The sequence below is a fragment of the Mauremys reevesii genome, linkage group 4 (genome assembly GCF_016161935.1).
Source record: "Mauremys reevesii isolate NIE-2019 linkage group 4, ASM1616193v1, whole genome shotgun sequence".
In the NCBI taxonomy this organism is placed as follows: Eukaryota; Metazoa; Chordata; order Testudines; family Geoemydidae; genus Mauremys; species Mauremys reevesii.
In genome coordinates, this window is record NC_052626.1 from 65,746,427 (window position 1) to 65,868,401 (window position 121,975).

At 46.0% G+C, this 121,975-nt stretch overlaps 1 protein-coding gene across 4 annotated transcripts; it reads left to right on the forward strand.

The window, feature by feature from the left end:
- Positions 1–387: 387 nt before the first annotated feature.
- MAP3K9 (mitogen-activated protein kinase kinase kinase 9) lies at positions 388–89,970 on the forward strand. 4 transcript variants are annotated; one of them, XM_039534600.1, is made up of 12 exons: positions 645–1,238; positions 7,725–8,138; positions 27,221–27,401; positions 39,324–39,472; positions 44,354–44,529; positions 56,325–56,565; positions 57,870–57,992; positions 59,015–59,168; positions 65,848–65,960; positions 66,751–67,563; positions 69,289–69,626; positions 89,650–89,970. In XM_039534600.1, exons 1-12 carry the CDS (start codon positions 887–889, stop codon positions 89,749–89,751), a joined length of 3,156 nt encoding a protein of 1,051 aa, XP_039390534.1. In that variant the 5' UTR covers positions 645–886; the 3' UTR covers positions 89,752–89,970. The 4 variants fall into 4 exon arrangements, with proteins under 4 accessions (XP_039390535.1, XP_039390534.1, XP_039390532.1 ...); XM_039534601.1 differs by lacking the exons at positions 645–1,238; positions 89,650–89,970 and adding an exon at positions 388–482 and having other exon boundaries at positions 69,289–71,390; XM_039534598.1 differs by lacking the exon at positions 89,650–89,970 and having other exon boundaries at positions 69,289–71,390.
- The last annotated feature ends 32,005 nt before the right edge of the window (positions 89,971–121,975 follow it).

Consider the following 121,975-nt stretch of genomic DNA (forward strand, 5'->3'; position numbering starts at 1 on the left):
AAGGTCTGTGACCGCGCTGAGGAGAGGCGCCATGGGTTCGCTAGTGACTCACACCGCCCCGGAGAGCGGTGAGGTGGCGCAGTGCCGCCCACCGGCTCAGTCTCGCGCTAAACCCGCCAGGCGCCACTTGCCGCGGTTACTGCTGACTCTGCCTCTCCGACGCCGCAGCAGGTGCCCCCGCCGACGTGACATCGGCTACAGCCGCAGTTGGACGGCAGTGTCTTACTTGAAGCCGCCTCCCAACCAATGGCAAACAAACAAACGTTCTCCGCGGGGACAATTGCCCAATCCAAATGAGGCGTTTCATCTCATGGTACCCGCCCCCACATCCTCCGAGCCAATGACACGAGCAATACAGAGAATAGACTCCGCCGCCGCAAAGTGGAAGCAGGGGCGGTGCTCTGGCGGTTTAACTGACGTGGGCCGTCAGGCCAATGAAAAACTACCACTGATGGGGCGTAGGACCAACTGGGAGAACGCCGGTGAGCGCGAGACATCAGAACCGGGTGGGTGGGGATTTCCCTGGGAGGGGCGTGGCTGAGTATCTTCAATCAGGTAGGGGAGGTACTGATGGACAACCTCATCAGCCAATAGAGATGAATATCTGGCAAGGGGGCGGGGCCCGCGGTCCCGAGCGAAGCTGCGGGAGCGGAGAGTCAGGTGGCTGAGGATGCGCGGCAGCAGGAGGTGGGGGATGCGGCGGCGGCTCAAGGGTGCCTGGCACTTGCCCGTGCCCGTCCCCAGACGGGGCTAAGGAAGTCCCCGCTGCCCCCTGCCCGTACCTGCTGCGCTGCCTGGAGGCGCCCCGGGTCCGGCTGCATGAGCAGTGGCCGCGGCGGCGGCGCCCGGCTTCTGCGGGCGCCTCCCCGTATGGAGCAGCCGCTCCATGGAGCCCTTCACAGCGCGCAGCACCAGCCCGCAGCCGGAGGCGGGGGCCGACGGCGGCGGCAGCAGCAGCAGCCCGGGAGAGGAGGCACCTCCGGGCGGGCCGCTCTGGACCGCAGTGTTCGAGTACGAGGCGTGCGGCGACGACGAGTTGAGCCTGCGGCCGGGGGACGTGGTGCAGGTGCTGTCCCGGGACTCGCTCGTGTCCGGGGACGAGGGCTGGTGGACGGGGCGGATCGACCAGCGCGTCGGCATCTTCCCCAGCAACTACGTGAGCAGCAGCGCGCACAGCCGCCGCCAGGGGGGCGCCCAGGAGCTGCGGCCCCACTACGCGCCGCCCCCGGCCATACACCGTAAGGGAGCAGCGGGCCATTGGCGGGGGTGGCGGGGGTGGGGTGGGCCCGGTCGTATGGGGGCGGCCTAGCCTGTCCCTATTTCTTGTGTTTTAATTGTAGCCTGTAAGTGACAGCAGGGAGTTGTCTTCTCTGTGCTGAGGAGCCTGCGAGGGGGTGGGTTGGGAGGCAGCTCCTCAGCCGTGGGTAGGGCTTCTTGGTCAGGCAGTGCCAGCCTCCTGCAGCTCAAGTGTATGATTTATAATGACCATGTCCTTAAAGCGTCTGCACTGACTCCTCACCCACCCCATGGGTTTTGGCATTGGTGTGGAATTATCTAGGCCAAGTGGGGCACGCTGTCAATCTGCTACAGGGTTGGAGGTCACAGACACAGCTTTTTCGTCCTATTTATCCTGTCACTTGCAGCCGGGAGCTTGAAAGCTAGAAGTTAAGGTTCTAGGATCCTAACTTAGTAGTAACTTGTGAAAGGATTAGATGCGGACGAAGTACTGTATACAATCCATCATGTCCCATCTGAGATGTGCAGAGATCACTGAAAAAAAAATACAGTTTCTTTACTAGTACATTACATATCCTATTCCGCCAAATGTCACTCTTCTCCTTATCCTAACACACGTTTCTTCCTTTTCCACATCCTTCTCTAATTTCCAGAGGACTACACCACCTATATTTTAGATGTAGGTCATCAAGTTGTTATTTCATTAACCTGAATATCTATCACCTTTTGCTAAACTAACCTGGTTTCAAGAGTTTGGTATGTTCATGCATGATGATAAAAATTTCAGGGTTAAAGCTCCCAGGATTGTTTATGTAGCTTGGTGTTTCTCCCAGTACACTTAGGGAAAGGTTGTTTGGAAAGAGACCAGTTAATTCTTAATTAGACATGTCTGTGTTCTGCTGCTACTTATTCCATATATTCCTTTGTTAAAACTGACTCTTTTAAAAAGTAAGTGTACTTTCCTAACCTAAGATGTTGTATGTTAAAAGGCTGCTTTCCAGCCCTTTGTCCTTAAGATCAAACTCTGCCCTCAGATAAGTGCACATGAGTCTTATTGACATAAGATACTTAGGACCAATCCTGTAATGATCCCTTATGCCCACTCAGAGCCTCATTGACTTCTGTGGGGCTCTGAAGGAGTGCACAGATCTCTCTTTATGGAGTTCATTGCAGGATTGGGGCTATTAGTTGCTCCGTAGCCTGAAGCCATTCCACAGTCCCTCAGTTTATTAATTGTGAACTACAGTTGTGGAAAGCAAAACATTCTAGAATGTCTGCATCTAGAACATGTTTCTGTCTTCTCTATTAATATCTTTTTCAATTAATGCTGGGAATTCAAAGACAAAATTAAGATTTTCTTTTTTGAATTAGCTTATTTTGTTTAAAGCAGTGGTAGAGTATACAAAAATGCTCACATAGGACAGTGAAGTCCTTCAAGGAAGATCTGTGAAATGATAATGTTTTTCTATCTGGCTCCCTGTCTGCTCAAAAGTATGTTGCTGGGATTAAATCATGCCATCTATGGGAGAATCCTGGTTTAGGAGCACCAAGAAACAGACACTATTCCGATCATTAAAGCTGAGTGTTGGATCAATGATTCTGCCCTCCTCTGCTCAGCAGCTGTATGGTCCAATCTTTCCATGCAGGGAACAGACCAAATATTACCAGTAAGTGTGGAAAGGAATCCCTCCATCACAGAGCCATTTCTGCTTTCCTGAGACTGTTCAAGGTCCTGTGGCTCTAACTTTTTATTGGGAGTGCAGAGGAAATGTACATAGCAATGGATTCTCCAACCCTGTTCCATCTCCTGTGTGTTGGTGCTCAGAGGGCTGCTGTAGAGTACACCCCTTCCAGCAGCCCCAAATCCTGCTGCTCCACTTGTACAGCAGAATTGTGGTGCCTCTGCTGTATAGGGCCTTTTTGCACTTCCAGCTGATAGGATTGCCTCTGTGCGTTAGGAGTTTTGTGTGCCCTAGTGGCTTGTTAAGAAGTGTTGGAATTTGATCAAGCTGTATACCCATCTGTTGTGTGCATGGCTGCTGTTGAATTGGGTTTTTACCTTAATGTTTGTGAAAGGTGCTGGACTGAAAGTCCTGGCAACTTCATTCTTGCAGATAGCTGGAATAGCGTGGACAATAGCAGGACATTCTCTTCCACCACTCAGCCAATGTGCCTCAGTCCTAACTTAAAAGCAGCGAAGAGTCCTGTGGCACCTTATAGACTAACAGACGTTTTGGAGCATGAGCTTTCGTGAGTGAATACCTCTTCGTCGGATACCTCAAGAGGTGGAAGGATAGTTCAGGTTCCATGCTCTGTTAATCCATGGCCTCTTTGTTGAGGCTGCCAGCAGGGGTGCTGAAAGACTGTGAATGCCAATATGTATTGTGGACTCCTGTCCACTAGCAATTGAACTAATTATTGATGAAATGGTAATTATGCTCACATTCAACTTAGTTTGGGTGTGAACCAGTGATCTACGGGCTCTGAACCAGTCCTTTGATTGAGGAATCCGTATACCTTTCATCTACTTCAGTTTATTTGATTTCTTTGTTAATTCTTAGTAATGTTACTGTCTTGGGATTTAAGTATTGTTAAAATATTATAATCTTTCCCTTAATTTTTACAGTTCAGGAGAACACTACTTTTTACACATTGCATTTGAATTTAGAAAGTGGATTAGTACTTGCAGCAAGATGAAGAAAAATGAGGATTTGTAACACAAGTAGTTTTTTGCACCTCATTAGACCAACTCATACATCTTACCCAGTGGATTTTTGTAGCTATCTTTATGAAGAATGAGACTCTAATCAGTCATAATACTTAGTCCTGCCTTGAGTGCAGGGGACTGGACTAGGTGACCTCTTGAGGTCCCTTCCAGTTCTATGATTCTATTATTGTCTTAGATTGTTTTGATTTCTCCAAAGGTAAACTCCTAGTTATTCTCTTAGATTTTCTTGATTAGACCGTCCATGGATGAAGTAAGATTGTGAGGTTGCTATCCCAGTTTACCTGAAAGCAACATACAAACTGCAAGTGAAACCGAAACCAAACTTTTAAGTTCACAGGTACTTTCTTTTTCTAACTACAAATGAAGTTTTGCTGTGAGATGCAAGCTTATGTGTGGAGGCACAAAACCTCAAATAATCAGTGGGCATAAAATCACATTGTGTTTCCAGCATGAGAGTATAACTTGCAAATCAGGATTGAATTACAAGATACAAACATGGCAGTTCCTTGTGGAGAATCTGTCATACTTCGGCTTTCTTCTTTTAATAACCCCTTTCTTCCTTCCATCCCCAGCGCTGCCTTCTACATTTTCTGTGTTTCTTTTGTATGTCAGTTACAAGAGTAAGCTTTTGTAATGGAGCAGAGCATCTAGAAGAATATTATTACTACATCCAGAGCCATTCTATTCCTTCCCTAGCTTTCGAGCCATTAACTAAACAAGATGCATTGCTAGAGGAACTGTCCATTCAGCACCCCTGGGGTTAGAATCATACCTTTTCACTGGAGTGTGTATGTTGATATCAAATCTGGATGTATAGATTTTGCTATATGTCTCAAGGTTCTTTAACCAATTAACATCAGACCAGCACTAATTGATCACTCTTCTGCACGCCTTTCCTCTACCTTTTTAGCTTATTAGCTAAAGTACTTATGGGAAAATCTTACGATCAACAGCCTCTCTAAAGCATTTTCAGACGGTAGATTGTTGGGTCCATAAAACTTGTTTTGTAGTTGTGTATCTGCACATAAAGTACATTTTAACCACCTGTTCTCTCTCTAAAGGCAGGGTATAGGGAAATAGTGCAACTTCTGGAATTCAGTTGAAAGATTCAAAAAGTAGAAAAGGGGCACTGTTTCCTGTTTTGAATCTTCTAACAAGAGGTACCAGGGCTGGTACTTGCACTGGAGGGCCTCAACACAACTGTAATAATGCCTCTTAGACGCTTTCAGTGCCAAAATAATTGGCTCATGTCAGTTATTGCTCTTGTCTTAGAAAGGCTTGATTTAAAATATCACTAATATGTTTGGTCAGAAACTGGTACTGTGACTTCTGCAGTCATGTAGATGACCAGTATTAGAACACCAAAGTGCCATTACTGTGGGAGTGACACTGTGTCCATGAGTAGGAGAAAGAGGCTGCTTTCCAGCTCTGTTCAACAGGGTGATTACATGAAGACAAAATAGATCTTAGACAAGTGTAACCTGGGCTCCCCTGTTTTAGGCGTGGTTTTTTTGTTTTTGGGGGTTTTTTTGGTCTCTTGTATTGGAAGAGTCACAGGAGTCAAGAAAGCTGTATCGGGTGAAAACTCCTGGTGCTGAAGGAAGGGAGTGTAATGCTAGGTGAAATAGTTGAGGTGTTGAAGGTGAGGATTCTGATGTGCTGGTACTATTGTGTGAGGAAGCTTTATAGCTAAGCTTGGCAGAAGTTGATTTTTATTAACAATTTTAAAGCATATTGATGTTTTAAAGCATTTTTTTTTCAGTTTAAATTTTCAGTTGTGGGAAATTTGGGAGTGGGTCAGACAATTATTTAATAAAATGTTGATTCAAAAATTTAAAGTTTTATGATTGTTAAAACACAAATTATCAACAGCACATGAAAATATACAAAGCAAATACCCTTAAATCAGTCTCTAAATTCTCAAGCAGCATTTTTCTTAATTTGCCCATCTGTAAAGTTGAGTATTATTTATGGAATTATTTTCTTGTGGGTCTTTGGTGGAATTGATGTTTACTGACATTTGCTGATTAAAAATCTAATCCTTCCAAGCCTAATTATAGCATCTCTCTGTCTCGCTTGTGTCTAATCCATGTTTCCTTGATCTTGGTCAGAAACAAGTCAACCGAAATTGCAAACAAATTTAATTTTGTGCAATGACCAGTCTGAGCCAGTATATACAATTTAAGATTCAGTTGTGGGGAGTGTTTAAATAAATCTTTAAAATGATGAACCCCTGGTTTTCCATATTAAATATTTCCGTATCAAAGTCACATTATGTGTTGGTCCAAAGATGACTCTTCTTCTTATCAGTTCTGCAAACTCAGTGTGCAGTCTGAAAATCCCGCTTTGCTGTCTGTCAAATGATGTCCGTGACATCAGAACTCTGCTAACAATTCTGTTGACCTGTTGGTGAGACAGCCCGGCAGCCTATACAGCCAAACAGGCGCAAACTAGATTTTAACAGGAGTGAAAACATGTTTGTAGCAGTTGAATAAGCATAGACACAGAAGGAGCAAATGCAAAAAAATGCAATTTTTGTTTGTTTTTGACTAGGTCTATAGCAGTGGCTACTATGTGAATAGAGTGTAATCCTGACATATCATGTGATGGGGTCAGGAGATAAAAAAAATAGTTTAACAGCATTTATTTGTGTCAAACTGTGGATGTTTTTAATAAAGGTGTATCACAAACTAAACACACTGCCTGAAGATCAAGTTCAATGAACTCGTGCAGATGGAGAACATTTTCTACTCCTGAGGGCATTCTGTGCCAAAAAAATAAAAATTCTGCACACAATGTCTTAAAATTCTGCAAATTTTATTTGTCAAATAAATGTGAAGGCTCCAGCATGGCATTGGGGAGCACAGGCCCCTGGCTGCACAGAGGTGGGAGATCACTCTGCAAATCCCGCCCCAGGACATGGACTCAGCGGTGAGGCTGCACCCAACCCTGACACAGCGCAAGTACTGGATCTGCCCCAGAAACACCCCAGGGCCCTGCCCCTCCATGCCATGTGCACCAGGTGTTCTATATGGCCCCAGTTCAAATCAATAATGTGACAGGGGGTCTGGATGCATGGGGGTTAGATGGATGGGGGAACAGCTCCCCATACAGTGATCCTTCCCCCTGCATCTGAGGAAATGGTGGGTGCAGTTTGCAGAGCTTCTTGCAGCCTGGGGAGAAATCTGGGGGTGGGTCTGACCCAGACCAGATGCCGTGCAGGGGAAGAGGAAGTCCTGTCTTCTTCAGCCTATCCGGGACTAGCAGCTGAGTCTGGCACAGGGTAGGAACCACCAGTTGGGTCTTCCGCAGTCCTACACCTCTGCTGGCTGCCCTGGGCACACAAAACATACTGCTGGGGAGGGTCGCATGACTGCTCTTGTGGCTTCCCTTTGCTTTCCCATCAGAAGGTCATTTTTTTGCGGGGAAGCAAAGAAATCTGCAGGGGGACATGAATTCTGTGTACACACAGCAGCGCAGAATTCCCCCAGGAGTAATTTTCATGATAGGTTTTACAATGTATTTATAAAAATGTGCCAACCCCTGAAAGATCCCTCAGATCACAGTAGGGAGGCACAGAGCTATCTTTTTCATGCCTGTTGTTTAAGGGTGAGTCTAGTAAGTAGTTCACTTATGGCTTCCATTAGAGGTTGATTTATTTTGTAAGGATGGCATTGGGCATCACAGACTTTTCCATGTATGAACTAGTGGTTGGATGATTCTTAAGAACAGTTTAACATTTATTTTTCTCTCTCCCTAGTACTGGAGATTGATTTCTCAGAGCTGGCTCTGGAGGAAATCATTGGCATAGGAGGCTTTGGAAAAGTCTATCGAGCTGTTTGGGAAGGAGACGAAGTTGCTGTCAAGGCAGCTCGTTATGACCCTGATGAGGACATCAGCCAGACCATTGAGAACGTCCGCCAAGAGGCCAAGCTTTTTGCTATGTTAAAGCATCCCAACATCATTGCCCTCAGGGGAGTGTGTCTGAAGGAACCTACTCTCTGCCTGATCATGGAGTTTGCCCGTGGTGGGTCGCTAAATAGGGTGCTGTCAGGTAAAAGGATCCCCCCAGACATACTTGTGAACTGGGCTGTCCAGATTGCCAGGGGAATGAATTACCTGCATGACGAAGCGATTGTTCCTATTATCCACCGTGACCTCAAGTCCAGCAACAGTAAGTACTACGCCTTGTGTAGCCAGGGTTGGGATTGGGTTTTGAAAGGAAGTGGTAAGGAAGGAGGCATATTGCTAATTTAAATCCTCTGTTGTGAACCACTGTATCTTCTAGTGCAATCCATTGGGGATAAGAAAACTGAGTGTTGCAAGGAAGCTAAGTTCTCAGCAACATGGTGGTAAGCATCTTATAAACAAAGACTCTGAGCAAGTGTTAATTTCAGAGTGTCAGTCATGTGTACTTTGCAGAGGTAACCAAGTTGGTTGCATGCAGTAAAGGACAATATTTCCCCAACAGGAAGCATATTTGTACAGTGAGCTAATATACATACTTGCTTACAAACAACTAATGCTTCTGAGATCTCAAAAGAAGTTGAATTGACTCACTTCAACATACATCAGTATGTAGGAAAGTGCCACTGAACTTAAAATGCAAATTTGCATTATCCTTTGGTAGAATAATGAGACTAGTTAAACCTGAGGTAAATGTAAGTAATACTTAATATTAGGAACTGGATCAGGCCAGTGGTCCAGATGTGATGGAGTATGTTGTTTCTAACAGTGTCCAGCACCAGGTGCTGAAGACGAAAAAAGTACAAGAAATCTCACATTTGGCAGATGTGGAATGATCTACTCTCATCATTAGGTCTCCCCCTAATCCCTTATAATTAGAGATTTAGATTAATATCTGAAGCATAATGTTGCTTTCAAACTTGTTGGCATTAACTGTTAACATTGGATAGCCTCATCCCTGTAAATGTCCAGTCCCTTTTTGAATCTTAAGTTTTTGGCCTCAGGGAAATTCTATGGCTGTGAGTTTCGTAGTTGAATTATGAGTTGTATGGAAAAAGTGTTTAGTCTTTGTTACATTTTTAATTAATTGAATGTCTCTCTGGTCTTGTGTTTGAAGACAAGGAGCACAGAAGCTCTCAACCAACTTTCTCTATAACATTAATTCTTACGTACTGCTGTCATTGTTCTTTTATTCATCTCTTTTCTAAAGTAAATAATCCCAATTTTTAAATGTCTTCATAGGAGACTTTTCCCCAGAATTCTAAAAATTTTCATTTCCTTTCTGTGTTGTGGGTGTGTTAAAGGCATGTTAGTAAATTCTTTGAAGTGAAGAGTTGACCAGAGAAGGTCCTAGCTCTGACACTGACCTATTCTTCATTTTTTATGTCTATTTTCTCCATCTGTAAGAAAACACTTATTTGTCTATTTCATAAGGAGGGTGTGAGACTTCATTCACTAACACTTATAGAACATTTTGAATTATTCAGTGAAACGTACCATAAAGCATAAAACTTATTTTTAAAACTCCTTTTGTCTGCATATTTCGTTTTGAAGTCCTTGAGTCTAAACATTTAGAGCATTGCAAGCTGCATGATATGTTAAGTTCTTCAGCCAAGCACAGAGTTCTGGTTGGGATAGAGAAGCAAAATGTTATAGCTTATCAGTACCATCCGTGCTGTGAAGAACAACAGTAAATGTTGGCGAAGTAAATTAGTGGCGCTTGAAGTCAGACTGAGACGCTATAATTTTTTTCAAAAATCCCACCCAACCCGATTTGGGAGGAAACAATACATTAAGTATTGGGGGAAGGGGGGGAAATGAGTGAGTGCTTGGATGAGGTTAAGGCAAAGTGAATATGAAAATTCTTTTTCAAGTCCAGAGGACTCTCTTGTTGAGAGGGGAAAGGCTGAGAATTTATTGCACCACATGCTGTGCCACTTAGGCCTGCCCAGCAGCACTCCATCGAGGACTGTGAGTTAAAGATGCTATCAGAAAAAAAATACAGGAACATTGGAAGGGGGAAAGTTTCTGCTCTAACCCAGCAAGATCTGCAGAAAGCAGCAGGACAGTAAACAAACTAAATGCCAAGGTTGGTAGTTGAGGAAGGGGTGTTAAAATAATGGAATTTTATTATAGATAATCTATCTCCCACATTTTGCAAATATGGAAACAATCTAAATGGTACTACAACTATGGACTCAGCATAGTACAGATGATGTTCATAGATGCTTGATTGTTTAGTTTTTTAAAGTTTATCTGTCAAACTGTATAACTGCAATGAGTGACCTTGTTTTTATTGTCTTATGTACACTCTCTTCTGGCTGTATCTATGAAATACTTAAATTCCCAGATTATTTTGGCATTGAGGACACAAATCAAGTTGGAAACTTTATTTTCCTGTGATGCATGGTGTATGACCTTCTGAGCCTCAGAGCTTACAAAGAGTTCATGTTTGAATGTATACTCTGTAGATATTAACAAACAAGAGTTTGAAAAAAAATTATGGAATATTTTTGAGGGACTGAATGGTTTAATTGGCAGGCACTGCCGAAGCAGTGTTTTTCAGAGTAGAATCCTATTTCTATACCTTCCAAAGGTTTTGAAAATAATGGGCTTAGACTTCTTCTTTGGGAAGATGTCACAGGTTGGTTGACCCTCTAAGGCCCACCCTTGCCTGTGACAGATCAGCTACCCTCCCAGCTGATTCTGATAGGGCCATCTGATAATTAGCCTATTTAATTATGGGACCTAACTAAGAAGGGGTCATGGGCTCTCTACAAAAGAGCTGAGAGAGCTCAGTTGGGAGAGGAAACTGCAGGAGGGCAGTTGACTCCCAGGGGCAGCTCTAGGCATTTTGCTGCCCCAAGCACGGCAGGCAGGCTGCCTTCGGCGGCTTGCCTGCGGGAGGTCCCCAGTCCTGTGAATTCGGCGGCAGCCTGCAGGAGGTCCGCCGAAACCGCGGGACCAGCGGACCCTCCGCAGGCATGCCGCCAAAGGCAACCTGCCTGCCGCCCTCGCAGTGACTGGCAGAGTGCCACCAGCGGCTTGCTGCCCCAAGCACGCACTTGGTGTACTGGTGCCTGGAGCCACCCCTGTTGACTCCTATGGTAGCTCCTGTAAAAGGCTAACTCCCAGATAGCTCGCCTGGAGGAGAATTGAGCAGGGTTGCAGGAGGGAGGCTGGCTCCTGTGACTGGTCCTGGAAGAAGGGAAACTGCTAGAGGGAGAAAGCCTCGAGTCAGCACTCTGTAAGAAGAGGAAAGAATTGAGAGCTGGAGCTCAGGAGGGATAGAAAATTTTTGTTTATGTTGTATTTGGATTGTTATCACATTTGTTTCTGGTGCCTTGCTGGATGATACTTAGAGACTTCCACCTGGGAGAGTTTCCTGCGGGGGAGACTGAGGCAGCGTGAATAGTGCCACAGTGGGTCACAAGGAGTAACTGTAGAGGGGAAATTCTGCCACAGTTTGGTGGAGGCTGAGCAGTGATCTAGCCCCTGTGGAAGGGAGCAAAGTAGGACAGCAACACTGTCACAGGAGATCATTCCATCTTGTGTGGGGGAAGACAGCTGAATTGTCCCTTTTAAAGGTTCCATGATTTCTGTTCTTGAAGATATTGGCAGCTGAGATGCAGCCTCCAAAATAGATTCTATGCTTTCTTTCCTTAAATGAAAAGGGAAGTGAGTAAGGGTGCCTGTAGCTCCTTGTACAGCTTAGCTCAGGCATCTGTCCCAATTTTTTTCTCCTCTTTCCATCCTCTTACATTTCCTGAAATGTGATGTCCATGGAGATGTGTGTGGTGAGGAATAAGAACAACAGTCTCTTAAAGCTTGTAGGTTTGGGGTAATTATCTAAACCTTGAGCAGAAAATCCCCATCCTTGGGAGCTCTGAGAATCTGAGATGAGTGGTTTGGTTGCTTTGTGGACCGTGTCAGAAAACAAATGTAATCCTTAAAGATAGCTGACCCTGTACCCATGACTTTTGAGAGGTCTGTGCTGTACTTTAGGGTGCATAATGATATTTTGCTGCCAAGTGACTTCCAGTTGTACTGCAATGGACAGATTTAGAATCTGTTAGGCAAGCTTTCTAATGGTTCCTTCAGTGGGATGTATAATCCCAATTATGCGACTGGATAAATACAGCAGCTGTTTTGGGATTTATCCCCCACACAATGCCTTTCTTTCTCTCTTTTCCCCCCCACTTCCCCCCCAGGTATGTGATTAATATGGTTTCCCTTTGTATTGCATAGTGTTTGAGAGGCTCAGAATTTATCCAGCCTAAGGAAGTAAAGAAATTGGCCAAGACTTTCAGATACTGAGCAGTCACCATCTCTTATTTCTAGTGGAATAAAGAAATTAACATAGCTGCTCTTGTTTACTTCTCTACTCGTGCATCAGCCTTAGAGATGGCAGCACAGGAATAATGCCAGTTAACTGATGCTGCAGGGAGACAGCCAGCAAGCGATACTTGCACTGTTTTGGTTGGTTCAGTAAAACATGATTATTTTTTGCAATATATCGTGGGATTACTTTTCAGATATCACTCATCCAAGATCTTAAAAGCACTTTACAAAAGTCACTCTCTATTTTACAAAAAGTGAAACTGAAGCGCAGGGTGATTAAGTGACATGGTCAAGGTGATGTAGTGTGGTAAGGGCAGAGCTGAGAATAACACCCAAGAGTTCTGACTCCAATCTTGTGTCTTCCTAACACATTACATCTAAAAGATACTGCTCTCTAAGTGAGCAGTTTTTGGTGTATTGTGTAGAGTCTGAAATATCCATATTGATACTTCAAAGCTGCCGCTTTCTGATGACTTCCCATCACTGCCATGCTTTTGGCTCCCCATTCTATAAAACTGTGAAACACACCTCCTTTCCAAAACCTCCCAAATACAACTAACTTCAGCATGAATCTGAACAGCTGACCCAGCAATTAATAATAATAATTGATTTTAAAAATAGGTGCAGAGCATTTAACCTTTACTTCCAGATAAGTATCTTAAATCCAGCTCAAGGATAATAGTGACTGAAAATTGTTACTATTTTATAGGTCTGTATGAAAAGGTGGCCTCAATTAATTTTCTAGGTATAGCATAGCCCAGTTACAACTGTCCCTCTTCCTGACAATCACATCAGAGGGAAAAACTGGATGGAGATGAAACCACTGCCTTTCTCTCCTCTCTTCCCGCCCCCCAACCGCCACAGTCCCAGAGTTGGATCCATTCAGGGCAAGATTAAGGTGCACTGGCAGGGCAGCATGGAAGTCGTGTGTGTGTGTGCGCGCGCCGCTGATTAAACTCTCTAGGGCTTTCAATCTGGCATCTCCCATCAGAATTGAACTGGGTCACCAACACTACTTTCTTTAAAAAGGTAATATTTCTAAATAAGGAGAGGGAGGCTGTTTTATGAGGTAATCAGTTATTTGCTCTTGGGCATACAGATTGGTGCCCCCCACCAACAGGAAGGTGAGAGATGGGAGCATTGTCACTTTCTAGCCAATAAATTGGCATGCTAATTTTACACACATACATGCAGGTTCAGTGGGGAGTGCAGGGAGCACTCATTAGTTCTGTATTTTTTAAGATAATAAAGGTGAGTAAGAATATATACTTCTGGAGAGCTGTGACCAACTTGAGGAATATTGTAGACTGACCTTTCGAGGTTCTATCCTTTGTCAGTTTGCCAGGCTTTGTGGATACATTGCACAAAGCTGCTAGAAGTATACAGGATGTGGTGGGCTCTCTACTCCTGCATTATTTTCTGCCAAAAAGAAGTCTTTCACTTACTGCCCATTCATCAGTCACAACATGGGTTATTGGTCCTGAGGAGTTATTTCCCTGTCTGCATGCAATGATATGCTGGTGCTAACTTTTTATTTTTCCTACTGATGTATTGGAAAATCCATTCATTAAGACATTCAAGAGAGTGGGAAAGTTTTCAGTTCAGGCCTTTTCCTTGGTTCTTTGTTTTTTTAACTTGTCTAAATTAGTGGCACTTTTTTCTTAATGAGATTTTACAGATACTTTCTTGTTTTTCGATTATACAACTTTGAAGGCAGTTGTTACTCTAATTCTGCGATCTAAGCGGGGCTGTTACTTTAATTTTGAAAAGTTTTTTGGTTCGATATTTTAATAAAATATTATCTTATTATCTCTAAGTCACATGCTCAAAATGCTGTGACCATATGGGGTATTTGATACCCATGTGAACAGTCTGAGTAAAACCACCAAATATTAATAAGACAATACTGAGCAAACAGAAGTTCTTATTTCTTTGAGCAGAGATAGAATTACCTATTGGAAGAGTCAAAGTTCCGTTCATATTAAACAAGGTTGTATTTTTAGACCTAGTTAATAACTGATTGCTGCAGGGTCTGAAATTCTGCTGTATAATAACTGTTGATAGATTAAAAGCAGCAAAGAATCCTGTGGCACCTTATAGACTAACAGATGTTTTGCAGCATGAGCTTTCGTGGGTGAATACACACTTCTTCAGATGCAAGTTGATAGATTATGACTTAATGAGACCAGGCGAGATATAGATATAATATTGATTGGGGTGGGGGATCTAAGTGATTCACTCTACTACCTCTTCTGTATTACAGGGCTTCCTATTGGTTCTCTTTATTGGGTGTGCTTGTGGTATGAAAGGGAGGAGACAGAGTAACCTTTAAGGGGTAACTGACTGTGCATTGTGGCAGGAAGCCTTTTACCTTCCAGAACCCTCATTTGTTTCCTGGTAATATGTAGGATCAACTCTGTGCACTCCCACCAGGTTGCTGCCTCTCCTGCCTTGGGATTTGAGTGGTTTTTTTTTTTTTTAATTGTAGCACCTAAAGTCAGGTGGTGATGCTAATAGTACTGTCAACTGTAGTTTGGGGTCTGTACACGAGTGGAGCCGGGGCTCGACCCTCTCCAGGGGGATGAGGGGAGCCACGCCGGCTCACTACACTCTGGTTGGTCCGGGAACCTAGCCCGGCAGTCCTTGCAGTAATTGCCCGCCCGGTGGGGGCAAGAGGCTCAGGTCCTCCGGCAGGGCTGAGCCATCACAATCGCTATGCACCTGGCCCTACATCAGGGCGGGGCAGCAAACACTGAGTCAGAAAGCTCAGGCCTTTGGTCAGGGCTGAGCAACAGGGCAGCAAACCCAGAGTCAGAAAGCTCAGGCCCTGGGGCAGGGCTGAGCAACAGTACCAGTTATCGGCCTCCTCAGGCCAGGGAGAGGGGGAGTCTGCCACCCTGGAGTGGGGTGGCAGGGGGGACGCAGGCCCTCCCACTCCACTGCGTCCCAGCCTGGGGCCCTAGCAGCAGCTATCGATCCGCTGTTCCGTCAGTGGGGATCCTGGCCGCAACACACTGACATAGGCTCCGGTAACGCCGCAGCCTGACTGGGGTCGGCTGCCCCCGGGCTGCTTCCGTACTCCCCCTCGGGACCTACCTGGGTCCTAACGTTGGCCTCTGGAGGGTCCACAAGCATAGGCTCGTCGCAGCCGGGGCTGGGTGGTAGGTCCGGGAATTCCTCTGGATAGTCGGCCCAGGGTAGCTCTGGCGGCTCCTCCGGATAGCAGCAGGCGCGGGGGAGCTCCAGCGGCTCCTCCGGATAGCAGCAGGCGTGGGGGAGCTCCGGCCAGTCTGGGCGGTTGCCCTGGGTCGCAGGAGTTTCCCAGTCTCGAGCTCCCTGAGGGACGTCTGCTCTCACCGGCTGCTGGGAACTGATGGAGCTCTGAGGGTCGGCTTTTATAGTTCCGGGTCGCCGCCTGACCCTTTGAGGGGCGGGCTCAGAGCTCCGTAGCTCCGCCCACTCTGGCCTCCGGCGGGGCTCTCCCTCCTCTGGGCTGGAGGGGAGTCACGCCGGCCCACTACAAGGTCCATCATGGATCTGTGAGCCTCTCTGTAGCCACTGTTTAGAAGCATACAGTTAGTTCCATTTTCTGTTTAATATCTAAATCTAACTTTGACTTTAACATCAACTTCTGGGGTAGTGCATTTGTTCTCATAGCTAGGGCCCTACAAAACTCATGGTCCATTTTGGTCAATTTCATGGTCATGGGATTTTAAAAATCATAAATGTCATGATTTCAGCTATTTAAATATGAAATTTCATAGTGGTGTAACTGTAGGGGTCAGGACCCAAAAGGAGTTGTGGGGAGGTCGCAAAGTTATTGTAGGGGGCGTTGTGGTACTACTACCTATACTTCTGCGCAGCTGCTGGCGGCGGCTCTGCCTTCAGAGCCAGGCAGATGGAGAATGGTGGCAGCTGGCCAGGAGCCCAGTGTAGAAGGCAGAGCCATCACGAGCAGCTGCACAGAAGTAAGGATGGCATGGCAGGGTATTGCCACCCTTATTTCTGTGTTGCTGACTGCAGAGCTGGGTCCTCAGTCAGCAGCTGCCACTTTCAGCAGCACAGAAGTAAAAGTGGCATTGTATTCTATTGCCACCCTTAATTCTGCGCTGCTGCTGGCGGGGTGCTGGCTTCAGAGCTGAGCGCCTGGCCAACAGCCACTGCTCTCCAGCTGCCCAGCTCTGAAGGCAGCACAGAAGTAAGGGCGGCAATACTGTGACCCTCCTAAAATAACCTTGTGACTCCCCTCTGCAACTCCCTTTTGGTTCAGGATCCCCAATTTGAGAAACGCTGGTCTCCCCCAGTGAAATCTCTGTAGTATAGAGTAAAAGCACACACAAGACCAGATTTCACGGTCCATGACGTGTTTTTCATGGCCGTGAATTTGGTAGGGCCCTACTCATAGCTATGGGGGATATACTGCCCCCCACTTACTGTGGTGCTGTGCTGTGGTGAGGGAAGGAGGATGAGGAGAGAACTCTCATGCTGCATACAACTAAAAGAAAACTGCACAAAATGGAAACGTGATTGCAAATGTAACAACAAAATTATTCCATTTTACCATTATATTTCCAGCTGGAGATCGCTCCCACTGAAGCTTTGTCATAATATTATAAATATATATAGACACTATTATAATAGGCCTAAACTTTCAAAAAGTCTTAGTGGACCTAATTAACAAAATGCTATTCATGTGATTTCTGCCTGATGGACAGTTTTTACTCCCATGACGTTGCTGATGCTTCTTGGTTTTGCTGTCTTGATTCCACGAAGTCCCTTTATCCCCAAACTTTCAAGTTGATGTGATTTGAGGAAGAATTGAGCTGGCTTCTAGACTTAATTATTTCCCATGGAGCACTTAAATGATAATGAAGTGCCGGCTAATTCAAGACTAAAAAAGAAAGGTGCTTTAAACCAAGCAGTTGGCAGGAATTGAATCTCAATCCACAAAGGAGAAACTCCACTTTTTTCCAGGGTTCTCTTTTTCATAAACATTCAAGATGTTTTTCCACTAAAACAAAAAGACTTACTTCACCCTAGCTGAGTGAAATGTATCCATTCTAAATATATCATGGCTCTGGAGGCCTACACGTTCCCTTCCCCCATTAAGCATTCGCTCTTTAGTGTTACCGTACAGTTCAGCTTAAACTCCAGGAAGCTGTGCTGTCACATCCATCACATGCTCCAGATTGATAGAATGGGACAGCTGGTGAGCTTTGCTGGACACTCACACGTGTGATAATTAAACTGCATTTGCTATTTTAGGGAGGAAGAGGAATTATTTAAGCTTAGTACCAATGTGGACACAAGAACAAATGGATATAAACTGGACACTAGGAAGTTTAGACTTGAAATTAGATGAAGGTTTCTAACCATTAGAGGAGTGAAATTCTGGAACAGCCTTCCAAGGGGAGTATTGGGGGCAAAAGACATATCTAGCTTTAAGACTAAGCTTGATAAGTTTAAGGAGGGGATGGATATGATGGGTGCCTAATTTTGGCAATTAATTTGGCAATTGATCTTTGATTATCAGCAGGTAAGTATGCCCAGTGGTCTGTGATGGGATGTTAGATGGGGTGGGATCTGAGTTACTACAGAGAATTCTTTCCTGGGTGCTGGCTGGTGAGTCTTGCCCACATGCTCAGGGTTTAACTGATCGCCATATTTGGGGTCGGGAAGGAATTTTCCTCCAGGGCAGATTGGCAGAGGCCGTGGAGGTTTTTCGCCTTCCTCTGCAGCATGGGGCACGGGTCACTTGCTGGAGGATTCTCTGCAGCTTGAGGTCTTCAAACCACAATTTGAGGACTTCAATAACTCAGACATAGATTAGGGGTTTGTTACAGGAGTGGGTGGGTGAGATTCTGTGGCCTGCATTGTGCAGGAGGTCAGACTAGATCAGGGGTCTCAAACATGCGGCCCGCGGAGCTCTTCCCTGCGGCCCGCGGAGCTCCCCAGGGCCGCCCGGGGGGGGGCAAAAGGGGCAATTTGCCCCAGGCCCCGGGCTCCGCAGCGGCCCCCAAGAGAAAAGCGGAGGCTCCCGCCTCCGCCCCTCTCCTGGAGCCTCAGCGCATCAAGCGCCGCGTCTCCGCCGGGGCCTCTGAGCCCCGCTCCGCTCAGAGCCGCGTGGGGAGGGGGCGGGGCTGGGAGCTCCAACGGGGCCTGAGCCCTGCCCCGCTCAGAGTCGCGTGGGGAGGGGGCGGGGCTGGGAGCTCCAACGGGGCCTGAGCCCCGCCCCGCTCAGAGTCGCGTGGGGAGGGGGCGGGGCTGGGAGCTCCAACGGGGCCTGAGCCCCGCCCCGCTCAGAGTCGCGTGGGGAGGGGGCGGGGCAGCTGCCTCCGCTCGGCGTGGAGCTCACAGCCCCGCCCCCACACCACGCGGCTCTGAGCGGGGACAGCTCAGGCCTCGCCGAGACGCGCTTCGGGGAAGCGGGAGCCGCCGGGGCGGGCCGGGGCCTGGGTGGGAAGCGGGAGGGGCCGGGCCGGGCCTGGGTGGGAAGCGGGAGGGCGGGGCCGGGCGGGGGCCTGGGTGGGAAGCGGGAGCCGCCGGGGCCGGGCCGGGGCCTGGGTGGAAAGCGGGAGCCGCCGGGACCTGGGTGGGAAGCGGGAGCCGCCGGGGGCGGGCCGGGCCTGGGTGGGAAGGGGCGGGACCCGCCGGGCCGGGCGGGCCTGGGAAGGAAGCGGGACCCGCCCGGGCGGGCCGGGGAAGGAAGCGGGACCCGCGGGGCGGGCGGGCCTGGGGAAGGAAGCGGGACCCGCGGGGCGGGCGGGCGGGTGGGAAGGGAAGCGGGACCGGCCGGGCGGGCCTGGGGGAAGGAAGCGGGACCCGCGGGGCGGGCGGGCGGGCCAGGGAAGGCGGGACCCGCGGGGCTGGGCGGGCCGGGCCGGGGAAGGAAGCGGGACCCCGCGGGGCGGGGTGGGAAGCGGGACCGGCCGGGGTGGGGAAAAGAGGACCTGCCGCGCGAGCGCAGCCGGTCTTGGCGGGGGCTTCCGTTCCGGGACCCGCCGCCTAAGTGCCCCAAAGACCCGCGGCGGGGACCCCCCCCCGCCGCCGCCGCCGCCGCAGGTCTTCGGGGCACTTTGGCGGCGGGTCCCGGAACGGAAGGGGCCCCCCGCCGCCGCCGGTCCCGGGCCCCCGGAATCCTCTGGGCGGCCCTGGAGCTCCCAGTTACTTCCTGTCACCGCCAAACTCCCCTCCCCTCCCGAGTTATTTTCTGTTACTAAGCTCCCCGCGCGCTGCTCCCCAATGTTTGGGGCCGGGGCTCGCCCCTGGCCCGACCTGCCCCCCCCACGCACCTCCCCCCAGCGGCTCCCGGCCCCCACGTGCTGCCCCCTCACCACTCGGGAGCCTGCCCGGAGCTCACGCTGACTCCACTCCTCTGCTATGCCAGCTTCCGGCATCACCTGCTGCCGCAGGGTCCTAGAGCCCCCCTTCACTAGGGCCAGGGCAGGCTGCCCTTCCCCTGCCCTTCTGCCCTAGTCCTGAGACTCTCCAATGCCTCAAGCCTCTCCAATGCCTCAAACCCCTCACCCTCACCCCCATAGCCCTCACCCCTGCACCCCCTCCTATCCCCAAACTCCGTCCCAAAGCCTGCACCCCCATCCCCTGCCACAGCCTGGAGCCTGCACCGAGCACAGAGCCTGCACTCCAGACCCCCGCCCCCACCCAAACACCCGCCCAGGGCCTGTACTCCAAACCCCCTCCCCCACCCAAACTCCCTCCCAGAGCCTTAGGCAGTAAATCTAAGTGCGTGTTTTGTCCTTTTGAGTGAGGTGCATTACTGAGTGTATATATTTATTAAAACAGCTTGGAAATGACTTCGTCAAAAAAAAGAACACTCATGGAAGAAAAGAGAGTTTTCCAAGACAAATGGGAAAATTTATATTTTTTCACAGAGGTAAAAGATAAAATTCAATGCCTTATTTGTCAGCAAATGATTGCTGCTCCCAAGGAGTATAACGTGCGTCGGCACTATGACACGATGCACTGTGAAAAATATGATGCATTCACCGGAAAAATCCGAGAGGAAAAAGTTCAGCAACTTAAAGCAGCATTTGCCAAGCAAAGAAATTTATTTTCAGGGATTAACAAGTCTAGCGAAGATTCAGTAAGAGCAAGTTTTGTGATAAGCGAAATGATAGCTAAATCATCGCGACCTTTTACAGAAGGCTTATTCATAAAAGAATGTCTTATGAAGGCCAGTGAAATTTTATGTCCTGATAGGAAGAAAGTTTTTGAAGGCATAAGCTTGACTGCAAATACAGTTGCCTGCAGGATAACGGATTTAGCTGATAATGTGCAAAAACAATTGATTCAAATGGCAAAAGACTTTGAAGTATTTTCAATTGCTGTTGATGAGAGTTCAGATGTATCAGATACCGCACAGTGTGCAGTGTTCATTAGAGGTGTGGACTGCAATTTGAATATAACTGAAGAATTGCTAGACTTAATGCCACTGAAGGGTACCACAACGGGACGTGACATATTTCAAGGATTGGAAGAGTGCATTGAAAAAGCTGTGCTGCCATGGAACAAACTCGTATCTTTGGCTACGGACGGTGCACCATCAATGTGCTCTGAAAACATTGGTGTGGTTGGATTATTGAAGACCAAACTGAACAGCCTCAATATACCAGGAATTAGCTTCACCAGTATACATTGTATTTTGCACCAAGAAGCCCTGTGTAGTAAAAGTTTACAAATGAAAGAAGTTATGGATGTAGTTGTTAAAACTGTTAATTTTATACGTGCACGAGGGCTGAATCACAGATAGTTCACTTCTTTTCTAGCAAGTATGGACAGTGAATATGGGGAACTTCTGTATCACACTCAAGTTAGATGGCTGAGTCGTGGAAATGTTTTGAAGCGTTTTTTTGCACTTAAAGAGGAGATTGATTCCTTCATGAAAATGAAAAACAAGGAGGTTCCACAGCTTGCTGATTCCACTTTTATCTGCAACCTTGCTTTTCTAACAGATGTAACTGATCACCTGAATGCACTGAACTTGAAACTTCAGGGTAGAAAACAGGTGATAACACAGATGTATGACAGTATTAAGTCATTCAAAGTCAAGCTTACTTTATGGGGGAAACAGCTGACTGCTGGCAATTTGGTCCATTTCTCAACTCCGAATTCCTTAGGAAAAGTTGAACCCAAATCCTTGAAAGAATATGCAGAGATCATTTCTAACTTACACAAACAGTTTGATGTGCGGTTTAAAGATTTCAAGGCACTTGAACCACATTTTCAACTTTTTTCCACACCATTTGCTGTTGAAATTGACAATGTTGCAGAGGAAATGCAGATGGAGTTAGTGGAGCTTCAGTGTGACACGATTTTGAAGCAGAAGTATACAGATGTTGGAATTCCAGAATTCTACAGGTTTCTTTCACAAGAAAGATTTCCCATGTTATTCTCTGCTTCTGCAAGGATAATGGCAATGTTTGGAAGTACATATATATGTGAACAGTTTTCTCTTCCATGAAGATTAACAAATCTGTGTTAAGGTCAAGGCTCACTGATGAACATTTGCAAGCAACACTGAGATTGGTTTCGTCTCAGGATATCAAACCTAATATTGATGCTCTGGTTGATGCAAAACGCTGCCAGCTAAGTGGCCAAAAATGAAATGACTGTCAAAATTAGCACTGACGTTTCACATTACAGTTAAAGAAGTTAATAAAAAAGTTAATAAATTGACTTTTAATAGCATACTATATTTTAATACTATACTACTATATTACACTTCATTTTTTTTTCTGCCTACCTCCAGGCGCTTCCCGCCGCCAAGCCACCAAACAGCTGTTGGTGGCGCTTAGCACTTTCCAGGAGGGAGGGGGGAGGAGCGGGGAGCCGCGCGCTTAGGGGAGGAGGTGGAGAAGAGACAGGGCAGGGGCGGGGCCTCATGGAAGGGGTGGATTGGGGGTGGGGCCAGGGGCAGCAAGGGGGCGTGTCAGTGATGCGGCCCTCGGGCCAATGCACTAGTCTTCATGCGGCCCTCGGGGTCATTTGAGTTTGAGACCCCTGGACTAGATGATCATAATGGTCTCTTCTGACCTTAGTCTGAGTCTATGTAGGCAAATATGTTCTCCCTTTTAATATAACTGATGTTGGATAGGGTTGGGTGTGGGATAATATCTGCTTGTTAGCAGAATCAGAATTCACAGTTTGGTTTTTCTTTCCAAATTGTGGAATTTCGAGGGTGGCCAGTGAAGTCCTTGCTACAGAATCTTTTAAAGTGCTTAACTTGTGGGGCTCAATTCACACCTGGTGTAAGAAGACACAGTCCCACTGAAACTAGTGTCAAAGTATCCAGCACAGCAGGTGGTGACAGGGCCTATAATGATGTAATGAGGGGGAGCATGCATATAGTATGTAGGAAAACCCAAATCTAGTCCACATGCAAGTCTGTTACTCACTTCATGTACAGTAGTTGGAAGAATTTTTTTCCGAAATGCAGGGCGTGACAGGTTGGATCACAGAAACCCCCTGCAGCAGTGGTCCCCAACATGGTGCCCATGGGCGCTGTGGCGCCCACAGGGGCATTTATGTGCGCCCGCCTAGTGCCCAGCAGGGGAGAGAAGCTGTGGCCCCACGCCTGCCGGGGACACAGTACTCCGGGACTGCAGGCTGTGGGTGCCAGTGTTCTCTGTCCTCGCGGCTTCTCTCCGGCTTCTCTCTGCATTGCCCAGAACTGCCACCAACAACAACAACAAAAAAAAGCTATGACTCTGCAGAATAGACTGAATGCCGCCCCGTAGCATGTTCTGCCCCAGGCACATGCTTGCTCCACTGGTGCCTGGAGTTGGCCCTGTATGTGAGTATTCTTCTGCTTCACTGATACTGCTGTTTTCTTGTGCTTTGCAATTTATTTTTTTAACATTTTGCCCCAAAATGAGTGGTTCAAATAAAAGACAATGTACGTATTCAACGCAGAGTGGGAAGAATCCTATTGTTTTATTGAAAATAAAGGGAAATGTATTTGCTTATTGTGCGGGGATGCTGATGCAGTGCTGAAAAAAACATAATGTTGAATGCCATTTCCAAACTAATCATGGCTCTTTTGACATCCACTTAAATCTGAGTTGAGAAAGGTTTGATTTGAGTTGATTAATTTTCTTCTATCTGCCCAGCAATCTGAACCCTGAACTAATGCCCCTCTGCCCAATCCCCCTCTTCCCCCCAAGAGGCCATTCTTTATGGCTCTTAGTCTGCCAGTCTGAGATTGTGCGCAAAGACTTTTTGTATGGACACCTATCCACTGGAATTAGATTGAGAGCTCCAATTTGTTTATCCTACATAAATGAAAAGCTGTCAGATTGTGATTACTTTCAATCAGAACCAACCTCATTCTGTATAAACCTGTAGTCTACAGGAGCCATATAAGGCACAATATCCCATTACTAACTTCTTGAGCCAACCAATCCCACACAGGTGAAGGGATTATAAAGCCTGCAGAAAAAATTGCAGGACAAAAATGTGCCCTTATTTGGGCTGATACAGTTGTATAAATGAATATTTGTTCTGGGTCAAGAACAAAAAATCTCATATGCAGTGAATCCTAAATAATACAAACCCAGCACTCCTCCTATGCACCATTCCATTGAATGTAGTTACCGTTAATGATACTGCTGCTCGTGCTATAGTTACAGGTGGGTCATTTGGTGGTTGTGCTCCTTGTTTTATAGGGTTTGCATTTGGATGTCAAGTTACTGTATAAGCCTGCTTATTTCCTTGCATCTTATTCTAGCCTCTCTCCTATCTTTATCTACAACACAGACTTAAGTTTTACATATTTAGCTCCTAAGAAAACTTGGACATTTCACATTAAAGTGTTACTAAAGCTGAATGGTAGTGTTTTAAATCCACTTTGCATTCACTTTGTAGTGGTGTAAGTGACAGCACAAGGTGCAAGGCAATGGAGAAACAGGCATCATGCTGCTTATAGATAAGGATTCTTGTACTCGATGGTAAACTCACATTAATTTTGTAGCAAAGGCCCCTTTTATTGCTGTATCATATTGCAACAGACTAGGAACTGTGGCAGCTTTATTTAAAATAAAAAAGGAGGTGGTGTAAAGTTTAAATAAGAAAATGAATAATAAAATCAGTACAGTAGCCCTTGTGGTGCTCATTTTGATATTAAATCCAATGTAGTTTTTGCTGTCTGCACCATTTGTTTTAAATATGCTACAGATTTTTGTGCAGACAATGCATAATTACATCTTAAAAGTTGCTAGAATAGAGGATGATGGTTTTGGCACATGAGAAAATGTCCACTTGGCACCTAGGAAGCTGTTGAAGGGGGTCTTGAATTGTAGAATAATCACACTAGCTGGATTTTTGTGCTAGAATGATCGGCAAAGTCAACTGTTTCACTTAAATTGTCATCTTTAAATTTCAATGTTAACTCATTAAGATGAATGAAGTGGTTCAGACTTCTGTTTAAGCTATTTCAGGCTGTCTGCAAACTCAGGAAGACAACATTATGTTGGTTTACTTTAAGGTAGGCTTTAAGTTTTTCGTTGCTACCATAAGAACTAGAATTGTAAATTTTTAAAAAGTTAAGAATCTAGAGTGTCCTTCCATGCCTGGATTCGGCTTTAGATTCTGCATACTCTGAACCCTGTCCATAGATAATGGCCAAGGCGGATTTAAATTTGAGTTCATACTGGAGTAGAACTGTAATACTGTTAAACACATTTAATCTGTTTGCTCAGTTTAACTGGTAGCAGTCTTGTTACTACTTATGTTTCTCTCCTTGCTCCTGCCTCAACCCTGTTCCCTCCCTGTACTCCATTGTGACACATCACATGCAACTTATTCACTTGGCCAAGATTTACAAAAGTGCTTAGTGATTTTTGGGTGCCTCAGTTTTGGTATTCCCAACGTGAGACAGTTTAAAAGGGCCTGATTTTCAGAAAGTGTTGAGCATCTATTCTTTGAAAATCAAGCCCTTTTAAGGTGTGTCAAACAGGGCACCCAAAATCACTGTGACTTTTGAAAATCCTGACCTGAAGATGAGTTTATCATATGGCCATTTCCATTTTAATGTATTTTTAAATGTAAGTGTACATCTACCCTTATGGGGTTGTTCACCTTGATAAGAATCTCTTCTAAGCAGTTCGTGAGAAAGATGCGATAGTTGCTTTGCTCAGAAAGGATTAATTAGGAAATTTTATACGAGGCACCTCCCCTTTTTTGGATTTCTAGAAGTTACAGTGGTTCACTTCCCTTTAGGGTGACCAGACGTCCCGATTTTATCGGGACTGTCCCGATATTTGCTTGTTTGTCCCGCGTCCCGACCAATGTTAGGTCGGGACACTGGACAAACAAGCAAAGGCTCCGGAGCCCGAAGGGCTCGCGCCCTCCCCTGCTGTGACTCCGCCCCCTCCTTCCCCCATTGGATCCTTCCCCAAATCCTCGCCCCCATCCCCGCCCCCTCACTGCCCCATTGGCTCCCTCCCCAAATCCCCGCCTCTTTCCAAGCATGCCATGCCCAGGAGACTCAGGGGAGTGCGGGGCCGGGGTGAGTGTGAGTCTGGCCTGGCCCCGAGCAGGCAGGACTTGGGCGCGGTACCTGAAGGGAGAGTAGGGGGGTGGCCCGTGGGGCTAGGTGGCGGCTGTTCTCCCCACCTGGGCAGGGGACTCGGGAGCAGCCGCTGCTGCAGCTCCCACTGCTGCGGGTGGAGGAAGTGGCCAAGCACATGGCGCTCGGCGGCTGCGGCTTTGGTGCCCGGGCCCGAACCCCCCGAGCCCAGGCCTGCTGCGGGGCAGCGCGCACACTGCGCTCAGCCCCTGGCCAGTTGCGTCTGGGCTGGCTGCCCAGCTGGTGCAATCCTGTGGCGGAGGCATCGGCAGCCCAGTCCCGTTCGTTCCCCTGCAGGACCCGAGCGGGATGCGGGGGGCTGGGGCCTGCTGCCTCCACTCCGAGGCCGCCCGCAGGATTGCACCAGCTGGGCAGCCAGCCCAGACGCGAGTGGTCAGGGGCTGGGTATGCGCAGCGTGCGCGCTGGGTCCCCGCAGCAGGCCCGGGCTCGGGGGGTTCGTGGGCACCAGAGCCACAGCTGCCGAGCTTGGCCAGCGGCCGCTTCCTCCCCCCGCGGCAGTGGGAGCTGCAGCAGCGGCTGCTCCCGAGTCCCCTGCCCAGGTGGGGAGAACAGCCGCCACCTAGCCCCGCGGGCCGCCCCCCTACTCTCCCTCCAGATACCGCGCCTGAGTCCTGCCTGCTTGGGGCCAGGCTGGACTCTCACTCACCCCGGCCCCGCGCTCCCCTGAGTCTCCCGGGCCTCCCTCCAGCGCTTGCGGAGGGAGGAGGAATCGGGGGTGGGGGATTTTTTTTTTTTTTTGCTCTGCCGCCATTTTTCCCCCTCTGCCCCCGCCCCGCCCCCCCCGCGTCCCGATATTTGACCTGGGTGATCTGGTCACCCTACTTCCCTTTACCAGAAGATTGTTTATATAGAGTAACAGTACGCAGTACACCAAATGGTTCTTATGTCCTATTTACCTGTACCTTAGGTATCCTGATATATTCAAAACCAAAGGCCACATATCTCCAGCATCCTAGAAGTGCATTTATGATGCTATAACCCTATATCCTCAATTTTGTTCTAGTAAAGACTGAGTAACAACTGAGCAAGGATTTCAGGATTTGGCCAGTTCTGCTTCTGAAATCCTTGCTTTCAGGTCTTGGCTGCGATTAATGTTTTTATTAATTATGAGAATGGACACATTAATTACAGTTGGTTTTTCATCAGATTGAGGGCACAGTTTGAGACTTCTTTTACAAGTCAAGATAATGTGTAAAGCATTCAGAAACAGAGATTAGCTAAAAGTCAAGGCAAGACTTACATTTGGGAAATGGCTTTTCTTTCGGGGGGAAGAGATCTTTATGGATAAATCCTAGCCTCACTGTGCATGTATTTCATTTCCCCCTTCCCCCTTTTCCTCTAGTATTGATACTCGAGAAGGTGGAAAATGGAGACCTGAGCAACAAGATATTGAAGATCACGGATTTCGGCTTGGCCAGAGAATGGCATAAAACCACCAAAATGAGTGCAGCTGGAACATATGCCTGGATGGCTCCTGAGGTCATCCGCTCCTCCATGTTCTCCAAAGGCAGCGATGTGTGGAGGTATTGATTTGGCACTGAGTACTTGGATACTAAACATTTAAGTGCTGGGGACTGCCAGACAACCTACTGTATGCTTAATACAGTACCAATCCTGGTTAATCGAATCCCCAAACGCCTGTTTTACTAAAGCTCTGTGTCCCCTAGCTTTCCATCCTGCTGTATCATCACCCTCCTTTGGGGATTAGGAATCCAGAACACGGGCTTTTCAAAGTGGCCAGCCAACTTCTGCAGCCCTCCAAATCCCTGTTGCTTTATGGGTTCGGACGTGTGCTTTTCCAGTCTCCATTACCCTCACTCCTCTGCAGTACATAAAACGAAATCTGTGCTCTTACTTAACAATTGTCTTTTGAATAAGACACAAAATCAAGTTCCTATCCACTTGTGATTATTACAGAGTTAATTTTTGCAAGCATAAGGGATTCAGATGCAGTCACAGAATATCAGGATTGAAAGGGACCACAGGAGATCTTCTAGTCCAACCCCCTACTCAAAGCAGGACAAATCCCTAGACAGTTTTGTTTTGTTTTGTTTTTAAACCCCAGTTCCCTAAATGACCCTCTCAAGGATTATGAACTCACAACCCTGGGTTTAGTAGTTCAGTGCTCAAACCACTGAGCTATCCCTCCTCCAGCTGATGTTCTGGCAGTATTCCAGCTCTAGTATTACATTCTGTCTAGCTAAACTGCAGGGGGAATTTTACCTGGACATGGTATTTCTTACTTTCATTCCTAAATTGGTGTGATACAGTGTCTTTTCCAGTATTCCAATGGAGGAGGATACATTTCGATGGTAGGTGAAATATTGGCTGTGAAATATGAAAACTGTAGGTAATGCTGTACACTTACTTGACGCTTTTATAAATCACTGGGATTCTTCTGAATGGAAGCTGGTATGGAAAAGTAAATGATTACGATAATGCCAAGTGGCCAGTATTTTGTGTGTGTTTGTATGTGTGCTTTTCTTGTGATACAGTCAGCAAATCCAGAGTCTAAGAGGTAGTCCCAGGATGATGGGGTTTGTATTTGGGAAATTACATAGTCAGTGCTTTGGGATAGCAAATGAGATTTTCTCATAACTGTACACAGGTGAATGGCCCCCCACTTGGTTCATTAGATTAAGGCAGCTTGCTATTGTTATGCAGGTACAGCTGGCCTTATGCTGAATTGCAGCTGGAGTGATTTGAATGAGCAGAGTTGTTTCTCTTCATGCATTACTGTATTTCCTTACGTGTGTGCCAAAGACTTGCTGTGTGGCGATGGGTGATGGATTTGGGTTTCATGCATATAGTCACTATTGTAGATGGTGTTGAAAACCAGGACCTTTTGTCACCAAACCCCAAAACTACTGCCACCTGAGCTAAAGGAGTAGCTCTGTTTGCTGTAAATAAACAGCAGGCTCTTATCACTGATGCAGACCAAACAAGGAAGGAACATAATTACATGTACTTTGCCAGTTTTCAGTGTTGCATATTTAATGCAAATCACTTCAACTTTTTATTCCTCAGTTTCCTCATCTATATAATGATGATATGAAGCTTAGAGCTTATCAGTACAAGGATTTTTTTGATGTTGGTGCACGCCTTTAGAATACATGTGCTGCACCAATGTAAAAAGTGACTTGCAGCAGTGTGGCTGCACCAGTTCAGCTTATTCATTACCTTGGTATAACAAATCTGTACTAGGGGTTTTGTACCAAACCCCGCTAAACCTGTGCAAAAGATACTCCTGAGGGAATTCTGCACCTAAAAATTCTACATGTTTTATTTCTCTAAATAACACAATATAATCACACCATTTTCAATTATTTTGGTAATTTATTTCAAAATAGACATACTTGCTGACAGGTAACAATACAGAAAACAAAAAAGATTCAGGACATGTTTTTTGACCAGTAGATTCCTTATTAGACATATTAGCCCATCTATATGGCAATACTAATATTTCCTTGTATGTCAGGCACAGAAGACTTTTAATGATATGTCTACACAGCCAACTTGGGCGTGCAGGGCTCAGTCTGCAGGGCTGTTTTCATTGCTATGCAGACTTCTGGGCTCAGACTAGAGCCGGAGCTCTGGGACCCTCCCACTCTTCAAGGTCCTAGAGCAGGGGTGGCCAACCTGAGCTTGAGAAGAAGCCAGGATTTACCAATGTTTATTGCCAAAGAGCCATGGTAATATGTCAGCAGCCCCCTCCCCTCCCCGCCACTCCCAGTGCCTCCCACCCACGTGCAGCCCCGCCAATCAGCACCTCCCCCTCCCTCCCGATCAGCTGTTTCATCTTGTATAGGAGGCTCTGGGGGAGAGGGGGAGGAGTGAGGGAATGGGAAGGGGTGGAGTGAGGGCAGGGCCTGTGGCAGAGCCAGGGGTTGAGCAGTGAGCACCCCCTGGCACGTTGGAAAGTTGGCGCCTGTAGCTCCAACCCCTGAGTCGGTGCCTATACAAGGAGCTGCATATTAACTTCCGAAGAGCTGCATGTGGCTCTGGAGCCACAGGTTGGCCACCCCTGTCCCAGAGCCTCAGCTCCAACCCCAGTCTGGAAGTCTACACAGCAATGAAACAGCTCCGCACCCCAAGGCCTGCGAGCCCAAATTGGCTGGCACAGGCCAGCCACAGATTTTTCTTTGCTGTGTAAACATATCCTTAGGAGTGAAGTTAGGCCATGATTTGACACAACACTTAAATATGTGCATAAAGTATCCCCATTGAAACTAAGGCTTTGCCAGATTGGGACCTTACTGGATGGCATAGCTAAGTAGTACTCAGCATGTGACAGTACAGTCACTGGTCTAGAACTGAAATTGCTGCAGACAATAGAGTAGAAGGGCAATGGGAGTGGAGGTTCCAGCATAGCAGTGCAGAATGCAGGCCACTGGCTGCATGGAGGTGGGGGATAATTCTATAGCCCCTGCCCCCTCCCCGGGAGGTGGATGTGGCAGTAATGCTGCACCTCACCCTGACACAGCACAAGGGACGGGCCTGCCCCTGAAACACCCCAGGGCCATACCCATCCGCTCTGGGGGCACTGCGATAGTGAGCGAGAGGGACAGAGTCTCACATGCATGTCCAGCCCTGCCGCGTGATCCAGGGGTGGGGCAAGCAGGCTCTGTCCAGCAGGATCCAACTGGTGAGGGGCTTAGTGTGGAGGGATCCAGGTGTAGGGTGAGAGGGTTCTGTGTGGGGCAATCTGGGTGTGGGTGGATTGGCGGGTAGTCTGGGTGTGGGGGAATTTGGATGTACAGGGGCTTGTTGGGGGGTTTTAGGTGCAGGGAGAATGGGACTCGGGTGGGTCAGCAGGGGAGTCTGGGTGTGTGAAGATGGGGCTTGGCAGGGCGGTCTGGGTGCAGAGGGCTCATCATGGGCATCCGGGTGCTGGAGGAGTGGGTCTTGTTGGGATGGGGGTCCGGGTGTAACCGGTTGGCGCTCAGTGGGGTTTGAAGAGGGCTCAGCATGGGTGGTCCAGGTGCAGGGAGGGTGGGGTGCAGCAGGGTGGGGACTCAACAGGGGTAGGGTCTGGATCCAGGGAGGTGGTCTGAGTGCGGGGGTGGTGTCTGGATACAGGGGGTGGGGCGTGGCGAGGCGGCAGGTGTGTGTGTGGGTGTGTGTGTGTGAGGGTGGTGGATGCATGGGGGTTGGGCGGATGGCGTGGTAGCTCCTTATTTAATGATCCCTCCCCGGCAGTTAGGGAGCAATGGGTGCTGGGAGCAGCAGGGTTGTGTGCAGAGCTTCTTGCAGCCAAAGGAGGTTCCTAGGGGTGGGTCTGACCCAGCCCCAGGAGTGACCCATGCACTCCTGGGGCTGGAAGTGCATGGAAGAGGAAGAGGAAGTCCTGTCTCCTTACCCAGCCCAGCTGGGGCTAGCAGCTGTAGCCTGGTTCACCATTGGAGCCACTGGCTGGGACATCCCCAGTCTTGCCCCTCTGTGACTCTGGGCACACTGCGATAGCATGCATGAGGGACAGAGTCTCGCATGCCCAGTCACGGCCCCTGAGTGGTGATTTATGTCTCCCCTGGTTGCTCTTGATGTCTGAACTAGACCTTGCTCAGGAGCATTTCCTGGGAGGAGTGCATGAATCAATTATTCTGCAGGGAAAGAGTAAAATCTGCAGGGAGGCATTAATTCTGCACTTGCGCAGTGGCACAGAATTCCCCCAGGAGTAAAAAAGGCTCAGTGTAGACAAGACCTTAATGAATGTGTATATCATGTTGAGAACCTATAATATCTATGCACGGTATTATAATCCTCCTGTGAGCCTCTCCCCCCATTTTCCTTGTTTTACATCTCTCAACTACAAAGTCCTGTCTTCTGGCTACCAGCCTCACAGGGAACAGAATGAATCTCCCTTTGGAGCCATCTGTGGTGGTCTTTAGTTGGAGAGGTTCGCTGGTGAGAGTGCCACAATGTTCTGCCTCTCCACAGGCCTGAAATATTTGTTGCTTCTGTGGTATTCTTAGCCCTGGCAACAAGATACTGGCACTTGTAGGATCACAGATGAGGTGAGTTGGGCATTGGGCCCTGGCCACGTGGTGTCTGAGATACATGTATAGAGGAGCAAATGCCACCCAGGCAATATTGTCATTTGCAAGCATTAGGCTGTTCACAAACAGACACAATTTAAAAACTCCTACTCTCACCTAAGCATGCTATTCAAATCCCTGACAGGATAGACTTTTTTTTATCCTATTAGACATGTCTCTCCCCCACACCACTCTCCTGGATAATCGCTGCCAGATTGGAATTTGGTTGATAAGCATCCATACAATTAATCTCTATAAGAACAACAAAATTAGCTGTCTCCCTTCCTGAGGTATGCATACTCTTTTATCCCAACACCTTTCCTAAAAGGTCTCTTAATTTATTGGAAGAGCTCCTGTCTGAATGGGGGGTCCCTAGCCTTTTGCCAGAGGTCTTATCCAGCTCATCTCCTTGATGCACAAATGCACAGGTAGCTGTTGGAGAAGAGGCTTATTATAGGCCACAGCAATGCTCTGAGTAGTGGTTTCTGCCACTAGTGCTTTAGTTAGGCTTGCTAGTAAACAATACTTTGCACTTACCTAGCATGCATGCCTTACTATTATCACTTACTTTTTTTATGTTGCAGTAGCACCTAAGGGCCCAGTTATAGACGATGCTGTACAAACAGTCCCTCCATCTGAGGCTCTCAATGTACTTTATAGACACGTAATTCTTCCAAGACCCCTCTCAGGTAAAATAGGTGTTTATTTCCACTTTGCAAAGGGTGAAAAGGAAGCGCAGAGATTGCAACTTGTACATAGTCATACAGTAAAGTAGATATCAGCTGGGTACTGTAACTACTTAACCGTGATTCCTATCTGTTGTTTGCCACCCCCAAACATCACTGCTCATACCTTTTTATTTGTAGGTGTGGTTTCTGCTGGTATCTATAATATCTTGCTCTTTTATAGCACCTTTCATCCATGGATGTAGCTCACCTGGAAAGGGGCATGCCCAGCAAACTACTTCAGTATTCGAATGTTGTTTTATAGGACATTACCCCTATTTATTCCTTGGTGCATTTTCCTTTCTCCCAGATTCTGGAATGCTCAGATGTTTTTTAGAAACATCCAAAAATGGGTGTTTGGTGTGGGAAGGGAGGAATCTCAAAGTAAACACTTCCTCAGAGAGCCATTTTATTAGTGAGGAGAATGCAAGAACAGCAGGCCATATAGGGGTATAGCAAGGTTTTTTCCATTTTCTCATGGAAATTTCTAACCGCTGCGTGTACTTCACTTTGATACATTTACACTTTTTACAATAATTTTTTTCTTTATCCATGTCAGTGATATTACCATAATGCAGGAAGTGGTGCCACAATATCACCTAGCCTCTTTAATTAAATATGTACACGGTGCATGTCTAGCACCTTCAGATCAGTTATCTGCCCAGAATTTTAAATTTTCACCTGTGGGAATAAAGTACTGGAATCATTTAGACGTGTCTGACTAGCAGATGGAGAGGATTCAGAGGCTGGGTATTGGATGGCTGAGATTCTGTGGCCTGCATTGTGCAGGAGGTCAGACTAGATGATCATAATGGTCCCTTCTGACCTTAAAGTCTATGATATAGAGGCTTATACTTACCTTTTAGAATGCTAATGTGAATCCAGCCGAGTCTGTTGTGACTGAAACAGACTATGTGAAATGACTCAGTGGTGGCAGTTCCTATCCCAATGGATAGGTACTTATCTCATGAACACTGTTCAGCCACTATCTCAAAATCATTAATTATCCTCTTTTGCTTGCAGTCTTAGGGCATGGCTACACTTGCAGATGTAGAGCACTTTGAGTTAAACCAGCCTTCGGAGAGTGCAGTAGGGAAAATGCTGCAATCTGTCCACACTGACCGCTTCAAGCGCACTGACGTGGCCACATTTGTGGCACTTGCAGTAGCATTGGAAGCGGTGCATTATGGGCAGCTATCCCAGCATGCAAGTGACTGCAGTGTGCTTTTAAAATGGGAGGGGTGGGGTGGAGTGTGACAGGGAGAGTGGTGTGTGTGTGTGTGTGTGTATGTATGGGGGGAGAGAGTGGGTTTTTGGGGGGCTGAGAGCATGTCAACATGCTGTCTGGTAAGTTCAGACAGCAGCAGACCTCCCTCTCCCCCCCCCGCCTCTCTCTCTCTCTCTCTCTCTCTCTCTCACACACACAGCATTCCACAGTAAAGGCTTGCATGCCAACTGTCAGAAAACAGAACTTAAGGAGATTATGGGACGTTTCCAGAGGCCGATCAGAGCGCAGTAACGCAACACCTCATTTGGACTGATGCCCACGCATTGTAGCTGAGGCGCAGCAAACGTTATTCCTCTCACCGAGGTGGAGTACCAGCAGTGCTGTAGCCGCGGAGTCAGAGCGCTCTACGTGCCTTGCCAGTGTGGACGGGGAGTGAACTAGTGCGCATGGGGCTCCTTTATTGCACACTAACTGGCAAGTGTAGCCAAGCCCTTAGCAGAAAAGGCAAGAAGTCAGTAGTGAAGTTAAACTTCCCTTTCAGCTTCAGTGGTGGTCCCTCCAGGTCAGGGTTGAGTAGGGTGGGATTGGGGAAGCTAGCACTGCATCCTATACCTGTTCCGAGGATAAACAGTCACCCATGCTCTCAGTCCAGTACTATTTGTCAGCACTAAAGTATAATCAGGATTTTTTTTAAAATGAAGTGAGATTTCATTCTTGATAGAAAATGTCTGTTTTCCCAGTGGGTTTTACATTGGGAAGGTGAAGGAACTGGAGGGGGGGGAAGGGGTTCCATCCTTTGGATCCCCTGTCTGACTTTGCTGTTACTTGTTGTGGGGAGGGGGTGGAATTCCTTTTTCATGTTAAGTGCAGATTTATGGGGGAGGCAGAGAAGGAAAATAGGGCACTACTAACATTTAAAAATATTAACCAGAGAGGAAATTAAGACCTTTGATAAGTTCAGAGACATCAGGGAAGGTGGCAATATCACATAGCCCCTCCGACTCCCTGAAAATCCACTGAGTAGGATTGAACCTGATGGTTAAATGGCTTAAAGGATTACTGGATTACTAGGAGATGATTAATTATTCATATGAACGTTGGTTCACTTGGGTGTACAGTCAGTATTCTGTGGTTCCTGTTGTAATTAAAGTCCAAACAACACTTCAGAATGTTGTAAAAAGATCTGGGCCTCATCTCCTTCTCTATCTCCTTAATGGGGATAGAGAGTCTCTCCTGCTGTTTTTCCTTTCAACGTGTTAACCTCTTCCACCCTCTGGTTTCTGTTTTGTGACCACCAACCTTCTGCTTGAGAGGGGCTGAAAGACACTGTGTTCAATATCTATCAATATCGCTTCCTTAATGGTAAGGAAAAGTGCAGCCTTCCCTTACCATTTGGGGCTGAGAACATTGTCTCCAGACAATTCTGAGCACCCTACAAAAGAGATGGTGACAGGATTGGGAGCAGGAATCAAAATCATATCTCCTGCAAGCATTTAAATTCAGCATGGGATTGCTGGAATCCCATATTTGCCCGTCCCCTCTGCTTTTTGAAATTTCCCTCAGAGGGAGTATCATGTTCATAACACTTGCCCAGCAGCCAGGGGCGGCTCTAGTAATTTCGCCACCCCAAGCAGGGCGGCACGCCGCGGGGGGCGCTCTGGCGGTCGCCGGTCCCGCGGCGCCAGTGGACCTCCTGCAGACGTGCCTGCGGAGGGTCCGCTGGTCCCGCAGCTCCGGCAGACCTCCCGCAGGTACGCCTGCGGCTGCTCCACCAGACCCGCAGTACCAGCGGATCCTCCGCAGTCATGCCTGTGGGAGGTCCGGTGGTCCTGCGGCTCCGGTGGACCTCCCGCAGGCATGACTGCGGAAGGTCCGCTGGAGCCGCCTGCCGCCCTGCCGGCAAAATGCCGCCCCACACGCGCGCTTGGCATGCTGGGGTCTGGAGCCGGCCCTGCCAGCAGCACTGATAGGAGCAGCAGCAGCTGTAGAGAGAGACTGTTGAGGGACCTGGTAAATTTCACTCTACTGCTACTCCTGGGTGACGAAGAAAGACTGATGTGCAGAGTAGCATGTGTGATCTGTTGCTGGAGCTGCTCCTTCAGGGAAACGAGAGACAGACTACTTGTTAGTATTAAGAGGCTCAACGGGACATTGCCTGTCTCCTTAAACCTCTGCATCTCTCTCATAAAACTGAATGACATGACAGAGCAGTGTATGGTATGTTGGGGTGAATTGCCTTCTACTGTATTATGTCACGAGTTTTTAAATAAAAAACAGGACATGATTCATATTCCAACTTCACATCACTTAAAAATTTCCCTTATGGCTTAAATCGGATTTGGTGCTTCCTTCTTTTGTGTTGCTGTCAGCGCTAAATGGCTTCCCTCTTTCATTCCAGAGATATTTCAGTAGTAGATGAAGTAATAGCTATAATTTGAAAAGTGCTGTGGTATGCTTCTGAATGAATGCTAAATAAACAGTAAATTGTGAATGGTACATCAGTTCATGTACAGTAGGACCTAGTTGTATCACATGCTCTTTAGTGTCAATAGTGGAGCACAAACCAATTCTGAGAGTCAGTATGTCCAGTACAGACACATCCACCTGGTTCAAGACACTTCAGATTATTCTAAACGTGGATGCCTGCTTGCCTGGGGATATGGTCTGGAATGGTGTTTCACTGCCAAGCCTTTCCTTAACCACAACATGGGGGAAAAACCTCTAAAAGCTGAACTTCCATAAATAAAGTTGCTGCATCAAACACTGGTTAGCTGATATGTCACCACTGCTGGCAGAAGTGCCTCTTACGGGAGCACTCTTTCTTGTGATAACATCATAGTTGATGTTCAAAACCCAGTACAGCTGCTGGTAAGTCAGATTTTTCAGAGTGATGAGGTCCACTCACTACAGTGGTGCCTCCTGCTGACCATCATGGGGATTAGTTCTGCCAGCCAGTGCGCCCTCTCCAGGTGATGCCTCTCCCATCATCTTCTCTGCCTGCAGACCTGCTTCAGTCCAAGTCCTCTTCATAACTCGGCCCTCTGGCCTAGTCACCATCTATATTTCCCACTTCCAGGATGGGTACTACTGTTCAGTAGTCAAGCCATTTCCCCAGTGGTGAATGGGGGGACCTGGGCCCACCCAATACTCTGGGTCCTGACCCAGGGACCCTGCAGATAGCAGCCTCCTGCTGTGTCTCCTTAACTTCCTTCAATGGTGCTTCAATTCACTGGGCCACTTCCCGGTGGCCCCAACACCTTCTTTTCCCTCTTCTCAGGGCATTCAGTCAGCAAGTCCCAGCAGCCAGCCAGAAGAAGCTCCTTGTTCCCCTGGTCCCTTCCAGCAATGGTTCTGTCCCAGGTGCTACCTTTGCTGCAGCCTGCTGGGAGCACAGTTCTCACTCCCTAGGCTCCCCGCAGCAACTCACTCTCCTCCGCCCTGTATTCTTTCGGTACTAGCTCTCTGGGCCCTGATTGGCTGCTCCATGCAGCCTCCCTCCAATTGTCTGCTTCCTGTGCAGCTTCCCTAGGCTGCTATGAGGACTCACTTCCCCTGCTTCTTTCTGGGAGGGGGCGTGGCAGGCCTCCCCCAAGGCCTCCATTAACTCCTTCCACTTGGGTGTGTGATGAACACTCCATCGCACCCCTACAGACCTGCCAAGTCTATTTTTCCCCCTTTCCACTGCCATATTGCCCTTTCTACTACTAGCCCTGCCTTTCCCCCCCCGATACCTGTCTCAAGGTTCATTGCAGAGGGATTTCATAGGAAATCAGAAAATCATTTGTATTTAACAATAACAAAAAAGGCAAGGCACTATAGTGTTTTTAAAGTCCTCATCTTCTGTTTCCCTAACTTCTCTCATAATTTAAATGATCCAGATTTAGATTACCCAGACTCTCTCACAAGACTTAATTCGAACCAAATATTTTTCTCCCCTTTTCTGAAAAACACCTCACATTTCTGAGCTATCAACAATGCACTCTGAAATTTGTTAGGCTGACTGCTAGGGACCACGCTGGAATTTTTGTCAGAAAGCAAACACTCCTGAGAAGGAATAAATGGTAATGGCTTTTTAAAAATTCCTGACTCAAGTCTAAGTCCTTAAGATGTCATTACTGGTTTCTAAGAACACAGTATTGTTGAAAACCGCTTAACTTTCTTATTGACATTTTCAGGGTTAATGAAATCCTTAAACTAGGGTAGTACTAATAGGCATTCCGCCTTCCCATTTCTTGGGGCTTATTGTCATGAAAAAGAGAATAGGACTAATACTGAAAGTATGGCATGTCAATGTACATATTTATTTTTGGATTTATATACATGACATCTAGCTAGCTCTCTGCTCCCATAAACACAATCTGCTCTCCACATTGCGCTTTTGTAACAGCATAACTTTAAAATGGAGTGGCATCTGGTTCTGAAGTTTGTACCTGAGTGTATACAGTTACATGAAATTTATGCAAAAATATAATTAGGCAGGCTTATTACCCCTCCCCCCAGTTAGGCTGTTGGGTGGATTATGTCACTAAACATCCTCCTTTAAGGTTCAGTAGCATATTATAGGAAAGAGCTGGCATCCCTCCCACCCATCCCCCAGATAATCAGTACTCAGGTATTTTGCAGGAGTGGTATAACAAAATATTTATTTCTGGAGCACCACATTTAATCATCGATCTATGTTGTTAAATTGCCACAGAAGTTACTTCTACAGGCTTGTGAACCAGAATGCTCAGAAAGACCACAAATCTCTCTGCCTTCACAGCAAAAAGTAAAGCATAGCCACTTCTTTGATCTAGCCATCCCAAATCAGTACAAGCATATAAAAGCTATATTTTGAGGTGATGGAGAGGTACAGAAATCTATCAAAGTGTGATTTGGAATGTAAGGTACTTGAAAACTACAGTAATGAGCACAGTAAAAATATTTGGAAGACTAAATTCTGTCTAAAGAAAAAATTTCCAGTCTCTGTACAGATCCACATAGACTATTTTGCTACATGCTCTATTTTTAGAGAGTTTAGATGGTAAAATTAAGAAACCTTTGCACAATTTTTTAAGAGTATTTACTGCTCAAAATGGAAATGGCAAACTGTTCATTTAAAAAGAGTGAAACCCTAATTGTTGCTATATTGACTGTGCTTCTGTAACTTTGACAAATCAGGAGCCCTGTCACATCCTTGGGGAAAGCGAGTTTGCCAAAACAGGACAGCTAAATTCAGGAAGAGGGGGCTGCACAGATTAATACTGGCCGAACATCCCACAAAAGCAGGTGGTCTGTGTACAGACGTACTAGTCCATTTAATTTGTTTCTTTGTTTGTAAATGTCGGATTTATTTAGTATTCTCTAATATGTGAGGCAGTCTTGATAAATAAGAGAGCCTTATGCCCTCTTTTTGCTTGAGGTTTATTAAAGTGTTTGTTATAGCCAAACACGCACTTTCTGTCTCTCTCCCAATAGTTATGGTGTGCTGCTTTGGGAACTGCTAACTGGGGAGGTACCATTCCGAGGAATTGATGGTCTAGCAGTTGCATACGGAGTTGCCATGAATAAACTTGCCCTTCCGATCCCATCCACGTGCCCAGAACCTTTTGCCAAACTCATGGAAGGTAAGAGCCAATTGCAGTGGAAGATATAGTGTTTATATATTTTTCTTGAGTGCTTTCCATGAGTGCCTATTTTTGTAGGTTTCAGTAGCTCAGACCACAGAATTAGATGGTTTTTCTCAGTGGACCATGTTATTACAGAAGCCATGCTAAGTCTGCTATGACAGTTACTGTATCATAAGACCTCTAGGCTGCAGAAATAAAAGCTTTGAAGTGCTGTGTAGTCAAAGCGCCAGCGCTGGGAGAGAGCTCTCCCCAGCGCTGTCCGTACTCCACCTCCCTGTGGGGAATAACGGACAGCGCTGGGAGCCGCGCTCCCAGCGCTGGGGCTTTGACCACACTGGCACTTTGCAGCGCCGCAGTTTGCAGCGCTAGAGAGGGTGTGTTTTCACACCCTGCTGCAGCGCTGCAAATTTGTAAGTGTAGCCAAGCCCTTTGTGAAGAGGGGAAGGGGATGTTCTTGTCATCTTGCAGTCTTGATTGTGGGTGATGAGCTTACACCAAACCTCCAGATCTGTGCTCAAGGTTCTGGGGCTCTGTGCCCAGCCACAGCTGTGGGCCTCAGCCCCTGGCTGAGGGTCTGCTCCCGACTCCAGCTGTAGCCCCAGCTTCTGTCCCCTTGCCCCTGTCTGGGTTCCCGCCCCTCCTGAAGCCGCAGCCCACTCCCAGCTCTGGGGTGGGGGGCACAGACAGGGGTAAGGGAGGCACGAGGTAAAAAGTTTTGGGGACCACTAGTCTAGTGTATTGAACTCTTGGCTGGGGATCAGAAGGTTGGCGTTCTATTCCTGTTGTGCCATTGACTTGGTGAGCCACATTAATGTATTTTGTAATCAATGGAATAGTACTTGCTTGCAGTATTGACACAATAATTGAAATGAATGCTATCTGCAGTACACTGGTGGTGAAATGGGCCTGGTATGTGACTTTTGACGAGTCACTTATCTCACAAAGGGTGGTTGTTAAGCTTAACGTGTTTATAGTACTCTCAAAATGTAAAGTTCTATATAGTACTAGTGCTAAACATCATCTGTATCCCCATCAATCTGGTAATGTCATACTCAAATTTTGTGGGGGATTTAATCATGACTTTGACATGCTAAAAAGACCCAGGTGGTTGAGGGCTTGTTTTTGTTTTTTTTGTTTTGTTTTTTTTTAAAACCGTTTCCAGAGCTGAGTTTTATAGTACGAATATAGTACTAAAGGAAGGAATGCAATGTAGGGTGCAATTCAGGTGATGGCCCAGATGGGTTCTCTGGCTATTTTAACTCTGCAAATGTCCCCTGAGCCATCCACTCCAATCCAGTTCTTAATTTTTATCAAAATATGTATATAGAATTCTAAAAGAATGCTTAGAACTTCTATTTTGTGCCTTTATAGCTGAGGCTCTCATAGCGCTTTACAACCATTAAAGAATTAAACCTCACAACCCTCCCGTGAGTCTGGTAGTATTACCTCCACTTTACAGATGGGGGAAACAGAGGCATAGAGAGGTGAAGTGATGTGTTTGATTTTTGTGGCAGAGCTGGAAATAAACCCAGTTTACTGATTCCCCCTGTTAGTGGGATAGACTTGCCTTTGATTTAAGTAGGTGTCACTGAGAGGTTTGTCTGCTTCCGGAATACTATTGTCTTTCTCTGTCCTTTGATACAGATTACAAACACAGTTCAATTAAAAATCTAGAATTCTGCATAATGGTTTGCTAAAACAATAAGCCATAGGATTACAAACAATAGAATTGAAGATATAGTACATGCATCTGCATTACTACAACTATGACTGTAAGTGACCATCTGGTTACGAAATTGGGAGCAATTTGTCAGGTGGATGTGGTTACCAAGAAACTACTGTAAATGAACACTTGAAAGTATAGTAGCCACTAAGGGTGGAAACAATGTAACTTGTTAACTGAGATTCCCCTGGTTAGATACACAGGACATGCTATGGGAACAATGGGAATCAGATTGTATGCCAGTGAATTTAAGTACAGCACAAAATGCAGTGCAGCAAGCTCTGTCTAAAAGAGCTAATGACAACATCAAGCAGTCATAGTTCAGTGCATTTTATACTGACAGTGTTTCTTAGGAGAAGGGAGTCAGTTTCTTAAAATCAAACGTTGGTGTTGGTGGAGTGGAAAATATTGGAAGGTGTGAAATAAAGTCATATGCTCTATATTTCAGCCCAATACCATAGAGCAACCACCACTTCCACTTTTGAATGTTAGCTTCATGATATCCAGGGAGAACAACTGGAAGGGAATAAGAAAACAATCACTTTCCTCCCCCTTTGTCAGAATTGTTTGTCAAAAACACCATTTCCCTTCCTGGTGAACTCTGGTTCCCCTAATGCTGATTTTGCTTTTGAATTACTGCCCTGGTGGTCTTTACTGAGATGACAAACATGAACTTGCCCTCTTCAGAGAAAAGATTTGTAAGTTACAACTGTGCTCATTAGTGCAGATAATGGCAGCTCTAGGCCTGGGAAAATAAAAGCCATGGACCACCTGCATCGTTATCAAGCTTACTCACTCATGCACTTGGCTGGCTGCAGCACTTTGTTTTACACTGGGTCATGTTTGCTTTGCCATTCTTAAAAGCTGGGATAGAGGGGCAGGGATTATGCCCTTGACAATTTTTCTGTATCGCCCATCGTCACTAGTTGGTCAGCAGCAGGGAGGCTACGAAGCAGTTTTGGACGTCCCTGGTTCTGCACATAGATATAAGAAGCATCTTGTGAGCCATAAAAAATGTTTGTTCCTGTGTTGCTTTTGGGACCCAATCAGATGCCTAAAGAACAGCATCCTGATGCACAAAATCTCAGTATCAAAATTCCCAAATGGAGAATTGCAATAATTTCAAAATTAAAAAAATAATAATGCAAAATCAGAATCCCAGCAGAGTCGAAAAGGATAAGAAATAGGAGTTCAGATTAATCCCTGGTGTAATTGTGTTAAATTAATAGAATTATTGCAGGGATGAATTTGGCTCGTGATGTCCTCTAATCTAAATGGCAATTTTAAAATTATAAAGCATCAGTAGAATATTAATGTTCTTAGAATGTTCTAAACTTCCTTTTTTTTCCTTCAAAAAAGCAAGCAATATTCCACTTTTTTGCACAATTTGCACAACTTCCCTTGGCCATGTGGGAACCCCGTGCTTCAGCCCCTCCAGGTACTGGTTGGAAGGGATGGTTACATTTACACATTGGGAAGGCCCTCTGCATTACAGCATGTGTATCTGCAGCTGTGGGGGGTTGAGGTTGTTGTACTCTGCCACCTCTGGGACTATGGTCATGTGATAGGCCTTTCCTATCTGACTTCTTGTTGGGGATTGGCATGCAGGCGTTCTCTAGCATTAAAGGGAATAAGTGTATTGCTCAGGCAGGAATCTGCGAAGACTGCACTTAGAAGACAATATGAAGACTACAGTAGGAGAAAAAATGTAGAATGAAAAACTGACATTTGCTGAGGAAGGGGGCCTACATTTGAGGTGAGGGGGTTGAACGATTGGGATTTTCCTGGTCATGAGAGTTTCAGATCATCCACTTAACATGATGGTATTTTTAAAAGCAGGATCTTGGGAATTTAAGAGTTTGTGACTTTATTATACACCATTCTTTATTTAATATCTCTGGTCCACATTACCGTAGCACCTGAGCATCTTTTATATACTGTTGCCTGTTAGCAGCAGCTAAGAATTGTACATGTGGTAAGATGGTGCCTTAAATTCTGTATTTTGGGAGCTATATAATAGAATAATTCACTGCATTTTGAGTTCACTTTTTGAAACGTAGCAGCTCAAATCTGGTTCAGATTAAGTGGAAAAAGTTACTTGTTCTTTGCTCATCTAAAACAAACACACACCACACAACTGGGTGTCAAGGACTGACTGTGTCTGCCTGGGACGAGAATAGCAAGGTATATTGCAGATCAGAATTGAAGATATATAGGATCCATCTTCACTGCAAGGTTAGCTCAGGCTCTTACTCAGTTGTTGCCCCTCACCTCCCTTTCATCCACACAATCAGCCCTCTTACCTGAGTTAGGTGGTTCTTTCTACCTCAGCTAGCTGGCATAGCTGGTATGGGTTAGAGCCCAGCTTTGCTTTCACTCAGACTGGTAACCTGCCCACTTTGCAGTGAGGTTGCAGGCTAAATCACAAGAGTGCTGATAGTCCTTCAAGCCTTCTCACAATTCCTTCTGTGTGCAGGAGGACAGATGAGTTCTCCTACAACTCACTGGAAAATAATCCATAGAGTGGCTCTAACTGCAGCACAAAGAGCTATGAGACATGCTCATAGAAGTCCTAGCAGCACACATGGGGGAGCACAGCACCAGTGACGACACAATAACTTGGGTATGGCTTTGTATTGTGGTTGCTCACACCCAATCTAGGCTAACTTAAGTACCATTCATCCAAATTAACTCTCCAATGAAGTGCAGAAGAAGCTAATACTAACCCTTGCTTCTCTATGCCAAGCTATGCTCTCACAGCAAAACCAGTCTCTGCTCCATAACCAATTAGAGTTTAAAGCAAAGTATTTGGGGGAAATATTTATGCTGTGTGGTTTTTAACAAGCTTGGTAGTGTAGTTATCTATAAATTGAGTCAGTCTCTAACAATATTTTAGTTAGTTACCATCTATATTTCAGTAGCATTTAGAAGCCACCAAATCAGGACATATTTAAAATGACAGTCCCTGCCCCAAAGAGCTTAGTCTACAAGAGAAGACATGAGGATGACGTTGGGGGATGGGAGAGGCAGGGTAACAAAAATGCGATAGTGCACAATTCTTAGCCAGTCAGAAGGAGTAAACACAACTTGCCACCTGCTTAGTCTCTAACCTACTTATTCTGATTAACAACTTGCTTGCCTTTGTCCTTTTTTAGACTGTTGGAATTCTGACCCACACTCACGACCATCTTTCACCGATATACTAGACCAACTCACTACCATAGAGGAGTCTGGCTTCTTTGAGATGCCCAAAGATTCCTTCCACTCCTTGCAGGAAGACTGGAAGCATGAGATCCAGGAGATGTTTGATCAGCTCAGAGCCAAAGAAAAGGTAAAAAGGGAACAACATTCCACTCTCATGTTATCTTGTACTGTGATTTTTGTCTGGTTTCGCAGCCTAAACAGGTGGTATCTTTGTGTGTTAGTTTCTTTTACTGGCATTTTTAATATGTACATAAAGGGGTTGGAATGGGAACAAATTAGGTTGTAGTACTCTTCCGTGCTATGTCCACACTTAAACTCTGCCCGCTTGTGACATCAAAATGAGAGTCCAGTCACAAATATTGAAGATTTTCCATAATATGATAGTCCCTCTCCATTTTTCCATGTGTCACCTGGCAGTGAAATTGTTAACAATCATGACAAATACATTATCATTAGGCTTAGATGTCAACACCCAAATAATATGGAAGAGGCAGTTCACATTCTCAGAGCTGTTGTTTCTGGCTGCCTGCAAATTCAAGCAAACATCAGAATTGGTTACACGATGGTCACCTTTTCATGATTTTGGTCACAACCCACAAGGGCTAGAGACTTACATTTTTTAAATTATATTTCAGATACTGGAGCGCAAGGTACATCTGCCAAGCCAGTTTGACTCTTTGTAGGGAATTAGCTCAGCTCATCATGTACTTGGGAAGCTTTTAAAAATGTCAGTATGCCTGTTTTTTTAGGGGTCTCTTGATATAATCATGCTAGTAATAGTATTGACCTCTTTCTTTCACAAATCATACGAGTTTCCCACTTGAGTGATTTAGTTGATATGGCACAAAATTTTGCAGTGCTGTTCTAGGTGTCAAGTACACATGTACACTTAAAATGTACTGGATTTGGCCTGCACCATATGGCCTGCAGTGTCAGTAACCAGATTGTGACACATGGAGCCTCTAATCTGTGTCCTCCCCAGGCTCTAGACTGTAGGGATTGCCAACAGGCAAGAGCAACAATAAAGACAAAATGGAAATAACCTCAGAGGATGGATCAGTGAGAAGAGAAGTTCAAGTAGACAGAGCTGTTGTACCCTGATTTGCCCCCCTCCCCATAGCAGGAGTTCTCCATGTGTCTGGAACTGATGCAGGGCCAGAGGAAAAAGAAACACAGCTGGTGGCTGGCTCGCTAAAAAGCTATCTGCCTTTCATATACTTTTCTTTATGGTCTCTGCTGCAAATAGTCACTGGAGCCACTGAAGCATCTGTCTCCCAGCTACTCCCTACCCTGTTTTCTCTGTTTTCCTGGAAGACATCAGCAGGTCCCTTTGCCTTCCCTTTTCCTCCTTCCCCTTCCCCATAGTGGTATTGCGCTGTCTAGTAAGTGTAAGAGAAACACTGGGTGATTGAGTGTGGCAGCAGACTAAGTGGAGACAGCATTGGAGGGTAGTAAGGACAAGGGGATGGACAATGTCCACCACCAAAAATAAAGGCTGCTCAGTGAATGGGGGTGGAGTTCTCGTCAGAAAAGTGGAGTACTATCTGAAAAGTGAACATAAACTGCAGCAGCTCTGTTACTGCCCTCGTAGAACATCTGCTTACTATGGTCAGTATAAGAAGAGGGGAGGAAGTCCCCATCAGTGTATTACAATGGAGTGACTTAATACGTCCAGCAGTTGGGCTGGTGGATATATGCCTAACCAAGGTTAAGGGAACAATGAGCTTATCTATAATGAAAGTGTCACTTAAAGGTCAATTTGCTTTAGGCTCAAATGTTAATTTAGGGGTTGAGGGAGAAAGAGCTCTTTTAAAAAAAGACAAAACAACAAACAAGCAAAAAAACCAACAACCCTTAATGTGAATAGGAGTGTGTTCAGAACTTTTTTTTTAAATTACATGAACTTTTTTTTACATATAAGCACTTCCTTCTGATGGTGGTGTCTGTTGGTACACGTGGTACAACAGCATTATGTTAGTGCTGTAGAGGCAGAAAATGAAACAGCTCTGATTAGTCCAAGTTCAGTGTCCAGTCTTAGTGATGTGCAAACAGTAAACAAAACCACCAGTTATGAGAATTAAATTTAAAAAAATTTAAATGTGTAGTTTTTCTTAAATTGATAATTTTTTCAGAGCAAGAACTGTTTGTACAGTGCATAGCACAGTGGGGGCCCCAATCCTGATTGGAGCTTCTGGTGCTACTGTTAGGGTAGGTCTATACTTACCTGCCGGGTTGACGCGTAGCGTTCGACTTCTCGGAGTTCGAACTATCGCATCTAATCTAGACGCGATAGTTCGAACTCCGAACGCGCTCCCGTCGACTCTGGAACTCCACCACCACGAACGGCGGTGGCGGAGTCGACGGGGGAGCTGCGGACTTCGATCCCGCGGCGTCTGGACAGGTAAGAAGTTCGAACTAAGGTAGTTCGACTTCAGCTACGCTATTCGTGTAGCTGAAGTTGCGTACCTTATTTCGACCCCCCACCCTAGTGTAGACCAGGCCTTAGAGAAGTAAAAATATGAATCATCTATAGCATTCAGAAAAGGACATTTTGAAGAATACTTACTTTGACAACTAGTGTTTGTTTTTTAAATAAAGCTTATCATTAAGCTTGTAGGATGGTATTACAGATAACAGTGAGGTTACAGAAAAAAGAAGAAAAAGAAAGAGAGAGAGAGAAAATCAGTTTAAAAATCCATACAATTTAACAGGATGCTTCCAAACCAAAAGGAATTTAAACTTGAACTTTTCAACTTTTAGCTCTGCAGTGAAATTGACCAACTGGAGATAATTATTCTGTGATTTTTCTGAAACCTTTTGTCCTTGTGGTGAGAAGGAAGGAATGTGATGGGGAGAGCAAAGGATTTGGAGATCTCAGGAACAATTAATTCCAGTTGATCCGTTTCATCAACAAAGGGCAAGGTGAATAGTTAACTTTAAAATCCTCCATGTTCACAGGGATGCTGCACCCTAGCATGAGTTGATAGGAATGACCTCTATATAATGAACATTTAAAAGGAAACAAATAAACCTCACTTCATTTCTCTTGATAACATTATTGTGTAGATTTGTGTTAGAGCTCATAGACTCCATCTTTAACGCCAGAAGAGACCATCGTGATCATTTAGTCCAGGGGTCCCCAACGCGGTGCCCGCGGGTGCCATGGCACCCGTGGGGGCATCTAAATGTGCCCGCATCCTGGCCAGCGGTGGAGCATCCGCTGAAATGCCGCCGAATTTCTGCGGCATTTCGGCGGGGACGCCTCTCGATGACATCACTTGAGCGGCTCAGCCCACCACACTCTGGGGTTTTGGCTGCCAGCTCCTGCCAGCTGGGGTCACAGCCCGCTTCCAGTCTGGGGTTCCTTCCCCAAGGCCAGCAGCGGGTGCTGAGTGGGACCAGCGGCGGGACCCTGGCTGGCAAGGGGCCAGCAGCGGGAACCCCAGAGTGGCAGCAGGCTGAGCGGCTCAGCCCGCCCCGCATGCCATCAAAAATCGGCTCGTGTGCCACCTTTGGCACGCCTGCCGTAGGTTGCCAACCCCTGCTCTAATGTATCTATAGTGAGCAACCATATCTCCCCTCAGCCTTTGTTTTGTTAGGCTCATCAAACCAAGCTCCTTGAGTCTCCTCTCATAAGATAGGTTCTTCTTTGAGTGCTGTCCCTGTGGGTGCTCCACTCTAGGTAACGGTGCGTCCCGGCGCTGTCGATCGGAGATTTTCAGTACCAGTGCCTGGTTGGGGCGCATGCACCCCGATGGTATCTCCCGTCTAGTTGAAATCTTCCTGAGTGCGTGCGCCCCACACCCTCCTCAGTTCCTTCTCAACCATCCTCGGCTGAAGACGGGACTCGGAGCAGTGCTGCCTTCTCTTCCCTGATCTCTGTAGGAAACATAGAAATAATTATTAATTACTTCCCAGTTGTTTCCCTTCCTTTAGTATAGTTACTTAGTTTAAAAAAAAATCCTCAGGCTTGTCTCCCATTGAGACACTTTCCTCGCCCATCTCTAATTCACAATGCCAGGAGCTTCGGGTTTCAAAAGATGCATCTCCTGTCAGGACTCCATGCCATGGTCAGATGGTCACTCCCAGTGTGTGAAGTGCCTCGGGGACACCCACATCCCCGCAAAGTGCTAACACTGTGCGAGCCTCAAATCAAGAGCTCGTCGTGACAGGGATCTGCGCCTCAAGATCATCATGATGGAGAAATCCCTGCAGCCACTGTCGGAGACGGGAAAAGTGGAACCCGCTCCCACATGCTCCCCAGCCAGATCAGAACCAGTGGGGAGCGTCGCTTCACCCTCCCTGGAGCGGAGGCACGAAGCGGAAAAGTCTCACAAACGAGACTCTAACAAGGGTAAGGGGTCTCCGGCGAGATCCCTACCCCCTGTGCTGACAGCAGGAAAGACAGCTGCCTCAGCCTCTTTGAATGCCTCAGCTACTGCTCTGACAGAGCTGAAAGGCAGGGACCAGACTTCCCACGCTGGGAAGGCACTTACCCGTTCGGTCCCCTCAGCGCCGCAAACGGCTGTGGCACGGACACCTCGCTCCTCTGCGGCACTCAGGCACGCTGCAACACCGGCACCACGTACCTCGGCACCAGCAACAGCATCGGTGCTGACAGCGCATTCGGCACCGACACTAAGAACAGCCGCGCTGCTTTCAGCCTGGTCAATTTCAGCGCTGAAAGCAGCCGCGATCCTGCCAGCGCGCTCTGCCTCAGCAACAAAAATAGCTGCGGTGCCGACAGCGCGATCAGCCTCGGCACGGAGAACAGGGTCGGCACCCAGCCACTCTGCTACCCGTGCACTAGCCGCAGACCCCCTGCAGGGGGCGTCCAAGCACAATACAACAGGAAACTCTCTGTCACTCTCTCCTAGTAAACAGCTACAGCAGAGAGTAGACTTAGCTCAGCCTAGAGAGCAGGAACAACAGCTGCTCACTCAGTGACCTTTTAGTGCCACCTGAGCCTCACTCTCCACTCCTGGAAGCAGAGGACTCCTTCCTTGACCTGCCCACTTTCTCCACCTGAAATGGCTTTCACCGACGGTGACCTTGAACTGCAACAGCAGGCAGAGTTCTCCCCTCCTGCTTCTCCTCCACAGGCACCTTTACCACCTCAGGTCACAGCTCAAGTTCAGCAGCCTCCGTTTCCCTATGCTGCCCCTCCGTGGGTGATGCCTGGGTTCTCCTACCCCATGCCTTGGCCGCAGTGGTACCCGTGGCAGAATCCTCCTATCAATCACCTTCCTTCGGTACCTCAGTCTCCTGCTCCATCCACTTCCAGGGTGCCTGAACCCCCTCCTGAACCGGGGAGCTATGCACCATATCCTGATTCGCCTAATCCTAACTCTCCATCAGCCTCAGATGAAGCCATCCTCCCTCCACCTCCACAGACCGTGGACGACTGCAAACAGTTCCAAGAACTTTTTCGGAGGGTTGCGATCAGCCAGGGTATTCCCTTAGAAGAGGTTCAGGAGAAGCAACACAAACTCCTTAAAATCCTTCAACCGTCTGCGCCCTCGAAAATCGCGCTCCCTATAAATGAAGCACTCATGGAGCCAGCTGACACTCTCTGGCAAACCCCAGCTTCTCTGGTACCAACTTGCAAGAAGGCTGAGCGTAAATATTACGTTCCTGCAAAGGACGCAGACTTCCTATTCTCTCATCCACCACCAAACTCCCTTGTCATCGATGCACTGACACAGAGGACCAAACAGTCACAATATCGACCCACCCCTCAAGACAAAGACCTTAGACACCTTGATGTCCTGGGACGCAAGGTTTATACATCCTCTACACTACAGTTCAGGATTGCTAACTACTCTGCCCTCCTCGCCAGTTATGATTTCGATAATTACAATAAGCTTTTCGAATTTGCCTCCTACATACCAGAGGACAGAAAAGCAGACTTCAAATCAATCCTGTCTGAGGGACAGTTAATCTCCAGAACAGCCCTACAGGCATCTTTAGACACGGCGGACACAGCAGCCCGTACTACCGCAACTGCTGTGGTTATGCGCAGAACCTCATGGCTCTCTGCGTCCGGCATTCCTAAAGAACTCCAGACTAAAGTGGAGGATCTCCCATTTGACAAGGACAAACTCTTCTCCCAAAAAACTGACGAACTCCTCCATACCATGAAGGATTCCAAAGCAACACTGCGCACCCTGGGCATTCAACCATCTCTCCTCAGGAGACAGCGATACCAACCCTACCAAAGACCACGCACACGTCAGTACTATCGCCCTCAATCCAGACCGTACGACACAACTCGGAATCGTAATAGACCTCCCAAACGCAGACAAAATCAAAACCAAGCCACCACCTTCCGTCCACAGGGCAATAAACAACAGTTTTGAAGCTTTGGTCGAGGGTCTGCACGACCACCCCTTGATTCCACCACTTACTTTCCCATTTGGCCACCGCCTCCAGTATTTCCAACATGCCTGGCAGCGGATCACACAGGACCGCTGGGTCCTCGAAATAGTTCAGACCGGTTACTCCATCCCTTTTATTTCCTACCCTCCTACCCATCCCCCTTCCCTGTCCCTCTTCAGGGACCCCTCTCAGGAGCAATTACTTCGCACAGAAGTGGCTCACCTTCTGCAACTAGACGCAGTGGAGCCTGTGCCTCTGCAACACCAGGGGACAGGTTTCTACTCCCATTACTTTCTAATGCAGAAAAAGACCGGGGGATGGAGGCCTATATTAGACCTACGCTGACTGAACAAATTTGTGAGGACAGAAAGATTCAAGATGGTCACACTGGGCACAATAATACCCGCATTGGATCATGGGGACTGGTTCACAGCCCTCGACCTACAAGACGCTTACTTCCACATATCAATTCATCCAGCTCACAGACGCTTCCTACGATTCACAATCGGTCACGATCACTTCCAATACCGAGTTCTTCCTTTCGGACTCTCCACGGCTCCAAGAGTTTTTTCCAAGACCTTAGCCGTCGTTGTGGCTCACCTCCGCAAACACGGAATCACACTTTTCCCCTATCTAGACGATTGCCTCATCAAGGGCGACTCCTGTGGCGACACACTTCAAGCCACACGTCTCACCATCTCCCTCTTTCACAGCCTAGGTCTCCAAATAAACACCCAAAAATCCACCCTGATACCCACGCAACAGATAGAGTTCATTGGAGCTCATCTCGACTCAACCCAGAGCAGGGCCTCGCTCCCATATAACAGATTCCTCACTATCACACAGCTCATACGCACACTCTCTACTCGTCCCAGGACACAAGCAAGAATCTGCCTACAGCTCCTTGGTCACATGGCAGCTACCACCTTTGTGGTTCAACATGCCAGGCTACATATGAGATGCCTCCAGGGCTGGCTCAACTCCAATTTCAAACCCAGCAGACATCCCTTAGGGATGCTGCTAACTCCTCCTCCCAATGTTATAACTTCCCTACAATGGTGGACAAGTCCAGAAAACCTCTGTGCAGGGGTTCCCTTCCAGCAACGATCCCCAACGCTCATGCTCACCACGGATGCTTCCCTGATAAGTTGGGGAGCGCATCTAGGAGAACACAGAGCACAAGGTCGATGGTCTCCATCAGAGACGCATCTACATATAAATCTCCTAGAACTCAGAGCAGTGAGGAAAGCATGCCTTCACTTTCTTCCCCTTATAAAGAACAAATATCTGCGAGTTTTAACAGACAACATAGCATGTATGTATTACATAAACAGACGGGGGTGCCAGATCACATTCCCTCTGCATGGAAGCCATTCGACTCTGGAATTGGTGCATACAACATCGAATACAGATCATCGCCTCCTATCTACCAGGCTGCCACAACGCTACTGCCGATGCACTCAGCGGGCACTTCTCCACAGAACACGAGTGGGAACTGCACCCCACAGTACTCCAACACCTTTTCTCCCACTGGGGCACTCCATCAATAGATCTCTTCACCACTACCCGAAATCGAAAATGCCCCTGTTTTGCTCCAGGGCGGGATTCGGGACTGCATCCCTAGGGGATGTATTCCTCATTTCATGGAACAGTTACCTCCTGTACGCCTTCCCGCCTATCCCTCTACTACACAGTGTTATTCGGAAGATCGCGGACGACAAGGCCCAGGTCATCCTTATTGCCCTGGCTTGGCCTGGTTCCTTCATGGTTCCAAACCCATGAACTAGCTTGTTCCGAGCAAGTCCTACATGTCCTCCTGCACAGTAGGAGAGACTCCACCCGCAAAACCTACCTTCAGAAGTGGAAGCGCTTCGCTCTTTGGTGCTCACATAAACATTTAGCACCCAACAATGTGACCCTTCCTAACATTCTAGATTACCTCCTTGAACTAAAACAGGACGGACTTTCGCTTAGCTCCATCAAAGTGCACCTGGCGGCGCTTACCACCTTCCACGAACTATTGGATGGGTACTCGCTCTTTACACACCCCACCATTAAACGCTTTCTCTCTGGCCTGCAAAATCTCTACCCTGAAATTCACGCAACAGTGGCTACATGGAATCTTAACCTCGTTCTTCATGCTCTCATGAAACCTCCATTTGAGCCCTTGGCTACTTCCTCTGATCTCCATATGTCCATGAAGGTGGCTTTCCTAGTTGCCATAACATCAGCAAGGAGAGTTGGAGAAATAAGTGCCTTGATGGCCCACCCTCCATACACAATCTTCTCCAAAGATAAAGTCACTTTGAGACCGCATCCTGAATTTCTTCCTGAGGTGGTATCGACCTTCCACCTCAACCAACCTATATATTTACCAACTTTCTACCTCAAACCTCACAAAACGCCACAGGACGCAACCCTGCATACTCTCGACATCAGGCGAGCAATTGCCTTTTATTTAGACAGGACTAAACCATTTCGCAAGTCTCCACGACTTTCTTTCAATTGCCGAAAGATCAAAAGGCACGGCTATTTCTAAACAATGCCTATCCAAGTGGATCTCTGACTGCATCAGATCCTGTTACCGTGCAAAGAATCTTCAACCGCCTGAAGGCGTTAGAACTCATTCCACTAGAGCCATGTCGGCATCCATTGCCTTCCTACACAACGTTCCCATTCCCGATATCTGCAAAGCAGCTACATGGTCATCTGAACACACGTTTGCAAAACACTATGCTTTAACGCAAGACACCACGGCAGACACAATAGTAGGTCATACAGTACTATCTTCAGTACTCCCTGCCGTATCTCCAAAGTCCCACCAACCATAGTGGGTACTGCTACACATTCACCTAGAGTGGAGCACCCACAGGGACAGCACTCGAAGAAGAAGAGAAAGTTACTCACCTTGCAGTAACTGAGGTTCTTCGAGATGTGTGTCCCTGTGGGTGCTCCACTCCCCACCCTCCTCCCCTCTACTTTGGAGTACTGAGATGACTCTCCACGGTAGAGAAGGAACTGAGGAGGGTGTGGGGCGCACGCACTCAGGAAGATTCCAACTAGACGAGAGATACCATCTGGGTGCATGCGCCCCAACCAGGCACTGCTACCGAAAATCTCTGATCGACAGCGCCGGGATGCACCGTCACCTAGAGTGGAGCACCCACAGGGGGACACATCTCGAAGAACCTCAGTTACTGCAAGGTGAGTAACTTTCTCTTTTCCATTCCTCTGATCATCCTAGTAGCCCTTCTCTGCACCAGTTCCAGTTTGAATTCATCTATCTCAACCATGGGAGACTAGAACTGTGCACACAGTATTCCAGATGATGTCTCACTAGTGTTTTGTATAATGATACTAACGCTTCCCTGTCTCTATTGGAAATACCTCACCTGATGCATCCTAGGATTGCGTTAGGCTTTTTCACAGCCACATCACGTTGGTGACTCAGTCATCTTGCGATCGACCAATAGACCCAGGTCTTTCTATTCCTCTGTCACTTCCAACTGATACATCCCCTGCTTATAGCAACATTTCTTGCAGTTAGTCCCTAAACACATGCCCTTGCACTCTGCACTATTACATTTCATCCTATTTCTATTATTCCAGTTTTCAAGGTCATCTTGTAGGATATTCCAGTCCTCCTTCACAGTGGCGGATTAGCTACTGAGCTGACTGACCCCAGGTCCCCGGCCAATTGGGGGACTCAGGGGAAAAATGTGTCCTGACTCTGCTCCCCAGCATGTTTCTGCTCACGAGGAGTGGACAGAGCAGGACGGAGCGGCTTTTCCCCTGCGCTCTGAGTCCTGCCTCAGCAGCTGAACGCCACCTCCTGGGTCCTAATCTTCTCCACATTCAGATCCTTAAGTTCTTCAGTCCAGTCCACTTCCCTAACTACTTCCCTTAATTTTTTTTAAAGTTTACCCGAAATAAAAAAATCCTACTTGCAGACCTATTTTTGTTTATCCTTTCATTTAGTGTAAACTGAATTAGCTTATGATCACTTGATCCAAAGTTGCCCTCTACAGCCAGTTCTTTTGTGAGGTTCTTGTTGCTTACCAATACTAAATTTAAAATGGTGTCACCTCTTGTTGGTTCGGTGACTATTTGGTGGAGAAAACTTTCAGCCATCACATCGAGAAATATCTGGGCCCTGCTGTTATTAGTAGCACTTGTCCTTCAGTCTATATCTTGGACATTCAAGTCTCCCATAATCACACAATTCCTACTAATACTTATTTCATTAAAGGTCTCTATCCATATCCAAATAGGATCCTTTGGGTCTGTAGCATATCCCAAGCACTATCTCATTGGAGCTTCTGTTACCTTTCTTCCCCAAAGTGATTTTAGTCACCAACAGATTCTGTTTTCCCATTCCATCACTTCTAATTTCTTTACGGTGTACCTTGTCATTAATGTGCAATGCTACTCCACTGCCTTTAACTTTTATTTCTCTCTTTCCTCCACAGCACATACCGTTCAGTACCTGTACTCAAGTCATGACTACTATTCCACCATGTTTCTGTTATCCCTATAATATCTTGTTTCACTTCCTGCACCAGTAATTCTAGTTCCTCCGTTTGGTTACCTTACGTTGGAGCTAGGTTTTTTTTGTTTTCTGTCTTACGATATGCTAAATGGGAACATTTAATTTTTAGATTGTTTTGAAGTCAATTTAAACAAATTAATGTAGATGCTGATTTAGGCAGGAAAACAAGGGGGAGTTAACAGTTGGAAATTCTGAACAAATCCTGCAAAAATGAGCTGCCATATCCCATGTCTTCCTCCTTTCACCCTCCCAAATACTGGAAAGCAAGCATCCAGCTTCAACTGCTGTCATCATCTTGCTGGAAAGGTGGAAAGTCTGAAGTTGCTGTGTTCATTGATGTGGACATATGCTACTTACTCCCTGGCTCCCCTGTGATAATGGCAATACCCAGACCTGAACAAGCCAGCATATGTGAAAGTTCAGGCTGAGCCTCCAGTAGCATAGTCAAATCTGTGCTTATTAAGAGTTCTGATGCAGAGCCGAATCTTTTGATGCACACTGTAATGTTCAGTCTTTTATCTTGAAACATTTTTCTCCAAGTTAAATATCTAACTGTACGTATTAGGGAAAGCACCTATGTCTGAAATATTTTATACTAGTTAAAGGGAACAACTTCTAACATGCAAAAGTTGGAAATGTTTATTTTATTTTTACAGTCAGTATAGTGCTTGAAAGGTGCCTGGCTGACCTCTGTAGAGACTGAAGTCCTTCGTTTAATCACAGATCAGACACATCATGACCAGCAGCAGAATAAGCTTCTCCCACATTGCCCTGTCAAAGTGTCTCAACCCTGAGCTGGAGGGACAGCTTTGAAAGGGGAAAGTGGAGTTCAGTCTCTGTCACTTCACCCCTTGGCCTCCCTGCTGAGTGTGTGAACCAGGCCAGTAATGTACTCCAGCCATCTTTGGATTTGCTCCTCTAGTAGGTAGAATAGTTTCAGAACTCATATGTCATACTTGTGATCTATGGAATTCTTCTCTCTTTCCTCCCTGCAGGAGCTGCGCACGTGGGAGGAGGAACTGACCCGTGCTGCACTCCAGCAGAAGAACCATGAGGAGCTGCTGCGGCGGCGGGAGCAGGAGTTGGCGGAGCGTGAGATTGACATCCTAGAAAGGGAGCTCAACATCATCATCCACCAGCTGTGCCAGGAGAAGCCTCGGGTGAAGAAGCGCATAGGCAAGTTCAAGAAGAACCGTCTTAAGTTGAAAGATGGCAATCGCATCAGCCTCCCTTCAGGTCAGTGATGCTGTAGTGCCGGGTTATAGAGGGGTCCTCTTGTGCCAAATGAGTTTCTGTTAAATGTAGCTCCTTTGTGCCTGCAATCATAGAATGTCCCATTGATGGTCACAAGATGTGCCTTAAGAAATCCCAGCCTCTTTGGCATCAAGAAATTAAAGGTCAGTGGTTATAGGGAAAAACATAGGAAATGGTAACAATAGGATGCACTATGAATAACATTGTCCAAAGGGTAAGGATGTGGTTAAAGAGGAATGTTGAATGTTTGGGTGTTTGTAGCACACATCACTAGTCTGCAGCTGGTATCAGGAAATTCACTTTAATGCAAAATATTAATTTTAACTACCAATGCAACATTTAGGTCAACAATACCCCAAATGCCCACTTTCATTGAAGGCAGTACCTGAAAGTGGTGGAAGTGTCTACTCTGGAGTCGTCTTATTGTTAAATAAAGCTCATGTGGGTATATTTGATATCAGAACAGCAACCATAGTCCATTGCACTGCTGGTGTGGGAAATGACCTTGGGACTCTGAGAGTCATGTTGGGTAGCTAAGGGAAGATTATGAGGACTACAGCACTCAACTTCTCAGCACCATTTAGCTCATAAATACAGAATTAGATTGCTGCTTCGTTCCCTCAAGACTGGATGGAAAATGTCACTTGGTTGGCCAGCAATTGGGGAAGTAGGTGGGAGAATGAGGATGGCTGCCAATTGAGTAGTGAGTCCATTGTGATAAGAGTGGGTACTGAATGTTCAAATTGCTTGGGGCGTTCCAAACTGGCGGGAAACAGAAAGCTGCATGTGTTTGATTATATAATTCACCCAGAGTTGGCAGCCTTGTTATAGATGGTTCTTAACATGTACTGCACTGTTGACTCTCTCTCCGAAGGGAGACTGAGAGTTGGGGGGAGAGATGGTGGTAGATTATATTTTTAATAGTAACAACCATCTTTAATAAGATTGTAAACATTTGTTTCATGAATTTTTGCTTGCCCCATAAGTCTCTTTGGGAAATGAGATGAAAAGATTTCTACCTGAAAAATTATGCAGGTACATATGGGTAGGAATGTCAGTTCCCAACTAGACACATTTATATGCGGCTCCTTTGCAGTTGTATGTCCAGATGCAAAGCAGTAATGTTCAGGTTGCGTTAGGTGTGTGTGCAAATTGGGGGTTTATGTGCCTGCAAAGATGCACTGAAACAGTGGTGCCATTCTGCAAAGGTACCAGAAAGAATTAATAATCTTCTTTGTCGTGTTTCATGAATGAGTATTTTAATTGTGATTGTTTTTTTTAAACAGATTTCCAGCACAAATTCACTGTGCAAGCATCTCCAACCATGGACAAAAGGAAAAGCTTGATCAGTAGTTGTTCCAGTCCTCCTGCAAGTCCTACCGTCATTCCCAGACTCAGGGCCATACAGTGTAAGGAGCTTGCTATAACATTGAACTTGGGAAGAATAAAATATGTCTAGCAGGCGCTGCAGTGGGGTGTTGAGTCTTGTTTAGGAAAGGCCTATAAACGTACCTGAATGAAGTCTAACTGTGAGGAGTAGGTGGGGAATGTTCCTTCTCCCAGAAATTGAACCTCACTTGTTTGTGTTTCTGGGCACTTGCTGATTGATTGTATTGGAAGTATATTTCTTGGGGATACAGCCTGCTTGCTATAACTGAATGTATGGGATATATTTGGCAGTTCAGAATGTATTTTTGAGGTGGATCAGCTGAACAGGCTGAAAGAGAACTGTGTGGCAAAGGAATGGAAATTGTTTGGTAAAAACATTTCAAGAAAAATGAAAGCAATTGGTGTGGAATGTGGCCCTGTCATAACAAGCAGTGGAGACCTAACAGGGGATACAAGTACATTTGGAAGAGCAATATGAAGGTAGTGTTGCCTAGTGATTAGTGTGGGTCTCAGCACCATGAGAGTTGGATTTCTATTCTCTTGTTGGCAGTTTTAGAAGAGAACCTAAGGATTAAATAGGCTATGAAGGCCTCTCAAGGTGCTCTTTCCGGCTCAGGGTTGAGGCATGATAAAGGAGGATTACACAGCCATTGCCTTTGCCAAACCTCCTTTGGGTTTGTATTCTATTCCCTACTTTGCCACAGATTTCCTGTGAGACCCCTAGGCAAGCTACTTAACCTCTGTGCCAGTTTCTCCATCTCTAAAATAAGGATTAGAACAAATCTATCTGTGTCATGTGGGTGTTGTGTGGCTAAATTGTTTGATGTTGGTGAGCACCTCACACTCTTCAGGTGGTTGGTTAAGTAATGTTAGTACATTTCCTTCAGGGTCTGTAGTATTGTGCCTTGCTTCTCTTTTCACCAGTGCTGCAGAGTGCTACATTGCCACTCAGGCAATGCTCAGGCAGCATTTTATGTTTTTCCTGCCCCACATGCCAATCCTTTCTCTCTTTTCCCCCCTCCCCATTTATTGGTTTCCGTAGTGACACCTGGCGAAAGCGGCAAAGCATGGGGATGCAACTCAGTCCTACAGAAGGAGGAAGGAGAGGAGGAAGAGAAGAGAAGCCAGAAGAAGAAAGGGCGTACCTGGGGACCAAGTTCTCTTTGTCATAAGGAGTTAGCTGCAGGAGAAGATGGGTAAGAACAAACAGGGAGGGTCTTGGGGGAGGTGTGAGTGGCCAAAGTTTTCTGAACTTTAAAGCTACTTATGAGCACTTGGTTCTCAGAAGGGCTGCCTGGTAAAACTACAGCTCTGTCCTGCAGATCTGCCACAATTTTCAGCTGAAATAATTATTTATCCGTTGTCTCACAGACATTAGAGATAGAAGAAACAGGTAAAGTCTCATCTAATCCATCCTCAGAGGTCCCGTGCAGCATTGTTTTCAACGTGCTTTCCAGTACTTCGTCCAGGGTAGATTTAAAGTGGTGGGGTTTTTCCATTTTGCTTAGGAGACTATTGCACAGCTAATAACTCTCCGATATTAGGTGTCTTTTCCTGATATTCAGTCTAAATTTTCTGTAGCTCGATATGCTCCAGCTTCTAATTATACCCCTTTTGCACTACCCTGAAATATTCTTCTCCATCCTTCATATTTATACCCTTCGAATACATATTTTCCTTCTCTTGTGTAGTATTATTAAGCTGGGACTAGAGGAGACAGGTAGATATTTTTTCAGCCTTTTTAAAAAGTATGTGTATACTTGTTGTGCCAAGTCTGCTGCTGTTGATTTCTATTCTGTGGTTCCAGTCTTACGTGAAGACTGTATACCAGGATTCAGACCTCAGCATTTTTGTGATGCTGCTTAAAAGATGAGTATTTATTTTTAATGATATGATTAAAAAAATCTGAGGTGACTTGATGCCTCATAGGTTTGAAGATTGGATATAGAGCCTTTTACCCCTAGGTTGCTAGTCTGGATGCAGCCCAGATTTGTAGAGGAAAAAAATCTGATAGCTGGTCAGTAGCCTATCTGAAATGAGTCTGGTGTCTGTTAGTTTGCCAAATTCCTGGAAGACAAGTGTCCATATAACAAATCTGCCCACCAAAATTGACATTAATTGCCCCCCGCAGAAAAGCCCAGGATTGAATGGTCCATGGAAATTCAATTAGACCACCATTTAAGGGCGATTGTTTCTAGCCCAGGCTTTTGGGGCATATTAGCAGGACAATGTGGAGAGAGCTTGCAAGGCCACTACTCAAGCTGTATCTGTTCTGTAGATAACTCTTGAAAATGAATGCCTTTATTTATCACATAGTCCCATGCCTTTCACCAGCATTACATTTAAAAGGGGGAGGAAAAAATGCTGATGGTAGAAAAATGCTTCTGCCTTGAAGTCCAGAAGCCTTTTGTTGGAACTCTGAGAGGGTTGGAACTCTGATTTAGTTGGTGTTAGTCCTGCTTTGAGCAGGGGATTGGACTAGATGACCTCCCGAGGTCTCTTACAAGTCTAATATTCTATGATTCTAAAACCTCTTCATCTCCTCCACTTCTCCTCTCCAAGACAACAGCTGGAAAGGGTGAAGCATCTATTGTGCACAGGGAGCTAGAAGGATGGGATTTGCCAGTTTCCTAAGAGTGGTTGAAATTAACTTAATCCTGTTCCCTGCAAAACTGAGGTGCTATCTCTGTAACTGACTGTTCATCTCTTACTGAGGAACTCAGTAAGGTCACAGCATTATACAGAGCAGCATCTGGAACATGGTGACTATTTTGCTGAATGGGCAATGCAGTGAATATATGATGAGCCCTTGCTGCTCATTGAAATCGTGCCAGACTGAGAGGCTCTTCAAAGCAAACAGAGCTGCAATAAGCTGCAGTCACTCTAAGGCATGCTGCCCACTTTTATTTTATTTTTGGTTAGTTAACAGTAAATTTTAAGGCTCACTCACTTAAGTGCCAGACATAGGTAAAAAATACCCTTGCAAGCTTTTCGCACAGAGCTGTGCCAGTGCTCTTTAATCCTGGCTAACAACATTCTTGTCATTTCAGTTGTCTACATAGCTCTCTGCCAAGGCATTTTGAATCCTTATTTCCTTTATCCTTTGCCATGTCTTTTCCAACTGGGATTTAAAAAAAAAAAAGTTACAGTAACAAGTTGATAGATTGGAGAGGGTTCAGGGAAGAGCCATGAGCATGATTAAAGGATTAAAAGACCCGTATTATAGTGATAGACTCAAGGAGCTCAATCTGTTTAGCTTAACAAAGAGAAGGTTATGGGATGACTTGATTACCATATAAGTACTTACATAGCGAACAAATATTTGATAATGAGCTCTTCAGTTTATCAGTGAAAGATATAACACAATCCAATGGCTGGAAGCTGAAGCTAGACAAATTCGGGGGAGGGGGCGGAAATAAATTTTTAACAATGAGTGGTAACCATTGGAACAGTTTTCTATGGGTCGTGGTGGATTCTCAGTCGCTGGCAATTTTTAAATCAAGATTGGATGTTTTTCTAAAAGAGATCCTCTAGGAATTTTTTCAAACAAGTTCTGTATGCTTTGTTTTACCAAAGGTCAGCCTAGATCAGTGGTTCTTAAACTTATTTGATTTGGGCCCACCTTCTGTGTGTCTGTAGTCCTTTATACTCCCTGCCCACTCCCACCCCCCCCCACCCACAAATACATTTACCATCACCCAGCTCTCAAGGCAGAGCGGAGAGCCGCGGCTGCTCACTGGTGCTCAGCTCTGAAGGCAGTGCCATGCCAGCAGCAGCAGAGAAGTAAGGGTGGCAGTGTGAAAAGTGATATTCATCAATATCACTTTTCACAGCAGACTTAATGCCTCGTTGCCACCCTTACTTCTGCGCTGCTGCTGCCACCCCAGGGCTGACAGCTGGAGCCCTGCCACCTCCAGGTGAGGGATTGGGTGGGAGGAAGAAAGAGCCCAGGCTGCCTCCCTGTAAGGGATTGGTGCGGGGAGCGCCCAAGCCTGGGCTGCCTCCCAGTCAGAGATTGAGGGGAGGGGAAGGAGAGCCTGAGCCTGGGTGGTGAGACTCTGGCTGTCCCTTTTATCCCCACCTCCCGGGGGTGCATGTTCCTTTTGCACAAGCCCCAGCTACCTGGGGCTGATAGCCAGAGCTCCTGGGTGGCGGGGAACCTGCACTCTAAATTCAGGTTTATATAAAGCCAGTCACTGAAAAATGACAGTGATTATTTTTATCCTTTTAAAGCTTGTCTATGACCTGCAGAGATATGCATACCTGATAACAAGCTGATATGCTGAACTGGCAGGGGCTGATTAAGGCTGAACATAACTTGGAACAGTGTCATGACATTTACATTGTGACTTTGTGATATTTACTTTAGGGTGTGTGATGGAAACCCTTAGTCTTCTAATTCTGAGCCCCACTAGCCCTAGTAGACCTCGAGTCAGCAGATAGTGACCTGGCCTCAGCCTGCTGTTGTGACATGGGAGATTTTTGTTCTGCCTAGGGATAGACACTTTCAGGTTTTCATACCAGCAGTTGGGTTGTTAGTGTTTGTGTGATTTTAATGTTCTTTTGGACTGAAGGTGACATTTATGGATTTATGGTAGCTATAGGCCCTTGAGCTCTGATCCCTTTCAGATCTCGCAAGGCAAGCAGGACATAACCTGATCAATACATAGATGAGGGACTTTCAAAGAAAATTCGTTTGCTGAAAAAAGTGGTGTTGGAAATTCAGTAGCAGACATGCTCTCCTGCATCAGTACTGTACCAATGCCCCAGCATGGTGTTTAAAGGACAGTGTACTGTTGGAGACTCTCTCTTTCAGATGAGACATTATTAAGGATCCCATTACACGTTTGGCAATTTACAGACCAAATGAGATCTAATCAACTCACAGGCTAAAGAAGGAGCTTGTAGAAATTCCCAAGGAGAGGGATAACAGGTTTCCTAGTAGGAAAGGAAGCTGAGGAGGATGAATGTAGTTACTACTTTCTCATAACATAAATATATGAATACCTTATCAACTTTCCCACCCAAAATGAAAAAATCTTTTTTCCCCTCCCCTCCAAAAAAAAAAAAAAAAACAAAACAAGGTGCTGGGGTGGGGGTGGGGGTAAAGTAGGTGGTTTGGCTGCTAGTGCTGTCAACTAGTACTGTTCCAGAGGTGATGTGCTTTAGCAAGTGGAATATATATGTTGAACTGCTTTCAAGCGCACCCTAGTGGCATATATGTTGTGCAGCAGTCTCATTGTCAGGCCTGCAGGGACTGTGGGTAGCAATGTTTGTAATTTGGGTGGGAGTAAAATGGTAAAAGAATGTAAGAATGAGGTGAAAATAATAATTAGTCAACTTCAGCAAAGTCTTGGAATTATTCTGATCACTCCTAGTCTTCATATTCAAAGTAAGGCTCACTTTCAGTGCCAATGAATCTTCGACCTCTGCTTTTTTATGAAGGAAGCTGTGTCTAGAAGGAGGCATAGAGAAGCAGATGAAGTTGATGTGTCGTGCTGTGCCACAAAGGGCAGCCCAGAACACCCCTGTAATCTTCAGGGATATCAGGACGAAGGTGAAGGCTAGACTGACAATAGTTGTGCATTATTCACTGTTTTGCTGTTTACCGTCTGTATGCATTGAGAACCTAGTACATACCCTTCCAACTCCACGGAGAAAGACTCCATATTAATTGTCTATATACCGTATAAAAGACCTTGGCATTTACCCTTGGGGTGAGCATAGTGCCCCCTCTTCTTTTTGCTTGCATTGACCATCTATCCATTCCTTAATGTCTCCTCTGTGTTTGTTTATCCAGGTGTATATATAGGTGGGATGCTTAAATATAACTAAAGCTACCAGGTTGTTTTATCACATAGTTACAGCACATCTTGGGATGAATAAATCATGATATAGAATTTTGTCCTTGTATAGGTCACCCCATCAATCAGTCTTGTTGCTAAGTCGTAGGGACACCTTCCATTGGGACATAAGATCAACATTGCGCTGACTGGGTTCAAACTCATGGCAGGATATTGCACACACTCTAGTGGGAATGATTAATGTGGAAGAATGATAATATCTCAAGACCGATGAGAACAGAATGTTTTTAATGTAATTTAAAACTATGCCCCTAAATTGGAAATATTATTTGTGGTTCTAAGATATTACAACAGTCATTACCCAGCTGATCATGTGCAAAATCAAGTGTAGTCTTTGCAATTTTGCTACAAAAAGATAGTCCTCTGTCCAGTGAGCTACAGGAGCACCTTAATTAAATAGAGAGTAAAGGAAATCCATACCCACACAATGAAATCTGTAATAATAATACTTTGAGATCCAGATCCTAAGTGAAAGGCACTAAAAAGTGCAGAGTGCCTCCAGTAATGAATTAAGCTTCATGAGAACCCTGGAAGGAGGTCAGTATCATTCCCACTTTATAGATTTGTGAAACAAGCACAGGAGAATTGTATGATTTCCCCAAGATCACACAAGTCAACAACACAGGTAGGAATATAACCCAGATCTCCTGATCTGCACTCTCATTCTCTGACCATTAAACATGCCCTTTCCCAGCCCATTGAGATAATGTGTACACATCCATAGTACAGTGATTGCTGACCTTGCTTTGTCAGCATGGTTAGATCTCCTCTCTCTCAGCTTCTGACTCTCTTAGCTGGGTCTTAGCTCTTCGCCTAAGCTGTGAAGTGTATAACTTTAGGAGTTTGAAGGGAGTCACTTCAAATCTGTAAGTCCAGATAGTACAAGACAATTAATGGGTGCTGATATCCTTGCTGATGTGCCAAAAAGTTGCACCACTGAAAGTTCTGACATTCGCAGTGGCCCTAGGAAGTAAACAATGTGATGGTAACAAGCTTGTGTGGATGGAAAGTAAAGATCCATCTGGGCCACAAAAAGTTTGGCTGCAGATCCTAACTCCCCTAAAGTTTGAGTTTGGATTAGAGCTTTTCGTTCTGGCCCATATTTAGAAGAAAATGAATGATACAGTCATACACTATATGGCTGCATTGACTGTTGGGTCTGTAGTATAGTCATTCCAAGGTGCACTGGTGTTACATGTGTGACTATTACCACTGTTAACTGGTTGCTCTAAAATTGTTTTTTGGAAAGGGTTAAATATACAAGGCATGACCTTGGCACATCCCATTCCCTGCAGTGATTTTCAGCTTTCATTATTGCTTTGTGTTTTATGCTGAAATATTCTTGGAGATTAATTTTCTTTGCTCACTATATATTGTTGCACCTGCCTTAAAATGCGAGTTGCAACATTTTGGTAAAAGAGCTGAGTTTTGCTTAGTTTCTGTATCTTCTATAATTGCCTCTGCATGTTCTGTTAAAATGGTATTTTGTAAAGTCCTGCACCCCCACACATCACTGACTCTCAGCAGACATCCCTGTGCTTGCCACATTGTAGTACAGTAGGAGAGATGCTTTTTCATTTTTTTTCTTTAGTGGTGGAAACATGTCATTGTTGCAAAATGTCTTACTTCAGGAGGGCATTAGCTCTGTCTATGTGGAGATGAATTGGCCCAGGTTTGCAGTCCTAAACGGAACAGTATTTGGAAATGTAGGGGAGAAGAGTCATAAGAAAGGCCATACTGTGTCAGACCAATGGTCCATCTAGCTTAGTATCCTGTCTTCAGATGCTTCAGAGGGAGTGAACAGAACCAATTCATCAAGTGATCCATCCCCTGTCTCAGGTTCTAGCAGTCAGAGGTTCAGGAATGCCTAGAGCATGGGGTTGCATCCTTGATTATCTTAGATTCATCAATGGCTATTAGCCACCCTCCATTAACTTATTTAATTCTTTTTTGAACTCAGTTATATTAGTCTTGTGTAATACATATTGTTCCCTGCCTTTTCCTCCTCCAGCCTGAAGTCTCTGGTAGATGGATACAAACAATGGTCATCTAGTGCTCCAAACCTAGGGAAGGTCCAGAGAACTACACCTGCCTTGCCAGGATTCACCAGCCTAGCAGAGATGGGTAAGGGCGGACCATGTACTTTATTTCACGCATGTGCACACATCCTTGAGTGAGCAATTCTATTCATCCAAGGCATCTTACTCTGATGTCCTCACTTTGGTGGCTCACTATTTCACCTTAATTTCCACAAGAAATGCCCTTTCTCATCTCTTCTTTTGGATTTTCTGTGTGTTCATTCCCCTCCCATCTCTCCACACTCACTCTGCAGCTCACCAGTTCTTACCCCACACCTCTCAAAACCACTGTCCAGCTCTCTGTTCTTTGGTAGCGCCGCATTCCTTAGAAACTTTGTGGTCTTGTTAATAATGCTGTTGGGAAAGGATATTTGGGTGCTGCAATATAGGGATAGATCACTTACAGGAAATACTGTGGGAGTGGTTCTTGTCTCCTTCCCTACCTTTCTATTCATTTCCTTATCATGTGTAAATATACTGCAGCTGGGAAGGCTGACAAGCTCTTTTCAGAAAGCTACTCTTAGTCAGCCAGTAGGGGTCACAGCTGAACATGTGATTTATCTGTTCTCCACCTTTTCAGTGCTCCCAGCCTGCACCAGCTTTGAGAGCTGGATTCACATCCACAAGGGTCAGCTTTTCGTGCAGTCTTGGATTGCCTAGCTTGGACAGAAGTTCCTATTCACATTTGACTATGGTTAAACAGTTAGTGCTTAGATGAAGGCATTTCCTCCTTTGCATGCTTTGTGAAGCTTAATCCATTCATGTTTGTAAGGCATGTTGTGATTCTCTGTTGAAAATGTTATGCCAACACAAAGTATTTTTCATTTGCTTTGCAGAGGATGAGGACAGCGAGTGTCTTAATGGAGACGAAGTGCACCCTTCACCTGGGCGCACCCCATCATACCTCTGCATCCCGTTTCAGAAGAGCGGAGACTTGGATGGCCCACCCAGTGATGCCAATGAGGAGTCCACCCCCATGAATTCTGCCACAAGCACCCCTCAGCTCACGCCCACCAATAGCCTTAAGCGGGGTGGCTCCCAGCATAAGCAGTGGGAGGTTGCCTTGCTTGGTTGCGGAGCAGTGCTGGCTGCTGCAGGCCTGGGCTTTGATCTGTTGGAGGCAGGCAAGTGCCAGTTGCTGACCCAGGATGAGCTGGAACCACCCAAGGAGGAGAAGAAGAAGCGTGACAGTATTTTCCAGCGGTCTGGGCGCCCACGCAGAAGCACCAGCCCACCTTCCCGGAAGCTCTTCAAGAAAGAGGACCCCCTGCTACTGCTGGGCGAGCCATCCACCTCACTGACCCTCCTCTCCCTGTCTTCCATTTCTGAATGTAACTCCACCCGCTCTCTGCTGCGCTCAGACAGTGATGAGATTGTGGTGTATGAGATGCCCATCAGCCCTGTGACAGTCAAGGCTCCCTTGCCAGTAGTTACCAACCCGCTGGTCAATGTACGCATTGAGAGGTTCAAACAGGACCCCAACCAATCCCTGACTCCCACACATGTGACTCTCTCTTCCTATGCCCAGCAAAGGGGGCACAGGCGAACCCCTTCTGATGGGGCCATCAAAGTAGCTGGACTGGTTGCCAATGGGTGCTCTCCCAATGGGTGCACTTCCAGTAACTCTTTAACTGGTGCACTGGGCACAGGTAAGTTTCTCCTTCTCCTCTTTCTCAGTCTTCAGGATGAAGGGCAGACAGTTGGTGCAGTGGTTCTCCTATCCCTCTCTCTTGTGCCTTTGTTCATTGAGAGAGTGAGTACTCTGTGTTTATATAGTGCCTAGCACAATGGTCTGTGGCAAAGGCTCCTAGGCATTACCTTATACTAATAATAAATAAAATAATACTCTAATCCAGCAGTTCTCAAACTGTGGGTTGGGACCCCAAAGTGGGTCATGACCCTGTTTTAATGGGGTCGCCAGGGCTGGCTTAGACTTGCTCGGGCACAGGGCTGAAACCGAAACCCAAGCCCCACTGCCCAGGGCCGAAGCCGAAACCTGAGGGCTTCAGCCCTGGCTGGCGGGGCTCAGGTTACAGGCCTCTTGTCTAGGGCTGAAACCCTGGGGCTTTGGCTTTGCCCCCGCCCCCACCTGGGGCAGCGGAGCTCAAGCAGACTCAGGCTTCGGTTCCCCCTCCTGGGGTTGTGTGTTGTTTTTGTTGTCAGAAAGGGGTTGTGGTGCAATGAAGTTTGAGAACCCCTGCTCTAATCAGTTCAGGCCTGGTGTCACCACTGTGCAACTTTGGGCAAGTCACATAACCTCTGTCTCTGTTTCCTCATCAAAGGGTATTGTGAGGCTTACTACATTAGTTTCGTAGACAGAAGGCATTATCCAAGTATAACATCACTTCTGTTGTTCATTCCTGAGAATTCCACCTTCACGCTTCACCCTTCCTTAAGTTCCCCTTATGCTTTCAAGGCAACTTCTATTCTGAAAGCCAACAAAAAATGGACCTGAGGCCTTCTGGACTGAGCCGGTGCCACTTTTTGTTCATTGGCAAGAGGGTTCATGTTGGGGAGTACAAGATGTGCTCTGCCGCCAAACCTTTACCAGGGACCGAGCCTCCACAACATCCCAAATTCCTTACCAGTATGGGGGGAGAAACACTGGAATTGTTCTCTGAGCTAAGTGGCTGTAGCTACTTAGAACAACTGCAGCCTGCCAGGACAATGGCTTGTTGTATCAGGGTCTGTAGTGAGATACAAGTTAACATAGTCATTTATGTTCTTAAAAATAGCTTTAGTGAAAATTTAAAACTTCATTTATTGAACAATAAATTCTGCTTTGGAATTTTTCACCATATACAAATTCATATGATGAGACATTGTGCTTATTGTGTATATTCTATTAAAATACATTAAATGAACATTAAGATGATAGAGTGAAGCATCCCAGAGCCACTGAGTGACAAGATTAAGGTTTCCTACTCGAGCTTTAAGTGATCTGATTATATAGCATTGGAGCAGCTGTATCTCACTAGTGCATCCAGAATAGTCCAAGAGCCAGTGGACCAGTCCCTTATCTCAAATCAATACAACAGGGCTATAGACTTCTTTGTTGTTTGGAGAACTATATTTGTCCCCTCTTAATAATTTGTCCACACTGGAACTTCTGTTCCCAATTCAGTGTTTCCTATATTTATTAATGCAATACCAAAATTTTCTAGGGAAAAGATCAAAGCTCCCCCAAGCTCCCAGTGGTCTACCTCACATAGTGTTTCAGATGAAAACTGAGGGGTTCTGTATTTTGGATATATTACCTTATTTTTGCACATGCCTTTAGTGTATCTGGGCATTAAAGCCAGACAGATGCCTTAAATAACTCCAGCTTAACTGATGTGTCTTTTTTCTCTCTTTTTCTCTCTCTTTTTGGATAGGTGTATTAAAAACTCCCAGCCCAAGCCGAGATCCAAATGAGGTCCCTCGCCTGCCAGACCCCAACCTTGTCTTTCCTCCAACACCAAGACGCTGGAATGCACAGCAGGACTCCACACTGGAAAGACCCAAGACCTTGGAGTTCTTGCCAAGGCCACGCCCTTCAGCCAATCGGCAGCGGCTTGATCCCTGGTGGTTTGTGTCACCCAGCCAAGCCAGGGGTGAATCCTCTGCCAACAGTTCAAGTACTGACACCCCAAGCAATCTGGACTCCTGCTTTGCTAGTAGCAGCAGCACCGTAGAGGAGAGGCCAGGACTTACTGCTCTGCTTCCTTTCCAGGTGGGTGTTCCTGTAGAGGAGCGGATGCTATTGGATATAGATGTTGAGGGGCAGAGCCAGGACCGCACGGTTCCGCTATGCAGAACTGAACTTAAAACAACCAAACCTGCAGCATATGAACTGAAACAAGAGTTCTGGTCTTAGCATGAAATCCATTAGGGGGCAGTAAGCCTCTTTAGAGTCAATCATACTACTTGCACTGAGAATGCACTTTGAAGACAGATAAAATGGAGGGATGCTACTGAGATCATATAATGGTGCTGCCTCTATTGAAAATGTGTTGTCTGACTGCCTGATTTTTATCTGCAGTTGGATGTAACTGGGCAACTCAAAGCTGCTGACTTCTGCTGTGGGGATTTTCTGTAGTCTTCCTTATCTTGTCGTTGCAGTTTGAAACGACAATAAGCAAAAATGATCATATCAAAGTCTCTATATTTGACCTCTCAGAGTTTGACAAATGTTGTATATTGATATATATCCCAGTATTAACCTTGATCCTGAGATCCCAAGTATTACACTATATCAGGCACTGGTGTTTGGTATTTTCCCAAGGCTGTCCAAATGGGAGAAATAGCAAATATTTGGAGATTTGCTTCACTGAATCCCATTCTTACGGCAGGGTTGGTCTGGCATCTACCCGCTACTCCAGCAGAAGCACCTAGCCCACACATGCTTGGATTTTATAGTCTCGAATAAATTCTTTGTTAAATGCTCCTCAGATGCAGTTTTCATCTGGAAATCTGACACATTCCATCTAATCAAATCTATCTAATTTATATAATATAATGTAGTCCCTTTGTATGAGTGGACCTGTAGCTAGAACAGTAATTCACTCTTTCTGTTGAGTTCTGTGTGACCTCAAATGCAGGCTCTCCACACTGATGGTGTATAACAAAACCATCAGCATTAGGAACCAGACAGTATGTTTGGCTTGCAGAAAGAACTCAGTGTATTCATTAGTGAGGTTCTTCCTCACCCTGTCAATGCTAGGAAAATCAGGTATGTAATCCTAATGGCCTGCTTCCATCGAAATCCATGGGAGCCAGATCTAGCACTGAGGCCTCATATCATGTAGAAAATATGTATCTGGATTAAGCTAAAGTCCTAACCAGTTCCATTCTTTATCCTATCCTGTTCCTACTCCTAGATCTTATATCCTGGGTTAATGTCTTTCTACTTTAATCTCTCTTTTTTTTCTGTCCTTTTGTCAGTAGCTGGGATGCTCCAAATCTCCAATAGAGTTCTTAGATACAATTCACTAGGTGCCAGGAAGCTTAGAGCCAATTGGAAGAGCACAAATCTCCATTGCTACTTTTCTCCACATGTTGCCAAATGGAGAAATCTCAGATCAGTCCCAGTATTCAATGTAATAATGGATTAATGTGTTGCTCTAACCAATCATTCTTGAGAAGGGGAAGGTGGGCAGTGTAAATCCATTATGGGAAAACCACCGTTCAGGTAAATATATTAGTTCTTTGGCCTCTGAATAATTCATGTGCCAGTTGCCAAGCAAGGGAAGGGAAAGTGCGTGACATGGAGCTTCACTTGAGTTGCCCAAGAAATAATGGCAAAAGACTGGGGTAAAAGGTGTTAAGATTTAAAAATAGTTTCCAAAAAGAAGGGGGAAATGGCAAATGTTGGTATCTGCGATAACAGCAGCAAATAGTGGTGCTAAGAGAAAATATATTTACATCTGAGAAACTCCACTCTTTTTAAAAACTGCTATCTAGGAATTGAATTGAATAAATAACATTTTCAAAGTAACTCCCACATTTGTCTTTGTGGATCTCTTCTACTTTTGTTTCTTTTCTTACCCAGTCCCATCAGTTCATTCTCTTTTCTGTTACTTTAACTCACAAAGTGAGATGCTGAATTAGGAAATCAAAAAACTCTCTTGGGCCCTTATAATATGGTGCCTTGAAGATTTTGATTGTCCTTTATTCTCCTTGTTCATCCTGTACATCCAGAACAACCAAAACCTAAGATGTCTCTTTTGATTAATCTCTGGTAAACTGAAAAACTTTATTGGAGAGATGACCTTTATGTAAGAAACCAGATTGGCAGTAGCTGCAGCCTCTTCCCAGACCAGCTAGATGATCCTGCTCTGCCATCAAAGAGATCCCATGCCATCTCCCTGAGTTCCACATCAGTAGTACAATATTATTTTTCTTAGGGTATTTTTTTCAGTATACTGTTGTTGCCTCAGGTGGTTGCTGTGTATGGGACAGGGAGTCTCAGTGTATAGTTTCTTTTATCCTACTGAATGTGGGATTGGATCGATTTGTGAGCTGCATAGAACAAATGCTGCGTGGTTTAGTTTCAAAGAATCATAGAAATGCAGGGACGTCAAGAGGTCATCTAGTCCATCTCGTGCTCTGCGACAGGACCAAGTATATCTGGACCATCCTTGACTGTCTCACCTGTCCTTAGAAACCTCCAATGATGAGGATTGCACAACCTCCTTTTGGAAGCCCAGTCCAGAGTTTAGCTATTTTTATAATTAGGAGGGTTTTTGGCATCCTAGGTTCCTTTATATTTCACATGTCTGCTCTCCTGGGTTTTGTTTCCTTTGAAAGGACCATCCCTGCGGCTTTCAGTACTGTAGTATGCTTCGTAGCATGTGAGATCAAATACCGGTACCTGACTTGCAGAGTTTATACCAGGGATAGGCAACCTATGGCACATGTGCCGAAGGCGGCACGCGAGCTGATTTTCAGTGGCACTCACACTGCCTGGGTCCTGGCCACCGGTCCGGGGGGACTCTGCATTTTAATTTAATTTTAAATGATGCTTCTTAAACATTTTAAAAACCTTATTTACTTTACATACAACAATAGTTTAGTTATATATTATAGACTTATAGAAAGAGACCTTCTAAAAATGTTAAAATGTTTTACTGGCACGCGGAATCTTAAATTAGTGTGAATAAATGAAGACTTGGCACACCACTTCTGAAAGGTTGCTGACCCCTGGTTTATACCTTCCCATTAATTGAAACATGCACTGAATTGTCTCTGTTACTGGGGTAAAAATAAGCAAGCAGTTACCTTCTCTCAGTTATTGTTCTAAATCTCTGCTTTTAATGGCTTGCTCCATCCCTCTCATCTTCATCAGTTTATTATTTATTATTAATATCTATTTATTTGATTTGTGGTAGTGCCTTAGGGTCAAATTAAGGTCAGGAAATTGCACACACATAATAGTTAGTGCTAGCTCCTAAAGGAGCTTATAATTTAGGCTTAAAAAAGAGTCAACAAATGGAGAAAAAGTAACATCGAGGCTAGGCGGGGGTGGGTGGGCGGGGATGGACCAGGCAATAGTGAAATGATTTGTGTTTAGTACAGTAAGAAGCAGTCACAAGATTCCACATGCCTAATCACTGTTGAGAGGTTTGTAGGCATCACAGCAAAGGTGAGTATAAAAGGAGGAATTTGAAGGAGGACAGTGTAGTGGCTTTGTGCTTTTACAGGAATCATAGGGATTAGAATGGGGGGAAGGTGCAACATTTTTTTGCGTGAACACTGGACTAGTGAGCTATGAGCTGGCACAGCAAAGGTAGAAATCAGCTTGATAACACTGTGCTGTTGGGTCTCAGATATTCAGGTATATAATGTAAAATAAGATAGAATGTATGTGCTTTATTTAAAAGATTCTGCTTATTTTTCCATTGCTGGAGTCTCAAAATAATCAGCATGTTTCTTGGCAGTTTATGACCTGTGTAGTTATTTGCCCTCAATCCAACCAGTCATTAGCTGCAAGACATATTGGCTTTTACTGCTGTTAATAATACATATACATAAACATGCAGATTAAAAATGCTATATCATATATTTTAAAGCAGAACTGCACATTACCATGATGCACTTCTCTAGTTACAATACTGGTCCTTTAATCTATCTATATCTAATGCACTCATCACCATAACATCTGAGTGTCAGTATCTAGCAGTTAGAGTCCAGGGCAGCAACTATTAGGAAAGCATGATGTATTCTTAGTGCTCAAAGCAGTGGATATTCTAAAAAGCTTCACCTCTCCACCAAAAATAAAAAGAAATGCTGTGTGGTTGAGTAATACATGAGGAGTCAAGGGGATGTTATATTGCCCAGGAATGCATGGAGTAGGGCTGATGGAAAATTTTCTGTTGAAACAGTTTTTGGATGGAAAATTGTTTCATCTAAAATTGAAATGAAATGCTAAATCAGTTCAGATAAAGAAATTTTTCACAAAAAGGCTTCCTGTGGAAACTGACATTTTTCATCAAAAATTTGAATGCCCAAACCCCCAGATATTTCCATTTTGAAATGCTGCCACAGTGCCTCATGAGAATTGTAATGTTGGCTAGATGTGGACTCTTGCTTAATTACACTGTTAGCTCCAGAGTTGATGGTTCAGCTGGACAAACAAATAGCAAGTGGGGATCTGATGCAAGTTTGAGGATAACCCAGTGGGGCATGCTTATTTTAATTCTTTGCAAGATACAGTCTCGTGTTGGGACAAATACCCCCCCCCCTCACCGTATAGAAATGCTTTTGTAAAGCCTTGCCCACTTCGGGATTTTAGCCACCGCTGTAGCTGCAATAGGTCAAACTCCTAGTGTACGCAATATGTACCAGTGCAACATGATTTGCATTGATGCAGCTGTATCCCAGTTTTAAGGGGATATATTTACACTGATGGCCAAAATGCCAGGATAGACCAGGCTAAGTGTTTTGTGTATCTCATTGGGGAGTAGTTGAAACCTCTCCCCCTTTGTGCAGCTTGCTTACCTGCAGATGTCCTAATCTCCTGGTTGGGACCTTCCCAAGAGCAGATTATGAAGTCTGGGAAGATTTAACTGCTTCCCATTTTAAGGCCATTGGAGAGAGAGCTGGCGTGTGGGTACAGGCCTGCCCTGGCCATATCCTTCTGCCTTCCAAAGTCTGCATCTTTGCAATAAAGGAAGAAAATGGGGTTGGGAGTGAAGTGGCAGAAGTATTCCAAACTCAGCTCAAATGAAACGCCACTCATACTAGATGATCAGAATATGATCACTTATATTCCCTGGGATCCTTGGGCTTGGCTGCTCCTCACTGGAGTCCAAAAACACCCATGTCTTTGTTCTCGACTTCTCCTTGATAAGGCTCATATCCCTACTAGATTTCTTGAACTTGATTCTCCATTTAGGAGATCTTAGATGCTCTGGTGAGCATCTTGGGTTTGGCTTCTTGATGGGGGTGGGAAAGCATGGCAGTAGCTCTCAAGTCCAGTCATTTGTGGCAGCAGAAAGAACTGTCACACAGTACATTGTGGAGCTCTTCGTAATATGGTTCTACTCCTTTCCCACATGCTTTGAGACATGAAATAGCCAGTTTTAAGCACTGCTACCATTGAGTATTTGCGTAGGATAGTTAATACCTCCCAGAACTGTTGTTTCGGGCTCTTAAACACAAGCAGACGTTGCTGCATCAGTAATGCTCTGGTCACATTTTCAAAGCTATCTCAGCAACCGTAACAGGTAGACATTTCCCCTTTTTAAAACTTAAATTCTGGAGAATAAAACAGCAGCATGGCAGAGGTGCCAGTATTGTATACTGTGATGTACCAGTTGAATTTGAGCTCTGCTTTGCAGAAATGGAAAGGTGTTCCTCTTTAAAATGAATCCGTCTGGGGGAAAGGCTAGGGTGCTGAGTGGAAAAAGGATGTTGAGCACTTGCAGCTCCCATTGAAGTCAATAGATGTCTCTGCATCTCAGGATTGGGCACCTTATTTAGAAGTTGAAAATACACTAAAGGTCTAAATACACTAAAATATTTTAAATCTTGGGGTTGGATGATGAGTTTTCTAATGCAAGAGTTATTTTGGCTGAGCATCTGGAACTCCAAAGCAGATTCATCAGTGGGTCAGTTTAGTTTTGGGTGAGAACAGGCCATTGTTGAATTCAGAGAGGAACTGTCCCAATGTAAAATCATTTAAGTGGGAGCATCTAGGTAGAAAAGATGTTCCTCTGGTTCTGCTACCTATTGGCTATACACACAGTAAGGAAATGAGTGAACCCTTTTAGACCCTGTTCCTGCAAAACTCTTGAGCACATACATCCATTCCCATTCAGCAAACCCTTTCCAGTGAAGTCAATGGAACTGAAGTGCTTTGCTGATGTGAGGCCTTAGAGCTCTTCTGTGCTAAAGTGGAGGGTTGTGTTCCTATCTGTTCTAACCAGGCTGTTCTTCTTAGGATACGTGTTAACTGCAATTAGATACCTGTGGCTGGCCCGTGCCAGCTGACTCAGGCTCACAGGGCTCAGGCTGTGGAGCTGTTTAATTGCGCTGTAGATGCTCCAGCTGCAGCCTGAGATGAGCTTTCAGACCCTCCCACCTTGTAGGGTTCTAGGGTCCGCACCCCAGCCCAAGCCCGGATGTCTGCACTGCAGTTAAACAGCCCCTTAGCCTGAGTCAGCTGGCCTGGGCCAGATGTGGGTTTTGAATTGCAGGGTAGACATAACCTTAGAGGAATGGCAGTGTATGACTGTCACTTGACAGGTGACTCCTTCCTCCAGTTCCTCAACAAGGCTTTAAGAAAATGCCAGCTTGTGTGTGCTTGTATCTGCTGACTGCTGCTGTGATGCTAGCTCTTACTACTTTGGGAAGTGGTGGTTTCTCTTGCCACAAGTGGAGGCACTGTTTCCATGTGGGCTGGTTGTGAGCTGTGAAGAGACGTGGGTGGGTGAGGGGACAGAAGTGTCTGTAACCCTGATGCCTTTTTCCAGATTTATTTCCCCCACCCTCTTGCAGAATACACACTCAGGATAGAGTTCTGTCTTGGCTACAGTTGCCAAGCCCAGCAACAGTCAATACCCTCTCTTGGTCTGATGCTAATCAATCTCTTGTGCCACCTTCAGCTACTTGCTGCTGGTCCAGCACAGTATTTGTTGATGTGTATAATTAGTTCACTGTAAATGTGGGGATGTTTCTGGTGCATCTGAGATGTTTTGCCTGAGCTATGTGTTGAGTGGTTTATATGGAGTAGGTAAGGGAAATCACTGTCCTTTTAACTGTTCTGTGTATCTGAAAGGTCATTATCTTCTCAGCCAGGGATATATTTTCTGCCCTTTTTATGCAGTATATTTCTCCTCTGTTTGCCTTATCTACAAGCTGTGAAGCTGATCTTGCTCTCATTAAATTCAAAGGCAAAAATCCCGTTGACCTGATTCTGCTCTATTACAATGCTGTAAGTATGGATTAATGCCATTAAACTGGAGTAACTGGAACAGAATCAGGCAAACAGATTTCAGGGTTGTACGATCATGCCCTTATGCTCAGTCTTTTGAGGTGCAGAACTCTTTCTGCTCCTGTTGAAGTCAGTTAGGAGTAAAGGGTGCTGGACACCTCATAAGCACCATGTAACCTGCAGGATTGGGCCTTTATTATGACCTGCTAATTACCTCAGTTTGCAGTGTGTCTTATCTCTCCTATCTAGGGTCTTCACAAATTTGTCATTATAGGGAGCATTAGAAGGTGTTCTTTGCCCAAAGTACACAGTATATTTTGTCAGCAGCAAAGTGGTCAAAACTGCAAATGCTAATTTCCTCCTGAAAGTTTAAATAAATCAATTGAGGCCACTCTTCTTATTTGTGTGTGTGATGACTTGTTAAATGAAGTGATTTGTTGGAGCCTTCCTTTACTTCTTTTCAGCAGCAAGCCTATGGGGAAAATAAGACTGAATTCATTTTTTAAAAAGCTTTATTTGTGACACAGCTGTTGCCTCTGACCCATTGGGGCTTAAAAAAAGTAGTTAAATTATATCAGTCTGGTTTGTTTCACTGTAGCTAACACATCAACTGATTACCCTTGTGTATAATCTACTGTATCTCTTTCCTCAGTTCCCTGTCAATGTATTGTGTGTATCTTGGATTTCAGTTACTTTTTGTATTAAGTTCTTTTGTTGTAGAATAATATTTAAATGACTCAAAGAGCTAATTAATGTTGTCAGGTTTTTTGTTCGTTTCTCTGCCTTTTTTTGGATGTACTGTAAATTGTAAACCAAGGATGCCAAGCAGGCTTGGTTCAATGGCTAAAATTATTATTGTATTACAGTGTAATGCTGATCTAGGCCTTGTCTGAACACAGAGCACAGAGACTTGAATAAAACTGTTGTCATTGACTTAAGGTTTTGAGTTTTTGTTCCATTTTTCAAGTATTTTTGAGCAGGCTTTGATAATTCTGACCATGACTGCAGAAAACTGATAGTCTTTGCTAAAGCAGGGCATGCCTCTACAGTCTCGCCCTATGTAGCTCTGCCAGTGCACCTCAGTTCAAATCTGCAGCATCCCTGCTGTTCCAGTCTTGGACCTCCACATAGTTCTGCAAATCCACCTCCGTGCTAACATGTAGCGCCACTGCTGTTCCATTCCTGGTACTCAGTACAGCTTTGCCTCTCAATTCTGACCTTCAAGACCATCAGCTAACCTAATCCTGGACTGCCTTTGAACAGACTGCTTAATTGTATGTTGTTTTTTATTAAGGCTAATGTTCATATAGGAATTAGCTAAGACTATCCTTCTCCTTATTCTACATATGACGAAGCAAAAATGTGACTACAGCTGTCCAGAGTCGAAAGGCTAATGCAGTAACCCACTTGGCTCATGAATTGTTACATTTAGCAGATGACTTTAAATTTTAATGACAACTTTCTTTGGTCTTCCTATCATTTCACTGAACCCGTCAGACTGCTGTGTGGCAGAGGACTTTTCAGAATCTTTACTCTGCTCTTGTATGGCAGATGGAAATGTGTAGGGATCTGAGTTTCAATCCTAGCAACATACTCTTCTCCTAATGGAAGGAGGCATCTCATACAGCTGTCAGGCAGCCCTCTGTAGTAAATTAATCCTATGGCCAGGCAAGTTACCCAGCTCCCTTTGAGAAGGAGGATTTTATAACATTAGGATGTGCCAGAAAGGGGATAAAACTGGGTGGATCGCTCCATCAAAAGTAAAAAGAAATGCTGGGTGGTTGAGTGATGCATGAGGCGTAGAGGGGATGTTGTTATATAGCCCAGGAATGCATGGAGTAGGGTTAGTTGAAAGTTTTCTGTTGAAACAGTTTTTTAATGGAAAATAGAATTTCATCTAAAATGGAAACAAAATTCTAAATCAGTTCAGATAAATGAAAATTTTCACAAAAAGGTATCCTGTGGAAACTTTTTTGATGTTTTTCATCAAAAATGTGAATGCCCAAACCCCAAATATTTCCATTTTGAAATGCTGCTACGGGGTGCCTCATGGGAGGTGTAGCTCGGGTAACTTATGCTCCCATTCCCCGCAAAGTCCATCTGGGCAGCCTGCTCCATAATCTCCCATGATGCACAGTGGCATTGCGACTGCCAGGAAGCACCACTTCCCCTCACCAAGAGGCCAGGCCGTGGCGCAGCATAGCAGAAGCATTCAGATGAGGGAACACAGCCTATAGAGAAGAATGGGAGCATGCGGCACAGCAGCAGCAAAAACTCAAAATTCCTTGATGTTGGCGTCCATTTTCTGACCAGCTGTAGTAGAGGAAGGGTCCTTGAAGGGATGATCTGTTACTGTGTATGCTCCTCACATTAAGAGGCAGCGTGAGTGGGGGCACTAGGGCTGAGTTATACACAGAAAAAGGACCCTGAGGAGCTACTCTGTGACTGAGTAATATAATTATTTTTCTGCTTATAAAAGGAAGGTGGAAACATTCTGGAGTACAGCTTCTCATGTGATCTCTATGCTTTATACAAGATCAGGTGTAGAGGTGAACATGTACTATGTTTACCCAGTTCCCTTGGAGGCTTTGATTTACTAAAGCATCAGAGCAGCCAGCAGATGGCACATGCTAGAACAGCTCATTTAATTATCTTTTCTTTTTTTAATCAGAAGAATATATTTCTTTGAGGAAACTCCTAGCAGCTTTCTAAGCAGATTAAGGAGATAGAGCCCAGACTTCTCCATCTGATCCAGCTTCAGCTTAATAAAATAACATTAATCTCCTGCTTTTTTAATTAAATGTTTACTTGCTTAGCTCTTCTTAAACATAAGGGAAGTGGAGAAAAGCAATCTCAGTAAAGCACCCCCTGTGCTTAGCAGACACCTAATTGATTGCATAATGATAGGTTTGCTTGGAAGTTCTCACTGCTGGCTAGTAAGTTGACATCATCGTTTTAGGGAGGTTTGCAGACTTTAGTGAAAGTGCTGGAGTGAATGTGCAGCTGAACAAATGTTACTGTAGTTTAAGCAGGGCTCACTGAGGCAGCTGAAAGTGTGATTATGTGATTGGCTTAGCTATGGCAGTAGGGAAAATGGGAGACAGAGGTAAGATTGTTAGCTAGTGATGGATAAAACTGCAAATGGTTCAGTTAAGCATTCAGAAGTTTGGAAACTTATCTGAACCCCATCTTGATGTCCTGAGAAACTGGCCTGGGCTGGAAATTGAGAATGAGCCCTCTTGTGTGTGATATGCTGAAACTTCAGATTTCCATTTGGGAGGGAAACACTGGGTGGAATAGCCTTTGACTTTGACACTTTTGGTCCTGGCTGGGACCCAGAACTGTGGTGGTGTCTGAAAATTAGAGCTAATCCTGAGCTGGTAAATTAGAATCCCAATCTGAATTGCCACTAATTTCTCAGGGTTGTTTGCATCGCAGGTTTTGGTTTGGGGACAAAAAGTTACCTCAATTTTTCCAGATCTGTAAGAAGTTTGGGTTTGTGTTTTGGGCAGGATTCGGTTGTTATTTTATTACAATCAGTTTGTTCCCTCTCTGATGTGGACTCCCTTCATCTGCCAGAGCAGAAAAGTATTGCAGTCTCAAAGGAAACTTCAGTTGGCTGGTGGGGTGAAGCTGTAACCAGCTTACAAAGAGAAGAATGGGTAGCTGGTAATATTTTTGACTCACAGGATTCTACATATTCCATGGAAACTTTCTATGAGATTCTGGCATACAGGCTACTTCTTAAAGCTGCTTAATCTGGAGCCTTACTATATCACATATGATTAGTGCAGTTAAATCCTCCTTAATTAACAAAGAACAAATCCTTCAACAAAATATCCAAGTGCAGTGAAAGGTGGTGGGATCAAAGATGGCACTTTAACATAAATACAAGAGAGAAAAAGACTATACCACCACTATTCATTATACCCAGAGCCCCATGTATTTGCTGTGGAATTCACCCCTTGCCACAAAAATTATGCTCCTGAATCTCAGCCCTCATTTTAAAACCAAGTTTCTATCTCTTACGGTTGCCAAAATAACCTTGAATATGCAAGCAAAGTGTAAAGTGATAGTATTGCATCTGAGACTGCAGCTAACCTGTGCTCAGAGCGCTAACTGCTGTGAATATCACATTCATCTCAATTTGAACAGCTGTGGATCTTGTGAGACAGTGGTTGTGAATCCATGACTGTGCTAAATTCTGTGGCATTTTTCCAGAATGCCACAGAATTTAGCATTTCTATCATAGAATTCACCATTTTGATGCAGAATTTTGTTTTCTGGCTCCCTGACCTGCTGGGACCTGACTGTAGCTGCCTCAGTCATGCTCAGTCTCTAGCTTTTCTCACAGTGCGCAGTTATTTGGATAGGATTAGGGAGCATGCTCCCAGCAGTGTTCAATAGAGCTGGGCAGCAGGGATCAGGGTCAGGGAACCAGAGCTGCAGTTCAGCTTGCAGCCAAGGGGTGGGGGTTGGGGGAGTCAGAAGTATAAACTAGGCAGCTTAGGCCTGGTCTACACTACGCGTTTATACTGAATTTAGCAGCATTAAACCGATTTTACACTGCACCCGTCCACACAACGAAGGCCTTTATATCGATATAAAGGGCTCTTAATACAGATATCTGTACTCCTCCCCGACAAGGGGAGTAGCGCTCAAATCGGTATTGCCATGTCGGATTAGGGTTAGTGTGGCCGCAAATCGACGGTATTGGCCTCTGGGAGCTATCCCACAGTGCACCATTGTGACCGCTCTGGAAAGCCATCTGAACTCGGATGCACTGGCCAGGTAGACAGGAAAAGCCCCATGAAGTTTTGAATTTCATTTCCTGTTCGGCCAGCGTGGAGAGCTCATCAGCACAGGTGACCACGCAGAGCTCATCAGCACAGGTAACAATGCAGTCTCCTGAGAATCGAAAAAGAGCTCCAGCATGAACCACACGGGAGGTACTGGATCTGATCGCTGTATGGGGAGAGGATTCCGTGCTAACAGAACTCCGTTCCAAAAGACGAAATGAAAAAACATTTGAAAAAATTTCCAAGGCCATGATGCAGAGAGGCCACACCAGGGACTCAGTACAGTGCCGTGTGAAAGTTAAAGAGCTCAGACAAGCCTACCAGAAAACCAAAGAAGCAAACGGAAGGTCCAGGGCAGGGCCGAAAACATGCCGCTTCCACGCTGAGCTGCATGCAATTCTCGGGGGGTCTGCCACCACTACCCCACCCCTGTCCGTGGATGCCGAGGTGGGGGTGGTAATCACAGCCATGGCTGAGGATTCTGCGGACGGGCAATATGAGGAGGAAGAGGAGGACGAGCTTGCAGAGAGCACACAGCACTCCGTTCTCCCCAACAGCCAGGAGCTTTTTCTCACCCTGACGGAATTACCCTCCCAGCCCTCCCAAGCCACTATACCACACAATGAAGCCATGGAAGGGACCTCTGGTGAGTGTACCTTTTGTAAATATAAAACATAGTTTAAAAGCAAGCGTTTTTTAATGATTAATTTGCCCTGAGGACTTGGGATGCATTCGCGGCCAGCACAGTTACTGGAAAAGTCTGTTGACATGTCTGAGGATGGAGCAGAAATCCTCCAGGGACATCTCCATGAAGCTCTCCTGGAAGTACTCCAAAAGCCTTTGCAGAAGGTTTCTGGGCAGCGCTGCTTTATTCCGTCCTCCATGGTAGGACACTTGACCATGCCATGCATGTAGCAAGTAATCTGGTATCATTGCATGACAAAGCCTAGCTGCGTATGGTCCCGGTGATTGCTGGCATTCAAACAACATCCATTCTTTATCTCGCTGTGTTATCCTCAGGAGAGTGATATCGTTCATGGTAACCTGGTTGAAATTCAGGAATTTAAGTAAGGGGACAGAGATGGCCATTCCTACTGGGCTGTTTGCCTGTTGCTTAAAAGAAATCCTTCCCTGCAGGTAGCCAACCGGGGGGGAAAGGGGGGGCGCGATTGGCGCTGAGCTTTTCCGCGTTTGGCTAGCAGGGATCTTTCCTGCTACCAGCCACACGGTTGGGGGGGGGGGTGGAAAGGGGGGTGTTTAGCAGTGATCTTCCATGATACCAGCCATGGGGTGGTTTCTGCTGCTGCACGTTAACAGGAAAGAAGCAGCACTCAATGGGCTTTGCTTGCTATTTGGGAAAGGAGGGCGCTGGATAGATGAAGTCTGCAGAAGACGAAAGACAATGGCTTACCATGGCTGCATGCAAGCAGAATTCTGATGCCTGGACCTGCGTCTGTGATCTGTAACACCAAAGCCGCAGGCACTCAATATTAAGATGCAAAATGCGACCTTGTAGTGAAAACACATGTGCTATGTAAGGTGAATAGTGTTGTTCACCATGAAAGAGTATGACCATTGTGCTCTAAAATGTATCTTTTTAAATACTTCTCTCCCTTTTTTCCCTCCCTCATGCAGCTGCAAATTTTTCAAGCATCCCTACTCCGTCCCGAAGGCTATCTCAGATAAGGCGGTGGGGAAAAAAAAGACACGAAAAGAAATGTTTTCGGAAATCATGGAAGTGACCCTCAATGAAAGAGCGCATCTGAATGAGTGGAAGGACGTGGTAGCAAAGTACAGGAAAGATTCCAGTGACTGTGAGGATAGGAGGGACGAACGTGAGGATAGGAGGGATGCTCGAGATGAGAGGTGGTGGCAGGAAGATCAGCGGTGGCGGGATGCAACTCTGGGGCTGCTGCGTGATCAAACTGACATGCTCCGGCATATGGTGGAGCTTCAGGAACGGCAGCAGGATCACAGAGTGCCGCTGCAGCCCTGTATAACCACCCTCCCCCCTAACCATGTTCCTTAGCCTCCTCACCCACCAGACGAGTAAGAACTCATGGGGGTAGGCTCCGTGCACCCGCCCACTCCACCCCAGTGGACAGCCCAACCAAAAGGTTCTTATTATTATGAAATTATGAAATTGTTATAGTGGCCTTTTACTTCCCTACTATTCTTCTCCGAAACCCCACCCAGGCTACCGTGTCAGTTCTCTCCCTCTTTTTATAATTAAGTAATAAAGAATACATGATTTTTAAACGAGAGTGACTTTATTTCCTTAGAAAGCAAGCTGTGATCGAAGAGGGGGTGGGTGGCTTACAGTGAATGAGTCAATCAAGGGGAGGAGGGTTTCATCAAGGAGAAAGAAACACAGCAGTCACACTGTACCCTGGCCAGTGATGAAACTGGTTTTCAAAGCTTCTCTAATGCGCACCGCTTCCTGGTGTGCTCTTCTAATCGCCCTGGTGTCTGGCTGCGCGTAATCAGCGGCCAGGTGATTTGCCTCAGCCTCCCACCCCGCCATAAAGATCTCCCCCTTACTCTCACAGAGATTGTGGAGCACACAGCAAGCAGCAATAACAATGGGGACATTGGTTTGGCTGAGGTCTGAGCGAGTCAGTAATGTGCACCAGCAACCCTTTAAACGGCCAAATGCACATTCTACCACCATTCTGCACTTGCTCAGCCTGTTGAACAGCTTCTGACTACTGTCCAAGCTGCCTGTGTATGGCTTCATGAGCCATGGCATCAAGGGGTAGGCTGAGTCCCCCAGGATAACAACAGGCATTTCAACATCCCCAGCTGTTGTTTTCTGGTCTGGGAAATAATTCCCTTGCTGCAGCCGTTTAAACAGAGTAGTGTTCCTGAAGACGCGAGCGTCATGAACCCTTCCTGGCCATCCCACGTGGATGTTGGTGAAACGTCCCTTGTGATCCACCAGTGCTTGCAGCACCATTGAAAAGTACCCCTTGCGGTTTATGTAGTGGGTGCCCTGGTGCTCCGGTGCCAAGATAGGGATATGGGTTCCATCTATCGCCCCACCACAGTTAGGGAATCCCATTGCAGCAAAGCCATCACTATGACCTGCACATTTCCCAGAGTCACAACCTTTTGTAGCAGCAGCTTAGTGATTGCTTTGGCTACTTGCATCACAGCAGCCCCCACAGTAGATTTGCCCACTCCAAATTGATTCCCGACTGACCGTTAGCTGTCTGGCGTTGCAAGCTTTCAGAGGGCTATTGCCACTCGCTTCTCAACTGTGAGGGCTGCTCTCATTTTTGTGTTCTGGCGCTTCAGGGCAGGGGAAAGCAAGTCACAAAGTTCCATGAAAGTGTCCTTCCGCATGCGAAAGTTTCGCAGCCACTGGGAATCGTCCCACACCTGCAAAACTATGCGGTCCCACCAGTCTGTGCTTGTTTCCCGGGCCCAAAATCGGCATTCAATGGCTAGAACCTGCCCCATTACCAGCAGGATCTCCAAAGCACAGGGGCCTGCAGTTTGACAGAATTCTGTGTCCATGTCCTCATCACTCTCGTCGCCGCGCTGCCGTAGCCGCCGCCTCCTCGCCTGGCTTTGCAGGTCCCGGTTCAGCATTGAGTGCACGAGAATGCGCGAGGTTTTTAAAACATCCATGATTGCTGTCTTGAGCTGAGCAGGGTCCCCATGCTTGCTGTGCTATGGCGTCTGCACAGTTCACCTAGGAAAAAAGGCGCAAAACGGTTGGCTGCTGCTGCTTTCAGGGAGGGAGGGGTGAGGCTGTACCCAGAAGCACCCGTGACAATGTTTTTTGCCCCATCAGGCACTGGGATCTCAACCCCGAATTCCAATGGGCGGGGGAGACTGCGGGGAACTATGGGATAGCTACCCACAGTGCAACACTCCGGAAATTGACGCTAGCCTTGGTACATGGACGCACACTGCCGAATTAATGTGCTTAGTGTGGCCGCGTGCACTTGACTTTATACAATCTGTTTTACAAAACCGGTTTATGTAAAATCGGAATAATCCTGTAGTGTAGATGTACCCTTAGAGACAACACAGTAGCTGAGGCATATTGATCTGAGGAGTTGAGCCATTAATGCCAGTTACAGGCTCTCTCTTTGCCTGGCACAAATAAGAGGAAGGAAATTCTGAGCTAGGCTGCCTGGGCAGCACTATGGATGCAGAGACTAGGGGAGTGGAGCTGAGCTGTCTGAAAAGCATAACAAAAAAATCTATCTTCAAAAAATAATCACACATTAATTTTATATCTGTGAGTGTTTCCAAGTATGAGCTCCAGCAAGTCCATGTTTTGGGTGGGGCTTGGGAGGTGGGAACACAGAGAATCTCATAGTAACAGAATAAATTCATGTTGCTTTGGAATTTATGAATTGCTGATGCAGATTTGGGGTATTGTTGCTGTGGAATATGATCCCATTGTGCAATGACTCTGAATATAACAGAGCTGATTGTCGATATGCTACCAGTATAATGAAGATAGCTGGAGAGAAATAAAGCTATGTACCATGTGACATGCAAGACTTAAATTGTGCAACAAGGCCTTCTGATTTAGGCAGCAGAGCAGTACTGAATTATGCATCAAACTGGAAATTATACAGAAATGTATGGCAGCAGAGTCCTATGATCAAGGATTTTAGGAGTGGTGATGGGGTATGCACCCTAACCAGGCTCTGAAGGGTTGTGGGTCTGAGAGGCCAGTTATGGTATCTGGCTGCATCTGGAGAGAGAGCTAGACTTAACTGAACATGAAGCCCACCTAGGAGCAGGCTGGTTAGTATAAAGCCAGGAAGTTGAGAGCAGAAGGAGGCTGCAGGGAGAGTCTGGAGTCTCTGGCTATTGGGAGGAGAGGAGACAACTGAAGAAGGAGAATAAGCCCTGGGATCCTAGCTCTGGAAGAAGGGTGCACCCCAGAGGAATTGTGGGTAAAGAGAGTCTGAGAGGGCTGAATAGGAAGAAGCCCAGGGAAACAGCTGCAAGGAGTAGAACTGACCAGACCTTGGCTGCTCTTTATAGGGTCCTTGGGATGGTGCCCTCTGTAGAAGGTGAGCCTGCGTTCCCCTACCAGCCACTGAGAAGTGGGACAAGATTGTTGGAGACGCCAACCGGACAGCTTGTCTGAAGGGACTTTGTTACCCTGGAAGGGGAGGACTACATAGTGACCTGGCTGGAGGGCTGAGTCCTGAAGAGGGAGCACACCAAGTTGTGAAGAGCGAAAGGGAGCAGTGACAAGATGAGTAACCGATGGAAGGGGGTGCCATACTGGGTGAGAGCTGATCCCCAGAGCAGCCACAAGGAGGCACCACCTGCGGTGAGTGTACCCTTCACAGAGGTCCTTGTGGCAATTACCACCTCCTGTAGGCATCCCTGTCTCCTCAAGAGCTGCAGCCTCTTTTGTCACTGGCAGCCCTGTTCCCCCAGCCAGGCAGTCACAGCTTCTCCTCCTAACACCTTCAGGAGTGGTGCAATTAAGAAGCTGGGCGCTTCTCCTTAGCACAGCCTGCATGATCAAACTAATCAAAGACTTCATCTCTCAGAGGCCTGAGTGAGTGGATTGTTCCTTGCTGCTGTCTTCAGTCTGGAAGGATCTTCCTCTCGCTGCCTTCCACTTCATCCTTTTAAAGGCAGTAGAGTGGGAAGCAGAAACAGAGAATCTGCTGAAGTGCCCCTTGTGGGGAAGCCACAGGGTATGTCTACATTACGGGATTATTCCGATTTTACATAAACCGGTTTAGTAAAACAGATTGTATTAAAATCGAGTGCACGCGGCCACACTAAGCACATTAAATCGGTGGTGTGCGTCCACGGTCCGAGGCTAGCATCGATTTCTGGAGTGTTGCACTGTGGGTAGCTATTCCGTAGCTATCCCATAGTTCCTGCAGTCTCCCCCGTCTCTTGGAATTCTGGGTTGAGATCCCAGTGCCTGATGGGGGCAAAAATCATTGTCACGGGTGGTTCTGGGTAAATGTCGTCAGTCATTTCTTCCTCCGGGGAAGCAATGGCAGACAATCATTTTGCGCCCTTTTTCCCTGGATTGCCCTGGCAGATGCCATACCATGGCAACCATGGAGCCTGTTTTGCCTCTTGTCACTGTCACCGTATGTGTACTAGATGCCGCTGACAGAGGCAATTCAGCAGCGCTACACAGCAGCATTCATTTGCTTTTGCATGATATCAGAGATGGCTATCAACCGTTCTGTACCATCTACCATGCCACTGTAAATTGGCAATGAGATGACGGTTACCAGTCCTTTTGTGCTGCACCATCTGCTGCTGTCATAGGTGCCCCTGGCTGAGATCGGCTGGGGACGCAAAAGACAAAAATGGGAATGACTCCCCAAGTCAATCCCTCCTTTATGGTATCTAAAAATAGAATCAGTCCTGCCTAGAATATGGGGCAAGTGTACTAGAGATCCAGCGTATCAGAGAACCAGAGAGCACAGCCGCTCCGTGTCAGATCCCGCAGAAATGATGAGCTGTATGCCATTCACAGGGGGTGCCCCTGCAACAACCCCACCTGTTGATTCCCTCCTCCCCCAGCCTTCCTGGGCTACCGTTGCAGTGTCCCCCATTTGTGTGATGAAGTAATAAAGAATGCAGGAATAAGAAACAGTGACTTGTTAGTGAGATAAAATGAGGGGAAGGCAGCCTCCAGCTGCTATGATAGTCCAGACAGGACATTAAGCAGTGTGGGGGAGAGGAGCCCAGCATCCCGCTGCTATGATAGTCCAGGCAGAACAGAATCTTTTCTTTACACATGAAGGGCGGGGGCTGATGGAGCTCAGCCCCCTGTTGCTATGATGAAGATGGTTACCAGCTGTTCTGTACCATCTACTGGGAATGGTCAGGAGTTTTTTTTACCCAGACACCCCCAGCCGACCTCACCGGAGGCCAGCCAGGAGCACTCACGGGCTGATGATAAGGACAGATACCAGTCCTTTTGCACTGCACCATCTGCCACAAGGCTGATGATGATGATGGATATCAGCCATATTGTACCATCAGCCACCCATGAGGGGGGGCGAGGATGCTGCCGTTGACTGCTGCAGCATCATGTCTATCAGCAGCATTCAGTAAACATAAGGTGACATTTAAAAGAGTCAAGAGAGAATTTTTTTCCCTTTTACTTCTGGGGTGGGTGAGGGGAGTAAATTGACGAGCTATGCCCTGAACCACCGCGGACAATGTGTTTGACACTACAGGCATTGGGAACTCAGCCAAGAATGCAAATGCTTTTCGGAGACTGTAGGAACTGTGGGATAGCTTGAGTCCTCAGTCTCCCCTCCCTCCCTCCATGAGCGTCCATTTGATTCTTTGGCTTTCCGTTACATTTGTCACGCAGCAGCGTGCTGAGTCCCTGCTGTGGCCTCTGTCTGGAGATTTTTTAAAAATGCTTTGGAATTTCGTCTTCTGTAACAGAGCTCTGATAGAACAGATTTGCCTGCCCATACAGCGATCACATCCGTACGGTCCATGCTGGAGCTCTTTTTGGATTTTGATTTGGGACTGCATTGCCACCTGTGCTGATCGGAGCTCCACGCTGGGCAAACAGGAAATGATATTCAAAAGTTCGCGGGGCTTTTCCTGTCTACCTGGCCACTGCATCCGAGTTCTGATTGCTGTCCAGAGCGGTCAGTGGTGCACTGTGGGATACCGCCCGGAGGCCAATACCGTCGATTTGCGGCCACACTAACCCTAATCCGATATGGTAATACCGATATTAGCGCTACTCCTCTCGTTGGGGAGGAGTACAGAAACCGGTTTAAAGAGCCCTTTATATCGATATAAAGGGTCTCTTAGTGTGGACGGGTGTGGCGTTAAATCGGTTTAACGCTCCTAAAACCGGTTTAAACGCGTAGTGTAGACCAGGCCACAGAAGGAAGAGACAGATAAGAAGGAAGCAGGCAGGCAGGTAAGGTGGCAAGGGCAGAAGATGCAGCACTTCTGTAGACTCGCGTCACAAACAGGATAAAAAGGTAAACTACATCGTTATTTGGGTAACCACTTAATCTCTCTCTCCACAGGCTCCAAGGTGTAAAATTAATCCAAAGACTTCCTGTGACTTCCCTTTCTTGGAGATATCAGAAAATGGAGATGGAATTGGGTTTGTCATTTGGAAAGTCTGAATGTGTGCAGACATGAGTCACTGGTGATGTGTACCATGAAGGGTTGCTCCAGATCTTTCAGATCAGCTTTAAAATGTTACTTTTAAATGTCTCGGAAAATATTATTCTAATGTATAGTTTTGAAAGTATGGCATATAACGGATCCACCTCTTCTATGCAGTCACTGTACTATGGTACTTGTAAACCAGAAAAAAAGAATCACTTGGTTTCTTTCATACATATACTGAGCAACTAATAGTTTCTTTCCAGTTTTGATACTGCACAGTTTTAAAACAAAATAGACACAAACTCTATGGGTACTCACAGGAGCCACTCAGGTACTGTGATGCTAAACGCCCTTATAAGAATGTAGACATATAGAACAAATCGAGGCCCTGATCCACCAAAATCTTGTTTCATTTGTCACACTTTATTTCCACTGATTTCAGTGGGATTACTCAGTGTGTGTGTGTGTGTGTAAGCTGGGGACACGTGCAAGGTCTGGTCTACATTTAAAGATTAGATTGACCCAGTTCTGTTGCCCAGGACTGTGAAAAAATTTGCTCCCCGAGTGCCATAGTCCCTGGAGTAGACATGACTAGGTTGAAGGAAGGAAGACTTCTTCCATTGACCTAGTTACTGCCTCTTGGAGAGATGGACTAACTACACGGGTGGAAAAACCCCTTCTGTTGATGTAGGAAGCATCTACCCTATGGTACCACAGCAGCACAACTGCAGCGCTGTAGCTGTGCCACTGAAGCAGCTGAAGTGTAGACATGCCCTAAGTCTTTGCAGGATTCCCCCCCTCCCCCGCTTGCCCTAACGCTGTTTTTCAAAGTGCAGCTAGTAAGGGAAACTTCTCAGCTGGTGGGGAGGGGAGGGGAGGAGGAATGTTTCTGAATGTGCCTGGAGGGGGTAGGAATGAGAGTGGGAGGATTTCTGAACCAGGCTGGGTAAATAGGAAGGAAGGGGGATGGGCTGCAGAGCTGAGGAAAGGGGGATTCTGAGCTGGGGAAGGGTTGCCTGCCTGGGAGGGTGTGGGGAGGTTGAGCTTTGTGGGGGTTGAGTTGGAGGGAACCAAGAGGTTCTGCAGGGTTCTGAACAGGGAGGAGGAAGGTTTGGGTTGGCAAGGCTGAGTGTGGGTTAAACACTGGTGAGTGTGCAAGCAAGTGCAGGTGAGAGTAGGATCAAATGGAATGACTGGGAGTTGGGGGGGTGAAATTCTAGTGAGAGAATGAGAATGAGGATGTGTGGAGAGTAGGGATAGACTGGGAAGTGAGGGGGAGAGTAAAGGGGTAAATTTTTTCCTCCTGCCATTTGGTCAGCCTGCTGGGAGAGGGCTGGAGAGGGGGATGAGGAAGGCGGAGGGCAGTGTCAGAAAGAAGGAAAGGAGGCAATGTGGTGAGCAGACCCATCAGTTATTTTGAGCACCTGCTACTGCTGCTGATAAACAAGATGAATATAATTGTTTAGGGGTCTGGTTATCCTACCATGTTGGGTTTTTTGTTTTGTTTTGTTTTTTTGCTAGGTGGCAAAAACTGATGATGATGTGTTGAGAAAGCCCTTCACAAATACTTTCTGCTGTGCTGGTTTCATGTGATTCTTATTTACTTTGCTCTTGTTCTCATTTATTATTTATGTGAACATTTCTTAATTTCTGTAACAGTTCAATACTATCCTTTGAGTCAACATTTAAATGTCATTTGAAATTTGGAGTTACTCAAGATGAAAGGCTACCTTCCTCTTTAATGCCACAATTATTGGAGTCATACTTGTGAAGGTGCTAGCAAATCACATACAGACATGAGTAAATGTTTTTGTTCGTTTAGTGTCTAATTTTTAGGAAGACTGAACATTGTTGCTATGTTAATTGGTGAAATAAAATTGTGTGTGTACATATGTGTGTACACACAGATTTCTGAAGGGTCCCATCTTGCTACCATTTCAGTAAATGACAAGTTCAGTGATATCAGGATCTGGCCTACAATGTTTAGCTGTTCTCAACAGAGATCCTGATGTAAATCTCTCCTGTTTAACTATTATTTTGTATGTCTATTTCTGTAATTCATTATGACAACAAAATGCAATTTAAAAAAAAAAGGAAATAGTGGCTGAAAACACATTGGTGGCTGCTGAGCTGTGTTTTTTCAGAGATGCTCAGGGCTCTCTCTGAACAGGCTTTGCTTGAAAGCTTTCTTGGCATATATCCTGGGAGAATATATGAGGGGCTTATGAGAAATGGAAAACAGAGGTACAGATCTGAGCTGGACCTGGCCCAGGAAACAGAGGCCTAATGAGATGCTGTCCTTTCTTGATGTGAACAGGGTCTAGTGTGGCAAATTCAGGCCAATTAGCTACCTGGAGAGGGGTAACGATTAGCCCGGAAGGCTTAGCCAGCAAAATAAGGTTCAGCTGGGGCAGGGGTAGGAAGCAACTAATCAGGTTCAGCTGGCCCCAGTTGCTAGAGACCTTTTTAAACCCTCCCTGACAAGGAAGCTGAGAGGGGGGAAGGAGGATGAGAGAAGCAGGGCAGCTGCCAGCAAGGAGGGACAGCTGAGCTCTGAGACTCGTTGCAGGACAGAGGGCATTCTCCCCAAGGGGGGGGAAAGAAACTAGAGCTAGGGGGCTGGCTGAGAAGGAATCAGCCCGGCCTTGTGAGATTGAGAAGGGTTTTTTTTTTCCCTTGTGCCCTAGCCTGTGCCTCTGAGGCTGGGAAGGACTGAGCTAACAAACAGAGGGGCAGGTATTTTGCCACACTAGGCACACTACTCTTTCTGTCTTTGGATCCTGCAGGTACAGATGAGCTTTCAGTCTTAGCATCTGCTGCTGACTATCAGCCTGAGGGGATGCTCTGCATTCCCACTGAAGCAGATGTCCTCAAAGGGTACTAAGAATTATGAAGACATTATTAGGTGATGGGTTCCTCGCCCCCCAGGGTGCCACCTGGAACTGAAGTACAGCTGAACCCTGTCTCACCAATCTGGGTTCCCGCTTGCCCCAGGATGTTGTGACAAGCTGCAAAGCCCTCCAAGCTTGTACTCACCAACATCCACAGGCAGGGATCACACCCAGCTGTGTTCATGAATGCTCTGGCCAGCCACTCATGAACCCACAATAGAGAGGCTACAGCCAAATACCCTCAGCTCCCGAGCCTAGGACCCCAAAGCTGTACAATCCTGCCCTGGTCAAAACCCAACCAGCATGAATTTATTACCCAGTCCACCACTTCTACAAAGGAAAGTGGTGGACATGCACCAACTCTTGTTCATGCAGTGAGATTTATCCCCTTTGCATGTCAAACAACACACAGTGTTTTAGGTAAAATCTACAATAGAGTTATTAACTACAGATATAGAGCTTTTCAGTGATTATAAGTGATAGCACACAGATCAAAGGAGATTACCTAGTAAATAAACAAAACCGCAAACTAAGCCTAAAATATTAGAAAAATTGGGTCTGAATTAGCAATTTCTCACACTGGCTGATGATACAAGTAGTTCACCAGGTTTCCATACACAGGCTAAAATCCCTCTTCCGCCCTCTTCCCCCCAGGTTCAGTCTTTTTCCTCTGGTACTTTCAGGTGTGTAGTTGTGGGAAGCGTGAGGTACCATCATGATGTCATTTCCCCCTTTTATATCTTCTTCCCACTTGCTGGAAAGCTCTTTTGCTGTGACCTGGGTCAAACAGTTCCCATTCTGTAGTGCTATCTCTGAGAGGTTTCTGTTGTACACAGTTCCTAGGCTAATCCTTGTGCTTGTGTGTATGTCCTCAATAAGCCATTAACATTGTTTGGCCTTTTTACTGTTGTACCTGAAAGGCTGCTTGTGAGTGTTTTCAACCTTACAACATGCTTCAGTAGCACATACATAGCTGAACTTCATAACTTCACGTACAGTGATAGCACATACAACCCAACGAGATTTTATTTGCTAGCAGATCAAGACTTTTAGAATATTTTGTCCAAAACGTATCATTAGATGACAGTGGTGGATAGGGGGGTGCCAGGGTGTCACAATGGGAATACCACCTAATTGAAGCACTCACCATGGGATGGTTAGCTGTTGATATAGATTGTGTCCAGTAATTCTGTCAGTTCTCACAAAGTAAAATGGACTGGGCTGGGTCAGTACTTGGATGGGAGACTTCTTGAAACCTCTAGGTAGTGATTCAGTTTGTAGGGTTGCTCTCCACCAGTTAAGAAACAACGTAGAGGAGATATCCTCCCTTGGCTGAGACATTGAGCTGAAATCTCATGGCGCTTTTCACAGCAGTAGGGGGGATTAACCCCAGTCACCCAGCAAAATTCCAGTGCAGGAAATTGCATTCTGATTCCCCCTGCAGTTTTCATTAGATATGGGATTCTTCATTTTCTGTTCTAAACTGTTTTTCAGTGTTTGTGTGCTGTTTGTCACATTCCTCTCCGAGCAGATGTATTTTAGTGACGGGTGAAGTCATTCCTGCATGTATATAGTTTATAAACCACTTTGGCTCCTTAAGCATGAAAGGTGTCCTAGTAATGTAATTTATTATTAAAGCAGCTATGTGCAGACATACACATTTTGATTTACCAGATGTGTTTAATGGCACATTCATTGTTCTTTGTTCCTATTATTCTACAAACTTATCTCGTCAGATCTTTTTATCTTTGATCAGAGCATGTTACCCCCTACCTGGGTATCGCACATCTTTTATGAAAAACAATAAATCCTTGTCTTCAAACTCGTAATGTGTGTACTTTCGACTTAATTCATCTCAGCTGTAACTTTGAGTTCTGTCATGGATAGATTTAGCTCCTCCTTTCAGAAAATGCCTTCTATTGGTAGGTCTAAGTATTATACTTTTAGTATAGGAAATGACCTGCTGAAATACATTAGGATACCTTGGTATCCTTAGCACAAAGTTGCTTGTATGGAGATTGAAAATGGGTTAATGGGCTGTCAGCATCAAACCTCAAGGTCTGTCATTCCTTACAACTCCCACCTACAAATTCCAGGTACCAATAGTAGTAATAAATACATGAAATCAGAGGGAGGCCCATCTTTTCAAATGGCTTCATGATACAGTGCTTAGTCCAATAATCTTGTACATCTTGTGCTTACTGAAGACATTTTCATTTTTAAGTAACTAAATAAACTGGGAATAGTTTGAAATGTGAATCATAACCTTGGTATATAGGATGTTTATCCTAATTACATGTCTGCTTCTCAACAGATATGTAAGAAGATGTTCCATCTCCATTAGCCTTCTTTCTTTTAAATTTCTTCTATTAATGGGAGGGAATGTCATTCAGATCACTTTTTTGTATCTTGCTTAAACGTCTAAAATGTTCATTTAGTAAGTTGACTTGAAGGGCAGTCTGGTGCTTCTCTCACTTGGCAGTTAAAGAAGCAGCAATTTGTTTCTGTATTGACTGTATCTTGGGAGATGCAGTCAATCTGTCAGCATGAACTGAGGGTATCAGACGTTCAGTGTGTTATTTGCAATGTACGATGGTGCTACCACATTAACTCTTTCTCCTGTCTTGATGGAGGTGGGACTCTTACCTGTGGTGACTGTGACGGGGGCTGTCCTGCTCTGTCCTAGCAACATAGGGAATCCCAACATAGGGAATCAGCTTCCTGCTTCTGATGTACTTAAACATTTTGTTATTACCTTTTGAGTTTTTGGCTAGCTGTTCTTCAGACTCCCTTTTGGCTTTTCTTATTACATTTTTACACTTAATTTGGCAGCATTTATGCTCCTTTTTATCTACCTCACTAGGATCTGACTTCCACTTTTTAAAAGATGCCTTCTTATCTCTCTCTGCTTCTTTTACGTGGTTGTTAAGCCACAGCTGTTGTTTAGTTCTTTTGCTATGTTTTTGGGGGTATACATTTAAGTTGGGCCTCTATTATGGTGTATTTGAAAAGTGTAATGGTAACAATAGCGCATCCATATCTCCTTCTAAACCTCAATCTAAACTAAACTAAATCTTCAGTTTTCCAAGACAGTGGTAAAAAGGAAAGCACCTTGCCCCCCAACCCCCTGTCCTGTGCCCCCTCCTGCACCCCAACCCCCTGCCCTGAGCCCCCTGCCTGCACCCCGCACCCCTCTGTACTCAACTCCCTGCCCTAAGCCCCCTGCCTGCACCTCACACCCCAACCTCCTGTCCTGAGCCCCCTGCTGCACGCTGCACCCCATGCACCCCAACTCCATGCCCTAAGCCCCCTGCCACACCCCGCACCCCTCCTGTACCCCAACCCCCTGCCCTAAGTCTCCTGCCTGCACCTCACACCCCAACCCCCTGCCCTGAGCCCCCTGCTGCACCCTGCACCCCAACTCACTGCCGTGAGCCCCTGCCACACTCCCCACCCTCCTGAACCCCAACCCCCTGCCCTGAGTCCCCTCCTGCAACCCAACCCCCTTCTCTGAGCTCCCTCATGCACCCCACACCCCTCCTCTGCCCCAGTCCCTTGCCCTGAGCCCCTTCTTGCACACTGCACCCCCTCCCACACAGCGCACTCCCTCCCGCACCCCAACCTTTATGATGTTCGCCTTTTTAAAAAAAAAATTCCCTGGGTGCACACCGTAATGAAATGTGCTGCGCACACCTAGGCTTATTGCCCTTATATAAATCCATGGTACGCCCGTATCTTGAATACTGCGTACGGATTAGAAAAGGTTCAGAGAAGGGCAACCAAAATGATTAGGGGTATGAGGAGAGATTAAAGAGGCTAGGACTTTTCTGCTTGGAAAAGAGGAGACTAAGGTGGGGGTATGATAGAGGTATATAAAATCACGAGTGGTGTGGAGAAAGTGAATAAGGAAAAGTTATGTACTTGTTCCCATAATATAAGAACTAGGGGCCACCAAATGAAATTAATGGGCAGCAGGTTTAAAACAAATAAAAGGAAGTTCTTCACACAGCGCACAGTCAACCTGTGGAACTCCTTGCCTGAGGAGGTTGTGAAGGCTAGGACTATAATAGGGTTTAAAAGAGAACTAGATTAATGCATGGAGGTTAAATCCATTAATGGCTATTAGCCAGGATGGGTAAGGAATGGTGTCCCTAGTCTCTGTTTGTCAGAGGGTGGAGATGGATGGCAGGAGAGAGATCACTTGATCATTACCTGTTAGGTTCACTCCCTCTGGGACACCTGGCATTGGTCACTGTCGGTAGACAGGATACTGGGCTGGATGGACCTTTGGTTTGACCCAGTATGGCCATTCTTATTTAGCGATAGTCTGTGAACTCTCCTCTCTTACAATGCAGCTGTCTCTTCCTCGCACCTCTGAAGTGTTTTTGATACTGACTTCAGAAGGAGCAAAGACTGTTTCATTTAGCAAACCAGTCTCTAAATGTATATGCCTTCTTTTCCCCCTCCTCAAGATTCTGCTGTGTCTGCAACACTATCGGACTGTTCCAGCACTCTGTTCCCTACACAGCTCCGCCAGTGCACTTCTGTCCTCAATTGCAGTCATCACCCAAAACAGATTGTTTCAGTCCCAAGCCCCTGCACACCTATGGCAGTGTTCCTCAGTTTGCAGTGTCCTCAACTATTCTAATTTTGTCCTTGTACTCTGGCAGAGCACCTGAATCCTGATCTGCACCAATCCCTACTATTCTAATCTGGAGCCAGCTCCCCTGCCCTCTACAAATGCATAGCCTTTGATCCTGACCTATAGTGTCCCTGGTATTCTAGTCCTGGCTCCCTCATGATTCTGTCAGTGCTGGCGATCTTGACACTGTCATGTTATTTCAGTCCTGGGCTTCTCCTGAGAAAACTACATATCAAAGCTGAACTGTGTGATGGTTCTCTAACCTGCATAAATCTCTAGTATTACTAACCTTGAAGGATCCCCCACTCTAGAATATTTCTATTTTACCTAGGAGTTAAACTCGGATCCACACAGGTGAAAGGCCAGTATACTAACCCACCACACCTTTTATTATTGATTATTGTGTCATATGTGCTCTTGGCCCTTTTACAGTAAAAGTAAGAAGACATTCCTTGCCCCAAAGAGGTTAGTATCTAAATAAACAATGGACAGATGAAGGATGGGATACAGCAAAATAGTGCTTAGAGGGTTTTTCTTCTGTTCTGACCTTTTTCAGGGAAATACTAAGGTTGATAGGCTATTGGAAGATGTTTGCTGTAAGGAAGGACTTGAATCAGTCTGACGTACCTCTAAAAAGAAACTACTATTATGTTCTATAGAGAAGTATATGCTTTCAATAAGTTTTTTTTGCAGCATCCTAAGGAATTCTATAACAGGGATATAATTATCTATTAAATTCTAAAGTCTGCTTCAAAATACTTACAGAAAGGCTATAATTTTCTATGTGACTTTTCCATAAGGGAGTCTTACAAATCAAACATCTTGGACCACCATGTGGGTCTAAATTACAGTGGTTTTTGAGTAAGTCCAACGGCATTCACTCTTTATCTAAGTAGTTTAAGCAGGAAATGCCTCAAGACATTTCTGCAACAGCCAATTTTAAAGTGAAGAATAATAATCTATCTAATCAATAAAAGCAGTAAAATGATTTTTAAACTTCATATGATGACCTTGGGTCTTGCAGCATGTCTAGCTGTCTGGTGTTTAGAGGGTAGCTCTTTCAGGCAAGGATTGTGTCTTGTACAAAACTAAACACGCTGTTAATAAATGGGCACCCGGAGCAGTCAATGCAAGCTCTGCCTTGACTACTAGGAGATGGCAATCATGCCATATTCCCTTGGAAAGGTTAGTTCCTCTAAATACGCAATGAAGTCTCAACTTTGCCCTGTGATATCAATGTCATAACTGCATGGGCATCTTCAAAGATTTATTCCTTGGGCAGGTAATTCTGTTATGCGACATATCACTAGGGGGAGCTAGAACTTAACTAGCTGTTTGCAGATTATGGTGAGCGTTTCAGGCTTTGCTATGAGCTCCTAGATTCCCACCTTGTCCACATGGAGCCAAGTATTGGAACTTTTTCTTTGTAAGCTTCTAACTAGAATAAAACTATTCCCCTGTTGTACCTTTACACAGCTTGTCACACTCATCCCATTGGGAGTGAGAAGAATCCTTTGTCAGGTCTTCACAGTTGGTATGTCAGGACAACCTCACTATGTACAGACCCCACCCTTCAGCAGGGCCTCAAGTTGCCTCACCCTTTGGCCCTTCTAGGGGGATAGTAGTGTCTAGTTCATTTATGGGAATTTGTGTGGCACGCGCTGCCGTAGTGCCTGAGCCCCTCCCATAAACCGCTGAACATGAATAGGTCTCATAACATCATGATGTGGAGAAGTTTGATCCCCATTTTACAGATGGGGAAATGGAGCGAGAGGGAGGTTAAGTGACTTGTCTGCGGTCACACCATGAGTCTGCAGCAGAGCCAGGAGCAGAGGCTACATCTCCGCATTCCTAATCCTGTATCTTAACAAGGCTATGCTTCCGGCCCTTCTGAGATGAGCACGTAGGGTGCAGAACTTGCAAGAGATGTTGTGCTCCAAATGAGCAGGGCATAAGAAGCTATTTCCTTTGTGTACTCTTACCGCCAGCCTTGGTGTGTGGGTGGGCTTGTATTGTGTATAATGTAATGGGCACATGATGATCTCCTGGTGGTTATTAGCAACTTACAGTAAAAGCAATTTGCTGCTGTAGCATTAACACTTGCAGTGTGTGCCTGGGGCTCTGGACCCTGACCTGTATTCTGATCTGGAAAACAATGAACTGAACTTACTCTGAGGTCTGCACCTAAGTCCATGCAAGTGTTCAGAAGAGATTACCTATCCCTCTCCAGGTCAGTCAGAGACCTGACAATTCTCCTTTGCCGATTTCTGTCTCTGTCTGTCAGTCTCCCACACCTACTCTTAGGGATCCCATTCATCATGTTACAGATGTGTGTCTGCCTTCATTTTTACACAGCTCAGTGAATACACCACTTGCTTGATGCTCAGCAATATGAGCGTAGAAGGTACTCAGCGGTGTCTTGGTGTCAGGCTGGAGTTAGGCCAGGCGTCCCCAAACTCTTGAGGCACAACCCCTCGAGGGGTGCAGAAGAATATTCGGGGGGCCACAATGGGATATGGAGGAAGTGCCACCCAGCCCTGCTCTGCTCTGCCCTAAGCTCCAGCCCTGGCCTTGGCCTCTGTGACTGGGGGTGGGGGCTGGGCCACACCAGTCCCCAGCTCTCACCTGCACCCCTGACCGTGGCCCTGCTCCCAGCCCCAGTGCCTGGGGGGCAGGGGGGAGGGAAAATTACTTTAAGAGTAAGGCAGGGGCTGACTTCAAAAGTTTGGGAACCACTGAGTTAGGCTGATGTGCACTATAATGTGTATTTTAATTGTAAGTGCAGGTGAAATGCCTTGATTTGACCACAGGAGGTAATGGCTTATGTGAAACTTGTATGGGATGCAGCTCTTTTGTCTTCTCAGCAGTGCTGAGATGGGTCAATCTAAAGTCCATGACCTGTGGGCAAGATTTGGCACCAGATGTCCTGGAATGTCAGTGTTGCCAGGATAATTTCCTTTTGGGAATAAAGGTTTGTGGCCAAGGTGATGCCACAGCAGCCAGGAACAGTTTTTACTGAGCATGATTTTGAGTATCTGACACCAGCTGGTAGTCTCTCACTGCAGCTTCTTCTGATGACTAAGGAGGAGCTGCTCCTGGTCTCCAGCTACAGGACCCATACCTATTAGTGCAAAAGGATCACCGATCACTAACAGCTCTGTGCCACAGGAGGTTGCAGAAAGGAATTCCACTGAAATACCTGGCATGGGTGGAGAGCACAAATGTGTTGTTTGTCAGTGCCCTGATGTTCTATGTGCTGTTTTAAACAGTCTAGAAGGACAAAATTTGCTGCAAGGGCTTTTTCATTTTCACCTGCTCATCTTGCCTCCACACCATAGCACTGAAGTTTCTCTGTCAGGGAATGGTTCAGCAGGAAGGGGGGGGTCACTAAGCAATTTAGATGAATGCAAATGGAAACAGCGCATGCTGTTAAATAGGCCATTGGTAATGAGGACAGGAACCCTTTCATAGATCTCACCTGCCTGATTCTGCTTCAGGGCAGTGGTGACCACTAGCATGTGGCAGCTGCTGAGTGGCTGAGCATTAGGGGGAGTTGGTTTCAGTATGGTTCCTAGTAGGCTTTTGTGCTCTGGCCTATCTCATTTGACAGTACATGTTAGACCTGTCACACCATTGGAGGGATTGTATCTAGGTGTTAGAACTGGGGATGCCTGGGTTCTTCTCCCAATTCTGCCCCAGATTTTCTGTGACTCTGGGTAAATCAGTTACTCTTTTGTCCCTCAGTCGTCCAATCTGTAAAACAGGGATGTTACTATTACCACCCAGGAGTACTGTGAGGGGTAATGCATTATTTATAAAGCATTTTAAAATCTTGGATGAAAGGTGTTTTATAAGAGCAAAGAATTATGATCACTCCGGTTCAAAAGGAATTATTCTGGGGAAAGTCCTGTGTGTATGGCCTTGGAATTGATGAATCTGTGAACTGGCTCCATTTGCTGGGAGTTTAAAAAGGGGGGGGGGCAGGGGGATCAAGACTGAAAAGTGAACTCTCTTCTCACTGCTAGTCACCTCAGTGCAGTTGTATGAGCCCCAGGCAGAATTGAGACATATTGGCAGGGCAGCATTGCAGGTACTTGCTCTGCTGCTGCCCATGTTATAGCTGTTCCGGGGATAGAGGGTGTCCTGTCCCCAGGGCTGTTAGCCAGCAATAAATTCACTTCAAAAAATCTGATAGCACAAAAGACACCTGTGTAACACTGTCCTTCCCACATGGCCCCCAGCTGATAGGACTGCATGCTCTGCAATTTATAGACAGAGATACCAGATAGGACTTTGTTTGGTTTTGAGGGTTATTTTTTTTTAAATGTATGCAGCCTTTTTGAATAGAAAACAAGGTTTTTCTGCATGGTTCTTAGCAATGCTAAGTGGGAATCCCTTCATGGTGTCAGCAGCTGGTGCTGATGCCATGCAGATCAAGGGGAGGTGGGAGTTATACTGTTGGCATGTTATAAATCATGAAGTCAAAAAGCATTCTCCACGTCTCACCCCACCCACATACTCTTTGCCCCTTGTCTGAGAGGGTGGGCAAAAAGGTGTCTCCATCTCCGTGCTGACAGACCAGGCAACAACCTGAAAACAAAAGTCCAGCTGGTTTTGTGATTTTTGCCCTTCATTGTAACATACCTTGGAGGGCAGGTTACCCTGAGTGAAGACTGAATTCTGCAAAGGCTCAATGCTTCCACAGCTGTGTGCAGTCTGATAAGGGGGATGACAACATCCCTGGCTGATAAAGGGACATGCTGAGCATTTAATTAGGATTCCCTGAAGGTACCCATGTGTGTCTCAGGTAGCTGAAAGATAAGTGTTTGTGTGCATTGAGGGGAGAATATGCAGGACTTCCATCTAGGCTACGTATCTTAATTTTGCAAGGTTATGGATCCTACAAAGCAGGGGAGAAAAAAAATTACATTATTCAGTATTCCATTGGGGGGCACATCAACTCTGCTCTGTGGGCTTTATCACTCTACAGCAGTGTTTCCCAAACTTGGGACGCTGCTTGTGTAGGGAAAGCCCCTGGCGGGCCGGGCCGGTTTGTTTACCTGCTGCGTCCGCAGGTTCGGAAGATCGCGGCTCCCAGTGGCTGTGGTTTGCTGCTCCAGGCTAATGGGAGCTGCAGGAAACGGCGGCCAGTATGTCCCTCGGCCCACACTGCTTCCTGCAGCTCCCATTGGCCTAGAGCAGCGAACCGCGGCCAGTGGGAGCCACAATCAGCCGAACCTGCGGACACAGCAGGTAAACAAACCGGCCCAGCCTGCCAGGGGCTTTCCCTGCACAAGTGGCGTCACAAGCTTGGGAAACACTGCTCTACAGGGACCTGGAGTTACGAGTTGCACAGGAAATGCGTGTGCACTTTGTCTTTCTAATGGGATTCAGTGGCTTGCTGCCTTCACATCAAGCATGCAACCTGTGTGAAAATTTCATTTTGCTGAGGACGTGGGGCTTGAATTGTAGAATGGGCATTAGGCAGCGTGCCACCACCCAACCACTGCCTGCATCTCTCCTGAAACAAGCCACAACTTGTCAGCTTGCTAGTGGGGTTTAGAACATAAGAACAGCCATACTGGGTCAGACCAATGGTCCTTCTAGCCCAGTATCCTGTCTTCCGATGGTGGCCAATGCCAGGTGCCCCAGAGGGAATGAACAGAACAGGTAATCGTCAAGTGATCCATCTCCTGTCACCTATTCCCAGCTTCTGGCAAACAGAGGTTGGGGACACCATCCCTGCCCATTCTGGCTAATAGCTATTCTCTGGGGGCTGAACTTCCACATTCTTTCACCCAAATCAACTTTCCTGAGCCATCCCATTCCAAGGAAAATGTCCTGTCAGCTTTGTACAGAAAGCCAGGTAGCAGCCGCAGGTTAATTTGCTAGTGACAAACAGGTTTTGGGAGCTTAAACCTATATCGGCCCCTGCATCAACTGATGGGTGACTACTGACTAGACCTGTTACAGGAATACAGTGAAAATCCCCTGACTGATCTTTCCTCTTACAATAAATGAAGTGCTCACAGAACAGGAGTAGCACAAATAAAGGCAGTGAAAACTTTCCCCTCACTGCCTATGTGCCTCAATACTGACCCGGAAGGGATGAAAAGGGAGTTCAGGGTCCATGGCTCATTCAGCCCTTGGCCTCTGGGCTGAGACTGCTAGTTGCAGTGGTGATTTTGGGAGGTGGACACCTGCACATTAGGAACTGAATGGAGATGACAAAAGTCATTTCACAGAGGCCAACAGTCATCAGATGGTAAAGGCTTCCCACCAGTGCTAATCTGGTGATCAGGAAATGCTCCATGTTGCACTACCCAGTCCGTGAGCTAGCCAGTCCCCTCTCCCTGCTGCCCCACATGCTCTGTATACCCATACTCCATCCATTTCTGCTTTTGTCCTCCCAAGCCACCTGCTCCCACTCTATTCCCTTGTTCATGCCTGATTGCATGTGTTCCTGTCAATTTCTTGCTCACTTCCACATATCCCACCTACTGCCACTCAGTTTCTCTTTGCCCTGCTCTCTCCTATTCTGTGTCCTTTTCTGCATTTTCTCATAGATAAGTTAATCAGATTTTTGTAGCATCTAATCAAATCTGAGCTATCTGCCAAGTTATGTATTTACAAGAATAGCACTGAAACACACAATTAGACTGGGAGTGCCTGGGTCACTACAAAAAGTAATTTTCCCTCCGTTGATACTCACACCTTCTTGTTAACTGTTGGGAATGGGCCACATCCACCCTGACTGAACTGGCTTCATTAGCACTGACCCCCTCACTTGGTAAGGCAACTCCCATCTTTTCATGTGCTGTGTATTTATACCTGCCTACTGTATTTTTCACTCCATGTATTTAATCAAGTGGGTTTTAGCCCACAAAAGCTTATGCGCAAATAAATGTGTTAGTCTCTAAGGTGCCACAAGGACTCCTCATTGTTTTTGCTGATCCAGACTAACACGACTACCCCTCTGAAACCTGTCACAATATTAAATGAAGATCAGCAAACGATAGTGGTTGAATTGAACTCAGCTCTTGTCATGTTAGGGTTCAGCTGCTTAAATTTGCCTTTGGGATGCCTTGTCCTCCTAATTCTTTCTCCTTTCTGTTTCTGCTATTGCTGGTAGGCTTTGGTGGAGGGATGGGTTTTGCGCCAGGCTCTGAAACGGCTCATACTAAGGGTCAGTCTATCTGGCAGCGAATACCATGCTCTAAGACTCAGCACTGAGAATGAACATAAGAATGTAGCACTGGAACGGACCACCTGGGTCATTGAGTCCATTCCCCTGCTATCACAGGCACATGTCATATAATCCTGTTCACAAGCTTATCAAGGTCTGCTATAAAACCAGTCAGGTTTCCACTATTCTTTCTAGGAGACTGTTCTAGCACTTCAACTCTCTGAGGGTTACAAACCTTTTTCTAAAAAGCAACAAAGAGTCCTGTGGCACCTTAGAGACTAACAAATGTATTGGAGCATGAGCTTTCGTGGGTGAATACCCACTTTGTCAAAATGCGTCTGACGAAGTGGGTATTCACCCACGAAAGCTTATGCTCCAATACATTTGTTAGTCTCTAAGGTGCCACAGGACTCTTTGTTGCTTTTTACAGATCCAGACTAACACGGCTACCCCTCTGATACTTGAAACCTTTTTCTAATTCCCCACTAACTTTACTCATGGCTAGTTCATACCCATTTGTTCCTGTGCCAGCATTGCCCATTAGCTTAAATGGCTCTTCACCATCCCTTGTGTTCACCCCCAGATGCTTGGTCTTCGTCTCTCAAAAATTTCATCTGGAGACTTCTAGTTTCCACAACTTCACTCATGCAGGATATCTTGACGGGTCGTGGATGGTGAGTTGGCCTCTGGGTAGTCTGGGTTGAAAATCACAGAGACAAGGACCTTGATTTGAATCTGGAAACAAACAGGGAGCCAGGTGAGAGTGTGGGGTGCTCAGATGATCCATCTTCCTTCAGGGAAGTCAGTTTTCCTCATTGTGTATTTATTAAAATTAAGACTGAACTCTGGACCCTGCATGTTCTTGCACAGTGCAAACATTTGTTGTGCTCTAGTGCAAGTGTGAATGGAGGCTTCATATGAGTGCAAGTAAAGCTAAGCCCTATGGTGACCACACTGAGTGGTAGAAGTGGCCGGATTATTTGTAACTGCTCAGGGTAAAAATAGAGCGGTGGGGTGTTAAAGGAAGATCATGTTCCTCTGTGCTCCCTCTCTTGCTCATAAATTTCTACTGGCTGCTTATTGCAACTTTCTTTGTAGAGGATCAGGGCCTGAAAGTGGCCATCAAAAGAAATGGTGGGGAGAGAGAAACATTTGGGACAAAAACGTGTTTCCATGAAAAAAAATCTGATGTAGGTCAAAAATTTATCCAAAACTAAAAATGTGGGGTCAAAACAGTTTTTTCATCAAAAAGTGAGAACATTTGGATACTATCACGGAGTCCCCGGGCGATGCTCTGGAACTGCTCCCCACAAAGCCAGTCAGGACTTTGGGGAGCCTCCTCTCCCCTGGAGCAGACTGTCTTCAGGGCAAGAAGCTCACACGGCTTCACCTTCCTGGGTCTGACCTTGGAGCATTCAGCATCCTCTTCCCCTCCGTGTGCTTCCCACAGCGAGTCTGCCCAGGCGGGGTCCTGGGGAAGCCAGAGGGTCCTGCACCCCGACTTCGCAGTCATACGTGACTCTTAGCCAGCCAGTAAAACAGAGGTTTATTAGATGACAGGAACACGGTCTAAAACAGAGCTTGTAGGTACAGAGAACGGGATCCCTCAGCCGGGTCCATTCTGGGGCCTAGTGAGCCAGACAACCCCATCTGCCGGGGGGGAGGGCCCTAGTCATTTGTTGCCAGGAGACAGAGTGTCGGCCATTTATGCACACTGGAGACTTAAGAAAGGCATAGGGGAAACTGAGGCACCCACACAGTATTCAGAGGAAACATTAAGAACAGTCCCACTTCGTCACAGATACAATGAGTGTTTGGTCAACAGCTAGAAAAATATGGGGTAAAAATGTATTTCAATGAAATAATCTGATCGTCTTGCATCAAAAAAATGTGATGAGGGGTGGTAAGGGCAGCCCTGTGACATACAGGCATACTTTGTCCTTGGTACTGTTGCATCTTGTACATCCAAGGATTCTGTGGTGCTTTACAAACACCAATTAGTTCTCCTAACACCCCCACAAAACTGGTCACTCCTATTATCAAACTCGTTTTACAAACAAACTGAGGCACAGAAATTGCTTTTGCAAGGTACAAACTGATGAGCAGAGCTGGGACTGGAAGCTAGTACGACTCCTACTTCCTAATCCCCTCCTCTGGCCACATGTCTGCTCTCAGACCTGACCCATGGTTTTAGCTGATGTATACATCACCTAACTCTTGTAGAGCTAAATCCAATTGTTAGCATAGATAATGACATTAAAACAAAATAGCTGTTCCTGGCTAGAGATCAATGGAGAAACACACAAGGTTCCAGTAAGAGCAGGCACCACTAGCAGGAAAATGTTGAATCCCGTGGCAAGTTATGGAGTAAGCAATGCACCAAAAGAACCATCCTTTTAATGATTCATTAGGAAGAAGAATGACTTGTGAAAGCTGCCACAGGCCTTTTTGTTTTTCTTTTAATAGTTCCTGAAAAAGTATTTCAGTGCATCCAGAGCAGCCCTGGACCTGCTCGTTTTTAATTTTGTGGGGAAGGATAAAATGGAGGTGGTGGAGGATTGGGTGGGCACAAGCATTTCCCTTCATCAAGATCTGCAGTCCTTAAATAAGTGTTTGTCTGCTAGGCCATGTCCATTGCATGTTCTTCTAGCTGAACATAAGCGACTAAGGCCTAAGCAGTCCCTTACGTGGGAAACTTTATTCAGGGACAGGAAACCAGGTGAGCTTCCCCTTACAGAGTTTTCTCTCTCTTCTTCCACCTAAGGTGTTTTTCCTTCTAATTGAAGAAGTGGGGTTGAACCTCTAGAACTCACAGATGCCTGCTTCATGGTTTGGGGGACAGGCTGTGTTGGAGCTCTGCTTTCCACAAGCCAGGGAGAGGGACAAGGAGGGGATCTCTCCCTCTGCTCTTTGCAAGGAGAGAGGAGGAAAGCTGGGTCCTCCACATTCCCCTTTAGCCCCTGCAATCCACTGTTTAAGGTTTCCTGGCAGTACAGATCCAACTGAACCCTCATGCAACACGCTCCCCTGCCAACTTCTCCCCTCACCACCTTCTCTCCCTCAGCCCTGCCTTCAGAGGAAGGTTCAATAGTACCAAGAATCTCTCTGTGGAAACGTTAATACTGACACTGTAGCAGTGTTTATCCCAGGGGTGGTAGGGAGAGGATGTATATCTCCCCCATGCGTGGAACCGTTGCTCAAGGAGGGATTTCTGTAGAAGAATGCTATAGAAACATTCTTCCTCCGTTTTGTGCTCCCCAGTAGGACAACCACAGGCTTCTCATCCCCTCCCTCCATGCACGGGAAAAAAAGAGGACAATTTGACCCTTCTCCGAATGATACTTGTGTAGAAAAGCTAGCAAAATCTGGACACTTTTGGGAAGGGACCTTGGTTCTGTGTCTGTGCAGCACCTGGCATGTTGTCACTGGGCACTACTGCAGGACAAATAATAATAATTAGGTGGAACTAATGAGATGGATGCAGTGTCATGTATAGAGCTGTCTAGTGGGGCCTCTCAGAGTATCTGTCACAAGTGCAGCCTATTTAATATTTTCATGAGCAGATCAAGAGGATGCAGGGGAGACTGTGTTAATCAGAGCTGCAGCTGAGAGAAAGGTGGGAGGAATCAGTGATACTGTGGAGGAGGAGAAGGATATGCAGTATGAGCTCTGGAAGCTGGAATCAATGACACGAGCTTTAGTAAAGATAAATATTAAGTGACTGAATGCATTCACTCTGCAGTGTATTTACTCTTTGCAGTCATTTATCCCAGATAATGTTCACGGTCTGCTATTAGACACTTGGGGATTCAGTTGCTATGAAAGATGCCGTGCTTAATAAAGCTGGATTGATTCATACTGGAACAAATAAGCAAAAGCATGTTAGAGACTGGGGGAATACTGGGTGGGCGGCTGAACTGCAATGAAGGATGTAGGGCTCAAGTGAATGACGAATATGAATTAACAGAGCAATGCTAATGCAAAAGAAAGGGGATTTACTATATGATGTGGCACTGACAGGACTATCCATATAATAAGCAAGGGAAGTGCTATTCCACCCTGCTTGACGGGGGTTAGGTTCCTAGTTTCAATTCCACCGTCATTCTGGGCTTCACTATGAGACATGGACAAAGTGGAGAGTACAGCAGAGAGGGAGAAAACGATAAAGGGTTTGAAACCAAGGAGTATAGCCAGGGGAGCTGGGATGGGTTGGTGAGGAGAAAAGATGTCTGAGGGGGAGACGTACCTGTCTGCAAATGAAGAAAGGGATGCTAGAAAGAGAACAGGGATCCATTATTCTCATTAGTCACCAAGATCAGAACAAAAAGTGATGGGTTTACTGCTTACCTGGGAGAACTTGCTCTAGAGCTGAGAACAAGTAACCAGCCCCACCCTCCATAGTTAGGAAAATAACAAGGATACTGAAAACTAGACTTATAAATTGCTTTCCGTTTTCATAATCAAAAGCGTTAGCAACATCGATGACACTAACTACTATGAGGGCTTACAGACACCGTATAAAGCTGATGGAGCTCTTTTTAAGAAACACCTTCAACTCTGCAAGGGGAATTCCAGAAAAAGCCCTGGCAGGTTTTGCCTCAGAGGAAGAGAAGGATTCTGACCTTGAAGGAAAAAATATATCGGATGATCAAAATATCTGTGGGCAAACCAACAGCAGCGTGGGAAAGGATCTGTTTTGCTCTCTGCTCTTGGGCCTGTGGGCAGCAGTCACAGCAGGAGTGGCCAAGTTACGATCAACTATAGATTCTTTTTATTGCAACTGATGACAAGCCAGTTTCTCGGCAGCCACTCAATTATTTTATTAAATCGGTGGTTGAATGTCAGAGGAAAGTTCACTTATTAGATCAAGCTGCTCTTCACTGGGGACTTTTGCAACCAGCAGATATATTCAGAGTGGCTGCCTGCGTCCGTTTGCCATTTGCCTTCAGCATCTGCATCAGAACATCAAAGGTAGGAACTTCTTGAATACACCCATAGGCACTTAGCTAGCCCAGGATTGTAGGTGAATCCCTTACTTTCCTCTCTTTATGAATACCCACAGTCATTTCTCAGTACCCAGCCTCTAACACAAAACTGCAATACTTACACTGCAGTGTACCACTAATAAATAACATCCCTTCACTGCTGTCCCCTGCTTACTAGGAACTGTAGACATGGCATTGCAGGCTGCTATGTTTATTGTCTTCCAATTATTTCTGGGTGAAATCTGATTGTTTTACAAGTTGGGATATTCCCCCCTCCCTGACTGCCAGCCTTGGGGTCATGGAGTCTGTCTGGGGTCACTCTTTTTCATGCATCTTCACCAGCAATAGCAGTTCTGTAAATCCACAAGCTACAGCCACAACAGCTGCTCTCAGGCTTCTCTGACAACTGCACTGTAGCTTTCTAAACAGTCTAAGGGGCTCTCTAATTTACTGAGTTCTGGCTGCAGTGTTGTTGTAGCTCGGTTGGTCCCAGGCTATTAGAGAGACAAGGTGGGTGAGGTCATAGCTTTTTTTTTGGCCCCACCTCTGTTGGTCAGAGAGACAAGCTTTCGAGCTTACCCAGATCTCTTCTTCAGGTCTGGGTAAGCTCAAAAGCCTGTCTCTCTCACTAGCAAGAGTGGGTCCAATAAAAGCTATTACCTCACCCACCTTGTATCTCTGAGCTCTGTCACACCAGCCCAGATGCACATAATTTGAAATCCAAAATGAAAATTTCCCACATAATGAGTTTCACCCTGCTGCCCATCTGGAATGTTAGGGGAAGAGTATTTAAAGAGAGAAAAGGGAAGGGTTAACCCCTTCTTAGATACTTTGGCTTAATTAGCCTTCTTCATTTCAGAACAGGGCATTTGAGGAGGTGCTGACCAGAAATCTCCAGACCCAAGATAATATACCATAATTATTTCTGCACAACTAGCAGGACAATTGCAAACCTCTGGCCAACTGCAGTTCCAGATCAGGGTTGACAGAGGATGGAAGTACTGTCTGACATGGATAACTATTAATTCAAGAAAGACTGACTTCAAAAAAATATATATATATTTTTAACAAACAGTTATTGGAAGGAGCAATGGGAAGGAGGCACCTGGTGACTGGGACATGTGGAGGTCAGTGGCTTCTGGAACTTTCCTTTTGTACTGTGGTGGGACTTTGGGGCAGTTTTAGAATGCAGTTTGAATGGAATTACAGTGGCTATTTTAGGTATTTCCTGCAGGCTGAATACACACAGGTTATTCATTGCATCGATTCTGTGTGTATGCATATGTAGCCCTGAAGGTATTGCTGATTTGTAAGACGCTGAAACATTTAAAAAAAAGAAAAAAAGAAAAAGGAAAAAAAACCCAGAAAAGTCACTGTTTGTGGTCAGCCTGCAATGTTTTGTTCACTCCTATTGCAGAGCCAGCATACAAACTCTCCAACTCCTGAGTTGTGCCAACATTGCTTCAAAAGTGCTGATGCACAAACAGGTTGCATGCCTTGTGAGCCATTGGAAATATGGGTGAGAAATTTATGGCTTAAAGTGGCAAGAAAAAGAAACCTGAATATTTCTAAAAGGGCGTTGCAGACTAAGCAGCACTGACCAGTTTCCGTGGTCTGAAAAGTGACGGTCAAAATGCCATCATGGAGTTTCTCATTTATTTTTTCTCAGTGATTTTTCCAGCTCATAAGTCAAAATTCATTTTTTTTCTAGCCCCAGAGATCCAACCTAGGCTGTGAAAATTTTGTTCAATCTGCCTCATATGCTATAACATGTAATAAAGATTCTGCAGGTGGAGTTTAGGTGAATATTGTTGATGATCTGAACTAGGGTCTCAACATGTTAAAAGCCAGTTCACTGTATCACTGAGTTCCCCTCTATTTATTGCCATTGTCTTATTTCTTTAAACCAAAACCTCCTGGAGAGTTCTTGGGAATTGTTCTTTTAAACACATTTATGGCGAATTGTAAGTGGATGTGCATTTATCCTGCAGTACAAACGCATGCTTCCAATCTATAGTATCTTCTGTTCCTCTTGATATCTAATCCTCTTCTTTGGCAAAGTAAATAATAAGAGACACTCTTACAGATCAGATTAAGCTTCCAGTCCCTTTTTAAAAGGATAGGAGATCAATACCATTACCAAAGCCATTAAACAGTCCTAAGCATTTCAGCTGTGCTCTGTGTACAGTAAGATTGCAGAGAGGTACTTCTACTAATATACAGACCTACACCTTCACTGTATGGATGTGCTATATGCTGCCTCCACCCGTCCCCCCTCCGATGTGACTGACTGTGCCCAGTATCAGAGAAACAGGGTTGGTGATGAACTAAGAAGCCTTTCACCCTTTGGTCTCTGGTTCAGGTCACTAGTATTGTCCATTTTTAGGCTGAAACCTGTGAATATGGCACCAGGATGGCCTGAGAGAGCTCCAGGTTCAAGACCATGCTTTTGCCTTATTCAGAGTTATTTTTTTATCCCAGATCACACTAAATCAGGAAGAGAAGGAACTTGAACCTGGGTTTCCCACATCACAGGGCAGTGCTCTGTCTAAGCACCAGGCTATGGAGTTTCTCTAACTTGCTCCTGTGTCTCCATGAAATGTTTCCCTTTCAATGAAACAGCATATTTCAACAAAACTACCAGCTGTAGATACAGCATTAGGACAGTCCCTGCCTCAAAGAGGTTACAACCGAAGTAACATCACACCACAGTCAGCACTAATTAGTTCCTCTCTTGGCAGGCTAAGCAGAGAGGGTAAGGATTAAACAGACCATGGAGTCTGAAATCCTCTATCATCCTGAGAGATGGCCCCTCTAGGTCAGGACTGAGTCATACCAGCGGAACTGAGAAGGGGAAGCGGACATTGTTGCTGCCCAAGCTCTACTACTTTGGTATGTAAATAGAGGACTCCAGATTTTATGGCTTTCAATCAGCTATCATTCAGAAGTATAAATTCACTGCATGCTGAAGCAGCAGGGTATAGCAGCTTTTGGATGACTATAACCTGCCATGTGTTGTGAGACCCGAGGCAGAGGGCAAATGATTACAATGTGCCGTCATCTTCTAGAAGTTCATAGTGGCTTAAGATGATCTAACTGCTGCCATGGAAGGGAGGAAGGTGTGGTCTCTAGTTAGACCAAGATACTAGAAGCCAGAATCTGGGGTTCTTTTCCCAGCCACTGACTCACCTATGTGGCCTTGGGCCAATCACCTAATTTCTCTATTAATCAGTTTACCTATCTGTAAAATGGGGATTATAATACCAATTTGCAGGTGTATTATGAAGTGTAATTAACATCTGTAAAGCGCACTAAGATTCTGAGATGAAAGGCTAGCGAAGGGCAAAGCATTATTATAATTATACTGAATACAAAGTATGAAAATAGACGTGCATTCACTTGGCATTATTGTTTTGGCTACGACATCATCATCAGCCAATCTGAAAGCTCCATCTGTATCCTACTCTCTGTAGCCACTTTGCAATTATGTTTCACTGTACAGCAATTTTGTTCAACAACTTGGTTGTTTCTCACATCAAATGAATTATTCAGCAACAGATTGCGTTCTTGTCTTTGACAATACTAATACCTTATGTTCATATAATCCTTCAAAAGTGCTCTGCAAACATGGTTACTAAATTCTTCAATGCACCCGTGAAGTATGCTACTATTATTATGCCCACGTACAGCGGAGGAAACTGAGGCTCAGAAGTTCAGTGACGTGCTAAAGACACACTGTGAGTCACTGGTGAAACTAGAAAGGGTGGCTGTGTCCCTGATAACCAAAAATGAGACACATTTTGCCTAGGACTGCCTGCATCCTAGTTGGAGAGAGCTCCCTTTCTTGAGCAAGCAAACCAAGATTCTGCTTTGCAAAGGGACACTATAAAAATGGCATTGTAGGACTCCTTGTTTATTTTCTAATTGATTCCCATTGGGATGTGCTCACACTCCAAGTGAAAAGATGACATTTCGAACTGACAGCGTCACAAACTCAACTTCAGGGCTGAGTCAAGTTGCATTATTGTTTGCAGGGGCAGCCTTCCCCCCCCCCCCCCCCCCCCAAGCACGGCGGTCCACTGGTCACGGGGATTCGGCAGCATTTCTGCGGGTGATCTGGCGGCACCGCGCCTTTGGCTACCCGCCGCTGAAGCCAGGCAGGCTGCCCCCCCGGCTTGCCACCCCAGACATGCGCTTGCTGCGGTGGTTCCTGGAGCCGCCACTGATTGCTTGTCTACCCTCATTTACACCTGGGAAACCCCATTCTCTTGTCTCGGAAACAATTATATTGATGCCAGGTCAAAATAAAATAGATTTTGCTCTCCCAAAGCTATGATGAGCCGGCAGGGCTAGCAAGGGTAAAAAGTAGCAATGCTGTGGGGTGATGCCTAGTTCCAGGCCTTGTGATCTCACTAGCTCAGCTTGCTGATCTAATGTCAAGAGACGAGGCCTTATGAGTTTATTGGCTCAGTGACTGAAGTTTGTTGGTCTGGCAGAGGGTCGTCTGCTGTGAGATCACTTGCTGAGCACCTCCAGCTTGCTAGGACGATTTCAAGGATGGGCCTTTGATGTTGTTGCCTCAGCACCTTTACGTTGGTGTGATGGGGTCCGATCACAGGCTTCTGTGCAATCTCTTGCAGAGCCTCTAGCTTGTTGGGCTGAAGCCAGGGTGCTGCAGGTTACTGGCTCAGTACTCCAGTTTTCAGGGTAGATGCAAGGTACAGACCTCTGAGATCACTAGCTCAAATGCTTCAACTTGCAGCGTTGCCAGCCCCAAACATTAAAAAATCGCCAACAAACTCCCCCATTCCAAAAATCAGAAGATTTTTAAAAACACATTTGACCTTCTTGCCATTGGCTTTCTGATGCTGGTGTGTTTAGGGGTCACATTTTTAAAGTTTTCCTTCGCATTCCATGAGGGCTAAACACTGACTTTTAGGGGGGGAAACAATTGGATTCCAGCAGCTGAGGCTTTAAGCAAAGCACTGAATATCACAATGTGATGCCTCTGGGAGAGGTGGCAACGCTGACATGTTTGGCTGAAATCAACATACCAGTCTCTGAGAGTCACCATTCAGTTTACTCTGCTGATGCCAAGGCACAGGCCTTTGCCATGGCATTGGCTCAGCACCGTTGCTTAGCTGATGACATGGGGCAGGATCCTGGGAAATGGCTCAGCAGCTGTAGCTTGCTGGGCTGTTTTCAAGGCATGGGCCTCTGTGAACTCCCTGGCTCAACATGTACAGCTTGCTGATTTGACGACAAGGCGCAGAGGGTACTAGACTAGATGGATTACTGGACTAATTTGGCATGGAAGTGCTTACATTCCTGTGAACATCACATGGAGCCACTCTGGTGGGTTAGAAGGTAAAGTACTTTGTGATGTAATAATGTTTTTTTTATAATCTGCAGCAAGCTTCACTGTAACCCAATGCTATGTGGATGAGTAAAGCGATGCTAAATCTTTACTTCCATGAGGGTTTCCTGAGCTGATTGCTACAATTTATCCAGCCAGATGCCTGGCTCAGGTTATCAGAACCCAGCGAGGAATAAGACTGGCTGACAAATCAGTTGCAGTCCAGCCAACACTGCTTGAAAGGTGAGAAAATCTGTGTGCTTAGCAGCTACTTCCCAATTGCAAATCCCACAGCTGGCTTTGCTTTATCCATATGTTTCTTTCTGGGTAAGCCAGATAAAACCAAAAATCTACCAGCAATTAAACTGCATGTATAAGAGTAGTGTCTCATACCTCTCCCCAGCAGCATACAGGGAAATATCAACAGGGTTTCTATCTAGAACCAGAGTTACAGATCCCACTGCGGAAGAGTAGAACTATAATGTGGGTTTGAACAGCTGCTCAAACTGCATCAGGTCACTTCCTTGAGGATAAGCATCCCCATTGCCAAAACCAACCCCCACAATTGGCACTAAACTGCTCCCTGTAGTGGCAATTTGAATTGATCAAGGAGACTAAACTCCTTTCTCACTCCTGGGAACTGGACTGAGACCCAGCAGCTCAGTTCCTGTAGAGTCCCCAAACAGCTACCAGAAAAACAGATACTAAATGCTCCCCCTCACTTCCCAGCCTGCCCTGGATTCAAATTTACCTACAGTACAGGCAAAGGCTCTATATCCCTATTGGTGATCTCCTGCAGCTGGGTGTTGGGTTAAAAATAGTCAGGTATGCTAGTTTGTGTGTTGGCAGAAATAAAAAGCAGCAAAATAGGCAAAGGGATGCATAAGAACAGAAAAAGACTGTACTCAAAGGTTTGGTTCAGATAAAGTAAACCAAGCTTAGCTGCTTATCCAGACTAGGAAGGGGAAAGTCAGCTCCAAAAATGTTACAGGTCACCCCCCACCCTAAACAGTCACTCATCACCAGTGGCAGATCAGAAATGTCTTACTGTCCAAATTTAATTCAGCTTTGTTACATACTTACCCCCACAACCCTTCCCTCCAGGAGGAGATGACTGGGACCAAACAGTTCCTCTACCTCAACCTGTATTTACTTGCTTTAGCAATTCTTCCTGGGGAAGAAACCTAGCAGCCTGCTACCTCCTCCAGCTGACCTCCCCCATTCCCCTAAGGAGGCAGCTGTCTGTCTGACTACTCCCTCCTACATTTTCAGGGGACAGACCCTTAGCTGTAGCACAAATGCCCAAGAAAGACCTAGAAGCTGGGTCCCAGAGACAGGTCAGGTGGTGACTCCTCCATCTTTCGTACCCTCCTACCACATCTTCTTTACCCTGATTTTTCTCTCATGTTGTTCTTTGCTCAGTACCTCCTGAACCAACTCTCCCTTTTCCCACAAGGGCTCTCATGACACTCCAATCAGCCTCTCCCCAGCTTTCAGGGCAGCAAACATCACTCTTTCTCTCCCTGCCCCCACTCCAAGGATTAGCTCCCTAAGACTCTTCTCCAGCCTGTGGAGGCACCTCCTCCTCTAAGTCTCTCACATATGTTCAGCAAGCCCCATGCCCATTGTGTCTCCTTCACCTGAGCCAGGCAGAGATGCTGGTTTTTCAGGCTCTTAGATACTCCTGTTCCCTTTTGGTTTTCTCCTTGTTTTACTGATGAGCAGATGGAAACTTCAACATACAGTTTGAAAACATATTTTAACGCTAAACCAAAAAAACCCAAACCCCAAACAAACAGAGCCCAATTTAAATAGCACACTTGTGCCCAATGCAGCTTGATTGCCACACAAAAATTAAATCCTTGGGAGACCCAGTACATCAGTAACTAGAGATTTGCCCAGCCTTAATTTTCAGTGTATCACCTTCACTCGTTCTTACTGACGGGCCCGGTCCTGTCCTGTGCGCTGTTCCCCTTCAGCTCCCTCTGCATGAAGCAGTGTAAGTGACCTGATGTAGTTTCAGCAGCTGTTCAAACCCACATTATAGTTCTACTCTTCCTCTTCTGCAGTGGGACCTGTAACAGTGAAAGCAAAGCTGCTTATGATCAAGCTACTGAGATTTCATCATGACTCACAAATCCCCAAGATTCAAATGTGTAATATTGGCCTTTTTAAGGTGGAACAGGGACAGGCGAACAAATGGGCATGTTTAATATCAGACAGCTCAAGTCATTTGGAAGAGGGGCCGAGCTGTTTTCTATAAAGGGACATGATCGAGTAGTTTAGGCCCCACCTCCAAAAATGTGTGGGTTTGTTGTTTTTAAAACAAAACTCAGTATGAATAGAAATGAGTTCATATAGTTTCTCTCAGCTAATTTCAGTGCAAACTGTTGGGTTACTGGATGTAAATCTAGTCCTGCTATTTCAAAAACTCAAACACTAGAGCACTGACCAATGCATGAAAACTGAAATTGGCCATAAATGCAAAGTGAACTGACCAGGCTAGTTTCACTGTCCAAGCTGAGTGAAATGCAGAAAATAAACAGCATAAATCAACTACCAACGCTTTTCTTTTATCTGAGCCTCCCCTGACAAGGAATTGGCAGATGGTTTCACAGCTGACGGGGAGCATGGGGGCTCTCTGCTGCAGGGGCAGAAAGATGCCTGGGTCAGCAGGATGCTGCCTGAGTGTCAGCTGCATTTGGGGGCCCCTGCAGAAGCAGGGAGGGAAGACAGGAGGCAGTCAGAGAGTCACCTGCAGCTGTGGAGGATGGGTCAATTTCTCTGCCCCCCGTCCCCTTCTCCTCACCCCTGTGTCCTCATGGAATTGTTTGGCGCACGTGCACACACAAGGTGGGGAATGCTGTCATAAATGATGAAAGCAGAGCAGCCAGTTAAAGTGGTTTCCGTTTTAATTCCAGTTTATGCTTTCATAATCTAGACCAGGTTTATTAACTATAGGAGTTTTATCTTGACAGAATCCTTCAGATGTGTAGGAAGTTTTCTATAATCTCAGTGTCCAGATTTTGCATTTCTGATGTTGAGATTTCACAGTAATAAATACCACTCTGCATGGCCTGAGGTAAATTTGGGTCTAATGTGAGTAACGGCCAACTTGTCATGAGGCATGATTGTGAATTGTGGAGCTGACAAGACACAAGGCAACATACATTTGGGTTACACTCAGCTCCCAAGGAGAATACAGGGAGTGACACTGGTGATTCCCTCTTTGTCAGTCCTGCACCAGTGCATGAGTAAGGTGCTGGGGGGCACTGAGCCGCTGGGGGGCACTGTGTTTCAGATGAGAGAGAAAACCAAGGTCCTGGCCACTTGTGGTCATTGACGGTCCATTGGTACTTTTACATGAGGATGGTTGCTAAGCCCAATGTCCTGGACAAGTTCCAATTCAAGTATCCCATTCTGCATCCCAAACTACCCTGTGCAGCTCCAATGGTATGCTTCATTCCCCCTCCCCTACAGTGGTTGCTGTCAGAAGGGCTGGGTAGCTGGCAAAGATTCAGCCCTTCCCAGGCAGACTCAGGAAGCTAGTGAGAATCAGTAGGGGCAGTGGGGAAGCAGCAGGCTGTGAAAGTTGGTTATTGCAGAGTTGCCACCATCTGTAAAGCTTGGCTGATGCCCAGGGAACAAGGAAGGCTTTGGATCATTCCTATGAAGTCCTCCCTTCCTGTAACGCACCCTCACTCCCTAGCACAGTGGTCAGAACACTGAATAGGCTACAGCACATAGAGCAGGCAGCCGCCTGCTACTTTTCTTCATTCCCTTCTAACCTGCATTCAGCAGAGCCACTTTGCTGCATGAAAAGCATGCAGCCTTGCACTGGCCTCTGAGCGTGGACTGGAGCTCTCTTCCTTAGAGCCCTTTGCTAGATCCTGCCCCCACTCACCAAAGGCGTGCTCAGGGGCCAGGGTAGCAGAGCTGTAGTAGCCTGGCTTTAGCTCCAGTAGACCTCCTGCTAGGATGGCAGAGGGGTCCTGAGGCGAGGCACTCTGCAGTGGGCATTGCTCCATCAACCAACCAGCCCCAGTGCCTGCTACTCCTTGTGGTATGGATGTAGGGAAGCTGGAGGCTCCTTCTTCCGGTTTGTGGAAGACCAGCCAGCCTATTAGCTGGGTCCCCAGTCTAGCAGTCAGTGCTTGGGAGTGTTCAGTGTATCAGTCTCTGCTCCCATACAGTTGTGCAAGGCACTGTGGGGGTGGGGGAGGCATGGGGGAAGGTTTGCCATATCCTTTTGCCCCCCAGCATATCCATGCAATGCAGGGCAAAAATTTTCCCTAAGCCAGGGAATGCAGGCAACCAAGAGGATGAGACAAACTAGGCCAACCAGTTAATTTCCTTGTTGGTACACAGTTGTATCTTGCTTCCACACCAAAGGAATCCTCTCCCCACGACCATCACTGTAATGAACTGATGTTTGTATGTACCACTGCCTTCAGCTGGATTGAATCTGAAATACTCAGCTGGGTGGGCCCATTACTGCAACAACTGAAGAATAGTCTTTTGGCTCACGTGGCAAGAGCCTCTGGTTCTGGAAGTGTTCTGATTCTGAGGTCTTTCCCCACTGCCTCTGCAAGGTCCTGAGTGGCCCCACCGTGCTTGATGACTGGGTACTATATTCCCACCAAGCTGCTATGAATTCACCTGGCTTATGTTGTAGATTTGCAGGGATTCATGCAGACAGGAAGATGCCCTCTCTTTTCACCACCATCACCCAGGTAAGGACAAGCGTGCAGAACCTAATGTGCCAGAACTGACCTAACCCATAGCATTTAGAAACCTAGGAACCGTACGGGAATCCAAACAGGCATTTCTCTAAGATCTAACGTTGGTTGCAGTGATACAAACATGAGCCTCATAGCGTAACATTAACCCTGTAGTGATATTAATAGCTTTGCTAATTAAGTGTGGAGCAATTAACGGGCTCTTGATGACAGGGAGCACCCTCCCAGGCATCCCACATGGGACCACTCGCCGCCCTCCCACACCACCTCCTGCCAGTGGAAATAGCCCTGCCCAATCCTTCACATCACAGCACTAAGTATGAAGTTACGCACAGGAATTCAGTAAGCATGTGCACATTCCTGTGTATATGTGTGTGTGCATAGGGGCAAGTGAGGGGAGAAGGGCCATGTGGTCAGCAACTCCCATGAAAGATTGCATTGAGCCCAAAGAAAAGGGAACAACCAACAGACTGAACTGAAATCTTAAATGTGGAACAATACATAGACTCTTGGTATGTCACTTTACCCACCACCAAAATGCAGCCACCTCTGGAGTGGAATGCCTCAGCTGACTAATAGTGTACAGTGACACTATGCTACAGTTTAGGAGCGGATGTGAAGCACATAGTATACGACTGGAAGAGGTGGGGAAATTCTGCGGGGTTAGCATATAAGTGCGCTGCTAGGAATTTGGTCAAAACTCTGGGGTTAATGCCCTCAGACTAATGAAAAGAGTCATAAAGATCTTCTAGGCGCATGAGTGGCCAGGACCTCAACTTTGTTTCTTCTGAAAAGCAGCAACCTCTTATTTTTAAGTGAAGGATTGTTCCACTGCTGGGCCCCTCTCCTCCATTGTAAGGGTCCTCATGTGCTCAGAAAAATTCTGCAGCTTGTTGTGTTAATATTTTTTCACACATACTTAAAAATGTTTCTGTGACAAAGGGAGGAAGTCTCTCCTGCCCCCACAGCTGGAAAGTCCCCTCTAATCTCATTGTCCTTTTCCCCTGCTGTGTATCCTGCCAATTAAACTGGGTTTTATTTAGCTGCAAATAATCTGGCTAGACCCTGGGTCTGGTCTCCTTCCGGCTTAGCTCTTGTTCTGTCTAAATCCACAGGCTTACTTCTTCGTTTGTTCCCCGTCACCAGCTTGGACCTCGTTCTCTGGTCCTACTCCTTCCCCCAAATAGCTTGGCCCACTGTCTGGCTTCCATCTCCCTCTGTCTGGCCCTTGCCTCCCACCAGGTAACATGACTGAGTTATAGTATTCATATACTGCCTGCAAATAGGCCCACCTCAAAAAAGTTGGGGCTGAGAGTGTGTGGAGGGGTGAATGCACGTACCCCACTCCAGTAGTTCAAGTTCAGGGCTTGAGTGTGTCAGAAGGGACCAAAAGTAGGTGTCTTATTCATTAAAACTGGCAAGTCCACCACCCCACTCTACACAGACACCCTTTCTGTGCTTTCCCGCAGCCCCTATCAGGTGGCAGTGAGGGGATGTTCATCCACACTGCAGGATTGTTCCTGATTGCTGTGCCCTCTGAAGCGCTGGGGAGTGAGCTGTAGTTGAGCCAGGGCAGTGTGTGAAATAAGTGGATAAATAACTGATTGCCATCTCTGTCCCAGCCATATTGCAGTTGCATAGTGAACTGGTGTATCATACAGGTTTCACTGAGGGTCAGAGCTGGTTGTGAGGTCCCATTATTAGGGTGACAAGTGGGTATTTTGGCAACTCTATTTAAAAAACAGACAACCTTCCAGGAGTCCAGGGGTTGGTTAGACCCCTGCGAAAGCTTGAATTTTAAGAATTTAAAAGAAGTAAAATGTGGCTACTGGGTCGGTATTTTGCTAACATAGTTTATATAAAGGATGAGCACTGTAGATATGGTACATATTTTGATCTGACAATAATTTGGGGCCTCCTGAAGATTGTCTGGGGGTGCCGTTGTCCCTTTTCCCCCCCAGCAGCCCCAGACCTGTGGAGGCTTTAGTATAAGCTCCTGGGAGCAGGGACCTTGTCTTCTAAAGCACTGTACGTCCTTCCAGCACATTACCCAGACAGCCTTCTAGCTCTCCCTTTATATTGCCCTATATGCACTGAGGTTCAGTGCAGGGTCATCTAAAGAACTTCTCTCCTCACCCTGGACTTATGATGATGGTGGCAGTGGCTCCAGCCTCTTTACCGCCTTACATCCCGGCCATGGTGAGTGGAGGCAGGGCCAGTCCTAGGGGTGGGCAAGTAGGGCGGGCATCCTGGGTGCTGACTTTAAGGTGGCACCATCATGCTGTTCCTGAGGGATACATTTCAGCTGGTCTAGATATTTATCTACCCTGACCCTCCAAGCCCTTTGCCCAGAAAATGCAATGTATCCCTTGATGGGGTGTGGGATACTGGAGCCCACTTTCCTCATCAAACACATCAGTTGTGCTGTACGCTGCTCAT

Excerpts from the sequence above, each read along its gene's own strand:
- MAP3K9 (XM_039534598.1), top strand. The coding sequence starts at position 887 with ATGGAGCCCTTCACAGCGCGCAGCACCAGCCCGCAGCCGGAGGCGGGG. Across the intron at positions 57,993-59,014 it reads CAGACTCAGGGCCATACAGT|TGACACCTGGCGAAAGCGGC; the intron begins GTAAGGAGCTTG and ends TGGTTTCCGTAG. Across the intron at positions 65,961-66,750 it reads CACCAGCCTAGCAGAGATGG|AGGATGAGGACAGCGAGTGT; the intron begins GTAAGGGCGGAC and ends TTTGCTTTGCAG.